Source organism: Chlorocebus sabaeus, chromosome 20 (genome assembly GCF_047675955.1).
Source record: "Chlorocebus sabaeus isolate Y175 chromosome 20, mChlSab1.0.hap1, whole genome shotgun sequence".
Taxonomy (NCBI): domain Eukaryota; kingdom Metazoa; phylum Chordata; class Mammalia; order Primates; family Cercopithecidae; genus Chlorocebus; species Chlorocebus sabaeus.
Window position 1 is genome coordinate 110,462,444 of NC_132923.1, and position 129,978 is coordinate 110,592,421.

The 129,978-nt window shown below is 48.6% G+C and overlaps 1 protein-coding gene and 2 pseudogenes across 3 annotated transcripts; 1 reads left to right on the forward strand and 2 right to left on the reverse strand.

The window, feature by feature from the left end:
* Positions 1-34,900: 34,900 nt before the first annotated feature.
* On the reverse strand, positions 34,901-34,939 carry LOC119626421 (U7 small nuclear RNA; annotated as a pseudogene).
* Positions 34,940-60,764: 25,825 nt separating this feature from the next.
* On the reverse strand, positions 60,765-107,003 carry RPS6KA1 (ribosomal protein S6 kinase A1). 3 transcript variants are annotated; one of them, XM_007979886.3, is made up of 22 exons: positions 106,780-107,003; positions 99,777-99,821; positions 89,679-89,795; positions 89,392-89,473; positions 85,111-85,191; positions 84,865-84,944; positions 83,094-83,200; positions 82,340-82,377; positions 81,854-81,996; positions 81,370-81,440; positions 80,974-81,062; positions 79,882-79,946; positions 79,505-79,607; positions 77,387-77,517; positions 75,460-75,585; positions 75,176-75,265; positions 74,646-74,804; positions 65,262-65,423; positions 64,933-65,009; positions 64,576-64,693; positions 63,511-63,648; positions 60,765-61,712 (listed from the first exon to the last, which is right to left on the reverse strand). In XM_007979886.3, exons 1-22 carry the CDS (start codon positions 106,840-106,842, stop codon positions 61,590-61,592), a joined length of 2,208 nt encoding a protein of 735 aa, XP_007978077.1. In that variant the 5' UTR covers positions 106,843-107,003; the 3' UTR covers positions 60,765-61,589. The 3 variants fall into 3 exon arrangements, with proteins under 3 accessions (XP_007978077.1, XP_072863750.1, XP_007978075.1); XM_073007649.1 differs by lacking the exon at positions 106,780-107,003 and adding an exon at positions 93,514-93,909 and having other exon boundaries at positions 99,777-99,800; XM_007979884.3 differs by lacking the exons at positions 99,777-99,821; positions 106,780-107,003 and adding an exon at positions 90,625-90,869.
* Positions 107,004-115,781: 8,778 nt separating this feature from the next.
* On the forward strand, positions 115,782-116,677 carry LOC103225317 (developmental pluripotency-associated protein 2 pseudogene; annotated as a pseudogene).
* Positions 116,678-129,978: the final 13,301 nt, after the last annotated feature.

The following is a 129,978-nucleotide window of genomic DNA, read 5'->3' on the forward strand; positions in this document are numbered from 1 at the left end:
CTCTAGTCTTATTATACTTGGCCTGATTATTTGCATAAAGCACAGCAAGAATAATAATTTCCCATATAGGCTCATTTGTAAATTGGCTTTGATGGAACTTTGTTCCATGAGAAATCTCAGGTAAGACTTTTTTTTTTTTTTTTTTTTTTTTGAGACAGAGTTTCACTCTTGTTGCCCAGGCTGGAGTGCAATGGTGCAATCTCGGCTCACCGAAACCTCCACCTCCCGGGTTCAGGTGATTCTCCTGCCTCAGCCTTTCAAGTAGCTAGGATTACAGGCGCGTGCCACCATGCCCGGCTAATTTTTTCGTATTTTTAGTAGAAACAGGGTTTCACCATGTTAGCCAGGATGGTCTTGATCTCCCGACCTCAGGTGATCCGCCTGCCTCAGCCTCCCAAAGCGCTGGGATTACAGGCATGAGCCACTGTGCCTGGCAAGATAAGACTTTTTAAAGCCTTAAGCTCAGCCATGGGTTTGTGCCATCAAATACCTATATGAGTAAGGTAAATTCCTCTCCTCTTGAGGTCCCAAGATAACTTGGGATTCCTAGGCCTGCCAGAAAGTGACATTCCTTACTTACCATAGGTCAGGAACCCTGTAACCCTGTACAGGGCCTGTGTAGACAAGGTATGAGAACTTTTTTTTCCCATGGGTTTTTTTTTTTTTTTTTTTTTTTTTTTTGAGACAGAGTCTTTCTCTGTTGCCCAGGCCGGAGTGCAGTGGCACGATCCTGGCTCACTGCAACCTTCGTGGCCCTGGTTCAAGCAAATCTCCTCCCTTAGCCTCCTTAGTAGCTGGGATTACAGGCATGCGCCACCACACTCGGCTAATTGTTGTATTTTTAGTAGAGGCGGAGTTTCACAATGTTGGCCAGCCTGGTCTTGAACTCCTGACTTCAGGTGATCTGCTCACCTCAGCCTCCCAAAGTGTTGGGATTACAGGCGTGAGCCACCATGCCCAGGCCCCAAAGGGTTTTTATTGGCTCTATAAGTCAACTTCAGTTCCTTAAAAGAGTCTGTTTGTACCTGAAAGCATGCCATTCCAGTCAAAGCCTTGATAAAATAACCAGTATCTCCAATTGTGTTCTGTTACAATAGACAGACTCTTTTTTTCTTTTTTTTTTTTTTTGAGACAGAGTTTTGCTGTCACCCAGGCTGGAGTGCAGTGGCACAATCTCAGCTCACTGCAACCTCCGCCTCCCAGGTTCAAGTGATTCTCCTGCCTCAGCCTCCAGAGTAGCTGGGATTACAGGCACCTGCCACCACGCCCAGCTAATTTTTGTATTTTTAGTAGAGATGGGGTTTCACCATGTTCGCGAGGCTTGTCTCTAACTCCTGACCTCAGGTGATCCACCTGCCTTAGCCTCCCAAAGTGCTGGGATCACAGGCATGAGTCACAATGCCCAGCCAACAGACAGATTCTTATTGCACTTATGCAAATAACTATATTGCCGTAAGTAAGAATACTCACAAACAGTTTCCAAAGTTTGGAGAAACCAGGTAGAAAGGAAGATGCTCCAAATTTTATTTGTAGGAGTATACTTTAAAAACAATTCAGTTGACTGAGAATAAAAGAACTGTTTTTCTTCAGAAAAATAAGATCCAAGAAGAGAAAAAAACATACAAACCTTTTAATATATGCATAGTTGGGATATCTACTTTTAATTAAGGTGACTTTTAACCGAATCTCTTATTACCAGACTGTAGCTAGGCCAAACAGCCTATATTTCTGGCTTTTGAACTTTACTAAAGGTAACCTCCCAGGTGCTGAGAGAAGAAAAACTTCAAGATGGGAAATCAGAAGTTGTACATAGAGGTGAAGGAAATCAACAAGTGGCAAAGGTCACACAAATATCAACCAGAAAGTATTCATTCTCTAGGCTGAAAATTGAACCCAGGGTGCCATTGTGAAAAGCCAAAACCTTAGCTACTAAGCTACAGCATTAGGCAGTTTCCATTGCTCTTCCCAGACAGCCTAGAGCAGTCGATTTTGAGCTTGCAAAGGCTTTTAACTACTCAAGATAATTTTTAGAGCTAACCTATGACAAAATTCCTGTCCTCTGGATGGTGCAAACCAAGAGAAAGTACCACCACATAGTTACAAGGTCAAGCTCCCAAGGACATAAAACAAGACAAGAGGGAAATTTAATCCAGTTTTTGTTTCAGGGGCCTCCAACAAAGTTTGTAACTGACCGGTTTGCCAGGCTGGCTTGAATAGCGGGCTTATGAGGTCCTAAGTCCATGTTCTACTCTAAGGTACTCCTTTTTATGACAGAACAATACAGAAAGACAAATTCATAGCACAAAGCACACCAGATTTGCTATAGCTTAAGACTAGCCTCATGAATCCTTTTTTTCATTAATCAAAAACTTGCAGAGGAGACAATGATTTTTACTGTTCCCACAACCAGTTTGCACAGAGAAAGAGAGGCCAGAAGTCTGACTCGTAAGAAACTCTTACCCTTTTGCCAGCATGCCAAATTTCTGGGGTTCCCTTTTCCTTTTTTTCTTTTTCTTTTGTGAGATGGAGTCTCGCTCTGTCGCCCAAGCTGGAGTGCAGTGGCACAGTCTTGGCTCACTGCAACCTCCACCTCCTGGGTTCAAGCAATTCTCCTGCCTCAGCCTTCCAAATAGCTGGGATTACAGGTGCATACCACCATGCCCAGCTAATTTTTGTACTTTTGTAGAGACAGGGTTTCATCATGTTGACCAGGCTGGTCTTGAACTCCTGACCTCAACTTGAACCACCACTCCTGGCCGGGTTCCCTTTTACTGAGTGGCCCTAGCAACCCTGCTTGCTGCACCATAGCCCTGGGGGCCTAGCCACAATACAAAGGAAAATCATTGCTGGGCACAGTGGCTCACACCTATAATGCCAGCACTTTGGGAGGCCGAGGCGGGCGGATCACGAGGTCAGGCGTTCCAGACCAGCCTGGCCAACCTAGCGAAACCCCGTCTGTACTAAAAATACAAAATTAGCCGGGCATGGTGGCACATACCTGTAGTCCCAGCTGCTCGGGAGGCTGAGGCAGGAGAATTGCTTGAATGCGGGAGGCGGAAGTTGTGGTGAGCTCAGATCGCGCCACTGCACTGCAGCCTGGGCAACAGAGTGAGCCTCTGTCTCAAAAAAAAAAAAAAAAAAGAAAGAAAGAAAGAAAATCATCGTTTTCCATTTCATGGAACCATAGGCAAAAGCCTCTCAATTTTGCAAGATGCCACTCAACTAGCTGCATGGCAGAACCAAATTAACATTTCCCATTCCAGCCAAAGCAAAATACTTGTCACAAAACGTAGACATTAGCCATTCCCCTTAGTGGCCAATATGTAACTGGCAAGGCTCAAACTTGCCTCCAGTTGGGCCCTGTCATCTTTGATCCACTCAGTATGGGGTGGAATGACCTCCAACCAGGAATTTCAACATGTGGTCTCTGGGCAAGAAGGAAGAACACATAGTTGCCCTGAGTACAGAAAAGATAGAAAAGGGAAAGGAGACAGAGAGAAGGAGAAGCATTGCCTGCAGTGGGGTGAGAAAGGCTAGGAGCTAGGGAGGCCAGAGAAAGACCCACCCATTGCAACCACACTGAATCAAAAGCTCAGGTGGCTCCTTGTGAGTCAGGAAGGGATTTTTTTTTTTCTAGCAGTCCCATCAGCTCTCAAGTTTCTCCCTTTGGGGAGGAAAAAGGTTCCCCATATCCGGTGATTCTATACTTGCCTAATCCTGTCACTCACAGCCATCAGCAACGATTGCAAGGCAGATTAATCCAGAAAGAATGGTGATTAACATCCCATAGTGCCAAATACACTTTTAACCAAGAGGGACTTTACTGAGGAAGGCCTCTAACCCCATAAACCTTTGTTGTTGTTGTTTTGTTTTTATATAAATTGAGATGAGGTCTCACTATGTTGCCCAGGCTGGTCTCAAACTCCTGAGCTCAAGTAATTCTCCTGCCTCAGCCTCCCAAAGTTCTGGGATTACAGGTGTAAGCCACCACACCTAGCCTAACCCCGTAAATCTTAGGAAGGACTCTAACCTTCCTAAGTTGGGAGACTGAGGTGGGAGGATCACCTGAGCCCCGGAGGTCAAGGCTACAGTAAGCCATCATCACACTGCTACACTCTAGCCTGGGCAATAGGGTGAGATTGCATCATAAATAAATAAATAGAAAATCTAAGGTCCAGATAGAATGTGGGTGCTGAGAGGCTGGGCAAAGTGGTTCACACCTGTAATCCCAGCACTTTGGGAGGCCAAGATGGGTGGATCACGAGGTCAGGAGTTCAAGACCAGCCTGGCCAAGATGGTGAAACCTTGTCTCTACTAAAAATACAAAAATTAGCCAGGTGTGGTGGCGGGCACCTGTAATCCCAGCTACTCGGGAGGCTGAGGCAGGAGAATTGCTTGAACCTGGGAGGTGGAGGTTGCAGTAAGCCAAGATTGCGCCATTGCACTCCAGCCTAGGCCTGGGTGACACAGCAAGACTCCATCTCAAAAAAAAAAAAAAAAAAAAAAATGGCTCCCAGGTGGTGAACACTAATGTAAGCCAAGATGGAAATTTGGAAGAATCTGAAGCCTAGCAATAATCTCACAGTGATTGTCAGGATAGAACAACAGCCAAGGTAGGAAAAGAAAACTGAGAAGTTGGAGAATCAAGAGCAGGTGACTCTTGAGCCGTCTTTAAGTGCTCCTACTAATGAAGTAAGAGAAGATAAAATATGCCACTACCTCATAATATGATTACTGCCATTAGGTTGAACCATATGAAATTGTTGATATTCGATTGCTATGAAAATGACAATTTCATATGGTCCAACTTAATATTTTACATTATCTCATTTGGAGACAAAGAGTGCTCACACTGACAATTAGCAATTAGCCGATTTATGTGGAAAATGATAGATTTGATTTCTTAATTTTTTTTATTTTTTATTTTTTTTATTTTTATTTTTATTTTTTTTGAGACGGAGTCTCGCTCTGTCGCCCAGGCTGGAGTGCAGTGGCGGGATCTCAGCTCACTGCAAGCTCCGCCTCCTGGGTTCACGCCATTCTCCTGCCTCAACCTCCCGAGTAGCTGGGACTACAGGCGTCCGCCACCTCGCCCGGCTAGTTTTTTGTATTTTTTAGTAGAGACGGGGTTTCACCGTGTTAGCCAGGATGGTCTCGATCTCCTGACCTTGTGATCCACCCATCTCAGCCTCCCAAAGTGCTGGGATTACAGGCTTGAGCCACCGCGCCTGGCCGATTTCTTAATTTTTTGACAAAGCTGATATTACTCAGTTAACCACTAAAACTATTAAGTTCTTTTTTTTTTTTTTTTTTTTTTTTTTTTGAGACGGAGTCTCACTCTGTCGCCCAGGCTGGAGTGCAGTGGCCGGATCTCAGCTCACTGCAAGCTCCGCCTCCTGAGTTCACGCCATTCTCCTGCCTCAGCCTCCCGAGTAGCTGGGACTACAGGCGCCCGCCACCTCGCCCGGCTAGTTTTTTGTATTTTTTTTTTAGTGAGACGGGGTTTCACCGTGTTAGCCAGGATGGTCTTGATCTTGTGACCTCGTGATCCGCCCGTCTCGGCCTCCCAAAGTGCTGGGATTACAGGCTTGAGCCACCGCGCCCGGCCTAAAACTATTAAGTTCTATTATTGTGATTAGATTAAACCCTTTAAGAATATAATTTTGATGCAACCATAAAAAAGAACACGATCCTGTCTTTTGCAGGAACATGGATGGAGGTAGAGGCTATTATCCTTAGCAAACTAATGCAGGAACAGAAAACCAGACACTGCATATTCTCACTTATAAGTGGGAGCTAAACGATGAGAACTTATGAACACAAAGAAGGACACAAGAGATACTGGGGTCTATTTGAGGATGGAGGGTGGAGGGTGGGAGGAGGGAGAGGAGCAGAAAAGATAACTATTGGGTACTGGGTTTAAGCAGAAAAGATAACTGTTGGGTACCGGTTTCATCCTGGGTGATGAAATAATCTGTACAACAAACCCCCATGATATGAGTTTACCTATGTAACTGATACTTACATGTATCCCCAAATCTAAAATAAAAGTTTAAAAAAAAGAATATAATTCTGAGATGCTATATTCTCCCTTTTTTTCAGTACATTATGCCTTAGTTTTCTATCAATTAAGGAAACTGAGCCATAGAATCACAGAAATTACAACCATGCAATTAACTTTTTATTATTTTATTTTAGTTTTATTTATTTTTTTTTTATTTTTTATTTTTTTGAGACAGAGTCTCGCTCTGTCACCCAGGCTGGAGTGCAGTGGCCGATCTCAGCTCACTGCAAGCTCCGCCTCCCGGGTTTACACCATTCTCCTGCCTCAGCCTCCCGAGTAGCTGGGACTACAGGCGCCCGCCACCTCGCCCGGCTAGTTTTTTGTACTTTTTAGTAGAGACGGGGTTTCACCCTGTTAGCCAGGATGGTCTCGATCTCCTGACCTCGTGATCCACCCGTCTTGGCTTCCCAAAGTGCTGGGATTACAGGCTTGATAGTTTTTTGTACTTTTTAGTAGAGACGGGGTTTCACCCTGTTAGCCAGGATGGTCTCGATCTCCTGACCTCGTGATCCACCCGCCTCAGCCTCCCAAAGTGCTGGGATTACAGGCTTGAGCCACTGCACCCGGCCTATTTTATTTTATTTTATTTATTTTTTGAAATGGAGTCTCTCTGTGTCACCCAGGCTGGAATACAGTGGCACGATCTCGGCTCACTGAAACCTCTGCCTCCCAGGTTCAAGCAATTCTCCTGCCTCAGCCTCCCAGGTAGCTGGGACTACAGGCACACGCCACCATGCCCAGCTAATTTTTGTAATTTTAGTAGAGACGGAGTTTCATCATGTTGGCCAGGCTGGTCTCAAATGCCTGACCTCAAGTGATCCACCTGCCTCGGCCTTCCAAAGTGCTGGGATTACAGACGTGAGCCACTGCACCCAGCGAATTATATTTAGAGTAGATAATATTTATGAGACCTTGAAATGCAGTGGCTTACAGAAAGAAGTTTAAACAATAATACATCATTCTATGGGAGAGGGAGTACAAATAATTCCATATAAAAGAAACAAACCATATGCAGGAAAAGGCTGGCAATATGAAAGACATTGAGTCTACAAAAGGAAAAGGATATTCCAAACTCCACAGCTCAAAAACTTCAAACTGATCTTTGCCTAATCATGAAGGAACTGAAAGAAGCATTTAGTTACGTTACTCTGGTTCCCTAGTAAAAGGAACTAGCTCTAAGGAACTAAAAAGCTAAAAAAGAGAAGTAAAAAGGGGTGGCTCAACTTTTGCCATCCAAACAAACACCAAAGGATTCAGTTGGTGTTGTAAAAGGAGGACTGACTTCTGGAGAGCTGGATTTTGGCCCTAACTCTGCCACTAAATTGTTGTGTGACCTTCAGCAAATCTTCGTCTTTCAAAATCTGAATTTTCACCTCTTCAAAATGAAGATGTGAAACACATGATCTAAAACAATATAATTTCCAACTTACAGAAAAATTTCAAAAACAGTACAAGAAACTCGCAGAAGTCCTTTATCCAAATTCATAAATAAATTACATTTTGCTCCATTTGCTTTATTATTCTCTCTTTACATACATATGTATGCACATTTTTTCCTGAAACATTTGAGATATATTCAAGACTCATTACCCCTGAGTGTATTTCTTTTTTTTTTGGGACGGAGTCTCGCTCTGTTGCCCCGGGCTGCAGTGCAGTGGCGCAATCTCGGCTCACTGCAAACTCCACCTCCCGGGTTCACGCCATTCTCCTGCCTCAGCCTCCCGAGTAGCTGGGACTACAGGTGCCCGTCACCACGCCCAGCTAATTTTTTGTATTTTTAGTAGAGACGGGGTTTCACCATGTTAGCCAGGATGGTCTCGATCTCCTGACCTCGTGATCCACCCGCCTCGGCCTCCCAAAGTGCTGGGATTACCGGCGAGAGCCACATCGCCTGGTGGAGTGTATTTCTTAAGAACAAGGTTGCCGGGCGCGGTGGCTCAAGCCTGTAATCCCAGCACTTTGGGAGGCCGAGATGGGCGGATCACGAGGTCAGGAGATCGAGACCAGCCTGGCTAACACGGTGAAACCCCGTCTCTACTAAAAAATACAAAAAACTAGCCGGGCGAGGTGGCGGACGCCTGTAGTCCCAGCTACTCGGGAGGCTGAGGCAGGAGAATGGCGTGAACCCGGGAGGTGGAGCTTGCAGTGAGCTGAGATCCGGCCACTGCACTCCAGCCTGGGTGACAGAGAGAGACTCCGTCTCAAAAGAAAAAAAAAAAAAAGAACAAGGTCATTGTCTTATGTTACCACAGTACAGATATAAAAATCAGGACATTTAACATTGATGCAATACTATTATCTAATTCATAGTCCATACTAAATTTTGTTAATTGTCCTAAAAATATTATTATTTTGATAGAGACAGAGTCTTGTTTTGTTGCCCAGCTGGAATGCAATGGCTCAATCATAGTTCACTGCAACTTCAAACTCCTGGGCTCAAGCAATCCTCTTGTCTCCCAAGTAGCTAGGACTACAGGCATGTGCCACCACATCAGGCTAATTTATAAAATTTTTTGTAGAGACTAGGTCTCACTATATTGCCTAGGCTGGTCTGCAATTCCTGGCCTCAAGAGAGCCTCCTGCCTTGGCCTCCCAAAGTGCTAGGGTTATAGGCATGAGCCCTAAAAATATAATCTAAGACTATTTTTTTCCCTGGTCTGGAGTCAAATCCAAGATCACATACTGCCTTTAGCTGTCATGTCTCTTTTGTCTACCTTAATGTGTACTAGGTCCTCAGTCTTTTCTTTCTGTTTTCTGACGTCGACATTTGTGAACAGTACAGTCCAGTTATTCTATAAAAGGCCCTCAATTTGGGTGGGTCTGAAATTTTCCGTGATTAGATTCAGCTTGTGCATTTTAGGCAGGGTTACCATTGAAGCAATGTTGTGTCCTCAGTGCTTCTTATTAGGAGGGACATGGAAGTCAGTTCGTCCTAATAGCAGTGATGTTAGGTTTCATGACTTGGTTAAAGCAGTGGTAATGAGGTTCCTCCACTATTTTCCCTTTGTAACTATTAAGTAACTTATGGACAGATACTTTCCTATGTAAATAACCCTCTCCTTATCAAACTGTCACCCACTAGTTTTAGCATCCACGCATAAGCTTCTCACCCCATCATTCTATTTATATTTACTAGTTGTCATCCTATTGTAAGGAAAAGCTTGCCCTTTCCCTACATTTACATTATTATTCACCTAGAGGCTGATGATAAAGGAAATGTCTGAATTCCATTATGATAAAGCTGACAATTGCTATCAATTTTTCCATAGGTGTTGGTCTACAATGTGATTTTCCCTCAAGAAATTAGTGCCACTGTTCTCCAGTTCAGTAATACATAAACCACAGCATTTTGACTCTAAAGTCCATGGGCCACTGTTGTAGGTTATTAATCTCAATACAGTAATATACAAGAGTTCTGAAAATTAACCTTAGATTTAATAAGAGGTAACACATTTTCACATGTAATTTTTTCATTTTACTTAAGAAAGACAATGTTCTTGGGGTTCTTCCAATTTAAGTTCTGAATTTAAATATTAGAAATAAAATAAGATTGAAAACCTAGTTACATTATCTTATAGCACCAACCCCATAAGAGGCATCGGCTTGCAGACCAGGATGTAACAATGAGGTTGAAGTTGCATGGAACTCTGGACACAGAGGCAGGAGCTTGGCAGAAATATTTTAAAGGAGACGAAAGAAACTAAAGCTTATAAGGTCACATTAAAAAGGTAAATTTGAAAAATGTAGTTTAAATGCAACGCTTTCTAAATTAGTCAAAAAGTACTTAGGTTTCAGTTACATGTTCAATCACTTGACTGTAAAGTGGTTTTCTTTCTTTATTTAACTTTTTTTTTTAATTTTTAAATGGAGTCTCGCCCTGTTGCCCAGGCTGGAGTGCAGTGAATGGCGTGATCTCGGCTCCCTGCAACATCCATCTCCCAGGTTCAAGCAATTCTCCTGCTTAAGCCTCCCGAGTAGCTAGGATTACAGGCACGCCCCACCATGCACAGTCAATTTTTTGTATTTTTAGTAGAGATGGGGTTTCACCATGCTGGCCAGGCTGGTCTCGAACTCCTGACCTCGTGATCCTCCCCCCTCGGCCTCCCAAAGTACTGGGATTACAGGAATGAGCCACCCGGCCCTTTATTTAATTTTTTGTTTGTTTGTTTTTTGTTTTTAAGACTGAGTTTTGCTCTTGTTGCCCAGGCTGGAGTGCAATGGTGCGATCTCGGCTCACCGCAACCTCTGCCTCCCAAGTTCAAGCGATTCTCCTGTCTCAGCCTCCCGAGTAACTGGGATTACAGGTATGCGCCACGACACCCAGCTGATTTTGTATTTTTAATAGGGCTAATTTTGTATTTTTAGTAGAAACGGGAGTTCTCCATGTTGGTCAGGCTGGTCTTGAACTCTTGACCTCAGGCGATTCCACCTGCCTCAACCTCCAAAAGTGCTCGGATTACAGGCGTGAGCCACCATGCCTGGCCTCTTTATTTAATTTTTATAGAGACAGGGTCTCATGCTGTTGCCCAGAGTGGAGTGCAGTGGTGTGATCATAGCTCACTGCAGCCTCCAACTCCTAGGTGCAAGCAATTCCCATGCCTCAGCCTCCAAAGTAGCTAGGACTATAAGCGAGCACCACCACACCCAGCTGATTTTATTTATTTTTATTTTTTGTAGAGACAGGGTCTTGCTATGTTGCCCAGGCTAATCTCAAACTCCTGGGCTCAAGTGACCACCCCCCAACCTTGGCCTCCCCAAGTGGGATTACAGGCATGAACCACTGTGCCTGGTCTGTAAAGTGGTTTTCTTTGAGGGGTGAACGGATAAGAGCTTGGGGTCTGCCAGGCACTGTGGCTTGCGCCTATAATCCCAGCACTTTGAGAGGCCAAGGCGGGTGGATCACATGAGGTCAGGAGTTCGAGGCCAGTCTGGCTAACATTGTGAAAACCATTTGTACTAAAAATACAAAAAATTAGCTGGGCGTGGTGGCAGGTGCCTGTACTCCCAGCTACTTGGGAGGCCAAGGCAGGAGAATGGCATGAACCCAGGAGGCAGAGTTTGCAGTGAGCCGAGATCACGCCACTGCACTCCAGCCTGGGTGATAGAGCAAGACTCCACCTCAAAAAAAATAAAATAAAATACAAAAAAATAAATAAATAAATACAAAAAATTGACTGGGTGCGGTGGCTCACGCCTGTAATCCTAGCACTTCGGGAGGCCGAGGCAGGCAGACCACCTGAGGTCCGGAGTTTGAGACCAGCCTGACCAACATGGAGAATCCCTGTCTCTACTAAAAATACTAAATTAGCCAATAATAGTGGCGCATGCCTGTAGTCCCAGCTACTCGGGAGGCTGAGGCAGGAGAATTGCTTGAACATGGGAGGCAGAGGTTGCAGTGAGCTGAGATCGCGCCATTGCATTCCAGCCTAGGCAACAAGAGCGAAATTCCGTCTCAAAAAAAAAAAAAACCCAAAAATTAGCTGGGCATGGTGGCAGGTGCCTGTAATCCCAGCTGAGGCAGGAGAATTGCTTGAACCCAGGAAGAGGTTACAGTGAGCCAAGATGGCGCAATTGCTCTCCAGCCTGAGCAACAAGACCAAAACTCTGTCTCAAAAAAAAAAAAGTTTTGGGCCTGTCAAACCTAAATCAAAGGGTTCTGCCCCCTTCCTACTTTAGGAGGTTTGAAATCCAGTGTAAACTAGATTTTACTACTGGTCTTCCTTAAAACTCCTCATCAAATCTATGTATGTAGGCAAGTGCTTAAATGCAAGACAATTTCATCCTTCCTGAATTAAAAGCTATATATTTGAACACATATGTAAAGCTAAACAGTACATAATTCCTAAGGCTTTACCATCTTTCTTTAGTATTTTAAATCTTAGCCAGGCATGGTGGCTCATGCCTATGATCCCAGCACTTTGAAAGGCTGAGGCAGGAGGATTGCTTGAGGCCAGGGGTTGGAGATCAGCCTGGGCAACATGGCAAACCTCCCTCCAGTCTCTACAAAAAAAATTTAAAAATTAGCTGGGCATGGGTTATGATTGAGCCATTGTTCTCCAGCCTGGACAACAAAGAGAGATCCTGTCCCTAAAAAATTAAAAAGGTTTGGAGAGCTGGCCGCCCTTACACTTACATTTCTCTTTCCTGCCATTCATTCCTACCATCTTATTTTTTAACATCAGACTGTGTCATCATTCTTCATATTCCTATTGCATCACTGCCTACTCCTGTTTCTATTTGGACGATTCTTAGCTATTTACTGTTCCCACCTCTTCATCTCATATTGAGAACCTGAGAGCAGCACTTAAGGAGAGAAAAAAGCATTTTGGAAAACTCCAATTAATATATAACTTAAATGATAAAATAATGAAATACTAAGGCTGGGCACGGTAGCTTACGCCTGTAATCCCAGCACTTTGGGAGGGCAAGGTGGGCTGATCACCTGAGGTCGAGTTTGAGACTAGCCTGACCAAAATGACGAAACCCCATTTCTACTAAAATTACAAAAATTAGCCGGGGGTGGTGGTGTACACCTGTAATCCCAGCTACTTGGGGGGCTGAAGCAGGAGAATCGCTTGAACACGGGAGGTGGAGGTTGCAATGAGCTGAGATCACGCCACTGCACTCCAGCCTGGGTGACAGAAGGAGACTCTATCTCAAAAAAATAAAATAATAATAATAATAATGAAATACTCTAGAAAAAAAACAAAGAATTTTTACCGATATGAGCCTGTGGTGGAGAGTTTCATCTCTACTAAACTGATTATTTTTTTAAATTTTTTTATAAATAAAAGCAACCATATTAACAAAAAAGAAATGGCATCTTTTATTTTATTTATTTATTTATTTATTTTTGAGATGGAGTCTTGCTCTGTCGCCCAGGCTGGAGTGCAGCGGCGCGATCTTTGCTCACTGCAAGCTTCGCCTCCTGGGTTCACGCCATTCTCCTGCCTCAGCCTCCCGAGTAGCTGGGACTACAGGCGCTACGCCTGGCTAATTTTTTTCCTGTATTTTCAGTAGAGACGGGGTTTCACCGTGTTAGCCAGGATAGTCTCGATCTTCTAACCTCGTGATCCGCCCACCTCGGCCTCCCAAAGTGCTGGGATTACAGGCGTGAGCCGCCGCACGCGGCCAGGAAAAGGTATCTTTTAAAATCAAAATGGTAGTTTGGTTTTCTTGAGGGGGACATTTCATGAAAATGTTTTCAAACCCGAAGGAACAGTGTTGAGGTGGGACAGAAAATAGGGTAATTACAAAATCTAAGAATAAGCATTACACATCGTGTTTAAAAATGACTTTACGTTTAACAACCTGTCTCACGTCTAAAACCCCATACGCCAGCTAAAACCTCTCACTGGCCCTTCTTCTAACGTAAGTCATCGGTACACAGTTGATTGGGGATGTAAATTATTTCTATGGGTTTTGCTAACGGAGCTGGTGGTGTCTGGTCAGAAAGCTTGAGGGTCCCAAGAGGAAAGGTTTAGGCACTGGTTTCTTAAATTAGAGAAAGTCGAGGGTTTATCCTTCCAGCGGCAGTTACGGTGCTGGATTTCGGGAACTCGAGGAGCCTTTAGGGGTCAGCCCGTTAGAGCCGTGGCCCTTCATTTCCCCATCTGTAAAATGGGGCAGGCGGCTGCTGAGGAAGGCAGGAATACAGGATCATAACCCAAAGCCCCGCCAACGTGAGAGCAGCCATCCAGTAAGGGCAAGGAGGCGGCGGGGCGGAGAGAAGCGAGAACAAGGCAGTTTGCAGGAAGTGCTTCAGGGTTGGGAGGGGAGACTGAGGGCGGAGGCGGGAATGTGAAAGCTGAGCTCTAGCTGCGGAGTTTGTACCGAAGCTCAGGAAAGGCGGGGCGAAAAAACTGGGGTGAAGGGGTTAGTCAGTGGATGGGCAAGACGGGCCGCCTCTCCCGAAAAGAGAGAGCTGGATGCAGGGAAGGCTCTGAGGTGGCGGCTGAGGAACGTGGGGGGAAGGGGGAGACGAAGGCGCTCAGGAAAGGGGCGGGAAGCGCGCGCCCACCGCACGCATGCGCGCGCCCAGCACCTCTAGCCCGCAGACCCGTGCTTCTGACCGCGCGCTCAGCGCCGACGGTGCGGACGCTAGAACGGCAGCAGCGCGGCCCTCCTCGCCCCGCCGGGATCCGAGAGGCCTGCAGCGCGTCCCTCGAGGTGGCGGGCGGGCTCCTGTCTCCTCGGCAGGGATTTAGGAAGCCGGGGACGGGAACACGTTGTTCTCTTTTGCTCTTTTCGTTCCCCTCCCCCACGAAGACTAGGGCAGGAGGTCCTGGGCGTGTCGGAGTGAGTCCGCTCCGGGTTTTCCCGCCCACTTCAACTCCGTGAGCCCTTCGACCGCGCGGCGCTTCACTCCACCGGGCGCGCCTGAGCCCTCCGCCGGAACTCGTTCCGCCTCCCCCACACATCCTTCTCCAGGAAGGGAAGTGGGCGCTCAGACCTCACTACCTGAGATCCTTCTGGCTGGGCCGCCACCCCTTATCTCTTCGGGGTTCCAACTCCAACAGCCCCTCGCAACTAGAATTCCCTTCTAACAAGGTCGCTCTGAGGGACTACTTGATGTCTCCGTGCGCTCGGTGGTGCGGCAGCGCTCTGAGCTCTTCCTGGAAACTCCCGCCTCGGGGAGCCAGGAGAGCCGGGCCGGGGGGAGGGGTACGGAGGGGACGCACACGCCCCCTGTCCCGGGGGAGGGCTCCGCGCCCCCGCCCTTCTCTCCGCGGATGGAAGGGAGGGCGCGAGCGGGGAAGGGGGGGAGGGAGGGAGGGACGGAGGGCGGGCGCGAGCGGGGGAGGGGAGGGAGTGGGGCGCGGAAACGGAGGGGGGGGTGCGGCTTCCCGCCCCATCCCCCGCCTGTAGAACAACGGGTTCCCGCTGCTGCCCCCTGCCGCCCACAGTGCTGTGCGCCCCTGCCGGGCTCCGAGAGGGGCGTCGGGGGCGCAGCAGCCGCCGGGGCCGTGGGAACCAGAACTGAGAGACACAAGAACTGACCGGTTTCCTGTCAGAAAACTTCCAGTTACTTTAGAGAAGCCCGTTGGGCCAACTTGTCCCAGCCTGCGTGGGCCACATTTCACTCGCTTAGTGACCTCCCTTCTACTTTAAAACAACGGGGAGTCATCTTGGGGGAAGCGATCGGTTGGTAAAACGAAGAGCAACACCATGCTGCTCTGCTCTGAGCCAAATGAAATTAAAGTACTGATTGTGGAGAATTTTTAAAGGGCTACCAACAGAAGGAACTCGGATTTTTCGAGTGACAGCTTTTCCCTCGTCTGTACAGCAAGATTTAAGTCGGGAGAGTTTTTTACAGCAGTACATTCGCTTGTAAGCGTACTTGAGTTTGTGATTTTTAAAAACCTCATGAACTTTTCAAAAGAGAGGCGTGCGTTTCTGAATCCAACAGGAAAAACACGAATTCGAAAGAGCCTGAAAAAGTTCAATTAGAATAGCAGCCACATTTCAACATTTCCCAGATTTTGCAATATTAAACTGTGAGGGTTTGTGCCAAATTTTAAGGCAAGAATTCTTACTGCCAAATTACAAATTTCTCAAAATGAGGGGTGATCAACCAAATTGCTGCCAGACCCCATAAACAGGCACTAACAGCACTGCTATAATTACACCTTATTATCTCCCTCGCAGCCTTATTTGATCCACTGCCGGATAAAATTTTCATCCCGGGTGTCACTAGCTGGCCTTTTTCTGAGGCTGAACAATCAGACACCTCCCGTGGCTCAGATCGTCCAAGGAACCCAATAACCCGTCGTCCTCTATTCTGTAGTCCATCTCTTCCTCAAATGCAACTCACATCAGATAGGATATTTCACCCCACCGTCCCTTGGGACTGAAAAATGAAAATGAAAACAAACTTACCTGAATCACAGGAAAATTGCTACTTTGAAGAAAAAGATTTAGGCCAAGAAACCAAATTTGTTGTTTAACTTGAGCCCCCTAAGGGGATTTAGCATGGTGGGCTGAATGCGGTTAAACCAGCTTAATCACTTTCTTTGTTATGGGCTCTTTGCATTTATTTAATGTGTTTTAACACGATTTGACACAACCTCAACTAATTTCTTCAGTGTTAGTGTAGCCTCTATATTGTAGACCATACAACATAACCAAACATGTTTCTGTGGAACCCGTGACATTTTGTAGACTTCTGTACGATATGACCAAGACTTAAAAAGTGGGTTTTATTGAGGGGGTGGCAGGGAGTGCAAGGAGGTCGTGTTTTCATGTTTTTTATTTTAATCCGAAGATTTAAAAAGCACAAAATATTGGCCACGTAGACCACTTAACTCTTCTGTTAGATCAGGTAGGAGCCACAGCTACACATTTTTGTCTGAATTTTTTTTCAATAAGAAGAAAAGAAAGAGATCATGCTGGATCTCATCTCCTGATAGATTATGATTCTCGCATTTACTCTCCCTCTTAAGTAACGGTTCTACCCTGCTCTTAACCAGCCCCAGATTGGGGGGCATTCATTCACAAATGACTTTTGAAGCCTTTTTCTAAACGTCTACTTCCTTATAAAGCCAAAACCTCAATACCAACGCTTCAAGAATCCAGGATTGTAAAGATGCAGGCAGAAAACCCAAGTACCTGAAAGAAATAATTTTTCTGTTCTACCTTTAAATTATCTTACATGCAGGAACAATAATAATAGCTGTGAGCCAGACATTGTTCCAAGCCCTTTATAAGAATTAACTCCTCAAATCGCTTGAGCCCAGGAGTTCGAGACTAGTCCGGGCAACAGAGTGAGACCTTGTCTCGACTAAAAAAGTTGCCGGGTGCGGTGGCTCAGGCATGTAATCCCAGCACTTTGGGAGGCCGAGGCGGGCGGATCACGAGGTCAGGAGATCGAGACCATCCTGGCTAACGTGGTGAAACCCCGTCTCTACTAAAAAATACAAAAAAATTAGCCGGGCGTGGTGGCGGGCGCCTGTAGTCCCAGTTACTCGGGAGGCTGAGGCAGGAGAATGGCATGAACCCCAGATGCGGAGCTTGCGGTGAGCGGAGATCGCACCACTGCACTCCAGCCTAGGCGACAGCGAGATGCCGTCTCAAAAAATAATAATAAATTAAAAAGTTACCCAGGTGTGGTGGTGCGTGCCTGTGGTCCAGCTTACTCAGGAGGTTGAGGCAGTAGAATTGCTTGAGCTGGAGAGGTCGAAGCTGCAGTGAGCCAAGTTGGGACCACTGCATTCCAGCCTGGGTGACAAAGGGAGACCCTATCTCAAAAAAATAAGGCAGAGTGTGGTGGCTCATGCCTGTAATCCCAGCACTTTGGGAGGCTGAGGCGGGTGGATCACCAGATGTCAGGAGTTCAAGACCAGCCTAGTCAACATGGTGAAACTCCATCTCTACTAAAAATCCAAAAGTTAGCTGGGCGTGGTGGCGCGTGCCTGTAGTCCCAGCTACTCGGGAGGCTGAGGCAGGAGAATCGCCTGAACCTGCGAGGTGGAGGTTGCAGTGAGCCGAGATCATGCCACTGCACTCCAACCTGGGCGACAGTGAGACTCTGACTCCAAAAATAAATAAATAAATAAATAATTTTATCAATTGGCCGGGCGCGGTGGCTCAAGCCTGTAATCCCAGCACTTTGGGAGGCCGAGACGGGCGGATCACGAGGTCAGGAGATCGAGACCATCCTGGCTAAATGGTGAAACCCCGTCTCTACTAAAAAATACAAAAAAATTAGCCGGGCGAGGTGGCCGGCGTCTGTAGTCCCAGCTACTCGGGAGGCTGAGGCAGGAGAATGGCGTGAACCTGGGAGGCGGAGCTTGCGGTGAGCTGAGATCCACTGCACTCCAGCCTGGGCCACAGAGGGAGACTCCGTCTCAAAAAAAAAAAAAAAAAAAAAAAAAAAAAAAAAAGGCCGGGCGCGGTGGCTCAAGCCTGTAATCCCAGCACTTTGGGAGGCCGAGACGGGTGGATCACGAGGTCAGGAGATCGAGACCATCCTGGCTAACACGGTGAAACCTTGTCTCTACTAAAAAAAATACAGGCCGGGCGCGGTGGCTCAAGCCTGTAATCCCAGCACTTTGGGAGGCCGAGGCGGGCGGATCACGAGGTCAGGAGATCGAGACCATCCTGGCGAACACGGTGAAACCCCGTCTCTACTAAAAATACAAAAAACTAGCCGGGCGAGGTGGCGGGCGCCTGTAGTCCCAGCTACTCCGGAGGCTGAGGCAGGAGAATGGCGTAAACCCGGGAGGCGGAGCTTGCAGTGAGCTGAGATCCGGCCACTGCACTCCAGCCTGGGCGACAGAGCCAGACTCCGTCTCAAAAAAAAAAAAAAAAAAAAAAAAAAAAAAAAATACAATAAAATAGCCAGGCGAGGTGGCGGGCGCCTGTAGTCCCAGCTACTCGGGAGGCTGAGGCAGGAGAATGGCGTAAACCCGGGAGGCGGAGCTTGCAGTGAGCTGAGATCGGGCCACTGCACTCCAGCCTGGGCGACAGAGCGAGACTCCGTCTCAAAAACAAAACAAAAAAAAAAAAAATTATTTCAATTAGCCCAAACAGGGCTAAGAAGTGAGTACAACTGAATTGTTGCCATTATATTACAGATAGTACATGGAGACACAGGGAAGTAAGCTGGCCCAAGAACACCTAGCCTGGAAGCAACAGAGCTAGGATTTGAACCCAGACTGTTTCCATTATGTTTTCCACATCACCCAAGCTGTTTATAAGTTTAAATATTCATAGAGTGACGAGTATCATTAATTTACCAGCTTTTGCATTTAGAATATCTTCTATGTGACTAAGTCCTGGGCCATATTTTTTTCCTTTGGATCTCTGGTGAAGTGAAATATGTGGAGATCTACTTAGGAAAAGCATTCCCAAATCAGATTACTCTCTCGGAAGCTAGCCTCAGACTGTCAGGATATGCATTGTAAGTGTTAACCAGGACAAACACACCCAGCCTCACTGGTTAATAATGTTTCAAGCTGGGCACAGTGGCTTATGCCTATAATCCCGGCGCTTTGGAAGGCTGAGGCTCTCAGGTCGCTTGAAGCCAGGAGTTTGACACCAGCCTGGCCAACATGGTGAAACCCTGCCTCTACTAAAAATAAAAAAATTAGCCAGGCGTGGTGTCATGTACCTGTAGTCCCAGCTACTCGGGAGGCTGAGGCATGAGAATTGCTTGAGTCAGGGAGGTGGAGGTTTCATTGAGCTGAGATGGTGCCACTGCACTCCAGCCTGGGTGACTGAGTGAGACTGTCTCAAAAAAGACAAAATGTTTCAGAACACGCCTACCTTACATCATAAAAAAGCAAGACAGTTTTTCTGACTTGGATTCTCTGATGTTGGAAAGGTAGAAACCAGGAGGTAAAGTGGGATGAGAGAAGGCGATGGAAGGAAGCTGAGAGAAAATAAGTGTAATATATTTGCACATGGAGAGATCAGTACCACACTGCAAAGAATGAGGATCAAGGTCATGCAGAAGAGAACTGTGTGGGTGTGTTATGACAGAACTAGAAAGAGGAGCATAAACATGAAAATCAAGTACATGGCAAGGGGAGGAGGTGGCGAGTCAGGTTGGTGGTTTTCTTCAAATAAGTGATGGTATTAGAAGATGAGACCAAAAGAAAAAAAATTAATTCAAATTTTAGCCTGGATTAATAGAAATATAGCATCTGGAACATGGAAAGAGGCTCAATTTATTCTGTATTGGACCACACCTAAGCAATATGTTCTCTTTTAAAAGGATGTAATAGAACAACCAACCGAGATGGTGAGGGAACTTCTTCACAAACCCTGGCTTATGAAGAAGACTTGAAAATTTATGAGTGATCGAAGACCATCTTGAAACACCTAATAGACTATTACGTACAAAGAAATTAGACTTGTCTTGGAAGGCCCCAAGGCTCCAGAACTAAGAGATAGGAACTTCAGAAACGTATATTTTAGCTCAGAATATGGAAGAAGTCATGTAAATATGAAATAGGCTGCCTTAGAATGTAATAAGCGGCACATCACTCAATGGAGGCATTCAAAGTGTGAATTGTCACTGTCATATAATGTTTAAGGTGCCCTTTCATCCTTATTCTGTGCTTCACTTGGACACTGTAAAAAGGGGGAAAATAATATAACCTACCTCATTAGGTTGTTGAAAAGCACCTAGCACTCTCCAAAAGTCAGCTGATAACATTCTTGAAGTTCTAAGGTTCAATATTTCTAAATTTATCAGTGGGCAATTATCCTGTATTTATAGATCACTTGATCTATAAACAGGTTACTGTTTCAATATTATCAATTTATTATCAATTTTATCAATATTATCAGACATTATCAATATTATTCTGAATGGTGGCTTTGGTATCACTCAGCATCCTTGGGATATTCTTGTGTACCTAAAACTTACTTAGTAGTGTCCAGGGAGCAATATTGTGACTTCTACACCACCAGAATCTTAAAAATTGAATTGTGGGCCGGGCGCGGTGGCTCAAGCCTGTAATCCCAGCACTTTGGGAGGCTGAGGCGGGCGGATCACGAGGTCAGGAGATCGAGACCATCCTGGCTAACACGGTGAAACCCCATCTGTACTAAAAATACAAAAACACTAGCCGGGCATGGTGGCGGGTGCCTGTAGTCCCAGATGCTCGGGAGGCTGAGGCAGGAGAATGGCATGAGGCCGGGAGGCGGAGGTTGCGGTGAGCCGAGATCACGCCACTGCACTCCAGCCTGGGTGACAGAGCAAGACTCCGTCTCAAAAAAAAAAAAAAAAAAAAATTGTGGCCAGGTGCAGCAGCTCATGCCTGTAATCTGAGCACTTTGGGAGGCCGAGGTGGGCAGATCACTTGAGCCCGGGAGTTGGAGACAAGCCTGGCCAACATGACAAAACTCTATCTCTACTAAAAATACAAAAAAATTAGCTGTGTGTGGTGGTGGGCACCTGTAGTCCCAGCTACTCGGGAGGCTGAGGCACAGGAATCACTTGAACCTGGGAGGTGGGTATTGCAGTGAGCGGAGATCAAGAAAGACTCTGTCTCAAAAAAAAAAAAAAATCGAATAATAACACCACACTGCAATTCCAGAGGCCAACAACATGTTAAAATAATATGGGCGGGGCACAGTGGGTCATGCCTGTAATCCCAGCACTTTGGGAGGCCAAGGTGGGTAGATCACGAGGTCAGGAGTTTGAGACCAGCCTGGCCAACATGGTTAAACCCTGCCTCTACTAAAAATACAAAAATTAGCCGGGCATGGTGACGTGTGCCTGTAGTCCCAGCCACTCGGTAGGCTGAGGCAGGAGAATTGCTTGAACCCAGGAGGCGAAGGTTGCAGTGAGCCAAGATCGCATCACAGCACTCTAGCTTGGGCGACGGAGTAAGACTTTGTCTCAAAAAAAAAAAAAAAGATAATGAAAAAAGATCATGTGAAGTGACCAAGAATCGCTTGAACTGAGGAGGCAGAGGTTGCAGTGAGCCAAGATTGTGCCACCACACTCCAGCCTGGACAACAGAGTGAGACTCTCTCTGTCTCTCAAAAAGAAAAAATATAACATTAAATAATCAGATAATGTGAAGTGAGTGGCTATAGGAAGGGTGAGGAAAATAATCAAATCTGGCAGACTGAGAGAACTCAAGCAGTGCAGCTTTGCGTGGATGGTTGAAAAGCAGTAGCAACTGAGGTCAGCCTCATACTTCACATACAAAAATCAGATGAGATGACTCATTTTGAGCAAAAAGTGTCATGAAGCCCATGAAACCAACTGGAAAAGCTGGGTACTGGGAGACAAAGACAAGCCAACCAGTGAGTGGTTACCTGTTCACCCTGGGAAACTGGTTCTGTAAAAACCGTTATTTTTATGGAAAATAAGGCTGACCTCAGCAGCATCTTTAGACAAAAAGAAGACACCCATGACTGTTAAAAGAAACAATGAAGTTGTCTTAACAATCAGAACCAAATTCTTGGTTCCTCCAATCCAAAAGGGAAAATTGGGAGGAGGCACTATGGCTCTGTAGTCAGACAAACCTGAGACTAGAATCCCACCTCTGCCTCTGCTAAGTGACTAGAGCAACTGGTTTTTACCACTCCAAGTCTCAGTTTTGTCATCTGTAAATGGAATAATAACACAAAGCACGTCGCAAGGATTATTTGATACTTTATTTTTATTTTTTTGAAACAGAGTCTCGCTCTGTCTCCCAGGCTGGAGTGTAGTAGCCTGATCTCGGCTCACTACAACCTCCGCCTCCTGGGTTCAAGTGATTCTCCTGCCTCAGCCTCCCAAGTAGCTAGGACTACAGGCGTCCGCCACCACTCCCGGCTAATTTTTGTGTTTTTTTTAGTAGAGACGGGGTTTTGTCATATTGGCCATAGCTGGTCTCGAACTCCTGACCTTGTAGTCTGCCCGCCTTGGCCTCCCAAAGTGCTGGGATTACAGGTGTGAGCCACTGCGCCCGACTTGATACTTTAAATGTAAAGCATACTTAGTACAGTTCCTGACGTGTAGAGCCCACGGTTATCAGAATAAAGTTTTATTGGGAGGAAAGGGGAAGAAAATGTGACCATGTTAGTGTTTGTGATATAGACTCTGCCATATGGAGATAGTGACATTATACAAAGGAAATGCCGTCCTCCTATCTTAGGTGATCACTAAAGGGCCTAACTAAAGCTTAGAATTTCCATAACTTGTGGGAGAAAGCCAGCTGAAATGGAATGGCAAGTGTCCTTGCTTCAAATGCAAGGTAAATGATTTCCCTTCTTTCTCCTTTGGTTCTGTTTTTCTCTTCATGCTTTAATCATTTTGACACCAAGCTGTACAAAAGTAATTTGAAATTAACATGTCTGACACTTGGTAGCTAGCAGAACCTGATTCTGAACCCTGCCCCCTCTCCAGGGCAGCCAGAAGTCATCTTTCATTGGTTACTGGTCCTGCAGCAGTTGATGAAGGGCCCAGGAAAATACATCCAACAATTAATTTGCTAATTTAGTTTTCTGTTTAATCTGAAACCAGAAAATCCTCAATCACCCAGAAGCTTGGCTTTCTGGCTTGAGCATTGACTTCTGAAACTTCTTGTTTAGTGAGCAAAGAAATAGAAGAGAAAAGGAAAAAGCCTAACTACTTAGGTACATATCATTATCCCCCTGTGCCTGTGTATCTTCAAAATGTTTTTCTGTAGGATCATAGTTCACAATTTCTTTTTCTTCTTCTTTTTCTTTCTTTCTTTTTTTTTTTTTTTTTTTTTTTGTTAGAGACAGGGTCTATGTTTCCTAGGCTGGAGTGCGGTGGCGCAGTCACAACTCACTGCAGCCTCAATCTCCCAGGCTCAGACAATCCTCCCACTTCAGCTCCTTGAGTAGCTGGGACTACAGGTGCGCACCACAATGCAGGGCTAATTTAAAAATTATTTGTAGGCTGTGTGCGGTGACTCATGCCTGTAATCCCAGCACTTTGGGAGGCCGAGGCGGGCGGATCACCTGAGATGGGGAGTTCAAGATCAGCCTGACCAACATGGAGAAACCTCGTGTCTACTAAAAATACAGAATTAGCCAGGTATGGTGGCGCATGCCTATAATCCCAGCTACTTTGGAGGCTAAGGCAGGAGAATTGCTTGAACCCGGGAGGCGGAAGTTGCGGTGAGCTGAGATTGCGTCATTGCACTCCAGCCTGGGCAACAAGGGCAAAACTCTGTCTCAAAAATAGTAATAAATAAAAAACTAAATTATTTGTAGAGATGGGGTCTCCCTGTTGCCTAGGCTGGTCTTGAACTCCTAGACTCAAGTGAGTCTCTTGCCTTAGCCTCCCAAAGTGCTGAGATTACAGGTGTAAGCCACTGTGCCCAGCCTTTTTTGGGGGGATCAGGGGTGATCGGGGGGCGTGAGGTACAGGGTCTTGCTCTATTGCCCAAGCTGGTCTCAAAGACTTGGCCTCAAGTGATCCTCCTGCCTTGATCTCCCAAAGTGCTGGGATTACAGGGGTGACGTACTGTGCCCAGCCCCACGAGTTATTTTACCAGGAGAATTGGAAGCAATGCCTTCATATTCAGTGTAGGTAAGTGCTTTGTGAGCTATGGGGAATTTCCAGACCAATGTATGTTTAAGATTTAGAAAACTACTTTAGGGTTTCGGGCAGACCCAGATGAGTTTCTAACATTTGAAGTATTGCTCTAAGTTGTGAAGCAGCTTTTTCACTTCCCTGGAAACTTTTCCACTGATTTCAGTCGGAAGGGACAAAGGAAATTTGTGTCAGAGATTGAAGAGGTTTGTATTTGAGACTTGGTCCAGAAGACAGACAACAGTTATCCTATGACGGGTCCCTCTGATAAGTTTTCCCTTACTGCCTTACTGGAGAGTACCTCAATTAAGAGGAAAAGGGGGATAGACCTTTTTTTTTTTTTTTTTAAGAGATGGGGTCTTACTCTGTCACTCTGTCACCCACGCTAGAGTGCAGTGTCACAATCTCAGCCCACTGCAACCTTCACCTCCCGGGTTCAAGTGATTCTCCTGCCTCAGCTTCCCAAGTAGCTGGGACTACAGGTATGTGCTACTACGTCCAGCTAATTTTTGTATTTTTAGTAGAGATGGGGTTTCACTATATGTTGGCCAGACTGGTCTCAAATTCCTGACCTCAGGTGATCCACCCTCCTCAGCCTCCCAAAGTGCTGGGATTACAGGTGTGAGCTACCGTGCTTGGCCTGCTTAACTCTTTCTTTCTTTCCCTTTCTTTTCTTTCCTTCCTTTCTTTCCTTTCTTTCTTTTTCTTTCTTTCTTTTTGTTGAGATGGAGTCTCATTCTGTCACCCAGGCTGGTGTGCAGTGGCACGATCTCGGTTCACTGCAACCTCCACCTCCCGGGTTCAAGCGATTCTCCTGCCTCAGCCTCCTGAGTAGCTGGGATTACAGGCATGCACCACCACACCTGGCTAATTTTTATACTTTTAGTAGAGATGGGGTTTCACCATGTTGACCAGGCTGGTCTTGAACTCCTGACCTCGAGTGATCCACCCAACTCGGCCTCCCAAAGTGCTGGGATTATAGGCATGAGCCACTGCGCCTGGCCGCCCCACTTAACTCTTAAGTGTGTACCAAAACCCATGCCCTTTCTACCACTCAGAATGTATTTTACTAGGTTGGTGATTTCATTTTCCTATTTTCCCATCTCAGTCACGTTAAGCTTTTTTGCCTGACTTCCAAGACCTTGTATATTCTGTCCCAACCCTACTTATCAATCACTATTTCTAACTCTTCATCAAAGTATATATTCTAATTTGGCAAAACTCAGTGTCCTGAGAACATGCCCCTATGTTCCTGCCTCCGAACCTTTGTTCATTTCCCTACTGATTTCCCTCCACATGCTTGTCTCTCCTTTATTCAAATCCTATCTGAACACTGAGGCCCACCAGGGTCTTATTTCCTCAACTCAGTCTTCCCCACCACTAATTTCTCCCTTCCTGTCTACACATCAGTAGCATTATGTAATGTACCAAATTGTTGACCACTCTAGTGAAAATCATGTTCAGTTATTTCATATCTCAGGTCTAACTTTCCAAATAAACTATATAAAGTCCCTAGAGTCAGGTATTTCTTGGGTATCCCTCGCAGTGATTCCTAACTGGCCATTCATGATAATCACTGGATGCTTATTTAAAAAATAAATGATCAGGTTGTATCCTCCCGGAGATTTTGTTTTGTTAGAACTAAGATGGGCTAAGGAATCTGTATTTTTTGCATGCACTCAGGTACCTAACTAATCCCCTGATAGGAGTTGGGGAATCACTGCTCATAGCACTTGCCATAGAAGACACTCAACTTGAGTACAAACATTTGGGTGTAAACTACATATACAGTATATATTTATTTATATTACATGGTGACCTCATAGGTGGGCACTCTACAAGTAAGTCCACACTTCAGGGCACAAGTTGGAAGGCAGATAATCTGGTTCACTCTCTGTGGCACCGGTTTGGTCTGTTGGAAACGGAAACAGAATCTCCTCTACGTCTGTGATCTCTTGGTAATTACAATTGCAGAGTAGAAGAGGTTGATAGAATTGTAGCTGATTAAAAACAGTTTCCTATTGTCAATCAATTGCAGTCTATAGCATTTGTTTGTGGAGTGATATTTAGGGGGAAGGAGACTTTGGTGTGGGGAAAAAGCTGGTCAAATTCTGCCCCAGGCGTTACAAAATTAGTAAAATGAATCTTCCTGCCCACTCCTCACCTCATATCCTAAATCCAGCTCAAGTGTTAAATGAAGGAGGATTAAGCTGTGATTCCCCTCCTGGGGTACTTGTGTTATAGAGGGAATCCTCTGAAAGTGAGAAGAGAGGATTATCTTAATGACCCCCAATCTTACTTGACAGGCAGACTGCCCAGAGCCCGAGATTTGGGAGAGCATTCTCTTACAAGATGACCCCCTGGACACCACTCTGCTTCTTCCTGTAGTTTACAATTCTAAGTAAAATAAACAGTGACTTTAAAAGTTTCCATTATTCTCAGAGCTGAGCAATTTAGATGTGGACATGCTGGTCTGCTATGGGTATTGTTAGAAGAAACATTTGGGTTGCAAAGTCCCATCACTGTTTTGCTGAAATGCCATATTGTGGATTTTCCATATTCTCACGCTATTAGATTCAAAGAGAAAACTCATGAGTGTTCTTTATATTCCTTCAGCAAATATTGAGTGCCTATTATGTCTCAAGTATTGTCCTATATGCTAGGGATAAAACAATGAACAAAATTCATGGAGGTTACATTATGGGAGAGGTGGCGAAGGGGTGATGAGAGAGATATAGAAACAAAATAATGATATATGTTAAACGATAAGTGCTGTGGAGAAAAAATAAGCAGAGAATGGGAAATGAGTGTTGGGGGAAGGTTTAAATTTTAAACTGAATAGGCAGGGAAGATCTCACTGAGAAGGTGACACCACAGTAAAGACTTGAAGAAGGTGAGGAAGCAAACAAGCTATGCACATATCTGGGAAAACAAAATTCCTAACTTTATTTGGAATTCCTAACTTTGTTATTTCCTAACAAATAAAATTCATTGTGACTTTCAGATGAAAGATTCTCATTTCTGTTAATTACTTCAACTAAAAAAACAGTCACAAGAAAAATTAGACATTGAATTTTTTTTTTTGAAGCAGGATCTCACTCTGTTGCCCAGGCTGGAGTGCAGTGGCGTGATCACAGCTTGTTGCAGCCTCCCCAGCTTAAGCGATCCTCCCACCTTGGCTTCTCAAAGTGCTGGGATTACAGGCTTGGGCCACCATGTCCAGCTATTTGTTTTTTAAAAATGAAAAAGTTTCTCTAATGCGGTTGTTAGAATGACAACGTGAAATATGCACGACTGGGCTGGGCGTGGTAGCTCACACCTGTAATCCCAGCACTTTGGGAGGCTGAAGCAGGTAGATCATGAGGTCAGGAGATCGAGACCATCTTGGCTAACATGGCGAAACCCCATCTCTACTAAAAATACATAAAAAAATTAGCCGGACGTGGTGGCAGGTGCCTGTAGTCCCAGCTACTCAGGAGGCTGAGGCAGGAGGATGGCGTGAACCCTGGAGGCGGAGCTTGCAGTAAGCCCAGATCACGCCACTGCACTCCAGCCTGGGCAACAGAGCAAGACTGTGTCTCAAAAAAAAAAAAAAAAAAAGAAATATGCACAACCGGTATTATGCTCAGTTTATACACGAGGATGCTATATCTCAGAGAGATTTTCTTGCCTCAGGTCACACAGCTGAAAAAGGTGGTTGAGCCAAGTGTTAAAACTCAGGTTTTTTTACTTCAAATCCCATGTCTCTTCTATCATAGTTGCCTTTTCAGTTGCCAAATTAGGAAAACAACTACACCACAGTATTTACTTACAGAATTTAAGCCACCTCTAGATGCCCTGTGAAACATCTGCCTTATATAAAAAAGAAATATCAACAGTGTATTGGAAAAGCTAGTTGTAAAGTTAAAACAAAAATGACAGACAGGTGGCACCAGTTTCTAAGGCATATGTCTTAAAGGCTGGAAGTCTAACTCACACTAGAAATATTAACTCTTTTTACCACTGGGTTCTGGTACAAGGAATGCTTTCCACCTCGGGCAGAGTAGATGTTGAGAAGCAGTACAATATTCTATTTATCAATGCCTGAACCAGAGGCAAAAGGAGATATAGATAAAGAACTGGTGCTTTTTTCTTTCTTAAATTTGGTCCTTTTTTTTTTTAGACAGAGATTCGCTCTTATCACCCAAGCTGGAGTGCAATGGCAGGATCTCGGCTCACTGCAACCTCTGCCTCCTGGGTTCAAGTGATTCTCCTGCCTCAGTCTCCCGAGTAGATGGGATTACAGGCGTGCAACACCACGCTCGGCTAATTTTTGTATTTTTAGTAGAGATGGAGTTTCACCATGTTGGCCAGGCTGGTCTCGAACTCCTGACCTCTGGTGATCCGCCTGCCTCAGCCTCCCAAAGTGCTGGGATTACAGGCGTGAGCCACAGTGCCTAGCCAGTGATAGTTCTTAAGATGGAAAGTTATGGCTGGACATGGTGCCTCACGCCTGTGATGCCAGCACTTTGGGAGGCTGTGGAGGGTGGATCACCTGAGGTTAGGAGTACGAGACCAGGCTGACCAACATGGTGAAACCCTGTCTCTACTAAAAATGCAAAAATTAGCTGGGCGTGGTGGCACACACCTGTAATCCCACCTATTGGGGAGGCTGAGGCAGGAGAATCGCCTGAACCTGGGAGGCGGAGGTTGCAGTGAGCCAAGATTCCACCATTATACTCCAGCCTGGGCAACAAGAGCGAAATTCCCTCTAGAAAAAAAAAAAAAAAAAAAATGATGGGAAGTTACCAAATTCCGGCTGGGTGCAGTGGCTCATGCCTGTAATCCCAGCATTTTGCAGGGCCAAGGTGGGAGGATTGCTTGAGCCCAGGAATTCAACTGGGCAACATAAGGAAACCCCCCCAGTCTCTACAATATATATATGTGTGTGTGTGTATATATATGTGTGTGTGTGTGTGTGTGTGTATATATATATTTTTTTTTTTTTTTTTGAGAGGGGTCTCGCTCTGTCTCTCAGGCTGGACTTCTGTGGCATGATCTCGGCTCAGTACAGTGTCCACCTCTTGGGTTCAAGCGATTCTCCCGCCTTAGCCCCCAGAGTAGCTGAAACTATTGGTGCCAGCCGCCACGCCCAGCTAATTTTTTGTATTTTAAGTAGAGGTGGGGTTTCACCATGTTGGCCAGGTTGGTCTCAAACTCCTGGCCTCAAGTGATCCGCTTTCCTCGTCTTCCCAAAGTGCTGGGATTATAGGCGTGAACCACTGTGCCCAGCCTACAATTTTTTTTTTTTTTTAATTAGTTGAGTATGGTGGCATGTGCCTATAGTCCCAGCAATTCAGGAGGCTGAGGTGGGAGGATCACTTGAACCTGGTAAGTCAAGGCTATAGTGAGCTGTGACATGATCTCTCTCTGATCTCACTTCTGCACTTCAGCCTTAGTGACGGAGCAAGACCCTGTCAAAAAAAAAAAAAAAAAAAAAGAAAGAGAGGGGAGGAGAGGGGAGGGGAGGGGTTGGGTTGAGTTACCAGGTTCTATTTGTTACCAGCCAAACACAAAAAGAAGCGCAATGTGACTGATAGGTTGGAGAGGTAGGTGAGGCCACTCCATACAGGGCTTTCTTGGACCTCAGAGGAGTTTGTATTTTATTCTAAATACAGTGGGAAGCCATTAGAGAATAAGTTAATAAGGAGAGAATTGAGAAGATCCTAGAGCCACAATATTTCAAAAGGTTTCTTACTGATGATGAAACTGATGCTCAGAGAGGTTCAGTGACTTGCCCAAGATTACACAACCCAGAAACCGTGGAATTGAGATTTAGTCTGTCACAGCTTCTGATTCAAGGACTCTGTTCTTTCCACTATTATCTAATAGTTGCTTGGGCCAAAAGCTTCACAATATTCTTGACTCCTCTCTATTTCTCTTATATTCCTCATCATATCCATCAGCAAATCCTGCCACCTCTACCTCCAAAATATGACCACTTGTCGCCACCTGCACTGCTACCACCACCCTGACCCAAGCCACCATTATTTCTTGCTTTGATTCCTGCAATTGCCTCCTAACTGGTCTCCCTGCTTCAGCTCTTGCGCCCCCACCTTCTGTTTTCTACACAGCAGCCATAATAATCCTTTAAAAACATAAATAATATTTACAACTTATGTACCCATGAATTTTTTTAGAGGCTGAGTGTGGTGGCCTGTGCCTGTAACCCCAGTGTTTTGGGAGGCCAAGGCAGGAGGATCACTTGAGGCCAGGAGTTTGAGACCAGCCTGGGCAACATAGTGAAACCCAGTATCTTCAAAAAAAATTAAAAACTAGCTGGGCATAGTGGTTCACACCTGTAGTCCTAGCTACTTAGGAGGCTGAGGCAGGAGGATCACTTGAGCCTAGGAGTTCAAGGCTGCAGTGAGCTATGTCTGCATCATTACACTCCAGTCTGGGTGACCCCGTTGTAAAAAAATTAAATAATTTTATGTCATATCGTAAAACATAAGTATCTCCCCTACTAAAAACCCTCCAGTGACTTCTCATCTCACTCAGAATAAAAAACAGAGGTTGAGCACAATGGCTCACACCTGTAATCCCAGCACTTTGGGAGGCCAAGGCGGGCAGATCACTTGAGCCCAGGAGTTCAAGGCCAGCCTGGCCAACATGGTGAAACGCTGTCTATACTAAAAATATGAAAGTTAGCTGGGTGTGGTGGTGCACACCTGTAATCCCAGCTACTCGGGAGGCTGAGGCAGGAGAATTGCTTGAACCTGGGAGGCGGAGGTTGTAATGAGCCGAGACTGTGCCACTGCACTCTAGCCAGCCTGGGCAAAAGAGCGAGAGTCTGTCTAAAACAAAACAAAACAAACAATGACCCTACAATGATTTACAAGGCCTTACAAGTCTGCCCCCTCCACTCCCACTTTCCTGACCTCTCTTACATCTTTCTCTTGGCTTATTCTATTTAGTTACACTGGTCTCCTTCAACAAGGAAACTCCTGTGTCAGGACCTGTGCATTTGCTCTGCCTTCTGCTTGGCAGCTCCTCCCCCTCATGTTTGTATGGCTTGTTCTCCCTCTTCTTTTATGTCTTAGCTCAAATCACCTCATCAGTGAGTTTTTTCTGTCTACCTTTTGTAAACTACAAAATTATGGTTTGGGTCTGCCCAAGCCATAATTTCTATCTCCCTTAACGCTGCTTTATGATTCTCAATACCCTCCTTATCATTTAATACACTATAGGTTTACTTATCTATTATTTTGATCCTTCCCATTAGAATGTAAGTTGCATGAGAATAAGAACTTTATTTTATTTTCTGTTCTTAGGACAATGTTTTCAGCTCCAATAACAATGCCTGGCACATAGTAGGTGAATAGAGGCAGTTGACTAAAGAATAGGACCGATGTTTTCAATTACTGAATTAACAGAAAGACAAAGTCATTCTTCTGAGGATGGGAAAGCATGTTGTATACTAGGAAGTGGTATACAAAGTTTATTTATTCCAGTTGGTTCTTGGTTTCTAAGCCTTAAGATCCTCTTTGAAAACCTTTACTAAATAGAGTAGACTCGAATGATCTTGGATGCAGTGCTGACTCTTGGTAGGCCACCAAATACATAACTGGGTGTCAGGAAATGCAGTCTTGCCATCTTTCTCAGGCTCATTGGCAAAGCTAGCAAGGACCTCTTGCTCTTTTCTTAGGCATCCTTGCATGCCTTTGGCTTTTTAGAGTTTTTATTCTGGGGAATGGGAGCGATGGTTGATGCCCTGTCTGTAGTTGGGATTCTGTACAGGGAAAGTCATTCAATTAAATCAAGCAGTATTGAATTCCTAATTGACACAAATGAGACAGACAGACAGCTGGAGTAGTGGGGGAGGGACAGAGAGCAGGTGCCCTGAATAATGGACAAAGAAGAGAGGCAGAATATAAATTGAAGCTAATGATGAAGAAGCTCACTGTGACTCTAGATTTTGTGCCACAAGAAAAGTAAACTTTGACACAGCTTATTTTACACAGAGCGGAAAGGATCCAGTGGTCTCTTTGCCAAGGATGAGGCAACAGGTTCCAAATCTTGTGCCATTTTGGCTGCCCTGAAAAAAGTTTGCCTCTTTTCAGGTACCGTCATTTGTGAGAATCACTCTCAGTAAAGTCCTCATTCTGTGTTTTTTCCAAAACAAACTTATCAGGTAGTGTTTGAATGAAAGAAACTGCTTTGAAAATTCTGTTTGTCAAACAAAGGGATTCTTAACACATAAGTTAGGAAGGTGAAGGGAAGGATGTTTCTAGATCTTCAAATGCCAGATATCGGGGGCATTCCTGCAGAGAAGGCATGTATCTTGTCAACTCCAGAATTTTCTCTGAGAATGTTGGGGGCTTTTTTCCTCTCAGTCCCCTCTTGATCAGAGCTTTGACTCCCCAGCTCAGACAGTTCTTCTCTGTAGCCATGGGAATTGCTCCCATAATTAGCAGTTCTCCTGCCTGGAACACAGACAAGTAAACGTTCAAACCTGGCAGCCGATCCTGGGAAGGAGAGCTGATTAAATCTTTCCTGTTGAGAGGCACCTTTTTTATTTGAATGTGACACCTACATCCCCCACCTCAGGTTTGTCTGGGGGAGGCAGTTTCGTCCATATCTTCATAACTGAAGATCCTGGTCTTTTAAAGACACATTTAATCTGAAAAGGAGCCCACTGGTTTTCCAAGTTAAGTAACTTAGGGAAAAGCCTAGGCTTTTTTCCTCTCTCCTGGCCCCTTCTCCACTAAACACCACCCTGTGTTTGGTATGATGAAAGCTCCAGCTACACAGGTATCATCAAATGCCAGAGACCTTGAGAAATAAAAGGAGTTCAGAACACCACTAAGTACACATAAGTATTAACTACAAATGGAGGAGTGAAAGACCAGGCAAACTATTTCTTTAGAAGTTTTAGTAAGACGGGCTGGAACCATCAAGCCCCAAAGTGAATACTCGGTGATATTCCGTTCCAGGAAAGCTTTCTACCGGCGGAAGTGTATTCTTATCTGGATGTAGCTAGGATTATGTACTACCATTCAAACACTTTTGGGAGAGACAATATCCATTTTCTTATTGACATCGAGGCAGCCTTTTAAGTTTATCCAGATTTATTTTGGTTAGTGCAATAAAAAGCAAGGTTGGAGAATTATGTTTAACAAAAAGAAAGTCATTGTATGCTTAAAGTTTCCCACTGAAAGCTGCTTTTAAAGCAGTTTGCTGCTCCTCAGCTTCAGTCACCTCAGCAATACTTGCATTCAGTCAGATTGGCTGTGAACAAAGCAAATTTGCTTCACACACAACAGCCCTAAACCTCCACTCTCAGGACAGAAGTCTTCCTTAGCAATGTTTTCTATATGGCTCTGGTTAAGGGCCACTCACTTACCTCTAACCTCTTTCTCCTGGGAGACAAAGGCACCTTTGGGCTGAAGTGACACAGGAGAGTTAGAATCAGATTTGTTATCGACATTGCAGCCTTCAATTTCAGTAAGAGGCTAAATATGTCTATTCCAACTACAGGAAGGCAACCTTTATAACCCCTGGAGCACTTGGCCAATTGTGCACCTGCAAATATACCATACAGGACATTTCAGGTTCCTAGGCACTTTGAAAACCGATACTTAAACAGTCTCAAGGGATCCTATCGCCCACCTCAAATAATAGAATAATAGCTACTTTGGAATCTGTTATTGGCACCAGAAAAAGAAAGAGTCCTCTGAAGTCATTCTAAAGCCATTTTTATTGTGCATTTTCAAACAAAGAACCTCACCAAAAGAACTTCTGTTACAAAATCAGGGTAGAAAGTCAAACTCATCTCATCTAAGAGTCAATTACCCTGGCAATTTTGTGAGGGGATGGGAAATGAGTGTTAGAGGAGAGGATTGTGGGGAGGGGGTGGGATTGGCTTTTAAAATCCCCTGGGTGAGAAGGGTGTTCCCACTGACTCTAAACCCTAACAATTGCAACAGAAGGGCCTCTGTGACTTTCTGCTGTAAACTTTTTATGATTATTAACTGAGGAAACCTAGAATATGTGGAATTTTAACAGTTGGCTTTCAACCTCCGTTTGCTTCTTTCTCAGAAACTTGGTTTTGCACAGTGTAATAATCTAAAGCTCAGAATTTATGTTAGTTACCTTGATGTTCCTGGCTGAAAAGCTACCTTCTTACATATCTTACTTCCAATAAAGAGGCAGATACCCTATGTGCTGTTTATCTCAGGAAAGAAATACATGTGGGAAAAGAAGCAATTTTCTTCTCATTGCAATTAAATTAAATCATAACCACCTGTTGTGGGATTATCCTGCCATCTGCTGTTCAAAAGAGAAACAACAGCAGAGAACTGGACAGAGGAAGCAAAATGGAAAGCTCGGCTCCCAGACGTCCATCAGTTGATTACGGGTATTGGTATATTTAAAATTTTCAGTGTTACACGTCTTTTAGAATTTGCCTCTCAGGGTCGGGCGCGGTGGCTAACGCCTGTAATCCCAGCACTTTGGGAGGCCGAGACGGGCGGATCACGAGGTCAGGAGATCCAGACCATCCTGGCTAACATGGTGAAACCCTGTCTCTACTTTAAAAAATACCAAAAATTAGCCGGGCGTGGTGGCGGGCTCCTGTAGCCCCAGCTACTCGGGAGGCTGAGGCAGGAGAATGGCGTTAACCCGGGAGGCGGAGCTTGCAGTGAGCCGACATCCGGCCACTGCACCGCTAGCCTAGGCGGCAGAGCGAGACTCCGTCTCAAAAATAAATAAATAAATAAATAAATAAATAAATAAATAAATAAATAAGTAAGTTTGCCTATCACGTTTTCCAGTGTTCACTGAAATTTGTCTCTTAGACAAATTCTAAAAGAGCTGTAACACTGAAGATGGTTCTCTTCTCTGGAAAACCTTCCGACGGGAAAAACAAAAACAAAAATCTTCCTTTTTTTAATTTTTTTTTTTTTTTTTTTTCACTCTGTCGCCCAGGCTGGAGTGCAGTGGCCGGATCTCGGCTCACTGCAAGCTCCGCCTCCCGGGTTCACGCCATTCTCCTGCCTCAGCCTCCCGAGTAGCTGGGACTACAGGCGCCCGCCACCTCGCCCGGCTAGTTTTTTTGTATTTTTTAGTAGAGACGGGGTTTCACCGTGTTAGCCAGGATGGTCTCAATCTCCTGACCTCGTGATCCGCCCGTGTCGGCCTCCCAAAGTGCTGAGATTACAGGCTTGAGCCACCGCGCCCAGCCTAAAAAAATTTTTTTAAGTATCTCTCTTTTCTTTTTTTTTGTTCTTTTCTTTTCTTTCTTTTTTTTGAGATGGAGTGTCACTCTGTTGCCCAGGCTGGAGTGAGGTGGCGTGATCTTGGCTCACTACAACCCCCACCTCCTGGGTTCAAGTGATTCTCCCGCCTCAGCCTCCCGAGTATCTGGGATTACAGGTGTGTGCCACCACGCCGGGCTAATTTTTGTATTATTTATTAATAATAGCTATTATTTTAGTAGAGAAGGGATTTCACGATGTTGGCCAGGCTGGTCTCAAACTCGTGACCTCAGGTGATCCACCCGCTTCAGCCTGTGAGTGCTGGAGATTACAGGCATGTAATAGTGCTGGGATTACAGGCATAAACCACCGAGCCCAGCCTCACTTTCTATTTATTTATTTTTTTTGAGACAGGGTTTGCTGTGTTGCCCAAGTTGGAGTACAGTGGCATGATTATGGCTCACTGCAGTCTCTAACTCCTGGGCTCAAGTGATCCTCCCACCTCAGCCTCCCAAGTAGCTGGTACCACAGATGTGCACCACCCCACCCAGCTAATTCTTATTTTTATTAAAAAAAATTTTGTTGAGACAGAGTTCACCCTGTTGTCCAAGCTGGAGCGCAGTGGTGCGTTCATGGTTCACTGTAGCCTCGACCTCCCAGACTCAAGTGATCCTCCCACCTCAGCCTCCCAAGTAGCTAGGGCTACACCACTATGCTCAGCTAATTTTGTATTTTTTGTAGAGATAGTATCTCCCTATCTCTACAGGAGAGGCTGGTCTCGATTTCCTGAGCTCAAGTGATACTTCTGCCTCGGCCTCCCAAACTGCTGGGATTACAGGTATGAACCACTGTGCCTGGGCTGATTTATTTTTTTATTTTTAAATTATTATTATTATGTTTTGAGACTCGCTCTGTTGCCCAGGCTGGAGTGCAATGGCACAATCTTGGCTCACTGCAACCTCTGCCTCCCGGGTTTAAGCAATTCCCCTACCTCAGCCTCCCAAGTAGCTGGGATTACAGGCACGTGCCACCATGCCTGGTTAATTTTTTGTATTTTTAGTAGAGACGAGTTTTCACCATGTTAACCAGGCTGGTCTTGAATTCCTGACCTCAGGTGATCTGCCTGCCTCAGCCTCCCAAAGTGCGAGGATTATAGGCATGAGGCACCGCTCCCAGCCCTGATTTATTATTAATATTTTATTTTGTCTACAGGTTTTCCCCAATCTTTTTGTTTGTTTGTTTTGTTTTGTTTTGTTTTTTTGAGATAGAGTCTCACTCTGTCATCCAGGCAGCAGTGCAATCTTGGCTCACTGCAACCTCCGCCCCCCAGGTTCAAGTGATTCTCCTGCCTCAACAAGCACGCACCACCATGTCTGACTGATTTTTTGTATTTTTAGTAGAGACGGGGTTTTGACATGTTGGCCAGGCTGGCCTCGAACTCCTAACCTCAGGTAATCCACCCACTTCGGTCTCCCAAAGTGCTGGGATTACAGGCGTTAGCCACTGGGCCCGGCTGGTTCTCCCCAGTCTCACCTATATCCCTGGTTTCTTCCTTGAGATTAATAGAGAAAATATGAAACTTTAATTTTCTCTCACTCTTGGCAAAATAATAATAATAAGATTTATAATCCTATTAAAAGGCACATTCTCCACTCAGTAATCTATGTCATATGAGTGCTTCCCCTGGGTTCTTCATTGTCTACCGCTCTAATTGTCTCTGATCTGGTCTTCCTTTCTCCAGGGCATTGTTCACATCACTGCCAGTCAGAGTAATCATTTTCCAATACAAAATTGGTCAAGCCATTCCCCAGCTCAGAATCCTTCAATGGCTCTCACTTTCTTTTCTTTTTTTTTTTTAGTCTCGCTCTTGTCGCCCAGGCTGGAGTGCAATGGTGCAATCCTCCGCCTCCCCAGTTCAAGCAATTCTCCTGCCTCAGCCTCCTGAGTAGCTGAGATTACAGACACCTGCCACCATGCCCAGCTAATTCTTGTATTTTTAGTAGAGGTGGGGTTTTCACCATGTTGGCCAGGCTGGTCTCAAATTAAAGTGCTGGGATTACAGCCATGAGCCACTGCACCTGGCCGGGTCTCACTTTCTTATAGGATTAAGTTCAAGATCCTAGTCCTGACATTCAAGGCCTCTGGGTTGAATTTAAATTTCCTGATTTATCAGTCTACTTTATACCTCTTTGATTTTGCTTGTGCTGTTTTCCTTACCAGAAACGCCCTTTCTGGTCATATATACCTGACAAACCATGCCCATCTTTTGGGTAGCTGGATGTCAGCTCCTCTGGGAATCTCTCCTGATTCTCTGCCCCTTGGTAGAACTGCCCCTTGGTAGAATATCCTCTTTTGTGCCACTGGCTCCCCTTCCCCAACATACTTTAATGACATCACTTATCCCAAGGTCATATAATTTTCTATTTCCTTATCTGTCTCCCTCGCTAGAATAAAAAGCTCCTCAATAGCTTATGAATTTCCTACTAAATTGTGAATCTCAGCACCTAGAACTGTGCCTGGTTTATAGTAAATGCTTAGTAAACATCTGTGGAATAAATCATGTAGAATTTATTTGCATTTTAACTTTTTTGTTGTTTCTTTGTTTGTTTGTTTAAATTTAATTAATATACTTATTTTTGAGACAAAGTCTCACTCTGTCACCCAAGCTAGAGTGCAGGGGCACAATCATAGCTCACTACGGCCTTGACCTCACGGGCTCAGATAATTCTCCCACCTCAGCCTCCTGAGTAGCTAGAACTACAGGCACCCACGACCACATGCGGCTAATTTTTATATTTTTGGTAGAGATGGGGTTTTGCCATATTGCCCAGGCTGTTCTGGAATGCTTGAGATCAAGCAATTCGCCCTCCTCGGCCTCCCAAAGTACTGGGATTACAGGCATGAGCCACCATGTCCAGCCTAGCATTTTAACTTTCAAAGGGCTTTCTCTGTACTGTTCCATTTGATCTTTTTTGATCATATGAGGAAGTAAGGGTAGGTATTAATTACTGTGACCGCTTTATGGATGAAGAAAGGGAAACAGCAGACAGCTGGTAAGTGGCAAAGCAAGAATTTGAGCCCAGTTTTTCTCAGAAGCGAAAACCATGACCCTGTATACTGTCATCTGCCCAGATCCTCTCAGATCTCGTACCAGTTCCTCCTGACCCTCCTTTGGCTTCTGTTTGTTTTTGCTCCCAGTAACCAGCTCCTGAGACACTTCAAAAGAGGAAGATCCTCAAGTTACTAGAATGGTTTTTGTTCCTTCCCTATTCCCTGGTCTCTAGCAAATGACTGATTAGATGCGGGAGTCTGAAAGACTGGCATTCTTGCCTCTGGGTAGAATTTATACTCTTGAGCTCTCTCAGGGATTAATAGGGATTAAACTACTCTCTCGAGGACTTTGCTTGAAATCTCACCTTTGCTTGGCTTTTTGCTTTTTCCCTTCCCAGCTCAACTTCTCCTGTGCCCTACTGACTTCTCCTTGGAGTATTTCCTTAAGACCCTGTCCCCACCCCACCCCCGCCAAAAAGAAAGAAAGAAAGAAAAGGTTGGGCATGATGGCTCATGCCTGTAATCCCAGCACTTTGAGAGGCCAAGGTGAGGATCGCTTGAGCCCAGAAGTTCAAGACCAGCCTGGGCAACACAGTGAGATTTCATCTCTACAGAAATTAAGAAAATTAGCTGGGCGTGGTGGCACATGCCTACAGTCCCAGCTACTCGGGAAGCTGAGGCAGGAGGATCAATTGACCTGGGAGTCAAGGCTGGCTGCAGAGTCGTGATTGTGCTACTGCACTCCAGCCTGGGTGACAGAGTGAGACTCTGTCTCTAAACAAACAATCAAACAAACAAACAAACAAACAAACATCTGTTACTGAGAAATCCTATCTCAGGGTCTGCTTCCAAGGTTCCCCAGGCCTCCAACTAAGCATGTCCTTAGTTCCTACTATATGTCAGAACTTGTCAGGTGCTTTTTACAAAACCTAGTTTATTTACACAAAGTCTCTAAGAGTAAAGTACATATATTTAATTGTCTTTTGAGGGTAAGACTGTGTCAAAAAAAAAAAAAACCCTTCATTAAAATAGTCTCTTTTTTTCTCCTACTATGAAATTATCTTTCATTAACTATAAATCATTCTAATGACCATGTGATCTTTGGCAAGTTTCCTCACCTCTAGACCCCAATATTCTTACCTTTAAAGTGAGGAAATAAGATAATGAGAATGCTTATCATAATAGGATAGGTTAATGGAAAACAGAATAGCGCCAAACATGTGTTAACTTAATAAATGTTAGCCATTGTTGTTATTTTAGTACTTCTACTGCTACTTGTAAACAGGTTATGTTCCAAAGACTGTGAGTCCTTTTGTTCATATGTGCGTTGTAGTGCTCAACCAGAGACTCAGGATAGTCAAAACACTAAGTTACTTGCATAAGTCCCGTATGTAACATACCAAGAAGGGGCTGGATGCTCAGATATCAAATTGTTATTTCCAAGTGGGTAGATCAGAAATATAATTGAATTGTCTTCACAAGCCACAAGAGTAAATTTCTATTCCCTCTTGTGGTGACTCTGAGAATTACCATCACCGCTTTCATCAGAGACCTAATAGTACCAAATTTGCAAGGAGACCACTGAGAAACTACACTCAATTCAGAGGCTCCCAAGTTGGAGTTCCAAATCCCTACATGTCAGAGAAGGTGCTAATGAATATTTTCAAAATTTCAAAAAATAGAGCAAAAATCATTCAATTACTTATGAAAAAGAAGAAAAATATTTTCACACATATTAACTCTTTTAATCCTAACAGCCCTGTGAGGTAGGTACCATATAATCATTCCCATTTTACAGATGGAGAAGTTGATTCCCAGAGACTTTGAAAAATTTGCCTGAGGAAATGAATAAGGTTTGAACACAGGCAGTCTGGCTTTAGGGCGTGTATACTTAACTACCCAGCTGTATGTTTGCGGTAATATAAGCTCCATTTCCCCAGTGCTTTCTGTGTGCCAGGCTCCACGCTAAGCTAACACCATACATCCTCACAACTAAGCTGCACTTTGGAGATGAAAAAGCTCAGACTCAAAGGGGCATGAGGGTCCAGGGGCGATGGCTCATGCCTGTAATCCCAGCACTTTGGGAGGCCAAGACAAGCAGATCACTTTGAGGTCAGGAGTTCAAGACCAGCCTGCCCAACGTGGTGAAATCCCGTGTCTACTAAAAATATAAAAATTAGCTGGATGTAGTGGCAGCTGCCTGTAATCCCAGCTACTCAGGAGGTAGAGGCAGTAGAATCACTTGAGCCTGGGAGGCAGAGGTTGTAGTAAGCCAAGATAGCGCTACTGCAGTCCAATATGACAGAGCAAGACTCAGTCTCAACAAAAAAACAAAACAAAACCCAAAACAGGCCAGGCGCAGTGGCTCACGCCTGTAATTCCCAACACTTCGGGAGACTGAGGTGGGCGGATCACCTGAGGTTGGGAGTTCAAGACCAGCCTGACCAACATGGAGAAATCCCATCTCTACTAAAAATACAAAAATTAGCCGGGTGTGGTGGCGCATGCCTGTAATGCCAGCTACTCGGGAGGCTGAGACAGGAGAATCATTTGAACCCGGGAGGTGGAGGTTGCAGTGAGCCGAGATCGTGCCATTGTACTCCAGCCTGGGCAACAAGAGCGAAACTCCGTCTCAAAACAAAACCAAAAACAAAAAAACACAAACTCCCCCCCTGCAAAAAAAAAAAAAAAAAAAAAAAACAAAGGAGCATGAGGAAGCTTTTGGGGATGACAGATACACTCATACTCATACAACTTTGTTGTAAAGATAGTTTTCACAGATGTATGCAAATGTCAAAACTCATCAAATTGTACCCTTTGCAGTTTATTGTATGTCAATTCAGTAAAGCTGCTTAAAGAAACAACATGGATATATCACATAATTTGCCGTTAGATTGACAAAAACTAGAAATCTGAGTAATGCTAAGTGTCAGCCAAAATGAGGTATATAGGGACCCTGATGGGAGTATAGATTAGTGCAGCCATTCTGGAGAGCAATCAGCCAGTATATAGTCAAATTAATTATGACAGTAGTTTCTGTGCCAATTATTCTGCTCCTAGGTTGATATTTAAAAAGAAGATAGCTGGTCCAACTGCAGTGGTGTTTGCAACTAATTGATCACAATCAGTTGCAGATTTATTTGTTCCTTCTTTACTCCCACTGCTCCACTTAGCTAGCCTTGTTAAAAAAAAAAAAAAGAAGAGCTGGGCGTGGTGGTTCATGCCTGTAATCCCAGCACTTGGGGAAGCCAAGGCGGGTGGATCACTTGAGGTCAGAAGTTTGAGACAAGCCTGGCCAACACAGGGAAACCCCCTCTCTACTAAAAATACAAAAAATTAGCCAGGCATAGTGGCGCATGCTTGGAATTCCAGCTACTGTGGTGGTTGAGGCAGGAGAATCGCTTGAACCTGGGGGGCGGAGATTACAGTGAACTGAGATTGTGCCATTGCACTCCAGCCTGGGCAATGAGTGAAATTTCATCTCAAAAAAAAAGAAAGAAAAGAAAAGAAAAAGAAGAAGAATCTCATCATAATGAAACTGCACAAAATCAAGGGGAAGAGAGAAAATTTTTTTAAAAAATAAAAGAGCCAGGTGCAGTGGCGACCCTGTTGTCCCAGCTACATGGAAGGCTGAGGCAGGAGGAGGGCTTGAGTCCAAGAGTTCTGGGCCATAGTGTGCTATGTCCATCAGGTGTCTGTTTGCACTAAGTTCTGCAATATGGTGACCTCCTGGGAGCTGGGGGACCACCAGGTTGCCCAAGGAGAGGTGAACTAGCCCAAGTTGGAAACTGAGCAGGTCAAAACTCCTGTGCTGATCAGTAGTGGAATTGTGCCTGTGAATGGCCACTGCACGCCAGCCTGGATAACCCAGTGAGACCCTGTCTCTTTAAAAAAAAGAAAAGCAGTGGGCACGGGCATGATGGCTCATGCCTGTAATCCCAGCACTTTGGGAGGCCAAGATGAGAGAATCGCTTGAGCCTAGGAGTTAAAGACCAGCCTGAGCACTATAGGGGGAGACCCCATCTCTATCCCCCCAAAAAAAAGATGCAAGAGAGGAAGACTTAAGCTACCCAGTTTCAAGACTTAGTTATAAGCACTGTAAAACATGGTAATCAAAGCTGTGCTACTAGAAAGATCTATAGATCAATATAACAGAATAGAGAGTTCAGGAACAGACTCACACATGTAAGTTGGTTTTCAACAAATGTGTTAAGAAAGGATAGTCTTTTCTAAAAATGATGCAGAAGCAATTAGGTATCCATAAGGAAAAAATTTCAATGCTTTTATCATACTCATACAGTATATGATACCATAAAAATTAAATTGAAATGGATCATAGACCTAGTCATAAAAGCTAAAACTTTTGCAAGAAAATAAGAGAAAAATCTTTGAGACCTTTTGGTAGAAAAAGCTTTCTTAGAACAAAAAAGAAAATTGAATTAACCTTAAAACAAAAACTTGGGCCAGGCGTGGTGGCTCACATCTGTAATCCCAGCACTTTGGGAGGCCAAGGCGGGTGGATCACAAGGTCAGGAGTTCGAGACCAGCCTGGCCAACATGGTGAAACCCCGTCTCTACTAAAAACACAAAAATGAGCCATGCATGGTGGTGCATGCCTGTAATCCTAGCTACTCGGGAGGCTAAGGCAGAAAAATCGCTTGAACCCAGGAGGTGGAGGTTGCAGTGAGCCAAGATGGAGCCACTGTACTCCAGCCTGGGCAACAAAGCAAGACCCTGTTTCAAAAAAGAAGAAGGAAGAGGAGGAGGAGGAGGAGGAGGTGGAGGAGGAGGAGGAGGAGGAGGTGAAGGAGGAGGAGGAGGAGGAGGAGAAGGAGAAGAAGAAGGAGAAGAGAGGAAGAGGAAGAGGGAAGAGGGAGGAAGAGGAAGAAGAAGAAAAGAAGGAGAAGAAGAAGAGAAAGAAGAAAGTTTGGGTAATTTGCTCAAAGTCACACAGCCAGTGGGGTGGTGAAGCTGAGGTTTCAAACCTGGATTTGTCTGGATCTGGATCTGTCTGATTTCACAGCCCAATTTAGGATAGCCCAATTTAATTGTGAGAAGGGGATTCCTTTTTATCTGTAGTCTTTATATCTATATCTAATCTCATCTCTATAAACCACGTAAGAACAATAAATTATTTTTAATGCATCCTCTAATACCTAGTATATGCTTTTCACATAATTGGTGACCAATGTTTGCTTGAATAATACATGTGCAGTGCTTACAGGTATAGGAATTCCTTTCAGGCCTTTAAAACAATCTTTTGAGATGATATAATCATTAAAAACTTAAAGCTAAAAAACAAATGAAACTAAAGCTCAGAGCTGTTCAGTGACTGTAAGATGACAAGATCACACTGTAAAAACAAGGTATGAACACAGGTTTTCTAATGTGAAGTACAGTGCTGGTATCAGCTCTACCACTTTCTAAAAGGATGACCTTGGATAGTAGGTAATTTAACCTCATACTCATTAGTAAAATGAGTATATTCAAAGCCTTCACTCCGTAAGTAAATAGAGGCAATAATACTTATAAAGCATTTATTACAGTGCTTGGCACCTGATAAGCACTCAATAAATGTAAACTATTGATTAAGGGATTAAAGATTTTTTTATTTAAGTTGATTCCATTTGATTTATCGGATATTCCATTTTATTCATGTATAAAAGGAAATAATAATATCTACTTAGCTAGGCTGTTTTGATGATTAAATGAGCCAAAGCATTTAAAGCTTCTAGTAAACTGCTTAGCATAAGGTAAACGGGAGGAAGGAACAGAGAGTGCCTTTTGACAAATAGCAAACCAAAGTCATAAATTTTCCTCCAAAAAATTACATGCCAGGTGAGTGCTCAAGAAACGTTTGTTGAATGACAAATGAGCAGATGCCATCATTGCAATATGTGGTATAATAAATAAACATTTTATTTTTCTTTTTTTGAGACAGGGTCTCACTCTGTAGTCCAAGCTGGAGTGCAGTGGCATGATCTCGGCTCACTGCAACCTGCGCCTCCCAGGTTCAAGCAATTCTCCTGCCTCAGCCACTAGAGTGGCTGGGATTACAGGCACACACCACCATGCCCAGCTATTTTTTGTATTTTTAGTAGAGACGGAGTTTCGCCATGTTGGCCAGGCTGGTCTTAAGCTCTTGGCTAGGTGTGATCTGCCCGCCTCAGCCTTCCAAAGTATTGGGATTACAGGCGTGAGCCGCTGTGTCCGGCCCTACTAAGTAAATTTCATTGTTCTTTCCTTGTTTTTTTTTGAAACAGGATCTCTCTCTGCTGCCCAGGCTGGAGTGTGGTGGTGGGATTTTGGCTCACTGCAGCCTCAACCTCCCAGGCTCAAGCAATCCTCCCACCTCAGCTTTCCAATTAACTGGGACTACAGGCAGATGCCACCATGCCCAGTTAACTTTGTAAGTGTTTATAGAGATGGGGTTTTGCCATGTTGCCCAGGCTGGTCTCAAACTCCTGGGCTAAAGCACTCCACCCACCTTAGCCTCCCAAAGTGCTGGGATTACAGGTGTAAGCCACCATGCCCAGCTAATTTTAGCTTTCTAAAACATGTTGCGGGCTACGTGCAGTGGCTCATGCCTGTAATCCCAGCACTTTGGGAGGCTGAGGCGGGCAGATCACATGAGGTCAGGAGTTTGAGACCAGCCTGACCAACGTGAAGAAACCCTATCTCTACCAAAAATACAAAATTAGCCAGGCGTGGTGGCGCATGCCTGTAATCCCAGTTACTCAGGAGGCTGAGGCAGGAGAATCGCTTGAACTCAGAAGGCGGAGGTTGCAGTGAGTTGAGACCATGCCACTGCACTGCAGCCTAGGGGATAAGGCAAGACTCTGTCTCCAAAAAAAAAAAATAAATAAATAAAACATGTTGCACATCAGATGTGGTGGCTCACGCCTGTAATCCCGGTGCTTTGTGAGGCTGAGGTAGGAGGACTGATTGGCTCCAGGAGATTGAGGCAGAGGTAAACCATTATTGTGCCACTGCACTCCAACCTTGGTGACAGAGTGAGACCCCGTTTCAAAAAAATAATAATAATAAAAAATTTTAAAAAAGAAGAAAAGAAGAAATAACCTGAGTAGCTTTCTATCTCAGGAATGAAATGATGGTTTAACATTTTAAATCTATGTAATTCACCTCATTAACCAACTAAAAAACAAAGCAAAACTTATGATCACCTCAATACATAAAGAAAAAAGCATTTGAGAAAATTCATGTAAAAATTCTCAGCAAAGTAGGAAGAGAAGGAAACTTCTTTAGCCTGATAAAGAGTATTTAGAATAATACAGATAACATCATACTTAATGATGAAAGATTGAATGCGTTCCTCCTAATATAAAGAAGGTAAGGATGTTTTGTTTACTATTGTACTAACAATTCTAGCCAGTGCAATAAGGCAAGAAAAAAGAAATAAAAGGCATATAGATTTGAAAGGAGCCAGGCACGGTGGCTCACGCCTGTAATCCCAGCACTTTGGGAGGCCGAGGCGGGCGGATCACGAGGTCAGGAGATCGAGACCATCCTGGCTAACACGGTGAAACCCCGTCTCTACTAAAAAATACAAAAAACTAGCCAGGCGAGGTGGTGAGCGCCTGTAGTCCCAGCTACTTGGGAGGCTGAGGCAGGAGAATGGCGTGAACCCGGGAGGCGGAGCTTGCAGTGAGCTGAGATCCGGCCACTGCACTCCAGCCTGGGTGACAGAGCGAGACTCCATCTCAAAAAAAAATAAAATAAAATAAAATAAATAAATAAATAAATAATGAATAAAAAAATGCAATTAAAAAAAAAGATTTGAAAGGAATAGGTAAAACTATATTTATTTGCAAAGAACAAGATTATCTTGGCCGGGCACAGTGGCTCATGCCTGTAATCCCAGCACTTTGGGAGGCTGAGGCGGATGGATCATCTGAGGTCAGGAGTTCAAGACCAGCCCAACCAATATAGTGAAACCCCATCTGTACTAAAATTACAAAATTAGTGGGCATGGTGGCATGTGCCTGTAGTCCCAGCTACTCTGGAAGCTGAGGCAGGAGAATCACTTGAACCCAGGAGGCAGTGGTTGCAGTGAGCTGAGATTACGCCACTGCACTCCAGCCTGGGCGACAGTGAGACCCCATCTCAAAAAAGAAAAAAAAAAAAGATTATCTCTGTAGAAAATGCTAAGGAACCTAAAAATAGCTATTAAAACTAAGTAAGCTGGGTGCAGTGGCTCACACCTGTAATTCCAGCACTTTGGGAGGCCGAGGGGTGCAGATCATGAGGTCAGGAGTTCGAGATCACCCTGGCCAACAGGGTGAAACCCCGTCTCTACTAAAAATACAAAAATTAGCCAGGTGTGGTGGTGTGTGCCTGTAATCTCAGCTACTCAGGAGGCTGAGACAGGAGAATCGCTTGAACCTGGGAGGCAGAGGTTGCAGTGAGCCGAGATTCTCAAGCACTGCACTCCAGACTGGGTGACAGAGCAAGACTCTGTCTCAAAAAAAAAAAAACGAAGTTGGCCAGACATGGTGGCTCATGCCTGTAATCCCAGCACTTTGGGAGGCCAAGGCAGGTGGATCACTGGAGGTCAGGAGTTCAAGACCAGCCTGGCCAACATGGTGAAAATCCTGTCTCTACTGAAAATAAAAAAATTAGCCAGGTGTGGTGGCACACGCCTGTAATCCCAGCTACTCAGGGGGCTGAGGCAGGAGAATCACTTGAACCCAGGAGGCAGAGGTTGTAGTGAGCTTAGATGGTGCCACTGCACTCCAACCTGGGAGACTCCATCTCAAAAAAAAAAAAAAAAAATCAATTATAATACTATACACTGGCAACACAAAATTGGAAACTAAAATTTAAAAAAAATTGCCATTGACAATATTATATTTAAAATATCAAATACTTCAGGACAAATTTAATAAAAGATATATAAATCCTGTACACTAAAGTCTATAAAACATTGCTGAGAAAAATTAAATCTAAATAGATATTTCATGAATTGGAAGAGTCAGTATTGTTAAGATGTAGATTCTCCTCAAGTTAAGCAATAGATCTCATGCAATCCTATTAGAAAACTTTGCAGATCTTTAAAATTTCCAGGCTAGGCCGGGCGTGGTGGCTCACACCTGTAATCACAGCACTTTGGGAGGCCTAGGCGGGCAGATCACAAGGTCAGGAGATCGAGACTATCCTGGCTAACATGGTGAAACCCCATCTCTACTAAAAATACAAAAACTTAGCTGGGCATGGTGGTGGGCGCCTGTAGTCCCAGCTACTCCGGAGACTGAGGCAGGAGAATGGTATAAATGAATCCGGGAGGCGGAGCTTGCAGTGAGCCTAGATCACACCACTGCACTCCAGCCTGGGCGACAGAGTGAGACTCCATCTCAAAAAAATTAAAAAAAAAAAAAAAAAAATTTCCAGGCTAACCATCACCTGGGTCTTAAATTACAGAGACAGTAAAGTAGTAAGGATTAGGAGCAGGAAGTTCCAGGTGAGGCTGACCTAGATTTAATCCCATCTCTGTCTCTTACTACCTGTGTCCTTGAGTAAGTTATTTAACCTCTCTTCTTGTAGGTTTCTAACCTTTTTTTTTTTTTTTTTTTTCGAGACTCAGTCGTCTAGGCTGGAGTGCAGTGGCATGATCACAGTTCACTGCAGCTTCGACCTCCCAGGCCTAAGCAGTCCTCTCGGCTCAGCTTCCCAAGTAACTAGGACCACAGGCATATGATACTATGCTCAGCTAACTAAAACAAATTTTTTGGTAGTGACAAAGTCTCACTATGTTGCCCAGGCTGTTCTCAAACTACTGGGCTCAAGTGATCCTCCTGCCTTGGCCTCCCAAATTGCTGGGATTATAGGCATGAGCCACCATGTGTGGCCAACAACACAACTTTTTATTTTTATTTATTTATTATATTATTATTATTATTATTATTATTATTTGAGACGGAGTCTTGCTCTGTCACCCAGGCTGGAGTACAGTGGTGTGATCTAGGCTCACTGCAACCTTCACCTCCCAGGTTCAAGCGATTCTTCTGCCTCAGCCTTTCAAGTAGCTGGGATTGCAGGCAACTGCCACTGCGCCTGGCTAATTTTTGTATTTTCAGTAGAGATGGGATTTCACCATGTTGGCCAGGCTGGTCTCAAACTCCTGACCTCAGGTAGTCCACTCGCCTCGGCCTCCCAAAGTGCTGGGATTACAGGCATGAGCCACCATGCACAGCCAACACAATTTTTTTGTTTTGTTTTGTTTTTTTGAGATGGAATTTTGCTCTTTTTGCCCTGGCTGGAGTGCAATGGTGCGATCTTGGCTCACTACAACTGCCACCTCCCAGGTTCAAGTGATTCTCCTGCGTCAGCCTCTCAAGTAGCTGGGATTACAGGTGTGCAACACCACACCCAGCTAATTTTGTATTTTTTTTTTTTTTAATAGAGACTGGGTTTCACCATGTTGGCCAGGCTGGTCTCGAACTCCTGACTGCAGGTGATCTGCCCGCCTTGGCCTCCCAAAGTGCTGGGATTACAGGCATGAGCCACTGGGCCCGGCCCCAGCACAATTTTTTAAATGGCTCAAAAATTTTGAATAGATGAAGAAGTATACAGGAATATTCAATAAGCACACCAAAAGATGCTTAATGTCATTAGTCATTAGAGATATGCAAATTAAATCCTCAAAGATAAATCACTTCATACCCACTTGAATGACTAAAGTTAAAAAAATTAATAATATCACAGGGTGTGGCCGGGCGGGCGATCACGAGGTCAGGAGTTTGAGACCAGCCTGGCTAATATGGTGAAACCCCGTCTCTACTCAAAACACAAAAATTAGCCGGGCATGGTGGTGCATGCCTGTAATCCCAGCTATTTGGGAGGCTGAGGCAGAAGAATCGCTTGAACCTGGGAGGTGGCGGTTGCAGTGAGCCAAGATGGTGCCACTGCACTCCAGCCTGGGTGACAGAGCAAGACTCTGTCTCAAGAAAAAAAAAAAAAAAAAAAAAAAAACCACCGGCATGTTGGCTCACACTTGTAATCCCAGCACTCTGGGAGGCTGAGGCAGGTGGATCACCTGAGGTCAGCAGTTCAAGACCAGCCTGGCCAACATGGTGAAACCCCATCTTTACTGAAAATACAAAACAATTAGCAGGGTGTGGTGGTGCACACCTGTAATCCCAGCTACTCAGGAGGCTGGGGCAGGATAATTGCTTGACCCTGAGAGGCGGAGGTTGCAGTGAGCCAAGATCGCGCCAGTACACTCCAGCCTGAGCAACAAGATCAAAAGCTCTGTCTCAAAAAAAAAAAAAAAAAAAAAAAATTAATAATACCAAAGACTGGCAAGGGGTTTGAAGCAACAGGAACTGTCATACATTCCTGGTGGGAGTGTAAAATGGCACAACTGCTTTGGAAAACAATTTAGTAATTTTTTTTTTTCTTTTCGAAAGGGTCTCACTCTGTCAGCCAGGCTGGAGTGCAGTGGCGTGATCGTGGCTCACTGCAGTCTCAACCTCCTGGGCTCAAGCAATCCTCCCACCTCAGCCCCCTGAGTAGTGGGGACTACAGGTTCGTCACCATGCCCAGCTAATTTTTTTTTTTTTTTTGGTAGAGATGGGGTTTTACCATGTTGCCAAGGCTGGTCTCAACTCCTGAACTCAAGCAATCCGTCCACCTTGGCCTCCCAAAGTGCTGGGATTATAGGCGTGAGCCACCATACCCAGCCTAGTAACTTTTTTTTTTTTTTTTTTTGAGACGGAGTCTCGCTCTGTAGCCCAGGCTGGAGTGCAGTGGCCGGATCTCAGCTCACTGCAAGCTCCGCCTCCCAGGCTTACGCCATTCTCCAGCCTCAGCCTCCCAAGTAGCTGGGACTACAGGCGCCCGCCACCTTGCCCGGCTAGGTTTTTTTTTTTTGTATTTTTTAGTAGAGACGGGGTTTCACCGTATTATCCAGGATGGTCTCAATCTCTTGACCTCGTGATCCGCCCGTCTCGGCCTCCCAAAGTGCTGGGATTACAGGCTTGAGCCACCGAGCCCGGCCAGTAACTTTTTATATAATTAAACATTCACCTATCCTGTGACACGGCAATACCGCTTCTATTTGCCCGAGAGAAATATAAACATGTGTCCACACAAAGACTCGTGCATAAATGTTTATATTAGCCCAAAACTGGGGGATAAAAAGAATGTCCATCAACAGATGAATGAATTAAACTGTGGCATTTTCATTCAATAGAATACCACTTCAGCAACAACAGAGAATGAGCTAGTGACATACAACAAGATTGATGAATCTTCACAGATGTTATGTTGAATGGAAAAAGTCAGACACAAAAAGTATACACTGGACGATTCAATTTTTATTGAGTTCTAGAACAGGCAAAACTAACTTATGGTGACAAAAATCAGAACAGTGATTGCCTCTGGCACCGAAGGAACTGAGAGGGGACACAAGGAATTCTCTGCATAATGAAAACTTTCTATACCTTGAGAGTGGTGTGGGTTTCATACATGTATGAGTTTGCCCAAACTCATTCAATTGTACTTTTAAAATCTATGCATTTTATTATTTTTATTATTTTTTATTTTTAAATTTACTTATTTACTATTATCATTTTTTGAGACAGAGTTTTGCTTTTGTTGCCCAGGCTGGAGTGCAATGGCACAATCCTGGCTTACCACAACCTCCACCTCTGGGTTCAAGCGATTCTCCTGCCTCAGCCTCCTAAGTAGCTGGGATTACAGGCATGCACCACCACGCCCGGTTAATTTTGTATTTTCAGTAGAGACGGGGTTTCTTCATGTTGGTCAGGCTGACCCTCAGGTGATCCGCCCACCTCGGCCTCCCAAAGTGCTGGGATTACAGGCGTAAGCCACCGCGCCCAGCCAATCTATGCATTTTATTGTATATAAATTAAACCTCAGTATTGTTGCTATAAATACACACGTGGAGTTCCCTCATGGTCTGTCAGTCTGCAGTTAGCAAGATAACCCCTTCTCCCTGAATCGTGGGTGATTAACAACCCCAGTTAATTTACAGGCAGCTCATCAGCACCCCCAGGAGGTGAGCTGGTAGTTCAGACTCATCTCCCTGGCAGAGGCCCTCATTGTGACCCCAACCAGTGACCATTCCCAGGCCTTACAGAATGCTGATCTTGTTGGTCTCAGCCAACCAGAAGGATCTTGACCCCTGGGAAGGCCCCTCTATCAAGACACAAAGTGGCCAACTTTGCAGTCAGAGACTTGGGGGTCCAATTCCAGCATCAGGCTTCCTTTAGCACTGTGTGACCTTGGCTAAATCATTTAACCTCTCTGAAGTTCAATGCTCCAGAAAGTCAAGAAGCCAATTGCTCTCATTTTAGTATCTTCTATGTCTGGAACATAAGTTTTTAATTTTTGTGTTTTTTAAATTTTATATATATATATGGGTGTGTGTGTGTGTATGCCTAGTTTCTCTCTATCACCCAGGCTGGAATGCAGTGGTGCAATCATGGCTCACTGCAGCCTCAACTTCCCTGGCTCCAAGGATCCTCCCACCTCAGCTTTTCTCAGCTTTCCAAATAGCTGGGACCACAGTCACACCCCACCATGCCTGACTAATTTTTTTGTATTTTTGGTATAAAGGGGGTTTCACCATGTTGCCGAGGCTGGTCTCAAACTCCTGGGCTCAAGCAATACACCTGCCTCGGCCTCCCAAAGTGTTGGGGTTATAGGTCTGAGCTACTGCCCAGCCTGGAATGTTAAGCCTACTGAAAGAACTATTGCACAGTGCTGCGGCAGGACTGCTGTTCTACATGCTTGAAAAGTAAAAGTGTTAGTTAGCTGCTCCCCTGGATAAAATGTTTCTTAACATTTAGGAGATCTTGAATTCCTTTGAGAATCTGATTAACCCTGTACCCTCTCCTCCCAGGAAGATATACAGGTCGTTTTACATATATCCCCGTGCCTGGGATGCCATGGACCCTGAATTAAGATCCCTTGGTTCTGGAGCATCTCATTAGGCCTGAAGGTTCTATCAAGCATTCTGGCAACTCAGCCATCATTTTTTCTGGATCTGATCCCTGCCAGAGCCTTTATTCTCATTATTTCCTTGTATCTCCTCCATAACTCTCTGATGATGGTCTGCAGCTGAGGGAAATAAGACTTAGGCCAAGTGACTTGCCCAAGATCACATAGTTAGTGATGTCTGCTGTTGAGATTTGACCTCATTTGTGTCTTCTGATCCCAACCCCCACTCACAGAAGTCCACAAAGGACCCAGTAGCTGAAATGCTTCCTAATGACTACAGGAATGACTTTGCCCAAGTCCAGGTCTGGTAAGAAGATTCTGCAACAGATGGGTGACCCCAGGCCCACCCTAAGTGCAGGCCTCACGCCCAGCTCTGACATGTGTCATCACCCCTCGGTTTCTCAACTCAGCCCACAGCGGGCGGGGGTGGTGGGGAGCAGACGAAGGGAAGAGAAACAGAGGAAATTATAAAAAGAAGTCTCAGACTGAGTCATAAACATGAGTTATAACTCAGAGAGAGATTCTGGAAAGAGAGAAAAGGTCATCATGAAAGGGCTCCCTCTTTTCATGGGGCAAGGATGCTTAAATGAGCTGACCTGTCCGGGCTCTGGATATGATTCCTTCTACTTAAAACGGTGGGAAGGCAGGGCGCGTTGGCTCAGACCTGTAATCGCAGCACTTTGGGAGGCCGAGGCAGGAGGATTACTTGAGCCCAGGAGTTCAAGACCAGTCCAGGCAACACGGCGAGAACCCATCTCTACAAAAAAATAGAATAATAAAATAAAACAAAAATTAGCCAGGCATGTTGGTCTGTGCCTGTGGTCTAAGCTACTGAGGAGGCTGAAGTGGGAGGATTGCTTGAACCTGGGAGGTTGAGGTTACAGTGAGCCATGATCATACCACTGCACTCCAGCCCGGGTGACAAGGCAGAATAAGACCCTGCCTCTAAAAAATAAATAAAGGAATAATATGAGTAAATCAAGGTAGAGAGATTAAATGGCTTGCCCAAGGTCCACAAGAAAGTGGTCAAAGTTGAATTGTAAGCCAGGACTGTTTGTCCCTCAAAAAAGTTAAATAACAAAACCAGGACAGCCTAACCCCAGGTCTGTACTTAACCACACTACTCCAGCCTGCTTCCCACGTCCTCGTGTTGTTTGCTTATAACTGAGCAGCTCTGTACACACTTCACACGCTCTCCCCTTTATTTTATTATTTTATTTTTAAATTTTGAAACTTCAGAGTCTCACTCTGTCACCCAGGCTGGAGTGCAGTGGCGCGACCTTGGCTCACTGCTGTCTCTGCCTCTCAGGTTCAAGCGATTCTTGTCTCAGCCTCACGAATAGCTCGGATTACAGGCACTTGCCACCTCGCCTGGCTAATTTGTCTGTGTGTGTGTGTGTTTAGTATAGATGGGGTTTCACCATGTTAGCCAGGCTGGTCTCGAACTCCTGGTCTCCAATGATCCGCCAGCTTCAGCCTCCCAAAGTGCTGGGATTACAAGCATGAGCCACCGTGCCCAGCCAACACCCTCTCCTTTAATGCTCACTATCGCTCTGTTTGACAGTTGAAAAGTCAGAATAGTGAAGCAACTTGCCCAAGGTCACACAGCAGGTCAGCATTAGGGCTGGGGTATGACCTCAGATCTGTCTAGCTCTGCCTGTTCCCATTACCCACTGCTGCCTTCACAGGTCAGTGGGGCAGGAGCTGAGGTGGGAGGGAAAAGGTGGGGGCCACTGCAAAGGCCCTGGAGGATGATGGCCCACGAGGGCCTCCTGCTCACTTCTCTGGGTCTTTCCCTCTCCTTGGCTTAGCCTTAGTACCACTCCTTTGCCTGCCACCTGCAGCTACCTCCACTGGGGGTGGGGTGCTCATGTAGATCTCTCTCCTGCTTCTGTTGAATCATTTCTCCCTTGGGTCCCCAGGAGTTAGTGGGAACCCCCCACAAGAAGTGGAAGCTACTCAGAAGTCGTCAGTTCAAAGTGGAGGAACTTTCCAAATGTGTGGGGGACTGCCTTGTGATGTGGTGGATTCTCCAGCGCTGGTGGTATTCGAACAGAAAGTGGAAACCCTCTGTGGGAGATTCCTATAGTGGGTGGGGGTTGAGTCTAGGCCTTTAGAGCCCTTCTGACTGTGAGATTTTATGAGTCACTGTGGGAAGAGATTTAGCCTGTGCACCAGGGTTGAATAGTAGGACACACACGAGCTTGGAGCCAGATACGCCTCAGTTCAAAACCTGGCTGAGCCACTTCCTTGCTTGGGGATTGTGGGCAAGTGTCCTCCCTTAGCCTCAGTTTCCTTGTCATAAAATGGAAATTGTAGGCCGGGCGCAGTGGCTCACGCCTGTAATCCCAGCACTTTGGGAGGCCGAGGCAGGTGGATCACGAGATCAGGAGTCCAAGACCAGCCTGGCCAACATAGTGAAACCTCGTCTCTACTAAAAATACAAAAATTAGCTGGGTATGGTGGTACGCACCTATAGTCCCAGCTACTTGGGAGACTGAGGCAGGAGAATCATTTGAACCTGGGAGGCAGAGGTTGCAGTGACTTGAGACTGTCCCATTGTACTCCAGCCTGAGTGACCAAGTGAGACTCCATCTCAAAAAATAAATAACTAAATAAATAAATAATGGAAATTGTAATGCCTCCCTCATTAGATTGCTTTGCGTATTAGGGATGATGTGTATACTTTGCCTGGTTAAAGAAGGAACTCAAGACCTTGTGCCTCCCATGGCCAATGAACAAATGACCAATCACTGATGGGCGTGTTCTTTGTGGCCTTTCATAACAGGGTGAGTGAGTGAATTAAATCCATGTGTTAACCAAGGTGCTAACTGGTTTAATTACTTAACATATGTAAGAAACCAGCCTTTTCTTTATGGGGGCCTGAAGTAATCATGGAAAACATGATACATAAGTGGGTAAAATGCAAAAAATGCTCAGGGATTTTGATGTCTGCACCAACAACTGAGAATCTGAGTCCCCTACCCAAAGGGGACATGTGAGATCATCTAAACAGTCCCCTAAGGGAAGAGGAATCTCCTGTAAGACCTCAACACGTCATTAGTGCTCTGCGTGTGCAACACAGGTGGTGGGAACTCTCTACCTTCTGAGAATGTCTGTAGGAAACTCCCCAAATTCCCCATCTTGTTTTCTACACCTTGCCAGCTGGGAAATAGAACTTTCCAACTGTGTCCTCTAATTGACACCAGAACCCAATGTTATGGGAACTTTATGATCACCTGGCTGGCTGAGGGGAAGGGTCATCACCAGACAGATCTGTGGAACGTGTAACTAGGTCTTGGGCATTTTCAGAAGCAGAGAGGCTGGACAGCACACCAGTGAAGTGTGAGTTTCAGAAACACAGATTTCGATTTGAGTCCTGCTCTGCCTCTTAGCTGGGTACTCGAGCAAGTCATTTAATTTCCGATCCTCAATTTTCTTGTGTGTGAAATTATCACATCTCCCTCATAATGAGGATCAAATGAAATAAAGCAAGGAAAGCACTTGGTGCCCAGCACTCCATCATGAGCATTTGATTGATAGATGGGAGCCACTATTTTATGGGAGGGGACATTCTGAAGGGTGAGTGCTCAGGGGTTGTTATCTGGGCATTAAAGGGAAGGGTGGCCAGCCTGGGCAACATAGCGAGACCCTGTTTCTAAAAAAGAAAATAAATTAGCTGGCTATGGTGGCGCACACCTGTAGTCCCAGCTTGTTAGGCTGAGGTGGGAGGATCACTGGAACCCGTGAAGTAGAGGTTGCAGCAAGCTTGGGTGACAGAACGAGATTCTCAAAAAAAAGGAAGAGCGACTGTGGAACTTGGGGACATGAGGATTGATCATTTGTTTTCCCGAGCTGGGTTATTGCTATTAGTGTTGTTTTTTTTTTTCTTATTTAAAATATTTATTTCTAGGGAGCATAGATTCAAGTTGCCCTGAATATACACTCCCATTAGTTGGTTTAAAAACATTTTTACTTTTCTTTTCTTTTCTTTTTTTTTTTTTTGAGACAGAGTCTCACTCTGTCACCCAGGCTGGAGTGCAGTGGCCAGATCTCAGCTCACTGCAAGCTCCGCCTCCCGGGTTTATGCCATTCTCCTGCCTCAGCCTCCAGAGTAGCTGAGACTACAGGCGCCCGCCACGTCGCCCGGCTAGTTTTTTTGTATTTTTTAGTAGAGACGGGGTTTCACCGTGTTAGCCAGGATGGTCTCGATCTCCTGACCTCGTGATCCGCCCGTCTCGGCCTCCCAAAGTGCTGGGATTACAGGCTTGAGCCACCGGGCTCGGCCTTTTTTTCTTTAAATAGAAACAGGGTCTTGGGTCTCACTACATTGCCCAGAATGGTCACGAACTCCTGGCCTCAAATGATACTCCTGCTTTGGCCTCCCAAAATGCTGCAACTATAAGCGTGATCCACCATGCCCAGCCTATTAGTGGGTTTTGTCGAGGCAGTCAGCACTCAGAGAGGAAAGTTCCTACTGGAGGTGCTGGTGGCTGGGAACTGCGTTTCTGGAGTCCACTGAGTTCTTGGGGGACTGTCCCGACCTGTGAAAACTATCATAAGCCTAATTGCAAAGCTTTTTACCTTCCTAAACACATTCATATTCACACACTCATTTGATCTTCGGGTAAGGCTGTGAGGTAGGCAGGAATTATCCCCATTTAGCAAGTGCAGAAACGGAAGCCCACAGAGGTGAAGTATTAGGGTTTTGGGGTTTGGCTGCTGAGAAACCTAGGGACTCCCACGCCACCCACCCATCCACCACCATTTCCTGGTTCTTGAATCTTCCCTCAGGTGCCTGGGGCAAGACACTAACTGCTCAATGCCTCAGAGCACCAGCTTCCCTTCCACCCCAGATGCCTTTCCAGGTTCCAGCTCTGTGCTTCCCCCAGCACCATCAAGTCCGCTCTCGTTCACTCACCCATTCAACAAACACTAGCTGAGGACCAAAAAACTGTGCGCCAGGTGCACAGGATATGGAATGAACAAAGCACAGCCCACACCCTCAGGTTCACAGACTAGTGGGGAGAAAACACATCATCAGCTGTTTCCAAAAGTGTGGTATACACAGAAATGGGGCACGGAGGGGGATCTGGGGACCCCAAAGGAAGGTCACCACAGTTTGGGGTGTCCTAGTTGGCTCCCTGGAGGTGTCATTTGAATTTTCCTAAAGGATGAGAAATTAGTGGGGCACATGTGGCAGCAGAATCCAGTGGAGGCAGAAGCATGGCAGGTTCGGGTCTTGTGAGCAGTTTGGGGACAAGTTACAGAGCTGACACTGGGGTCTTGGTGGGGCCAGATCACACAGGACACTGAATTCAAGCAAGGATGCCTCAGCTCTATCTTGTAAACAGTGAGGAGTCACTTCAGGGCAGATGCTGGGTCAGATTTGTGATTGTAAGTGGAGGATGTTGGGGACACAAAAGTCTGGATTTAGTGGGCTACGGAAAGAACAAAAATATGAGAAGGGCAGGGAGGATGGAGAGGAGGGGATGGATCCTCCAAATATTTAGGAAACAGAATTGATGGTGCCAGGATGCAGAAGTGAGGGGAAGGAGGCAGGGTGGTGATGCTCAGGATTCCAGCTGGGTGATGGGGTCCAGGGGAGACAACCCTGGGTGATGGGTGGGACAGGAAATGTTGGTTCCAAGATAAGGAAACCAAGTCTCCAATAAGTGAAACACATAGGACGTGGGTTGGGGCTAAGTACCACGTAAGTGTCACTGGTTGCACAGGAGGCCCCAACAGCACCCTCTTTGCTCCTGTGGGGAGGCTGCCAGGCTTCGAATCTGTACACTTAAGCCAGCTCCAAAACTTAGCTGCTGTTATCAGAATCTCCTTCCATCATAACAGGACTTACTCACCTCTAAGGCCCTGGCTTTCTAAAATCTGTAAAGTGGGAAGGCTAGAAGTCATGGAAACCAAGGCCTGGTTCATAAGGCTTGGAATCTTGCCAGTCTGGGGGTGGGGGGGTCCTCTGGTTGCCATCCCTGAGTCTCCCTTGCTGGTGCTCCAGGGCTCAGCACAGGCATCCCCTGACCCCCTCATCTTTGCCCAGTCCCTAGAACAGCACTTCTCAAGCTTTAATATGCATAGAAATCACATGTAGACTTTGTTATAACATAGATTTCTATTAACCAGGTCTGGGGACGGGCCTGAGATTCAGCGCTTCTACTCAGCTCCCAGATGATGCTGATGCTGCTGGTCCATGGACCACACTCCCCGTCTCTTGGCTTTGCAAACTTTCTCCAAGCTAATGACTCCCAAATTTATCTTTCCAGTCCAGATCTCTCCCTAGAACTTCAACTTCTAATTTTCCATTTGGATTTTTTTTTTTTTTTTTTTTTTTGGAGACAAAGTTTTACTCTCGTTGCCCAGGTTGGAGTGCAAAGGTGCGATCTCAGCTCACCGCAACCTCGGCCTCCTGGGTTCAAGTGATTCTCCTGCCTCAGCCTCCCAAGTAGGCATGCGCCACCACGCTTGGCTAATTTTGTATTTTTTTTTTATTTAGTAGAGACGGGGTTTCTCCACGTTGGTCAGGCTGGTCTCGAACTCTTGACCTCAGGTTATCCACCTGCCTCAGCCTCCCAAAGTGCTGGGATTACAGGCACGAGCCACCATGCCCTGCCATTTGGATATTTAAAAGTTACTTTCCACAGAGCTCTAAAAATTTTCCTCAAATCTACTCCTCTCCAATGCTTCCCCCAAAACTCTTTCCCCTAAAATCTAGAAAATATCCTTGAATCTCCTGTTTCTCTTATCCTCTGCATGCAAACTGCCAGCAAGTGCTATCTACTTTACCTCCAGAGCATATCCTGACCCCATCCACTCCCTCCCTATCTCCACTCCACCACCCTAGTCCAAGCCACCTCATCCCTTGCCTGGGCTACTGCAGTAGCCACCAACCTGGTCACCCTGCTTCCCTCCTGCCTCCCCAGCTCACTGCAAATTATCTACAGAGCAGCTGGAATAATCTTTTATTTTTTTGAGACAGTCTCGCTCTGTTGCCTGGGCTGGAGTGCAGTGGTGTGATCGCGGTTCACTGCAACCTCTGCCTCCCAGGTTCAAGCAATTCTCATGCCACAGCCTTGCGAGTTGCTGGGACTACAGGCGTGCACCACCACCCCCAGCTAATTTTTGTATTTTTAGTAGGGAGAGTTTCGCTATGCTAGCCAGGCTGGTCTTGAGCTCCTGACCTCAAGTGATCTGCCTGCCTCGGCCTCCCAAAGTGGTGGGATAACAGGTGTGAACCACCGCATCTGGCCCAGAGGGATCTTTTAAAAATGTGAATCAAATCATGATCAAATCATGTCACTTTCCTGCCTAAATTATTTTAGGAGCTTGCACCTCACTCAGAATTAAACACACGCTTAATCCTGGCCTACAATGCCTAGCACAACTAGTTTCTGCCTCCTCTCCCACATCATCTTGGGCGAACGCCTGGCTCTGGGGGTCACAGCTACATCAGCCTCCTCTCATCCCTGAGCACACCAAGCCTGTTTCCCCCTCATGGACTTTGTCCTGCCTGCCCTCTGCCTCCCAGTCTTGGCTGACCCCTTCTCACCATTCAGATCTCAGCTCCTGGGTTACCTCCCCAGAATGGCCTTCCCTGACCACCCAATTTCTCACCCAAGTTTAATTCCGCACATGTCTTCTCAGTAGCTGACCTTGGCTTGTTAAGTGTCCATCTCCCCTACTGGGAGGTAAGACCCCTGGACACAATGACCTTGTTCTGTACCTGGTTCATCAGCATCCAGTACAGGGCCAGAATGGGTGCTCAGAAAATACTGCATGAGAAAATGTCATTCCCCAACTTGAGCCTGTTTCCTCATCTATAAAACAGGGATACACTTTGGGAGGCTGAGATGGGCGGATCACGAGGTCAGGAGATCGAGACCATCTTGGCTAACACGGTGAAACCCCGTCTCTACTAAAAAAAACAAAAAACTAGCCGGGCGCGGTGGCGGGCGCCTGTAGTCCCAGCTACTCAGGAGGCTGAGGCAGGAGAATGGCGTAAACCCAGGAGGCGGAGCTTGCAGTGAGCTGAGATCCGGCCACTGCACTCCAGCCTGGGCGATAGCAAGACTCCATCTCGGGAAAAAAAAAAAAAAAAACAGGGATAATACAGAGCATCTACCTCACAGGGTTAAGATTAAATGAGATATTCATGTGAGGCCCAGGCATAGTACCTGGCACTTGGTCACCAGTGGCTAGTAATACTGTTATCAATACCATAATGGAATCCCCTGGCAGGGACTCGTGGGCCAGACCAGCAGGATTCCCACACACTCCCCAGATGACCTGGTTCCAAGCAGCTGGGCTAATTGGCCCTGGCCCATTTTCTGTCACTGCCAATGTCTTCAACATCCAATAGCAGAGAGAGGGTAAATTCAGGGATGAACAGTGGAGGAGAGCATGCTTCAACTCAACAGTTTATTAGAAAGGCCATGGACAGATGAACCCTGAGTAACCAGCAGAGGAAGAAATGAAAAAAGCCCCTGTCCCTCATGGCCCACCCACTGGCCTCCCATGAACTCTGTCCTGTTGCCAACCCCAAAAGAAGTCAGCCAAAAAGTGCTTTCCACATCCTCTCTCTGGGGCTGCCCAGCCTGACCACAGGGGATCCACTGGTGGGGCCAAGGTGGATGCTGGTGCCTGAAGCTGGAAGCCAGCAGGGCATGAGTCCCCTCCTGTAGCAGGAAGTGGTTCTAGAACTCCCAGCAGAACAGAACGGAAAAGGAGCTGACTGGGGATAGAATGAGTTCTAATAACCAGCCAGAGGCTCTGAGAGAGGTGACACTGGACTGTCTCGGAGGTGTGTGCAGATGGCTACAGATGGCCAATCGTGGGGGTCCCCAGGGTGGGATCCCAAAGCTGCTCTAAAGAGTCTCAGAGAGCCTCAGTGTGACTCAGTTCCCCTCCTTGGGCCGCAATGGCTGTTTCTGCTCCCAGAAAGGCAAATGGATCTTGTAAAAATCCATGGTGGTTGATGCCATTTTTTCCATAAAAAAAGAGTTTGTACAGTGAATCGATTTCCACCAGCAGAGCCTGAGCCGAGAAGAGTCCATCCTGGGGAAGGAGAAGGCACTTCTCACACCCTCACTAGGGGTGTTCTGGGCTGGCGGCTTCCCTGGCCCCTCGGGTTCCAGCTCCCTCTGGCCCTGTGGCTCCGGCCTGCTCCCTCTGGGAAGCATGCTGCCTCCGTCAAGCTAGCACTGCCCTGCGGCCTGAATGCCCTGTTGCCTCACAGGGTGGTGGATGGCAACTTCCTCACTCGCCGCTGGGCCAGGATGGATGACTCGATGGGCTTCAGCTGGGGGGTGGGCTTGGAGCTGTTGAGTGCCGAGTATGTGGCAGCCATGGCTCCCTGAAAGAGAAGAGGGGAGGTCAGTTCATAATGGTGGGAGATGTAGTGGGGAGGGGATGCATGCCCCAAGGGTAGGCCAGCCCCGCTCAGTGTTCCACAGCCCACTGTTTTTTGTTTTGTTTTATTTTTGTTTTTAGACAGGCAAGGTTGGAGTGCAGTGGCACGATCTTGGCTCATCGCAACTTCCGCCTCCTGAGTTCAAGCGATTCTCCTGCCTCAGCCTCCCAAGTAGCTGGGATTACAGGTACCCGCTACCACGCCCAGCTAGTTTTTGTATTTTTAGTAGAGACAGCGTTTCACCATGTTGGCCAGGCTGGTCTTGAACTTCTGACTTCAGGTGATCCACCTGCCTCAGCCTCCCAAAGTGCTGGGATGTTACAGGCACCTGCCACTGCACCAGGCTGATTTTTGTATTTTTAGTAGAGATGGGGTTTCACCATCTTGGCCAGGCTGGTCTTGAACTCCTGACTTTAGCCGGGCGCGGTGGCTCAAGCCTGTAATCCCAGCACTTTGGGAGGCCGAGACGGGTGGATCACGAGGTCAGGAGATCAAGACCATCCTGGCTAACCCGGTGAAACCCCGTCTCTACTAAAAAATACAAAAATCTAGCTGGGCGAGGTGGCGGGCGCCTGTAGTCCCAGCTACTCGGGAGGCTGAGGCAGGAGAATGGCGTAAACCCGGGAGGCGGAGCTTGCAGTGAGCTGAGATCCGGCCCCTGCACTCCAGCCTGGGCGACAGAGCGAGACTCCGCCTCAAAAAAAAAAAAAAAGGCCGGGCGCGGTGGCTCAAGCCTGTAATCCTAGCACTTTGGGAGGCCGAGACGGGCGGATCACGAGGTCAGGAGATCGAGACCATCCTGGCTAACACGGTGAAACCCCGTCTCTACTAAAAAATACAAAAAACTAGCCGGGCGCGGTGGCGGGCGCCTGTAGTCCCAGCTACTCGGGAGGCTGAGGCAGGAGAATGGCGTAAACCCGGGAGGCAGAGCTTGCAGTGAGCTGAGATCGGCCACTGCACTCCAGCCTGGGCGACAGAGCGAGACTCCGTCTCAAAAAAAAAAAAAACAAAAAAAAAAAAAAACCAAAAAAAAACCAAAAAAAAAAAGAACTCCTGACTTCAAGTGATCCACCCGCCTTGGCCTCCCAAAATGCTGGGATTACAGGCGTGAGCCACCACGCCCAGCCCCATAGCCCACTGTTTTGTTTTTTGTTTGTTTGTTTGTTTTTTGAGATGGAGTCACTTTGTCACCCAGACTGGAGCGCAGTGGCACAATCTTGGCTCACTACAACCTCCGCCCCCTGGGTTCAAGCGATTCTCCTGCCTCAGCCTCCTGAATGGCTGGGATTACAGGAGCCTGCTACCACGCCTGGCTAATTTTTGTATTTTTAGTAGAGATGGCATTTCACCATCTTGGTCAGGCTGGTCTTGAACTCCTGACCTCGTGATCCACCCTCCTCGGTCTCCCAAAGTGCTGGGATTACAGGCGTGAGCCACTGCGCCCAGCCTAGCCCACTGTTAATCCAGCCTCAGTGGTCTTTTATGGTCATGGGTCCAACCCCCTTAAGACTGGAAGGTTCAGAGGTCAGCAGCTGTGTCTTCCAGAGGACTGGGGGCTGTGAATGCACCGTGACACTGTAGCGTGTTAAGCTCCCTGACAGCAGGGCTGTGTCTTCTTCTCCTACGTTCCACCTCATGGTACTCAGTACGGACATGGAATTGCCTGGCTCTGTCACAAGTCCCTGACCATGCCACCTTGGGTTGACCCCCCAGATGCCCAGCAGCCCAAGGGTGGCCATACCTTCACAAGCTGTAGGTCCTGGTGGGACAGCTGGCTTTGGGGAAGCTTGTCTTTCTGGGTGACCCATGGATGCTGCAGAACCTGCTTAGCTGTGAGGCGCTGGTGGGGATCCACATGTAGCATCTTGGACACCAGGTCCTGGGGACACAGTGGGCAAGGGGGTGGCGGGAGGGCTGCAGGGGAGCAGGCCCCTAATGGGACACAGAAGGGCAACCATCTTCTGCTAGCTCCCGCCTGAACCCTTGTAGCAGCCCCTAGGATCCATTCTCCACTCTGCTCCAGGGCTCCCCGCACATAGCCAAGGTTCCTGTCTCTGGGCCTTCGCTGCTCTAGGCCCTTTGTCCTGGAACACCCTTCCATTTCTCCTTTGCCTTCAAAAAGCCATGTGGGAAGGTGGGAAAAGCCTCAGGTTTGGGCTCAGATAGATCAGGTTCAAAACCTGCCTTTTGCACTCATCAAGTGAGTGCCTTGGGCAAGTTTCTTAAACTCTCTGAGCCTCAGTTTCCCTGCTGAGAAATAGGAATAACCACTCCCTGCCTCACAGGTTGATGTGAGGTGGCTGTACATGGAGGGTTCAACTCTGTCTGGCATACAGGTTCCCAATAACCAAACACTGTTGCTAATACTGAAAGCTCACATGCTACTTCCTCCAAGGAGGCTCTGCGTGGCATGGCCAATTGCTCTGCTCTGTGTCTCCACGGTCCACACCCTTGGCCGAGAGGGTCCGCCTATCTGTGCCTCCAGGCATCTCTGCTCCTTGTGTGCAAACTAGGTAGTATCCCTCACTACACTAGGCTTTCACAAGGCCCGGACCGATGATGCAGCCCTGGGTGCCCCACAGGGCCCAGAATGAGGAGGGCCAAGGAATGATCACCAAGTTACCCCAACAAGGTGCGGGGATGGTGGTGGTCTGCCTGGGAATCTTCCACTTGGAGAAATACAGCAACAGGGATTTGTGGAACATCCACTTGGAGAAATGAGGCTGTTCATGAACTGCTGAAAAGCCCTGGGATGGGACCCTGCCTCCCTACTCCAAATAAGCCCACGCCGGCCGCACAGACTCACCTTGGCTGTCTCTGAAACTGTGTTCCAGTTTCCCCCACTGAGGGTAAACTTCCCACTGCCGATCCGGGTTAGGATTTCCTCTGGTGTGTCACTGGGACCATTGGCAAATGGAGTGTACCTGCAGAAAAGCCCGCACGGACTGGGTACAGATTCTGGCCTCCATCCTGGAGCTGGGGGAGACTGTCTCCCCCTCAGATGGGGTACTCCCAGGGTAGAGCTCCCAGAGGGAGGAGCATGTCTCTATTTCCAGACCATCCTGAGTCAGAGCTGGCTGAGCCATTCCTATCAGACAAGCACCGCGCAGCCCAAACGCTAGGGCTACAGGAGTGGGGAAGGGTCCAGGCCAGGGGCACTCACCCCGCCAGCATGGTGTAGAGCAGAATGCCCAGGCTCCAGATGTCACAGCCTTCATCATAGCCCTGGCGCTTCAGCACCTGGCAACAGGGCAGGGGAGGTGGTCAGTCTGGGGGGCAGTAGAAAGTCACCACAGATGTTTCCTGCTACTCCCCTCAAGGGCAGGACAAGGGTCCCAGGCACAGGCTAGATCTCCCCTTGCCAGCTGGGCCAAGGTCACAGAGGCTGGAGTCCTGGCCAATGTGGGGCCTCTAGGAGGGGGCACAAGGCCTCCAGTTCCCCGCACTCTTACAGCTGAGGAGGCTGTGCCACTCACCTCCGGTGCCACTCACCTCCGGCGCCACGAAGTTGGCTGTGTAGCAAGGTGTCATGAGGAGCCCGTTCTCAGCCCGCAGCTGTTTGGCAAAACCAAAGTCACAGATGCGCAGGCACTCGGGATTCCCGGACTCGTCCACATACAGGATGTTGCTGGGCTTCAGGTCCCTGTGCACAACCTAGGGGCAGGGGCTGGGGTCAGTTCTCAGTGTGGGGAGGCGGCCAGTGGCCCAGGTCAGCTGCCAGGGATGAGAAAGTTACCCAAACAGGACGAGTGCACAGACCTGGCATCCAAGAGAAGGGGAAGGGGCTGAAATGAGGGTCTTATTGCTGCTGCTACTGACTCTGTGTAGGTGTCCACAGGTAGCTCTAAGTTAACCTGTCTAAAACTGAACTCCCAGTTCTCCCCTAAAACCTACTCATCACATTATCTTACCTTGTGGCAACTCCATCCTTCCTACTACTTAGGTCAAAATCTTAAAAGTCTTTTCTTTTTTTTTGAGACAGTCTCCCTCTATCGCGCAGGCTGGAGTGCAGTGGCACGATCCCAGCTCACTGCAGCCTCTGCCTCCCAAGCTCAAGCAATTCTCCTGCCTCAGCCTCTCAAGTAGCTGGGATTACAGGCACCCACTGCCATACCTGGCTGATTTTTGTATTTTTAGTAGAGATGGGGTTTCACCATGTTAGCCAGGCTGGTCTCAAACTCCTGACCTCAAGTGATCTGCCCGCCTCAGCCTCCCAAAGTGCTAGGATTACAGGTGTGAGCCACCATGCCGGGCCCCATTTTCCTTATCTTTAGAATCTAAGAATACACTGCTTTACTTTTATCTGTAGCATTTCCCTACTTAACATAATATTTAATTTGCTTTCTGAGTCTGCCCACTGGAATGTAAGCTCCATGAGTGTTTTGCTCACTGCTGTATCCCAGCACTCAAACTAGCTCCTAGTACATGTCAGGTATTCAATAAATATCTACTGAATGAATGGATGAATGACACTGCTGAGGCCATAAGCAAACGGCTATCTTCTGGGGCCATTTGCTCATCTGTAACTTGAGGGGGCTGAACCACCCCACAGTTCATTCTTCTCCTCCTCCCACTCTGTAAGGCTTTGTTTTGTTTTGTTTTGTTATGTTGTGAGACAGGGTCTGTGTTGCCCAGGCTGGAGTCCAGCAGCATGATTCATGGCTCACTGCAGCCTCAACCTCTGAGCTCAAGTGATCCTCCCACCTCAACCTCCTGAGTAGTGGGGACTAGAGGCGCGTACCACCACACTCAGCTAATTTTTAAAACACTTTTTGCAGAGACAGGGTCTCGCTATGTTGCCCAAGCTGTTCTTGAACACCTGGGCTCAAGTGATCCTCCTGCCTGGGCCTCTTAAAGTGCTGGGATTACAGGTGTAAGTAACTGTGCCTGGCCTGTACAGTTCCATTCATAGTCAATCCTCTATCAATTACCAATACCTCTCAGATCTCTAACCCTAGTCCAGAACTTTCCTGAGTCTTGGCTCATAAATCCAGCTGCCTACCACATGGCAACCACTGGATGTTCCACAGAGCCTCAAACTCAAACACATCCCACACTAAACTCCTTATGTTCTCATCTTCCTGCTCCTCCTCCCCTAAGCTAATGCCCAGGAACCTCCCTGGGCATTGTCAAAAAACCATCAAAGACTCCCTACCTGCAACATAAAGTCCAAAGTCCCTACCCTGACATGGGAGGCACAGCCATCATCTGTACCAGCCTCACTGTCCACCGCATCCCTCAGGTCCCCTGAGTTCAGGCCACCAGGGGCTCCTTCGGTAACGATCATAACCCTACGTCTGTGGAATGCCCGTTCACCTTCAGCACCCCCAGTGCAGGGCCTAGCACAGAGCAAATGCTAAGTGAATTTTGTGCAATGAATGAACAAATCACACCTCTGAAACACAGAGACAGACACCTTGAAGGTTAGATTAGTAGAGTTTTGCAGGCTACTTGGTTTTATTCAGATAGTCCTTTCATAGTCTCAGTTGATCCCCAAGCCCTCCAGCAGTGCCTGTGGAGCCCATGGAGAAGGTAGATATGGCCAGTACAGTCCACCTCCATAGGGAGAAGAGTGCCAGGTAGATGAGGGGGAAAGGGCCACACTGTTAGGGTGGCCCCAGCAACGCACTGTATCCAAGCCTCAGAGAAAGTCCTATGGGCTCTCTCCTTCAAACACGATCATATGGCCCACAGCACAAGGCCAGGCCCCAGGAATGTGGACTCTTCCTAGAGGTCAGGGATGCTCAGCTTGGCTGAGGACACCAACTACCCTGCGCAAGTAAGCTCCCAGTTTACAAAGCACGTTACCAGTCATGATCTCACTGGAGCCACCCACTGCACCTCGGTAGGTGGACAGGAATTACTAGCTCCATTTCACAGAGGAGAAAACCAAGGCTCTGAGAGGACAATTTTCTTTTTCTTTTTGAAATGGAGTCTCGCCAGCGGCATAATCTTGACTCACTGCAACCTCCATCTCCTGGGTTCAAGCAATTCTCATGTCTCAGCTTCCCAGGTAGCTGGAATTACAGGTGTGTACCACCATGCCTGGCTAATTTTTGTATTATAGAGACAGGGTTTTACCCCGTTGGTTAGGCTGGTTTTAAACTCTGGCCTCAAGTGATCTTCCCACTGTGGCCTCCTAAAGTGCTGGGATTACAGGTGTGAGCTACTACATCCGGCCTGAGAGGACAACTGACTTGCATGTAAGTTAGAGGCAGAGGCAAGACCAGAACCCAGTTCTGACCTTAATTCCATAGTCTTTCCAGTTTAGTGTGGCACACATGACACTACTGGGACACAGGGATATGGAAGTTGACCTTTTTTTTAATTAATTTTTTTGAGATGGAGTTTCGCTTTTGTTGCCCAGGCTGGAGTGCAATGGCGTGATCTCGGCTCAGTGTAACCTCTGCCTCCCAGGCTCAAGCAATTCTCCTGCCTCAGCCTCCCGAGGAGCTGGGATTACAGGCATCTGCTACCATGCCCAGCTAATTCTTTGTATTTTTAGTAGAGACGGGGTTTCATCATGTTGGCCAGGCTGGTCTCGAACTCCTGACCTCAGGCAATCCACCTACCTCAGCCTCCCAAAGTGCTGGGATTACAGGTTTGAGCCACCATGCCCGGCTCAAGTTGTTGATCTTTGTTCCTACCCTAATACAACATAGAGAAACTACAAATTCCTATAGGAAACTGTCTCACCACTGCCTGTGGTAGAATAGTAGGGATGGTGAGTAGGGGAGGGGAAGTACAGCTTTAAAAAGCCCCACAGGTGATTCTGATACCTGACCCTCAGGAGTGTATGTGGCAGGAGGAAAAGTATAGTCTCACATCTCACTGCACAGAAAATCACAACGGGTTGGGCAAGTAGTGAGTGAAGCCAGGCAGAGCGGGAACCTCCAAGCAGTTTGCAGAGGGCAGTGGCTACCTGGCTCCAGCCGAGTCGCTACACAGCAACTCGGACCCAGTGTTTTCAGAAGCAGCCAAATTACCAAAGCCTTACTAAACCACACCTCAAATCAAAAAACACTCCTTATCTTGCAGGCCAAACAAAATATATGTGTAGGCTGAACGCAGGCACTGGAGCAATAGGCCGTGACCTCCAGGAGAGTTGGGATTCCAGTCACAGGAAGGAGTCGGGCAGGCCAGGGTGTGAATCCTAGCTTTACCATCCACTCATAGCTGTGTGGTTTTGGGCACGACATTTAACATCTTTAGCCCTCAGTTTCCTCACCTGTACGGGGCTGATAATAGTATTCAACCCCAGGCTCATAGGGAAGGACAGGAATATTTAGCAAGGGGCTTGGGAAATGACAGACATCAGAGTAACCCCAGAACTGCCTTGGACTGAACCCCTCTATCATGCTGGATGTTAAGACAGAGTGACTGCTTGTGAAGAAGCACTAGAGACCAGGCCGGGTACGGTGGCTCACGCCTGTAATCCCAGCACTTTGGGAGGCCGAGGCAGCAGATCACGAAGTTGGGAGTTTGAGACCAGCCTGACAACATGGAGAAACCCTGTCTCTACTAAAAAATACAAAAGTTAGCCGGGTGTGGTGGCACGCGCCTGTAGTCCCCAGCTAGTCAGGAGGCTGAGGCAGGACAATCACCTGAACCTGGGAGGTGGAGGTTGCAGTGAGCCGAGACCGTGCCATTGCATTCCAACCTGGGCAACAGAGCGAGACTCATCTCAAAAACAAACAAACAAAACCTAGAGACCAGATGCTGTCCAAAGCAGCACAGGCTCTGGGCTGGGTGCAGTGGCTCACACCTGTAATCTCAGCAGTTTGGGAGGCTGAGGTGGGAGAATCGCTTGAGTCCAGGAGTTTGAGGCCAGCCTGGGCAATACGGTGAGACCCCATCTCTACAAAAAAAAAAATTAAAAATTAGCCAGGTGTGGTGGCACACCTGTAGTCCCAAATATGCAGGCTGCAGGTTGCTGAGGAGGGAGGATCACTTGAGCCTGGGAGGTCAAGGCTGCAGTGAGCCATGATCACGCCACTGTACTCCAGCTGGGGTGACAGAGTGAGACCCTGTCTCAAAACAAAAAAACAAAAAAAACAAAAAAAACAAGAGTTAATACGTAAAGTGCACAGAACCCTGCCTGACCTGTGGAAAGTGGCACGTGGCATTAGCTACCACTAGCAGCAGTGGCAGCAACATCTTCAGGAGCAGCGTGAGAGGATGTGCATTTAGGCACCTGTGACCAGCCAAACAAGAGGCGAAGTTGTTCTAAGTGAATCATCTGGTTAAAGGGAGAAACCCTCTCTATTATAGAGTCCACAACCTTATAGAAACAACCTAGAGGGAGACTGGCAACTTACGAAGACTCCATGTATTAAATTATGAACTCCTGCCACGTAAGATGCAAAGGAAAGACAACCAATTTTTAAAAATGGACAAAAGACTTGAAGAGGCATTTCATAAAAGAGGCTGTCCGAATGGCAATAAACATTTGAAGAAGTCCTCAACTTCATTAATCATCAGAAAAATGCAAATTAAAACTACAATGAGCTGGGTACAGTGGTTCATGCCTATAATCCCAGCATTTCAGGAGTCCTAGGCAGGTGGATCACGAGGTCAGGAGATCAAAACCATCCTGGCTAACATGGTGAAACCCCCTCTCTACTAAAAATACAAAAAATTAGCCGGGCGTGGTAACGGGCGCCTGTAGTTCCACCTATTCGGGAGGCTGAGGCAGGAGAATGGCATGCCGTGAACCCGGGAGGCGGAGCTTTTAGTGAGCTGAGATCATGCCACTGCACTCCAGCCTGGGTGACAGAGAGAGACTCTGTCTCAAAACAAAACAAACAAACAAACAAACCAAATTAGCTGGTTGTGGTGGCAGGCACCTATAATCCCAGCTATTTGGGAGACTGAGACAGGAGAATTGCTTGAACCTGGGAGGCAGAGGTTGCAGGGAGGCAGAGGTTGCAGTGAGCCAAGACCATGCCATTGCACTCCAGCCTGGGCAAGAAGAGCAAAAATAAATAAAAAAATAAAAATAAAAAATAAAATAAATTTTAAAACGGGCAAAATGAACCTATTAGAATTTAGCTTAGGATGGTTATCCTCAGGTGCGGGCCTCTAAGGGAACTGGAAATGCTTTGTTTATTGATCTGGGTACTGGTTACACAGGTGTATTCACTTTTTGAAAATTTATTGACTTGTCCATTATGATTTGTGCACTTCTCAGTGTTTACGCAATGCTTCGATACAAAGATAATACTCAAACAAACAGGGGTCCCGGTGGACCCTGCTCCCTGGTCATCCCCTTCCCATCCCTCAGCTCCTGTGGGGTTCCCAGCTTACAGACCACAGCTACTGCTGTCGGTCGACAAAGCAACCCAGAGCATCCCCTCCAAATATGTCAACAAGAAGAGCTTCCCATTCCTCATCACCTGCCCCGGTATTAGCAAAGAGCCAGAAACTTTGGAGACACACACACTCCCAGCTTCGGGAAGGAGACAACTTCCTCCGACAACATCCTCACCAAGTGGTTATCTATACTTGGAGCTTTGCACATCCCTGGCAGAAGGGGCTCACTGTCTCTGGAGGCAGCTCCCCTCTTCAGAAAGTTCTTCCTTACTTTGAACTTCAGGTGACCCACGGGTACACTGGCTTGCCTGTCTTCTAAACCTTCTTAAGTTTAACGAGTACTCACTTAAGAACAAAACAGAAAAAGGAAACACGCTCTCTGACTTGACATGTTTAAATATTAGTCTATTGCACTGGCATTTCAAAAACCAAAGCCACTTCAAACATGACCATTAAAAGCACAGGGGGTAACCAAATTGGAGCTTTGGTTAAGAGGTGAAATTCTTTTTTATGGAATTTCCCCTAAAACATTAGACATAATCAGGCATCGCCACTTTCACAACCCTAATGAAATACTCAACTCAGGCAAGATTCTGAAAGGATGAAACCATTCGATGAGGATCTTTACAATAAGGAGATGGGACGGTTACCACCTGCCATGGTTAAAGGCGGGCAGCATGACACTGTGCTCGTGGATGTGATGCACTGAAGTGTACCTCCATAGATTGGATGACCTTGGCCTTCTTTTATTTTTATTTTTATTTTTATTTGAGACAGGGTTTTGCTCTGTCATCCAGACTGGAGTGCAGTGGTGTGATTTCAGCTCACTGCAACCTCTGCCTCCCAGGTGCAAGCGATTCTCGTGCCTCAGTCACCAGAGTAGCTGGGATTACAGGCATGTGCCACCATGCCCGGCTAATTTCCACATTTTTGGTAGAGATGAGGTTTCACCATATTGGCCAGAGTGGTCTTAAACTCCTGGCCTCAAGTGATCTGCCCACCTTGGCCTCCCAAAGCGCTGGGATTACAGGCAGGAGCCACCATGCTCGGCCCAACCTTACCATCTGGACCTCATTCCCATCCCCCCAAAAAAGCCGAAGCTAATAATGATGTTAGAGCAACTTGCAGTTTACAGGAAATATAAACAATGGAGAAATAATGTAAATGATCCAGAAGGCAGCCGACAGGCAAATTCAGAACATGAGACATTCCACAGAACTCATATTCAACATGTCGGTGGCATAAAAAAGGGAGGTCTAACTGTGGAGGCGACATGGGTGTACACATTTTACAAAATTAATCAAAATGTACCCTTGAAATCTACTGTATGCAAATTTTCCTCCAGTTTAAAAAAAAGAAAAGAGGCTGGGTAAGATGGCTTACGCCTATAATCCCAGCACTTTGAGAGGCCAAGCTGGGCAAATCACTTGAGCTCAGGAGTTCAAGACCAGCCTGGGCAACAAGGCAAAACCCCATCTCTACAAAAAATACAAAATTAGCCAGGTGTGGTGGTGCATGCCTGTGGTCCCCGCTATTTGGGAGGCTGAAGTGGGAGGATCGCCTAAGCCCAAGGAGGTCAAGGCTGCAGTGAACTGTGATTGTCATTGCATTCCAGCCTAGGCAACAGAGTGAGACCCTGTCTCAAAAAAAAAGGGGAGAGATTTACCAACTGAATGAAATGTGTGGAACTTACAGGTATTCTAATTTCAATAAACCAGTCAAAAAAGACATTTTTGAAAGGACAATAGGGAGCCAGGCGTGGTGGCTCACACCTGTAATCCCAGCACTTTGGGAGGCCGAGGTGGGCGGACCACCTGAGGTCAGGAGTTTGAGACCAGCCTGGCCAACATGGTGAAACCCCGTTTCTACTAAAAATACAAAAAATTAGCCAGGCATTCTGACGGGCATCTGTAATCCTAACTACTCGGGAGGCTGAGGCAGGAGAGTCACTTGAACCTGGGAGGCAGATATTGCAGTGAACCAAGATCATGCCATTGCATTTCAGCCTGGGTGACAAGAGCGAGACTTCGTCTCCAACAATTAAAAAAAACAAAACAAAACAAAAAACAAAACAGGACAATAGGGGAAATGTGTCTATGGACTGGGTACTATGTGAAAACAAGTTAATAACCTCATACACCAAGACCTGGACTCAGCCAGGTGGATTCAGAGCCTGCATTCTTTTTTTTTTTTTTTTCTCGAGAGATCGCTCTGTCGCCCAGGCTGGAGTGCAGTGGCGCGATCTTGGCTCACTGCAAGCTCCGCCTCCCGGGTTCACGCCATTCTCCTGCCTCAGTCTCCTGAGTAGCTGGGACCACAGGCGCTCGCCACCACGCATAGCTAATTTTTTTGTATTTTTAGTAGAGACAGGGTTTCACCATGTTAGTCAGGATGGTCTTGATCTCCTGACCTCGTGATCCGCCCGCCTCGGCCTCCCAAAGTGCTGGGATTACAGGCGTGAGCCACCGCGCCTGGCCCAGGGCCTACATTCTTAACCCCCATGTTGTCTGATCAGATGTACCCTAAAACATCACCTCATGCAGAGAGAAAGTAATGCTACTTTTTTGGACTTTAATCCACTGTAATGAACTTTCCTACCTCACCATCATCTAGTGCTCACCTGCCTTGTGCAGTAATAAAGGCCAAACTCTGCCATTTGGACCTACACCTCTTCTGTAGTTCCCTGCTACGTTTCCAGCAGAATTTCCTCCTGCATCCATTTCCTCTGCCTTAGCAACTGAACCCATAGTCGAATTCACCTCCCTGAAGCCTTGTACCTCCCCCATGGTGACCCTGCTGCTTCCTAACTCAAAACCCACTCCCCACCTAAATTCTTCAGTCTGAAATTCTTCCATTCTTCCCTGGCTATGTAATCTTGAGCAAATGAACTTTCATCTCTGAGCTCTGGTCTTCTTACCTGTGAAGTGGGACCAGTAACAGTATCTATCTCAGAGTTGTTGTGAAAACCAATTAAGATAATGTAAGGAAACTTTATCTTATTTATGTATTTATTTATTTATTAGATGGAGTTTCGCTCTATTGCCCAGGCTGGAGTGCGATGGTGTGATCTTGGCTCACTGCAACCTCCACCTCCCAGGTTCAAGTCATTCTCCTGCCTCAGCCTCCCAAGTAGCTGAGATTACAGGCGCCCGCCACCAAACCCGGCTAATTTTTTTGTATTTTAGTAGAGACTGGGTTTCACCATGTTGGCCAGGCTGGTGTCAAACTCCTGACCTCCAAGTGATCCACCTGCGTTGGCCTCCCAAGGTGCTGGGATTACAGGCATAAGCCACTGCGCCTGGCCTGGAAACTTCATCTTATGCTAAACCTTACCATGGTGACTGGCACACAGTAGATACTGAATAACTTTCCATACCTTCCCTTTCACAACTGACCACATCTCTCCCTCCCTCCCTCCTTTGCACGCATCCCCCAACCCAGCCTAGTCTTCCCTCAATTTGGCTAGCTGGAGGTTGCCATTCCTGGGCCAGCATGTGGTTCATGTGCTCTGCTGATGGTATGACCCTTGGCATCCCCCTACCGCCTCCCTGAATCCAGACTCACCCCCTGTGAGTGCAGATACTCCACAGTTTTGCCGATGGTGTGCAGGACGAAGCTGGCCTCCCGCTCTGAGAAGAACTTCTGCCGCAGGATCTTGTCCAGCAGCTCCCCACCCCGCATCAGCTCTGTCACCAGGTACACGTGTTTGCCATCATCGTACACCTGCCGAAGACCTCACCATCAGGCTCTTCTCCCCCGCGTCAGGCCTGGGCCCCCTGGTCAGCAGCGCCCCAGAGCAGGGAAGAATGACATGAGCCTTAGGCAGGTATTCTGCTTGCTCTTCAGTGGCCCCACCTTCCCCAAAAGAAGGATGCTGACACTGGTCCCCTGATAGGTAAGAACGTCCTCAGAAAATGCCTGAGTCTGAAGGAGGGCCCTTGGGGTATGGGCAGACTGGAGGGACCAAGGGACCTCTTTCCCCTCTACATGACCACTGGAAAGAGGATGAGAAGTCAAAGGAATGGCAACCCTGAGATAAATCCTAGAGAGTCGAGTTCCTGGTCCCCACCCCAGTCTTAAGGACCCCCACTCACATCTTTCAGAGTAATGATGTTGGGGTGCTGGCCGTACCGCAGAAGAATCTCAATCTCTTCTGAAGGATCCCGCTTGCTCTTATCAATGACCTGAAGAAAGTGGGTGCATGTGGCAGTGTCAGGGTGACAGGCTCCAGGGTCCTTCCGTGCCATGGAGCAGGCCTGGAGGTCTCGGCCACACAACCTTTCATACATCTGCAGAGCTCAGGCACCACCCCTCCCCACCAGACAGGGACCTGCCCCCGGCCCGGCAGCCTTGGCTGAGACGTGGTCAGGAGGCCCACCTTGACAGCATACTCCATGTTGGTGGCCTTGTGGACACAGCGCTTGCACACAGAGTAGGAGCCCACACCAATCGTCTCCTTTACCACGTAGCCGTCGCTAAAAACCAGGTTCTTCCCATGGAGTTGCTGTAGGAGACCAAAAATTGTGGCTGACCCCTGGCTCCAGAGTGCTAAGGGTCATCTCCCAGCACTCAAGGTCTTGGCTCAGTAGAGACAGCACCGGGGAAGGGCCAGGAGACCTGGGGTAGAGTGTTGGCCATGTGACTGCAGGTGAGAGCCTGCCCCTCTCTGGGCCTCAGTTTTCTACTCTATGTGTTGGGCATACTCGCTGGCTCCCAGCCTGCCTGGACTGCAGCCTGTGGTCAGAGGGCAGTGTAGGGAGTGGGCAAGAGGGTCACAACACACATGGAGAGGACCTTAGTTCTGAAAAGCCTGGGCAGGCCTGGGAGGGACGCAGGAGCCCTGAGCTGAGTTCCAGCTGTGCCACTAAGTATGGCTTTGAGTGACTTGCCTCCCCTTTCTGGGGTGTCACAGCTCAACTCAGGAGGTGTCTCAAGGTTCTGGGACATTAGCCATAGCAATGCTGAATGGTGCTTAGTGTGTGCTGCGTGCCAGGCAGTATTCTAAGCACTTTCATCAGGTGACTGCATGCCCCGTGGCCAGCCCTGGCTTGCGCCTGCGGTCCTTGCATCCAGTCTGATTTAATATTTGTCCTGGATAAAGATGTCCCAGTTTGGAAAATAAATTACATAGTCACCTTAACTTTATTATTTATTTATTTATTTTTTGAGATAGAGTCTTGTGCTGTCCAGGCTGGAGTGCAGTGGTGCGTTCTCGGCTCACTGCAACCTCTGCCTCCCGGGTTCAAGCAATTCTCGTGTCTCAGCCTCCCAAGTAGCTGGGACTATAGGCACATGCCAACACGCCCGTCAGATTTTTGTAGTTTTAGAGATGGGGTTTCACCATGTTGGCCAGACGGGTCTGTTTAAATTCCTGCCTCAAGCAATCCACCCTCCTCGACCTCCCAAAGTGCTGGGATTACAGGCATGAGCCACTGTGCCCAGCCCACTTTAACTTTACATGTATTAACTCTAATAATCCTCATAATAGCTCTATGGAGGAAGATTCTATCATTTCCCCATTTACAGATAAGGAAACTGAGGCACCAGGAAGGGAAGTATCTTATCTAAAGTCCATTATCTGGTCGGGTGCTCATGTCTGTAATCTCAGCACTTTGGGAGGCTGAGGGGGGTGGATCACTTGAGGTCAGGAGTTTGACACCTAGCCAACATGGTAAAATCCCGTCTCTACTAGAAATACAACAACAACAAAATTAGCTGGGTGTGGTGGTGTACATCTGTAGTCCTAGTTATTCGGGAGGCTGAGGCAGGAGAACTGCTTGAACCTGGGAGGTGGAGGCTACAGTGAGCTGAAATTGTGCCACTGCACTCCAGCCTGGGCAAAAGAGCAAGACTACGTCTCAAAAACAAACAAAAAAACCCCCAACGTCCATTATCTTGTGAATCTGGAACCCAGGCAATGAGCTCCACAATCTACATTCTTGCCTCTCAACCTGAAACTTTCATGAGGCAGTGGAAGTGTACAAATGGGGAACAAGTGTGAAGAGATACAAGTTCTTCGCTACCCTTATGCCAGAGACACGACAGTCACTCTGCACCACCACCCTGGGCACCCCCTGGCATGTACCCAGACCCTGCTCTGTGCTGGGAAATGTATAGCCATATCATCATCCAATTATCAGGGCCACAGTGTGAGGTGGGCCTTACTGTCCCTGTTTTATGTTGGAGGCCCTACGGGTCCCACAGTGGCACAAGGGTATGAACCCGGTTCTGTCCAACTCAGAGCCTGTATTCACAGCCATTCTTTAGAAAAGGATGATGGAGCAGCAGCCCCCTACCCCCCTTACCTGTACCACCGAGTGCAGGGGTGCCTGCGAGGCGCGAGGCTTGCCGTCGTCCTCCATCAGGCCGGTGGCCACGAAGCTGAAGCCCCGGAACAGCTGATGGGCCCCAGCGCTAGGGGGGATGCCTGGGGAATCTGTAGGGGCGGGAGGGGAATGTGAGGGTATCTGAGGAGGTCCCTTCGACCCTGAGGCAGCCCAGCAAAGGGGGAGCACAGGGCCTCAGACCTGCCTCAGGGGCTGGCCATGGCGGGAGCCTACAGAGAGCCTGTCCATCCCAGGCCTTAGCCCGACTGCTCATATGTGTTTAGACCAGTCCAGTCCTGATGCATGAGGAACATTAAAGACTCTCACATCCACTTCCATCCCAGGCCAAGACAGTTCATCCTTCCTGGATGCTCCCTCCCCAGCTTCTCCGTCTTACATCAGCCCCTGCAGGTCCATCTCTGCACAGTAGCCAAAGGGAAGGTTCCAACCACAAATCTGCCACCCTGCCCGCACCTTTCAAAGGTGCCCCTCTGCCTTCAGGAGTAAGCCCAGCTTCTGAGTCTGGCAATGGAGGGCCTTGTGATCCTCCTCTTCTCTCTCTCCACACCACAGCTGAGCCACGTTGGACTTCCCAGATCCTTAAAGGGGTCTCTGAGCCCTTGCACACTCTGTTCCCTTTAACTAGATAATCCACTGCTTGCCTATCCTTCAAGACTCAGCTCACTCGCTCCCTCCTCTGAGAAGCCTTGCCTCATGCTGCTTCTCTGGCCCCTGACTCCTACAAAGCTGCACCTGTCACACTGCCCAGCGGACTGCTTGGAGAACTGCTGTCCCTGTCATCAGAGGTGTGCAAGTACAGTGAGAAAAGCACCCCATCGTGGATCACTTGAGGTTAGGAGTTCCAGACCAGCCTGACCAACATGGTGAAACCCCGTCTCTACTAAAAATACAAAAATTGGCCAGGCGCGGTGGCTCAAGCCTGTAATCCCAGCACTTTGGGAGACCGAGAAGGGCGGATCACGAGGTCAGGAGATCGAGACCATCCTGGCTAACACGGTGAAACCCCGTCTCTACTAAAAAAAACAAAAAACTAGCCGGGCGAGGTGGCGGGCGCCTGTAGTCCCAGCTACTCGGGAGGCTGAGGCAGGAGAATGGCATAAACCCAGGAGGCGGAGCTTGCAGTGAGCTGAGATCCGGCCACTGCACTTCAGCCTGGGTGGCAGGGTGAGACTTCGTCTCAAAAAACAAACAAACAAACAAAAATACAAAAATTAGCCAGGCGTGCTGGCACATGCCTGTAATCCCAGCTACTCGGGAGGCTGAGGCAGGGGAATCGCTTGAACCCAGGAGGCAGAGGTTGCAGTGAGCCAATATGGCGCCACTGCACTCCAGCCTGGGCAACAGAGCGAGACTCCATCTCGAAAAGAAACAAAAGAAAAGGAAAAAGAAAAAAGAAAAGAGAAAAGAAAAGAAAAGAAAAGAAAAGAAAAGTACTCCCTCTCCTAAAACATGCCCTTATAGGAGGCCTCCCAGAACATTCCACCCCACACCCACTGTCAATATCTGGCCAAAAAGTTAGGATTCACCCAGCTCCTTCCCAGAAGCTCCTTCACTGGCTCTTTGCAGCAACCCCAGGAAATGAGTGGGTTTGTGGCTGTGCCTTGTTCCAGGTAAGTACACGGAGGCCCGGCAGTCAGGGCAGCCAAAGCTGATTCCCATGCCTGTCCCTGATCTATGGGCACTGTCACCTCTGCTCAGCCACCACACAGTGTGGCTGGGTCAGATTCCTTCTCCCTGACGTGATGGTAAGCTTGATGTGTTTGGTCTTCCCAGTGGGCTGGAAGGTGCCCCTGGCAGAGTCCTGCCTTTTCTACTGTGGCCTTCACCACCCACACACCCCCACTCCTACTCTCTCACCAGACACAAAGAGACCCACAGAACCCCAGAGTGAGAGAGTCAGGCAGAGTGAGACAGGGCGAAAGTCAGAGTCCCACGGAGCCAGAAACTCACCCGCCTGCCCATCCACACACCTCGACCTGTCAGTGTCCCTGACTATCTCTGCCCCGCAAGCTGCCACCGACTCCCGGCTTCTCTCCTGTACCAGCCCAAGACAGACAAAACAGATAAGAGACGCACCCTTGGGTGTGCGGGACGTGAACTCAGTGTCAAAGTAGAAGGTGTCATCAGGCTGAGCCACTGCTGGCTTGAAGGGTGGCTTGATCTCACGACGGTATAGCTTCTGCACAGTGGGATGGGCACCCTGGTCACCACAGCACCCTCAACAGCCCACCAGGAGCCCCATGCAGGAGGAGGTGCTGGGCTTGGAACATAGGCCATGTTGCCCAGCAGACAACAGCATAATTGCTTGCCCTCAGGAGGCCAGCCCTTGTCTTCAAGGGCAGGCTGTGACCCTCTGCTCCTGCGTCTGGGGCCCTTGCTAGCAGAGGCTCCCCTCCCACCACCCTTCCTGTGGCCAAGATGGCCGGAGCCCTGGCGTGGGTGGACACACTCACATTCCAGTCAATGGTGGAGTAGAAGACATGCCGCTTGATTTCCTCTGCCCCATCAGGGCCGGAGCCTGAAAGAGCCCAAATGAAGGGTCTGAGCCTGGGTGGCACAACCCCCAGACACCACCCTGCCTGCCAAGCAGCCTCACAGGGCTCTGGGACCAGCTGCTGGAGCAGAGGGGAAAATGGGCTCACTTTGCCTCAAATCTACCCAGCCATCACCCTAAGGCCTGTCACCTACTCAGCATTTTCCACTTTCTGGAGCCTCTGATGAAGAAGTTCCAATGTACTAGTGGGAGGAGGAAGGCCCAGAGACTTTAGGCAACTTCTCCAAGGCCACACAGTCAGAACAGAAGCTGAGCTTGCTCTGAGACCTACAGAGAGCCCCACCTCATTCCAACGCAAGCCTCATCTCTGTTCCTCTTATCCTATTGACATTTTCAACCATAGAACAGGTTGTCACTCCATTCGACCCCAGGGGCCTGGACTGGACCTTACGCAGCTGGTCATGGACCAGATGAACCCAGGAGCCAGGAAAGCCAGCACACACTGGACACCTACTACACGCCGGCATGTTCATGCAACCTCATTTCATCAACAGAGCCCTGAAGCAAGCTTGGGATCATCATCTCCCATTGAGACGAGGAACCTGGGTGTAGAGAGGTGAAGTCACCTGCCCGGGGTTACTTAGTTCATAAGTGGCCTCATTCGTTTAACAAATATTTATACAGGGACTGTTTCGTGCCAGGCAGTGGGGACCTGACACAGAGCCGGGATTGGGACCTGTGCCTTCTGACTCCTGAGCTCATGCTCTTTCTCTTGTGCCAGCAGCCTTGGCGGAGAAGCTGTGTAGGGGCCTCTGTCCTTGTCCCCAGAGGGAGTAGGGATGACTCAGTTCCTGCCTTCCCCCTACACACAGGTCAGCTCCCCCCTCCACAACACCACACATGGAGCCAGAAGGCAGGGTGGCCCGCGGCATTGTCTGCCCACACAAAGCACAACGGCCCCTTTCAGCCCAGATGTGGCCCTGTGGCCTAGGCTGCAGCTGTACCCGGCTCCCCATCACCACATCCCCTCCCCTGAGCTGGGGCTGCTTACCGAGCCGGTTGGCGGGATTCCGCTTGAACAGGGCCCGCAAGAGGCTCTGGGCTTCGGTGCTCAGAAACTGGGGCATGCCTAGCTTCGCCCTGAAACAGCCCCCGGGACTCATCAAGGCCAAGCCCCACCCCAGAGGCCCCATCTCCCCCGGCCCCTGTCCAGGTTTAGTTCCCAGCTCGGTCTAGACAAGCCATCCACTGATTCACTTCCCAAAGACTTCAGGGTTCCCAATTACAGGCCCCTATGGATGAAAAAGGAAGGTATAATGTTTAACCCAGAGGAGAGTCTCATTAGAAAGGGAATCTGAGGCAGGGACAGGGTAATAATATTCTGACCCCTAAACTTGGGCTGGGGCTTGGAGGAGTCCATTGTTATCAGGGCAGAGCTGGGGCTTACTTCAGAATCAATGTCATGGTTTCCTTCCGGTCCTTCCCCTGGAAGGGCAGGGAGCCCGTCAGCATCTCAAACTGCAGAGGACAAGGGTCTATTCAGGCTCTGATCCCTGTCTCCCACACACCTCCCGCCTCCTCCCATCCAGGCCCCTCTGCCCTAGTCCCAGGATTCTTGCTGATACATCCAAGTCTTCCTGGAGCAAGAATTACGTCCGTCCCTCTTGCCTCTGCCAACCCAGACCACCAGGCGCAGCAGTGGGGGCGCGAGGCTGGGGAGAAGGCCAGCACTGGGTTAGGTGCGTCCCAGGTGGGGTCAAGCCTGGGATCCTTCCAAGGAAGAAAACCACAGCTGAATATAGAGTGAGGCCAGCTTGGCTGTGAGAGGAGACGGGGAGAGCCCTAGAGATGATCAACCCCCTCACTGTACAGATGGGGAGACTGAGGCCAGAGGCTTGGGCTGGATCCTTTACCCCTGTCTGGGCACTCACCATCAACACCCCATAGGACCACCAATCCGCACTGTGGGAGTGGCCCTGGCGGTTGACGACCTCAGGGGCCATGTACTCCACTGTCCCGCAGAAGGAGTAGGCCTTCTTCTCATGGTCAATGGCCTCCTTGCTCAGGCCAAAGTCTACAGCAAGGAGGGCAGGAGGACACACCTCAGGAACCCTGCCTTCCTTGCTGCCACCCTTTGCACACCCAACCCCCGTGCCCAGAGGCCAGAAGCCATCACCCCCGTGACACTCAGGAGGAAGCTAAGGCCCAGAGAGGTCAGGTGACCTGCCCAATGTTACACAATGAGGGGCTGAGATTCTAATTGAGGGTGTTCCAAGTCTGAGGCCTGAGTTTCTGAACACTTCTAAGTAACAGGCACAGCTTCTCAGGAAGAATGAGCCCCCAGCACTCAGCAAGACCTATTAGGACCTTGCCCTGCCCTCCCCTGGGGCCCAAGGGGGCAGTCGGCCTCCACTCACCAGTGAGTTTGATGTGGCCCTCCTCATCCAGAAGGATGCTGTAATAGAGGAATAGGGGTCAGGGCTCCTTAGCTGTGGCTGTGGGGGTGGTGGTGTCACCACAGGGCTGTGGGAGTTGGGCTCAGCCCAGAGGAGGTGCTCCACCCAGTTATCTCTGATGACAGAGTGGGCGTTGCAGGGTGGTAGCAGTGCCATGCAGGGGTGTTGCCTATCTTTTTTGCTAATCCTTGAAGCAACTGTGTGAGGCAGGTACTATTAGGGCCCCATTTTGCTAATGGGGAAACTAAGGCTCAGGGCAGTTAAGTAGCTCTACAGTCATCAAGCTAGTAGGTCTAGCCAGTAGGTGGAGACAGGATTTGAATACAAGGCTACCTAACGCTAAACCCAGATCTTATTCCAACTCACCACCTGCCCCTGGCTCCTTAGTTATCATCTGAGGGTAGTTAGATATTAGGGAAAATTCTACAGGGCTGTATCAAGGAAAGACCTCTAAAGGTAGCATCTCCAATGTCACACTAGATTAGAAAAAAAAGATGGGCAACATTACCTGCATGGAAGGTACCTGGCCCTTGGGAACGGCAGCATTAGTGACTGGGCAGCTGGCACTACCACCCACCCCACTCACCCATTCCTCAGATTGCCCAAGACAGGAGGACATTCCTGGAGAAAGCCATGCCCACCCACATCAGGATGGCCCTGTCCTAGAAGAGGCCTCCCCTGGGGAGGCAGGGGTGGGGCTGGAGGCTTCACTCACTTCTCAGGCTTGAGGTCTCTGTAAATGATACCCAGGCTGTGCAGGTGATCCAGGCCCAGAGCCAGCTCGGCCAGGTAAAACTTCACATCCTCCTCCGTGAACATCACCTGCAAAACACAGGAGGGGTCTTCAGCAGGGCCCTCCTCTTCCTTAAGAGCTGGGGCACTGGGCAGTCAGCAGCTTCCTGGTCCCGAAGGGCCACCTGGGAGGACCCTTGGAGACCCCAGGCCATATAGCTTTCTTGTCATACAAAGGATTTGAAGTATGAAATGACTAATACGCAAACCACTCATTGTGGCATCGTTCGGAAATAGAAGGGGTTGGAAACAGGCCTAGGGTCCAAGAGTAGAAGGCTGGAATCAGTTGTATCCCCTGCATAATGGAGTGCTTTGCAGCCATAAACTAGAACATGGAGTTTCTCCATGTTCTGAGATGGAGTGAGCTCCAAGATGTACTATCTTGAAAAAAGCAAGGTACAGAACAGTGTATACAGAATAGTACTTTTTACATAAGGAAGTGGGGGTAGGAATGAACATATATCGGATTTGTTTGCAAAAGAAACATGGGAAAGTTAAACAAGAAAGCAATAATAACGTTTATGGGTGGGGATACAGGGGGCTGGGGCGGGAGTAAGACTTCTTCGTGAATATTTTTCTTTTGAATCTTGTAAATGTATTTCCTATTCAAACATTAAAATAACAATATAAGCCAAGCACGGTGGCTCATGCCTATAATCCCAGCCAGCACTTTGGGAGGCTGAGGCAGGCGGATCACCTGAGGTCAGGAGTTCGAGACCAGCCTGGCCAACATGGAGAAACCCCATCTCCACTAAAAATACAAAAATTAACCAGGCATGGTGGCATGCACCTGTCATCCCAGCTACTCGGGAGGCTGAGGCAGAAGAACTGCTTGAATCCGGGAGGTGGAGGTTGCAGTGAGCTGAGACCCTGCCATTGCACTCCAGCTTGGGTGACAAGAGCAAAACTCCATCTCAAAAAAAAAAAAAAAATTACAATTAAAAAAAAACAAAAAAGGCTAGATTCTCTTTAAAGTCTGAATTGTATGAATGACCCCATTTTCTAGCTCAAATCTTTTTTTTCTATTTTTTGAGACGGAGTCTCGCTCTGTTGCCAGGCTGGAGTGCAGTGGTGCGATCTTGGTTCACTGTAACCTCTGCCTCCCGGGTTCAAGCGATTCTTGTGACTCTGCTTCCTGAGTAGCTGGGATTACAGGCACACTCCACCATACCCAGCTAATTTTTGTATTTTTAGTAGAGACGGGGTTTCACCATGTTGGCCAGGATGGTCTCGATCTCCTGACCTCCTGATCCGCTCGCCTCGGCCTCCCAAAGTGCTGGGATTACAGGTGTGAGCCACTGCGCCCAGCCTCAAATCCTTTTATATTGGTTCAAAATCCTGTTGGATGACATATGGGAGATGACTGCTGAAGTCTCTGGCTCTCTGGGTGACTTTGGGCTTCTCCCCTATCTTCACACCTCTGCTCAGAGCAGCCCTGGAAGAATGCAGGTGCGGAGGTGAGAGGAACCCTTAGCTCCCCAGAGATTCCTTGGGAGAAACTCTCAGAGACCTTGCCAGCGTATGGCCTCCGTCCGGGGGGTGAATGGTATTTCCTGGGCCAGGGGCTGCTAGGCAGGCCTGGGTGGTTCCAGATTCAAGCCATCTGAACACATTCTGTACAGGACTCTGGGATGGGAGACCTTGTTGTCCCCCAGCTCCATCCCGGGGCCCTCTGGCAGTAGATGTCAGCTCACCTCTTTCGAGAGCCGTGTGAAGAGGTCCCCACCACGCAGGAAGTCCAGAATAAGATACAGCTTGCCCTCGGTCTGGAAGGCTGGGGAGAGGGAGAAAGGCAATGGTAGAGTCACCCGGGCCTTACGACCTGCCCCTTCAGCCCTGGCTCCCTTGGCCTACCAGGCAGGTGGTGGGAGAGTGTACAGACCACAGGCAAGGGTGAAAGATGGGTAGGGTAGGAGCTCAGATAGGGCCTGCAGCTTTACCATAGTGCAGCTTCACCACGAATGGGTGGTTTACATCAGCCAGGATGTCTCTCTCCATCTTGGTCCGGACACGGTCACGTACTGGCCAGATGAGAAAGGAAGTCACCAGTAGTCTAGACACTCAACACAGTCACTCCCAAGCCCCCGCTAAGGGATCTCTTTTCCACTTGTTCCTCCAGGCCTGAGCTCCCAAGGCCCCCTCACCCAGGGCTTTGGGGACACTCAATCCTCAGGTTTCTTCCTTCCCAGTCTGTTTCTGGCTCCTTGGCTGGCTCCTTGCTCCCACCCCTCACAGCAGTGCCCACAGCTGGGGCCTTGGCACCCTGCCCTTCTCTCTGGTCCCTTCTCCCACCACGCCCCATCAAGGCCTGTTAACCAGCCAGTCTGAGCAACCTGCTCCCCAGGTGCTCTGTTTTGTCACACCCTCAGACTTTGCCTCTGCACCTCCCCCTGGCACGCCTTCACCAGCCCTGCTTTCCATCTGGCATAAAAATTCCCAAATTCCAGTAGGGGCTGGTAAGAACGGCTACCTGGGGAGCTAGAGAGGCAGATTCCCTGGGCCTAAAATCCCGATCCATGGGTCTAGGCGGGCACCCTTCATATATGTTTTCTTTTTTTTTTAAAGAATAAAAGTTGTCGGGCAGTTCTGATTCTCAGCAGGTTCTTTGACTCAGCTTAGGCCTCACCTCCTCCAGGAAGCACTCCTTAATTTGCCAAGCTGAGTTAGGGCCTTCTGGATTCCTACAGCGCTTCTCCTTAAGAGCACTCTTCTCTTTTTCAGGTTGCCTTCTAAATTTATTGAAGTCCACCAAGTATGTTTTATTGATTTTTCTTTTTTTTATTTTTGAGACAGAGTCTTGCTCTCGCTCTGTCACCCAGGCTGGAGTGCAGTGGCTGGATCTCAGCTCGCTGCAAGCTCTGCCTCCCGGGTTTACGCCATTCTCCTGCCTCAGCCTCCCGAGTAGCTGGGACTACAGGTGCCCGCCACCTCACCCGGCTAGTTTTTTGTATTTTTTTTTTTTAGTAGAGACGGGGTTTCACCACGTTAGCCAGGATGGTCTCGATCTCCTGACCTCGTGATCCGCCCGTCTCGGCCTCCCAAAGTGCTGGGATTATAGGCTTGAGCCACCATGCCCGGCCTATTGATTTTTCTAGTGTGATTAGAACAGGCTTTTGGGCCGGGGGTGGCTCATGCCTGTAATCCCAGCACTTTGGGAGGCCGAGGCAATGGATCACTTGAGGTCAGGAGTTCAAGACTAGTCTGACCAACATGGTGAAACCCTGTCTGCATTAAAATACAAATTTTTCACGCCTGTAATCCCAGCACTTTGGGAGGCCGAGGCGGGCGGATCACAAGGTCAGGAGATCGAGACCATCCTGGCTAACACGGTGAAACTCCGTCTCTACTAAAAATACAAAAAAAATCAGCCGGGCGTGGTGGCGGCGCCTGTAGTCCCAGCTACTCGGGAGGCTGAGGCAGGAGAATGGCTTGAACCTGGGAGGTGGAGGTTGCAGTGAGCCGAGATCGCGCCACTGCACTCCAGCCTGGGCAACAGAGTGAGATTCTGTCTCAAAAAACAAACAAACAAACAAACAAATTTTAGGGCCAGGTGTGGTGGCTCATGCCTGTAATCCCAGCACTTTGGGAGGCCAAGGCAGGCAGATCATGAGGTCAGGAGGTCGAGACCATCCTGGCCAACGTGGTGAAACCCTGTCTCTAGTAAAAAATACAAAAAAGTAGCCAGCCTGGTGGCATGTGCCGAGACTCTGTCTTGGGAAAGAAAAAAAAAAAACAGGCTTTTGGACTTGGCTGCTTAGGTTCATTTTGGGCACTGTGTTTCAACTTAAGTTTATTACGATATTGATTATCCCTTGACTGAGACCTCTCATGTGGCCTTTGTTTTTTTGTTTGTTTTTTATGAGACAGGGTCTCACTCTGTCACTCAAGCTGGAGTGCAGTGGTGTGATCTTGGCTCACTGCAACCTCTGCCTCCCAGATTCAAGTAATTCTCGTGCCTCAGCCTCCCGAGTAGCTGGGATTACAGGCACACCACACCCGGCTCATTTTTTTTTTGTATTTTTAGTAGAGACAGGGTTTCACCATGTTGGCCAGGCTGGTCTTGAACTCCTGACCTCAAATGATCCACCCACCTTGGCCTCCCAAACTGCTGGGATTGCAGGCGTGAGCCACCACACCCGGCCTTGACTTCTATTAAAAGGAGAGGTGGAAGGCTAAGGAATGCTTACTAAGACCAGACAAAATGTCTGAGCAATACACATAGTGCAAAACTAAAGGCTTTTTTGGTCCATGTACTGGATCGGCAGTTTCCTCTCCAGCCTCATAGTCCCAAAGCCTTCACTAGTCCATCCATCTAGTATGCATTCTATTCAATCGTCACTGCCATTCTAGAATTGATGCCCACAGTTGCTTATCTTAGATCTGGCCAATGTGCTTCTCCTGCACGTCTTTCCAGAGTCTTGTTCGGGACACAATCCTCGGCCCTTGCTACAAGTAGAAGCTGCAGCTGCCTTCCAACACGCCTTCTGTGTCAGCACACAGGGCTACAGAGCTGGTTCCCTTCAGAGCACTTTTCACATCAGTGGGCCCCTTCCTCTATTTTAATTTTTGTATTTTCCTCACTAGACACGACAGGGACCACACCAGAGTTAACTATTTTGGTCACCTTACATTTTCTTTTTCCTTTGTTTTTTTTTTTGTTTTTTTTTTTTTTTTTGAGATGGAGTTTCGCTCTCATCGCCTAGGCTGGAGTATGGTGCCGCGATCTTTACTCGCTGCAACCTCCACCTCCTGGGTTCAAGCGATTCTTGTGCCTCAACCTCCTGAGTAGCTGGGACTACAGGTGCAAACCAGCAAACCCAGCTAATTTTTGTATTTTAGTAGAGATGGGGTTTTCCCATGTTGGCCAGACTGGTCTCGAACTCCTGACCTCAAGTGATCCACTCGCCTCAGCCTTCCAAAGTGCTAGGATTACAGGTATGAGCCATGGCGCCCAGCCTACCTTACATTTTCAAACCACTTCTGCACTTTAGGTCAGGCAAACAGTTTCTCCTTCCCAGGGTCTCTTCCTCGACCATTTTTGGTCTGGAGAAATCCACTCGTCCTTCAAGGCGTACCGCTCCTTAGGTGTCCCCTTGGTCTCTGGTCCTACCCTCTGCAAGGCTGCACCACCACTCCCAGCTCCCCAGCCCGTCGGATATCCACGCACACCAGTCTCAGCACCGGCTGCACCGCACTGTCGGGTATGCTTAGCCTCTCCCGCCCAGCCTGCAAGCCCTTCACAGCAGGAACCCAGGCTTTTCATCTTTCTCTTCCCTCTGAAGCTGCCACCATACCTCCTGGGGAATGACTCCCACCCCCACCAGGCTGGCCTTAGGAGACCAAAGCCACCCATAACATCCTTAAGGCTGACGCCTCCTACTGCCCCCACGACCTCCCCAGCTAGGACTTGGCTCTGACTGGGATTACAGGGGCGCACCACCACACCCAGCTCATTTCTTTGTATTTTTAGTAGAGACAGGGTATCAACATGTTGGCCAGGTCTTGAACTCCTGACCTCAAATGATCCACCCACCTTGGCCTCCCACAGTGCTGGGATTACAGGTGTGAGCCGCCGCGCCCGGCCGTGACTTTTATTTAAAGGGAGACTTGGTCAAGGAAGGGCACCTGGCTGCGACTCCGCCAGGTCAGTGGTCACACGGGCTCCCAGGCCACGGGGTCAGTGTTCAACCCAAAGACCACTACCAACCATCCTCATATGCTTTGTAAGTCCCCAGAACTCTAACCTTGGCCCAAGGTTCCCTTCTGAACCTCTCTGCCATCCAGCTCTGTGGCCCTGCCTGGACTCACCCTCTCTCGCCTGGCCCAGCTGCCTCCCTGGGCTCCCTGCCTCTTCACTCACGCCCTTCTCTCAGGCCCCTGAGTTAGGGGCCACAGAGGTCTCCCTCAGACTCTGCTAGCATCAACAGTCAGAACGCCCCTGCTTGACCAGCTAGGTAGCTGAGGGCCCCGCCTCCTGACAAATATATTACATTTACCCTATTACCACCTTCCAGACCTTCACAGCCAGTCATTGGCACTTGGCTTAGGGGGAGGGGGACTGGGTGGGGAGAGATGGCTGAGAAATAGGCCTGTTTCTCTACCTTTGAACTAGGTGTTTCTGAAGACAGAGCCGTCTCCCTTGCCAGACCCAAGGCCCCTGAAGTCTGGGCTGCCTCCCTCAGCCCAGCCTGGGTTCTGCACAGGGAGGTGTCCCTACTCACCTTTCAGCGTCGCCTTCTTCAGCACCTTCATAGCATACAGGTGCCCACTGTCAGGCCGGGTGACTTTCCGTACCAGGAAGACCTGAGAAGGCAGACAGGGAAGCAGGGCAGAAGATGGGAGAGGTCTGCGCCCAGGCTGACCTCCATCTTCTCTGAGCCCCAAGCTGGTCTTTTTGTTCTCCCTGGGTACCAAGGTGACCTCTGATCCTTTGGGCCCCTAGGTGACCCTTGACCCCCACCTCTAACATGACGAGGGTTGCCTTCACAGCCACGGGCTCATGACTCACTTTGCCAAACGATCCCTGGCCCAGAACCTTGAGGAGCTCGAAATGGGATGGATCAGCCTTCTCAGAGCCAGCCTTGACGTGGTGCGTGATGGAGATCTCCTTGAGGACGCCCTCATCCTGATGGAGGGACAGAGCTGGTAGGCATGGTGGGCCCCATCCGGGCAGCAGGAGTTCCCCTGCCCAAGGCCACTCCCACCAGACCTCAGCAGATGAGACCTAAAGGCCCAGCAGACGACTTCCCTGAAGGGCCAGGCTCCAAGGTCATCGATTGCAAAAGGGCCTCAAAGGCTGGGGAGGTCAAACAGAAGAGGCACCACTCCTATTGCTCCCGATGCTCTGGCCTGATTAGGCCCAAAGGGATGCCCAGGCATGGCCAGGCTGAGTCAACTTCAGGCTCTGGTTGAGACCCAGAGACCTGCCCCAGGTCTGCCTGTGGGGCTTCCCTCCCCCTGCTGCTTTAGGGTTGCCACAATAGGAAGTAGGTTTGTTCTCATATGGGGAGGTAGAGCTGGGCCTTCGTTCCTGGTCAGGATGGGATGAGGGGATCCCTCTGGTCAGTAGGACAGGGCTGACGTGCACAAAGACCCAAGAGTCACCCAAACTCCCCCATCAACTTGGTAAGTGCTGGCCTGGGGCAGGTCAGAATTAAGGCCAGAGACTGCATGGCTCATCTTCCCAAACTTCCTTCATACAAACCTACTACAAGCCCCTTGCCATGTCCTAGCCATTCCAGGACTCTACCCTCCCTCTAATCTGCTGCCATTGCCTTGAAGCCCTGAAGTACCTCCTCACTTACCCAGGAAGCAAGTCTGGGCAGGGTCCAGTCACCCCGCAGGGCCAGGCCTGGGCCAGGACAGCCCAAAGCCAGATTACGCTAAGCTGGCTTCCCAGGCACCTGCTGCGAGGGACACAGCCAGGCCAGGACCAGACATCTGGGTACACTCACCGAGTCCCGCTGGGGGCCAGAGCCAGGGCCAGGGACAGGCAGAGAGGTCTGGCTGATCCTGGGCCGCTGCTTCCTGGGCAGCCAGGGGAGCAGGGCCCAGAGCCGCAGACGGGGCGGCTTGGGATCCTGCTCCATCCGCCCAGCAGGGCCACGGCACCATGGCAGGAGCAGGCAGAGTCCGGGGCTGCCGCGGTGGTGGCCGGGACCAAGGCGGATGTGCAGGGTGAGGGCGGGGGCTGGGCCTGGCCCAGGGTAGCCAATCACTCAGGGCCTGTGGTTTCCCAGCACCAGGCCTACACCCTCACCACGTTCCCTTCCTCTCTCCCCCCCACTCCTCAGTGCCTGAGGGCTGCCCTCTGGCCATTCCCCCATCCTCCCTGTGGGTCTGCAAAGGGAAAGCCCTCTGCCAGTGCAGCTGCTGAGCAGACAGGTACCCAACAGCAGAGAGGTACCCAACAGCAAACAGGTAACCAACAGGCAAAGACAGATGCCTCATATGTGGAGGCAGACGAAGAGAGATACTCAACAGGCAGAAGCAGGCACCCAACAGGTGAAAACAGATAAGAATGGCATCCATCATGTCTGTAATCCTAGCACTCTGGGAGGCCGAGGCAGGCGGATCATGAGGTTAGGAGATCGAGACCATCGTGGCTAACACAATGAAACCCCGTCTCTACTAAAAATACAAAAAATTAGCTGGGTGTGGTGGCGGGCGCCTGTAGTCCCAGCTACTCGGGAGGCTGAGGCAGGAGAATGGTGTGAACCCGGGAGGTGGAGCTTGCAGTGAGCCAAGATCACGCCACTGCACTCCACCCTGGGCAACAGAGCGAGACTCTGTCTTAAAAAAAAAGAAAAAAGAAGAATGGCATCCAACAGGCAGGAGCAGGAGAGAACACATACCCAACAGGCAGGGATGGATAAGGACACGCACCCAACAGGCAGAGGCAGGAGGAATTCATATCCAATAGAAAACAGATGGAGATGTGTACCCAATAAGGGGAAGCAGGAGGGGACTCATATCTAACAGACAGAGGTGGACAGAGACTCATCCCCAATGTGTGTAGGCAGATAGGGATACAAACCCAACAGGCAGAGACAGATGGGGCACAAGCCCAACAGGCAGAGACAGAAGGGGACATGTACCCAATAGGTAAAGACAGATGAGGACATGAACCCAACAGGCAAAGGCAGAAGGAACACATCTCCAATAGGCAGGGACAGAAGAGAATTCCAACCCAACAGGCAATGACAGAAGGGGACATAAACCCAACAGGCAGGCTGGGCGCAGTGGCTCACGCCTGTAATCCCAGCACTTTGGGAGGCCGAGGCAGGTGGATCACGAGGTCAGGAGATTGAGACCATCCTGGCCTACATGGTGAAAACCTGTCTCTACTAAAAATACAAAAATTAGCTAGGCGTGGTGGCAGGCGCCTGTAGTCTCAGCTACTTGGGAGGATGAGGCTGGAGAATGGCGTGAACCCGGGAGGCAGAGGTTGCAGTGAGCCAAGATCGCGTCAGTGCACTCCAGCCTGGGCAACAGAGCGAGACTGCCTCAGGAAAAAAAAAAAACCTCAACAGGCAATGACAGAGGGGGACATGTATCCAACAGGCAGAGACAGATGGTGACACTAACCCAACAGGCAATGACAGAAGGGGACATAAACCCAACAGGCAGAGACAGAAGGGGACAAGTATCCAATAGGCAGAGACAGAAGGGGACATGTATCCAATAGGCAGAGACAGATGAAGACATAAACCCAACAGGCAGAGACAGAAGGGGACATGAACAACAGGCACCTAACATGTGACATGTGCCCAACAGGTGAAGTCAGGCACTTATTAAGTGGAGAGAGAGATTGGAACCCAACCACAGACACAGGAAGGCAGCAAAGAGAGACAGCAGGAGAGTCAGCGAGCCCCAAGCAGACTGACAGTACCTAGGGCAGATAGGTCTGACACCTGGCAGATACACAGGCAGGCAGCAGGGCAGGGATCCCCAGGAAGGGGTTAAGGGCGGAACTGTGGGTTCTTGCTGCTGTACCTGGGGTGGGGAAAGAGATGAGGGGATACAATCTGCAAACTCTCACCATTCAGGAGAGGACTCTGGTATTTCTTACAGACCCACCTCTGAGGTTTTCCATTTCCCTAGGATTTTCCTCCTATGCCAGGACCTGAGGAGGGCCCAGATAGTGGCTGAGAGGACTATCTCCTGAGTGCAATCTGATGTCTTTGACTCTGATCATATCCTAAAAACTGGTATCCTCATTCCAGGAACAGGGAACTGAGGCTCAGAAGACAGTGACTCACCGAGGCTCAAAGCAAACAGTGGCAGAGCTAGCTTGGACCCAGGTGCCTCCCTGCTTACTGCCTGGCCTGGGGTCAGCAGGCATCAAATACCAGGAAAGGGTGGGCAGGTAAATCAGCCAGAGCCACGTCCTGCCCACCCATCTGCCCAAACCCCCTTCTCCTTCAGTACTAGAGTCCACCTGGGACCTCCCACTATAGGTCCTGGCCCTCGGAGACACAATCTTGTCTTCAGGGGAAGATACCTAACCCTCCCTGACAGATGGAGGAGTGGCTGGAACAGCCCCACAAAAACACCAGAAAGCCGCAGTCAAATCAGACCCGAGTGTAACCTCCTGGCGGACAGGCAGAAAGCCTGGCTCAAAGAGGGACTGAGGGGGGGCCAAGGACACACAGCAATACCTGCACACCCCACCCTGAGATCTGAGCCTCTACCTCATCTGTCTGCCTCTGACTGAGAGCACTCCCTGGGGACAGAAGCAGGAAATCACCCAGAAACCCCAGGGGACAGAGCCACCCCCAAACCCATTCCTTGCCCAGTCATGGTGACAGACACTGCTGGAGGCAGGCGACTCTTCTGCTCACCTTTCTGGGACAGGGAACCAAGTCTCTCTCAACTCTGGGGAAATCTGCCGGGGTCTGCATGGTGGGGCTCAGGCCGGTGGCCAGAGGGCCCCGTTACTCTTCTTACTTCTGCTTTTTTTTAGCCTTCCTGGCCCAGAAGGCAGGGTCTCTGGCCCCCCTCCTTCTCACTTCCCCCTCTGCAGGGAGGAGGGGCAGAAGATGGGTCAGGCTCCTCTGCAGAGGAGGGGACACTGCAGACCCCAAGCCCATGACCCCAGGGAAGGCCCAGGGGCACACTTCTCCCTATGTCCTCTGACTCTAAAGAGGACAGACAAGAGCAGAGACAGAAGTCACAAGGCGATAAGGCGGTGACACAGTGGGCATATCAGCACCCGCAAACATCCACGTGGGGGGGACCTGAAAGAATGTGGGGCAAAAGTCAGCAAAGGCCGCTGTCTGACTGTCCAGCCCAGAGCTTAGATACTGTGTCCCACCCCCCATAGCACCCTTCCCATGGCTAGGCCCACCCACAATGGCAGCCCGGAAAGCAGGCACCAGTGGCCCTGGTCCTGCCCTGCTCAGCTGCCCCGAAGACGGCTGCCAGTCCCAAGCCCCAGGATGGGTAAGGTGGGCAGAAAGCCCAACCAAGGACCTCACAGAGGTCTGAGAGGAGGAGCAGGCAGCTATGGGGCAGGGGTTGGCCAGGCCCAGCCCCTTTCTACGTGGTCTCACTTCATCACTCACACCAGTACAGCACAGGAACACACACACACACACACACACACACACACACACTCAGGCCAGTGATCGGAAATGCTGTCCACAGACAACCCCTATGCAGAAACACATGCCCCCACGCACACACAGACTTCCCTGCCCTGTCCTTGCAGAGCCTGCGGGTGGATGGCTGCTGGGAGATTGTGCAAGATGCCTCCCTCAGCCAAGCCTCTCATTGCTCTCCACCTTCCTCAGACCAGTTTGGAGGCTGGGGCAGCTCTCGGAGCCCCAAAGCTCACCCTCCCTACCAACCCCTGGTCCCTCAGATGCAAAGAAAGAAGGTAGAGACGTAGCTACTTTGTGGGAGGACAGTCTCCAGACACAGACTGAGATAAACCAAGGGGCCCAGTCCACACTAGCCTCTGTGGCCAGCAGGGTACCAGAAGGGGCAACAGGAAGGAAACAGTCTCAGAACTGCCTTTGCTGAAGGCTGTGTGGGCCCTGAGGCCTCTGGTGGCGGGCGGGGTGAGGACAGCCACCAGCCCACATCCCTTGGTCCCTGCCCCATCCCCCCGCATAGGGACTTCCTCTTTATTTACTTCCTCCTACAGGGCAGCTGGAAGAGAAGCCCAGAGCCCCCGGGCCTGATCCCTGGTCTCCAGGGTCCCCACCCTACCAGCTGTAGCCAAGCCCACCCTGCCAATCCTGGCCCTAACGGACACCAACAGCCCCTTCCCCAGCTGGCAGCATTTGCAGGGCCCTCCCAGGCACTACCCCCTCCCTCAGGTGGGACAGATGTCCTCAGACACATCTCCCAGCATGCCACCAGGCAGGTGAGGAGGGGTCCACAGCTCCCTGGCAGCCTTGAAGGGGAGCTGGCCTCCAACACTAGGTCAGGCCTGCCATGGAGAGATGATGATAAGTGTGCCTCCTACTGATGGAGCAGTTACACATGCAGCCTTTTTTTTTTTTTTTTTTTTTTTTTGAGAGGGAGTCTCACTCTGCTGCCCAGGTTGGAGTGCCGTGGTGAGATCTCAGCTCACTGCAACCTCCGTCTCCTGGGCTCAAAGTGATTCTCATGCCTCAGCCTCCCGAGTAGCTGGGACTACAGGCACACTCCACAATGCCTGGCTAATTTTTTGTATTTTAGTAGAGACAGGGTTTCATGTTGCCCAGGGTGGTCTCGAACTCCTAAGCTCAGGCGATCTGCCTGCCTTGGCCTCCCAAAGTGTTGGGATTACAGGCGTGAGCCACTGTGTCCAGCATTTTTTTTTTTTTTGAGACAGAGTCTCACTCTGTTGCCCAGGCTGGAGTGCAGTGGCATAATCATGGTTCACTGCAGCCTCTCAGGCTCCCACCTTAGCCTCTGGAGTAAGCCGGGAGGACAAGTGCGCACCACCACATCTGGTTAATTTTTTAAAAATATTTTGTAGAGGGCCAGGCGCAGTGGCTTATGCCTGTAATCCCAGCACTTTGGGGGACTGAGGCAGGCGGATCAACTGAGGTCGGGAGTTCGAGACCAGCCCGACCAACATGGAGAAACCCCGTCTCTACTAAAAATACAAAATTAGCCAGGTATGGTGGCACATGCCTGTAATCCCAGTTACTGGGGAGGCTGAGGCAGGAGAATCGCTTGAACCTGGAAGGCAGAGGTTGCAGTGAGCCAAGATCGTGCCATTGCACTCCAGCCTGGGCAACAAAAGCAAAACTCCGTCTCAAAAAAATAAATAAATTTTTTTTGTAGAGGATGGGTCTCCCTATATTGCCCAGGCTTGTGTTGAACTCCTGGCTGGGCATAGTGGCATGCGCGTGTAGTCCCAGATACTCTGGTAGCTAAGGTAGGAGGATCACTTGAGCCTAGGAGGTCAAGGCTACAGTGAGCTGTAGTTGCACTACTGCACTCCAGCCTGGGCAACACAGGGAGGCCCTGCCTCAAAACAAAAACAAAACCAAAAAACCACAACTATCCTGAGACAGCCATAATCAAGGTGCTGTGGGTGCCCGAAGGTGGTGACTATCTGCCAATGGGTGAAGTCAAGAAAGATCTTCCAGAGGGGCAGCCCAGCTGGGTCCTGAGGATGAACAAGTGTTGGCCAGGCAGAAAGGAGGAAAAAAAAGACACTCCAGGTAGAGAAAGACCTGTGTGAGCAAGGGGCTTAAGGCCAGGAGGGCAGGCAGGGTGGCATGTCAGGAAGAGCTGGCCACTCACTAGCTGAGTGCTCCCGGCAAATCTGTTTCCCTGTATGAACCTTGGTTTCCTCCTCTGTAAAATGAAGGTTGGAGAAATATGCTCCACTCTCAGATTGTTTCTGGAAGCAAAAGGGGCCACAGAGACAAGGGGATGTTGGAAACAAAACTTCTCCCAGGTTTACTTAGTCTTACTGCTGTGGGATCTCCCCTGGGCAGGCTGAAGGGACAGAGCCCAGACACAGGGCCCCAGGTACTAGGAGAGTGGCTGGCCTTCTCTGGCCAGGCCCAGGGAAGTTCCTCCCAACACCTGAGGCTGCCCAAGCCTCCCTGAAGTCCACAGTCACATCCTGCCTAAGCTCTGGCCAGGGGAGCAGGAGGGATCCGGGAGGGATCAGGGTTTCATAAACAGGAAGAGAGGAGGGGAGGGGAGACACTCAGCTCTCAAAATAGACCTGCAGGCGCTTCAAAGGGGTCCAGCTCCGGAGATAGCTGGGGGAGGGGGCCTGGGATGCCCAGTCCACTCCCAGGAAGGGAGGGAGGACAAATGGAGCTCTGGTGTGCCTGAGGGTACCAGATGCATCTAGGTGCTGAGGGGATCCACAGAGTTCTCACCCCGATGGCTATCCACAGTATTGTTGCTAAAACCCAAATCCCGAATCCCGCTTTCTCCCTGAAATGAATAAAATAAACAAGCATTAAACAGCAACATTGTGCCACAAGCCCTGTTAGATACTTTAATTTATATGCACCACATTCTCTTTTCCAGGTGGCCCTGAGAAATAGGCTTTATTCTCCTTTTATTTTTCAGGAGAGAACCCGAGCCTCAGCAGGGCAAGTGACTTGCCCAAGGTTACAAGGCAAATAAACAATAGGTGCAGGATTCTGAACTCAGAATCCCTGACTCCCTTCCCTGCCTCTTTGCCACCTGGAAGACCCAATTCTTTCTCTAGCTGCCCAAATCCTGCCTTTCGAGCCCCAACCAAATGCCAGTTCCGCAGGGAACATGGCCTGTGCCCTACAGCCCACCCCAACTCTTCTTCCTCGGCCATGCACAGCAATGACCATGTCTCTGGTCCACACTCAGCCCTGAACTCAGATGCCATCAGCTAGGTTCCCGGGGACATGCTCATCTCATCATGCTATGGAGAGAAATGTGGGCACCTGGAAGGTGGTGGTATACGTCTCTGTCCAACATGGGGCCTGGCACAGAGCGGAGGTTCTATGTGCCCAGAGCTGCGCTCTCGCCCCATCATAGCGCCTAAACCACACGGCTTTCCTGTCTCCACCTTCTGCCCAAAGATTGGGAGCTCCCAGAGGGTGGGGGATGTTGACTTCATTTTAGGCCCTCCTGTGTACAATAGGGTGTACCGAATGTCTGATTAGGATAAAGTGTCCCATTGCCAGCTCATTTCACCGCACAAAGTGATGAGGTCCAGACCACAGTTTGAGCGCCCCCTGGTGTATGAAGCCCAGAAGTGGGCATTAGGGACACTGGTGGCTGGGGCAACAGATGGATGAGCAGGTGCCCAGGACTGGTCCCACTTGGGATCACAGAAAGTCAATGCTCCTCCTCTTCAGCACTCAGGGTTCTCTGGACTATGAGGAATGACCTTGAAGCCAAACAAGACTTGTCTTCATTGCCCACCAGCTGTGATGTTGAACCTCAATTTTCTCATCTGTAAAATGGGGATAGTAACAGTCTACCTCCAAGGGTGTGTAGTGAGAACTAAATGCAAAGCGCCTGGTATGATGCTAGGCATAGGTTAAACTCTTTCTCTTCCTTAAGTGGCATTCGAGACTCCCTGTCCCAACCATCTCCAGCCCTGTCTCTCTTCCCACTCCACGATCTTCTGCTCTAGAGCAAGAGTCATAGGCTTGGGAGCAAAAGATTACCTGCCTGGGCAAGCTCCTACCGTCTCCCAGTCAGCCCCTCCAGTTCTTGAGGTGAGAAGCTGTACTCAGCACAGGTCCCTAAATGCTGCAAGCTCCTCTGCAACCCCCAGAACCTCAGCCCTGAGATCTGAACACCCTGTTTCTTCACTGGGAACCTACAGCTTCTTCATTTTGTTACTAGGCAACGAGAGGTAGCTACTTTGTGGGAGGAGATTCTGCAGACATGGGCTGAGATAAACCAAGGGGCCCAGTCCACACTATGTACTGGCCTCTGCTGGTCCAAGGTTGCCACAGCAACCCACAGACAAGAGGGTGGGAGCCTGCTTCCCTCACCTGCCCTACCCTACCCAGCTCAGTCACCTCATCTTAGGAAGCTGAGTCAAGGTAAACATCAGGACTAATTCTGAATCCATCTCAAAGGTCAAGCCTATGGCAGGTCTGGTGCTCAAGACAACCTAGGTCTGGAAGGTGGACCCACTGGCAGGAAGCTGAGCTGAGCAATATACAAGGACATTTTCGGTGCTGGCACCAAAGCTGCCATGTGCCAGGCAGTTACTACCTCATCGTCCTTCACATTGCTCCTGTGAGATAGGCACTATTTCCCCAACTTACAGCTCAGGAAACTGAGACTCAGAAGGGAGAAGAGCTTCTGGTTAAATGGTGGGGATGGAGCCAGGACTGGAACCCAGATTTGCTCTAACACCAGAGTCCATGCTCTGTCCCTGCCTAGGCAGCTTCCAAAGACCCTCCACAGCCAGCATCTCCTGTGACCTCACGGCCACCCTGTGAAGGGGATGTGGTCTTTTCCAATATAGAGATGAGAAAGCCAAGGCCCAGAGTGTACAAGGAACCTCCCCAAGGTCACACAGTGTCACCTAGTCCCTGGTGCTTTTGGCAACACACAAAACCTGCAACAGGGGGTAGGGAGCTACAGGAAGGGGCCCAGGAGAAGCAGAGATAGCAGGGGTGAGGGAATGAGCCCCAGACTGGAAGTGGAAGCCCTAAGAAATGCCATGAGTGCCACATGCCAGGCAATGGGCCTGGTTAGCCTTGAGAAGCCACCAGCACCCCCTTTTCCAGCTCATGTGCCCAGATGCTCACTTCTAGGCTTTTGACAAGCACAGCTCTACCAAAAGGAGCAGCACAGCTGGCCTGAGCCCCTCCCATCACTCCTTAGAGCCAGCATGAATTCCATGAGTAAATAAACCACAGGCACATCCTGGCCTGGGTAACAGGTAACCAGAGCCCTGACCTGGATTCTGCTCCTGACCCTTTCTGGGCCACAGTTGCCTCACCTACAAAATAGGAAGGTTGGAACAAGTGATTTCTATGCCCAAGGTTGCCACAAAAGGATTCAGTGGGCCCTGAGAAGGACAGCTGAGCTGGGCAAAGGGGCTAGAGGCTGGGGCCCTCAACCTCCTCCAAGGCCATGCAAACAGGACCCTCCACAGCCCCTCGCCCAGGGTGCTGGCCCTGGTCCTCACCTTGGATGGCTGAAGTCCAGCTTCTTCCCCTGAGGTCTGTCCATTCTGGAAAAGAGAAAGGAGATTGGAGGAGCACTGTCAGAACTTACACGCTTGGGAGAAAGACTCCGTGGGGCACCCCCACCCTTAGCTGCTCCCAATAGCCATGGAGGCCATGGTGGTGGGGCAGGAGTCCTGGGTGGGTCCCTCCACCTCCACTTTCATGGTGAAGGCACAGAGACCAGGGATTGTGGCAATGGCCCCTCATGACTCAGGCAGAACATTCCCAGGGGCCAGCATTCTCACCCTCATGCTGTCTGCCTGGCAAACACTTCATCTCTGAAGACTGAGTTCAAATGTCACCTCCTCCCAGGGAGAAAGGAAGGGTCATGTGTGGCTTCCAGCTCTACCAGATACAAACCTTGTACAAACTAGTCAACTGTGAGAGGACTCAGTTTCCCCATCTGTAACATGGGGTGGGGTAGTTACACTGACTTCCCAGAGGTGCTGCAAGGGTGGAAGGAGACAAAGTCTGGGAAAGTGTGCAACCCAGAGATGGTGGCTACTATCCTTGCCCTGCCCCATTCTAGGACTCCTCCCCTGACCTTGCCAGGCAGAATGACTGCTGCCTCCACTTCAGCCTTCATTGTAGCACTTGTCACACTGCAGAGACTATTTACACACAGGCCTGCCCTTCCTAATAGACGGGGAGTCCCGGGAGGGCAGAGATGAGGGCTTGGTGCTAACAGCTGCTCTCTTCCAAGCCTCTGCCACATGGCAGGCAGTGGGCTCAGTGCCTCGCACCTGTGGCATCATTTTTTTTTTTTTTTTTTTTTTAAGACACAGTTTTGCTCTGTTGTTCAGGTTGGAGTGCAATGGTGCAATCTCAGTTCACTGCAACCTCTGCCTCCAGGTTCAAGTGATCATCCTGCCTCAGCCTCCCAAGTAGCTGGGATTACAGGCATGTGCCACCATGCCTGGCTTTAAAAATACAATTTTTGTATTTTTTTTTAGTAGAGATGGCGTTTCACCATGTTGTCCAGGCTGGTCTCAAACTCCTGACCTCAGGTGATCCGCCCGCCTCAGCCTCCCAAAGTGCTGGGATTACAGGCATGAGCCACTGCGCCTGGGTCCTGTGGCACCATTTAATCCTCACGACAGCTCTGGGAAGGAGGCCCTGGCCCCATTTGGCAGAGAAGGAAACTGAGGCTCTGAGGGTACCTAGTGATGATGCCTATGGTCACACAACTCGTGAGTGGGGATTAAAAATCTGGTCCCAAATCCAGGAGGTGCTCAAAAAAGGTCAGCTGAATGACAGCCCAGAGCCCAGAGCCCCTCTCTGGTCAGTCTTGCCTTTTCCAGCCCCCAGACTTCACTCTCAGGTGGTTATTAAATACGCTGGGGTGTGTCAAACCCAGCCCATCTGTTTCCTGTGTGATGTGAGGTGAGTAACCTACCCTATCTAGGTATTTGGAAGCTTGAAGAAATCGCCCCACCCCTCCTGGAACAGGGAGAGTGTGGTGAGGCAGACAGGAGGTTCCCAACGGCTAGGAAGGCCTGCTCTAGAACAGGTCTGGATCCGGACTTTGGAGCCAGGAGCTGGTTCCATGGGGCAGCTGTAGCCCTGCTTGGCAGTAGCAGGCACAGCTGTGCTCTACCCATTACATAATCTCCCTGCCCCTGGAACAGCTCCCCATTGCCACTCCCAGGACATCCTGCCCCCTGAGCCCCTTTAATGCCCCTAATCTCTCCCCAGGGGCCAAATGTTCCAGAGGCCCCTCCACACACACATCCATACACACACTGTCATCTCTCAGCAGCCTGAGGAGAAGGGATGGGTTGGCCAGGGCCCAGGGGCTGGGCTGGGGTAGGGATGCTTTTGTAGACTGAGCCCCACTTCACCCGGCATTCTAGATTCTTGACATAATTCCTGCAGATGATCAGAACAGCCTACCCACCAGCTCCCTGCCCCATGACCTTCCCCACTCCAAACCCTCATTATTCCTAAAATTAAGTGTAACTACTGCACTCAACTCACTCAGCCAAGATGTGCTGAGAATCTGCTATGTACCAGGCCCCAAACCCCTCCATGGCCTCCACGGACTATAGATTCAAGTCCCAGCTTCTTAGCATAGAATTCGACGCCATCATCTTCAACTGCCCAGCACAATAACTAGGAATGTAGGTTTTGCAACCTGACCTTATGGCTTCAAATTCTGGCTTCTACCACCTGCATGACCCCTAGAAGGTTAGTTCATTTACAGGGGCTTCAGTTTCCTCATCTGTGAAATGAGGATCAAAGTAACATACCTCATTGGTGGCTACAAGAAGTAAATGAAATAATGCCTATAAATATATATACCTGGCATGTAACTGGCCTACAAACAATGGTCATTCTTATCATTGGGCCCTATTTTGAGCTAAACTGAACAACTGGAGACCCTGAAAACAGTCTATTTTATATCCCCAGCATTTGTATGGTGGCTCCCTCTACCAAGAAAGCCTTTCCTGCCTTGTCACTTTGGCAAACTCCTGGTCTTTTATCAGGACTGAATTCAAATGTCACCCCTGTCCACACAGCCTCATGTTCTTTCCTCCCTCCTCTCTACCCCCATAGCACCAAGCACGCTGCAGGTTAACTCAGGAAGGGGCCATGGCTTGTCCATCATCAACTCCTTGGCACCCAGCCAGAGTCCAGCATGTGGTTTATCCAATGAAAGTTCAACCCAGCACAGAGAGCAAGGAGGCCAGAGCAGGTCCTATTACTCCTATTTTTCAGATAAGGCTCAGAGAGTTAAGGGACTCACCCGAGGTCCCTCAGCAGGCAGGTGGGAGACACGTGACCATAACCCAAAGTCATGTGTCTGCAAGTCTACTGAGGGAGGGGACGAAGGGGTAGGTGTACCCAGAGGTATGGGCTTCTTGAGCAGTGGCCTGGATGATTTAGGGACCCCCCCCAAGGCAGTCTGGCTGCCTCCACTCCCTATATCTCTGGCTTGGGTGCCATTCTTACGAAACGCCATTCCCTCCATCTCTGGCTTGGGTGTCATTCTTACGAAACGCCAAATTTGCAAGAGTAGGGAAACAGGCAGCCCTGGAGAACAGACTGGTAGGGGGGTCAGGGGAGTTGCGAGGTGCCAGCTTCCCACTCAGAGCCCGGGTCCTGGGTCATCTGCCCCTCTGGCCTGACTGCTGCATAGGATCCTTGAAAGAACACAGCTATGCAGCCACAAAGATACAGCCACTAATCCTAGCTCTGCCAGCCACTTATTCCGTCCTTGGGTCTGTCATATCACTTTTTATTTTTATTTCATTTTTAGAGACTGTTTTGCTCTTTTGCCCAGGCTGGAGTGCAGTGATGCAATCTCAGCTCACTGCAACCTCTGCCCCCTCGGATTCAAGCAATTCTCCTGCCTCAGCCTCCCAAGTAGCTGGGATTATAGGTCGCACCACCACGCACGGCTAATTTTTGTATTTTCAGTAGAGGCGGGGTTTTGCCATGTTGGCCCAGCTGGTCTCAAACTCCTGACCTCAGGTGATCCACCCGCCTCAGACTCCCAAAGTGCTAGGATTACAGGTGTGAGCCACCACGCGTGGCCTTATATCACTTTTTAAAGTCTCAGTTTCGGCTGTGCACACTGGGTCAAGCTTGTAATCCCAGCACTTTGCGAGGCCGAGGCGGGCGGATCACGAGATCAGGAGATGGAGACCATCCTGGACAACATGGTGAAACCCCAACTCTACTAAAAATACAAAAATTAGCTGGGTGTGGTGACGTGGGCCTGTAGTCCCAGGTACTCAGGAGGCTGAGGCAGGACAATCCCTTGAACATGAGAGGTGGAGGTTGGAGTGAACCGAGATCGCACCACTGCACTCCAGCCTGGCAACGGAGCCAGACTCTATCTCAAAAAAAAATAAAATAAATAAAGTCTCAGTTTCCTTATCTGTATCATGAGGGCAGGTGTGCCTTGCTGACATCTGCACTCTGTTGTTTGAAATAGTACTTATCACCTAAGTGCTAAATAAATGACTGAATGGGGACAATGGTGCTGACCTTGCCAAGTACTGAATGAAGGACCTTGTCTTAGGAGTCCTTTGGCCTCTTAGAGGTTGCAGACCCACCCTCCTCCCTCTTCCTCAGAGAGCACTGCTCATGAGGGCAGATGCCCAGAGCCCCAGACCACTGCCCCCAGTTCCAGGATGTCAGAAATGGGTTCCAACCGGCATCCTTCCTTCCCACCCAAGCAGCTCTGTCTTGGAAAGAGGGGCCCAGGGCAGCGTCTGGAGAAGCTGGGCAGCAGATGGAGAAGGACAGCACGTGCCCCACAGGCAGGAAGCAGCCCCAGGAGCTGGGTTCTGAGCCCAGCATTGGCAGCCCTGCTCACTGCTGGAGGCTGGGGGCCAGGTGCCAGGGCTGGCTGGCACTGCCAGCCCTCGGCAAAGACTGGACAAGGGCCCTGCAGGATAAGGAGAGTCTGCCAACATCCGGAGCCTCTCTTGGAGCACCTTCCACCTGGGCTAGTGTGGCTCCAGCCCTTCCCCATCCCTGAGCCTCTCTCCCACTTGGTGAAAGAGAGAGAGATCTTGGTTGCAATCCTGGCTCCGATATTAACGCATAAGCCTGAGTTCAGTTGTCCCATCTGAAAATGGGGGTGATAATCCCTACCTTGAGAAGCTGTTGTGAGAATTAAAGTGGGGTGACATTCGTAAGGCAGAATGGGTGGCACATAGTAAAGCTCTGTACGTGGCAGAACTGGGCCTGGGGACAAGGCTACTACTGCTTTCAACAGGGCTAAGCGAAGCTCAGGCAGAATCCTCACCCACACTTCCCATAGATTACTCCACCTGGGCTGCACCCTGGGCCAGGCCCTGCCTCCCAGCGGCCCATTTTCAGCAGCACTATGGGAAGGCAGAGCAGTCCAGATCCTAGGTCCCTGTGAAAAGCCCCCCACCAGCCCCTCACCTGCCTCCTTCCTGGCTAGGAGCTGCCAGCAGCGGTGGTGCCTGTACCTGCAGGTTAGGCGGCTGTATCGCTTACAAGTCACCTGGGCTAAGAACAGCGAGGCCCTGTTCTCCACTGAGAACAGCCCAACCTGCACCGTGGCTGCCCTGTGGCTCCTGTTACCCAAACAATAACACCCAGTCGCCTGGCACCTCCAGGAGTGGGGGAGGGGGGACCAGACAACAGTACCCAACACTCTGCACCCTCTCAGGCCCAGGAAGTGGAGGCTAGAACCTAGCACTTGCCACTGGAGAAGCAGAGGCCCAGACAGGCTGAGGACTGACTGAGGATCACACAGCGTTTCTGGAGCGAAACTCCTGAGGAAATCGCGTCCCCCTGTCCCATGAATCCCAGGAAGTCCGCTGGTCTTCGCCTCTCACAGACCTCAGGTGTTACAGAACTCAAAACTGAGACAGTTTCCCAGTTAAATCTGGCCCCTTGGGAAGCTGGCCCCTGCCTCAGGATTCCCTAAAGAGGAGCAGGAAGTGGTGCCCCAGACCGAGGATTGAGCTCCTGGGTGTCCACCCTCCCTATCAGCATAGTCTCTCCCCAGCCTTTCCCAGCCCTACCTTCCCCTCTGGAGGCCTGGTCCCAGGGCGTGCCTGGGCAAAGGAATTCACCTCTGAGCACCACCCCCAGGACCTTGTGCCCCAGTCCTAGTAGGGGGTGGCAGTACAGGGGCTGCAGAGGGCAGTGTTCCTCACCTCAGAGGGTGAGTCAGCGAGAGAACCTCTGAGCAGCCTAGCAGTGCCTGTAAAATCCCCATGGCAGGAATCCCAGAGCAATTTACTCCAAATTGCGCCTTCAGGTTGGTTACCTAATCCTGCCGCGCCCACCCTCCAATAGCCAGTGTCGGCCATCCCTTTAAAGGGGCAGCACACCCTGGGGGCTGGGGACCCTGGGTGCTCATCCTGATCTTAGCCTGTGGTCCTGAGAGGCAGGACATTTGGTGGCTGCCCTAGGTAAGAGAGGGCAGAGGAGGGGACTGAGGCAGGGTCTCCAGGCCCAAACTGGAAGAAAGTCATCTCAGATCCTGGGCTCAAATGAGGCCTCCATTCCCTCCCTGCATACCCGCAACAACCACCTGGTAAGGACAGTATCACCTGCTTCCTTCCCAGCAAGAGGTTAAGGAGGAAGTTTTCCACCAGCTCGTTCGGGAGCTTGACCTTGACCCTGGGGTCAAAAGGCACAGGAAGAGGTGGCCTTCTGCACGCTTAGGGACTGGAGCTACAGAGTCCTCAAGGGAGGACAGGAGCTGCTTCTGGGAGAGAAGGAGCTGAGTTGTCTGGGGAGTCTGGGCTGGCAGAAGCCAAACTCCCCAAGGGCCCAGCCCTTCCTACCGGAAGGGGCATAAGAAGGGAGGCAGGCACCAAGGTCCCCCCACGCCCTGCCAGGAATCATCTTCACAAGGTCTAAGGGCTCTTCCCCACTCTCTTCTCCACAGCCCAGGGTAGGGAACACAGGTGTCCTCTGGCCCTAGCCTCAGGGCAAAGAAAATGAGGAGTTCTAGTCCCAGAAGGGTGGTGCCATCCCACACTCCACAACCGCCAGGGGTCAAGAGGGGAAATCCTTCTAGGCTCAGCGGCGATGAAGCCAGACGCAGGGCTCTTGGCGGAAGGCCCTGGGAGAAGTGGGGGGTCCCATAACCCCTGTCTCTGATAGAATCCCAGACATCTGGCACTGAAGATCTCCCCGTTTGCACTAATGGAGGAAGCTCCGACAGCTCTGGACAGATGCCGGGACGGGTCCTAGGTGTGGGGTGAAGGCGGCCAGATCTCAGCGCCCCATAGGATCCCCTCTCCTGGCTATGGCGGGGAGGTAGTCGGCGCTTGGCGGAACTGTCCCTCGCACACGAACACCCGGGGCATAGGGGGGTGGAGCCGGACAGTGGGCAAGAGATCGGAGGGCACTCGCGCCCTCGCGGGCGCCTGCCGGGCTACAGCGGCGCTTCGGGCCGCCCCGCCCCTGTGAGGATCCGGGCTCGCCGGCCGCGGGCGCCCGTCCCCCGCCCAGCTCACTCACCTCCGGGTCCAGCGGCACTAGCTCCATGAGCGGCCAGGGCTCCTTGAGCTGGGCGAGCGGCATCGCGCCGCCGCTGGGCCACCCGCGCTCCTCCGGCGGCCCCGGCTGCGCCGCCTCCCGGGTCCCGGGGTCCCTGGCTCTGCGACCCGAACCGCCGCGCCCCCCCGAGCCCCTCGCGCTCCGGCTGGGCCGTCCGCCGCCGCCGCCGCGGCACTAGCACTTCGGCTCCCTCCGTCACCCGGCGCCGCCGCGCCCATTGGCTACCTGCGCGGGGGCGGAGCCGGAGAAGCCCCGCCCCAGCCCCCGCGGCGCGGCATTCCCAGCGCGGACCCCCGCCCTCGCCGCTCCCCGATGGCCGGCCCGGTCCCCGCCGCAAGCCCCCGGCCCGCGCTTGGCTCAGCCCGAGAGGCCCTGCTGGCTTCTTCCCTCCCAGCGGTGTTCCCCTGGACACACCACACCAGGGCCACCGTTCTCCCCCGCTCAGCTCATTTGGAATCCCAGCCCAGATGTTCCTTCTCCTTCCAACGGGAGGGAAGCACCCTGTCCCCACCCCCCGCACACACATTCACACTGGGTTCCTGGGCCTGATCTGGGTTGAGGCTTGGAAGGAGCCTAGGACCTGCTCCCCTTAGGCCCTCAACTCACCAGGCCCTAGAGATCCCCTGTCATCTACTAATTTCTACCCCGCACTGAAGCTAACACTGTGATCTCCGGGCGATCTCAGTGCCCCAGGCCCAGATAGGCATCAGCAGTTGTTACCACAATCAGGACCCACAGCGCCACCATAGAGTGATTGATTGATCGACTGATTTTACATAATGTATATAAATATTACATCCATAAATATATATATACATATATACGTATGTATGTGTGTATATAGTGAGAGAGAGAGAGAGACATGAAGTTTCGCTGTTACCTAGGCTGGCCTCTGACTCCTGGGCTCAAGCGATCCTCCTGCCTCGGCCTCCCAAAGTGCTAGGATTACAGGAGTGAGCTACTGCACCCCGCCAAGAGTGATTTCTTAATATGCGTTTTTGCAATCTGTGCTCTGCCCTTTGAAGGGAGTCCTTTCAGGCCAGGTCTCCCTGGAGTCACCTGCAGCCCCAGCTCTGGGCTGGTTTAGGTTTGCGACTCTCTGAGGAGGGACCAGGCTCCCAGGATGAACTGTGGCTTGGTGGGACTCGGAGTGAAAGGCCAGGAAGCTGGTTCCCCCAGAGAGATTCAGCCTCCACCTGAAGAGCCTTAGGGGTCCGGGTGTGGTGAGATGTATTCACGTGTGAGGAGTGAGCTTGCTGGAGGGACAAGCTTGCTGGTTTAGCAGGCAGGAAGACTGGTCAGTTATCTGCAAAGCTGTTGTAAGGCAGGGGGATGGGAAGGAATGTTTATCAAAAGCTTCCTGCGAGCCATGTGATTTCCTTGAGTGATTACCACCGCCTAGTTTACAAATCATGAAACAGGCTCAGAAAGATGAAGTGACTTACCCAAGGTCACACAAGAAGTTGAGAACAGACTAAGGCTTAAAAAAATCAGTGTCACGCCTGTAATCCGAGCACTTTGGGAGGCCGAGACGGGCGGATCACGAGGTCAGGAGATCGAAACCATCCTGGCTAACATGGTGAAACCCCGTCTCTACTAAAAATACAAAAAATTAGTTAGGCATGGTGGCGGGCACCTATAGTCCCAGCTACTCGGGAGGCTTAGGCAGGAGAATGGCGTGAACCCAGGAGGCGGAGCTTGCAGTGAACGGAGATAGTGCCACTGCACTCCAGCCTGGGCGACAGAGTGAGACTCCATCTCAAAAAAAAAAAAAAAAAAAAAATCAAAGTGGATGAGGATTTCTCCAGAATCCACATGCTCCCCCTTTTCCATGGCTTTCCCAGGGTAGGACCTCCGCTGTTGAACTGAATTTTGAGTGGAAAGGACTTTGGAACCCAACAAATCTGGGTTTGACTTCCAGCTCTGCTACCTTCTTAACATTGGGAAACTCATTTTACGGCTCTAAACCTCAATTTCTCCATCTGTAAAACGGGAATTATAATCTCAATCTTTCAGGTATATAGGACAAGATTCATTTTAATTCAATAAATTATTTACATCTATATATTTTTTATTTGTTTTTTAGAGACAGGGTCTCGCTCTGTTGCCCAGGCTACAGTGCAGTGGTAAGATCATAGCTCACTGCAGCCTTGAACTTCTGGGCTCAAGTGATCCTCCTAGCTCCCACAAGTAGCTGGCATTTCAGGTGTATGCCACCATGCCCAGCTAATTTGTTTTTATTTTCTTTTGAGATAGAGTCTCGCTCTGTCACCCAAGCTGGAGTGCAGTGGCTCAATCGCAGCTCACTGCAACCTCCACCTCCCAGGTTCAAGCAATTCTCCTGCCTCAGCCTGCTGAGTAGCTGGGACTACAGGTGCGTGCCACCATGCTCGGCTAACATTTTGTATTTTCAGTAGAGACGGGGTTTCACTGTATTAGCTGGGATGGTCTCAATCTCCTGACCTCATGGTCCTCCCGCCTTGGCCTCCCAAAGTGCTGGGATTACAAGCGTGAGCCACTGCACCAGGCCTCCAGCTAATTTTCTATATGTTTTGTTTTTGTAGAGATGGAATCTCACTATCTTGCCCAGGCTGGTCTTAAACTCCTGGCCTCAAGTGATCCTCCAGCCTCCCAAAATGCTGGAATTACAGCCACCACACCTGCTTTATTTATGGCTATATATTACACACTAGGCCCTCTTTCTGAGCATGTATTGTAAGCCAAGCCTTCTTTTTATTATTATTATTTTGAGATGGAGTCTCACTCTGTCGCCCAGGCTGGAGTGCAGTGCAGTGGCCTGATCTTGGCTCACTGTAACCTCTACCTCCCGGGTTCAAACAATTCTCCTGCCTCAGCCTCCCAAGTAGCAGGGACTATAGGCATGTGCCACCACACCTGGAAAATTTTTGTATAGGCATGTGCCACCACACCTGGCTAATTTTATTTATATATTTTTTAGTAGAGACAAGGTTTCACCATGTTTGCCAGTATGGTCTCGATCTCCTGACCTCGTGATCTGCTCGCCTCGGCCTCCCAAAGTGCTGGGATTACAGGCATGAGCCACTGCGCCCGACCTATTATTATTATTTTTAAAGATGGAGTCTCACTGTGTTGCCCAGGCTGGAGTGCAGTGGCTATTCATAGAGGCAACCATAGCACACTACAGCCTTGAACTCCTGACCTCAAGCAATCCTTTTGCCTCAGCACACCAGGGGGCATGGCTCAGGCTTTCTACTAGAGGCTGAGAATATAGCAATGAATAAATCAAAGTCGTTAGTTGGGTGCCTGTAATCCTAGCTACTCAGGAGGCTGAGGTAGAATGATCCATTGAGCTCAGGAATTCGAGACTCTAGTGAGCTATGATCACACTATTTCATTCCAGCCTGGGCAACAGAGTGAGACCCCATTGCTGAAAAATAAATAATAAAATACATAATAAATAAAGTATTTGCCGGTATGGAGTTTACATTCATTGTGGTGTAACTAAATAGTGACAGCTAACACTAACATAGCACATACTATGGACCAGGCACTGTTCTACACATTTTTTACCTGCATAAACTAAGGTAATCCTTGTAATCTTATGGGTTATGTGCTATTATTCTCTCCAGTGTACAGATGAGGAAACTGAGGGCAGAGAAAGTAAGCATCCCATTACTTGGGTCCCTCCAAGGCCACAGGACTGCGGCCAGGCACGGTGGCTCACGCCTGTAATCCCAGCCCTTTGGGAGGCCAAGGCGGGTGGATCACCTGAGGTCAGGAGTTCGAGACCAGCCTGGCCAAATGGTGAAATCCCGTCTCTACTAAAAATACAAAAAAAAAAAAAAAAAGCTCCACGTGGTGGCAGGTGCCTGTAATCCTAGCAACTGAGGAGGCTGATGCAGGAGAATCGCTTGAACCTGGGAGGTGGAGGTTTTAGTGAGCTGAGATTGTGCCATTGCACTCCAGCCTTGGTGACAAGAGGGAAACTCCATCTAAAAAAAAAAAAAAAAAAAAAGTCACAGGACTGAAAAATGGCAGAGCAGAGAGACAACCTGACAGTCTGGCTCCAGAGTGTGTTATTTATTTATTAGACAGAGTTTCACTCTTCTTGCCCAGGCTAGAGTGCAATGGTATGATCTCAGCCCACTGCAGCCTTTATGTCCCGGGTTCAAGACATTCTCCTGCCTCAGCCTCTCGAGTAGCTGGGATTACAGGTGCCTGCCACCACGTCCAGCTAATTTTTTTGTATTTTCAATAGAGATGGGGTTTCACCATGGTGACCAGGCTGGTCTTGAGCTTCTGACCTCAGGTGATCTGCCCCCATTGACCTCCCAAAATGCTGGGATTACAGGCATGAGCCACCACGCCCAGCCCAGAGTGTGTTCTTTTGTTCACATGGTCTCCACCTCCCTGATGAGAAAAGGTGACAAAACAGACGGCAGCCTGGACCAGAGATGGAAGCCATTATTCACATCAGTGTGGGGATCATCCAGTTCAGTTACCTGGAAGCAGTTTGTGATGCCCCAGCTCTTGCTGCTCCCAGTTTGAGCTGTTATACTTCAACATATTTTGACTAAAAGTTTATGTGTTGTTTGTCTGAAATTCAAATTTAACTGGGCATCATGTATTTTGATTTGCTAGATCCAGTAATTGTACTCAGGAGTTGAAACAGATCGCACACAGATGCCAGATACCTGACTTGCAGTCAGCCGCATTTAAGTTAGGAAGAGAGACACTGAGACCCACAGAATGAGGGTGAGGGGCTAGGACAGAGAGGTGGGGTGGATGGCAGGAATAGAGGAAGTGAGGGAAAGCAGGAGTGGTTCCACCTTCAGCTTTCCCCCATCCTGGGCCCCTGACCCTCTTTCTTCTCCCTCTCAAAGTAATCTCCCTGTCAAGTGCATCCTCTCACTTAAGGACTGATTGATTGGTTGTGCTTTCAACCTTTTATGAATAAGCTTCACTTCCTGTGTCCCCTCTCCCACGAGTGGGTCATGCTGGTAAGAAGGGAGCCCAAAGGACATCTGGGCTCTACCTGGAGAGCTTCTCCAGGTCATCTTGCCCATCTCTGGGGTAGGCATAGCAGTCACTCATCAGAGAGCTGTGCAGAACAAACCGTAATCCACAAGTGCTGATGCTGCTGCAGTTTCAGCGCACACTTCGTTCCACCTCTCTCGCGCCTCCAGCCACACTGGCTTTCCTTCAGTTCTGCCACAGGGCTTTTGTACATGCCACTCCTTGTACTTGAAACAGTATTCTGTGTTCTTCAAGCCAGCTCAGCTCTACATCACTTCCTCCAGGACATTTTCCCTCACCTCCATAGTACTCATGCCCATAGCAATCAATACTTTACAGTGCTTCTCAAAGTTGTACTTTCTTGCATGTGTTTATGTGACTATTTGATTAACATCTGGCTTTTTTTTTCTTTTTTTTTTGAGACAGAGTTTCGCCCTTGTCCCCCAGGCTGGAGTGCAATGGCATGATCTCGGCTCACTGCCTCCTGGGTTCAAGCGATTCTCCTGCCTCAGCCTCCCGAGTAGCTGGGACTACAGGCATGTGCCACCACGCCTGGCTAAATTTTTGTATTTTTAGTAGAGACAGGGTTTCACCGTGTTAGCCGGGATGGTCTTGATCTCCTGACCTTGTGATCTGCCCGCCTTGGCCTCCCAAAGTGCTGGGATTATGGGCCTTAGTTAGCCTCCACACCTGGCCGAGGTTTTTCTATAATGTTCAAGAGCAGAGGTTCTGGAAGGGACCTGCCCTGGGGAGAGGGTCTGTCATCATTATTCTTTCTTGGCCTCTCAGTAAAGGGGGTTCCTGGCTAATGTGTCTTTAACAGGTGGAACAGGGTGAGGAGAATAATCATAATGATAGTTACCTTTAATGAGCTGTTACAAAGTGCCAGAACAGAGCTGAGACTTTAAATAATAATAATCACAAGTGGGGTGCAGTGGCTCATGCCGGTAATTCCAGCACTTTGGGAGGCTGAGCCAAGAGGATTGCCTGAGACCAGGAGTTTGAGGCCAGCCTAGGCAACATAGCAAGATCCCATCTCTACTAAAAATAAAAATATTAGCCAGGCATGGTGGCATGCACTCGTAGTCCTAGCTACTTGGAGGCTGAGGCCAGAGGATATCTTGAGCCCAGGAGTTTGAGGTTGCAATGAGCTATGATTGAGCCACTGCACTGCAGCCTGGGCAAAAGAGCAAGATCCTGCCTCAAAAAACTTAAAAAAAAAAAAAAATAGTAACAAACTATGAGTGTTTATTGAGAGAGCACTATGTAGCCTGCCTGGAGCTGAGTGTTTTACAAGCAAGAGATCATCAAATCACCCCAACGATACAATGCCATGAGACAAAAATTATTGTCATCGGCTGGGCGGGGTGGCTCACGCCTGTAATCCCAGCACTTTGGGAGGCCGAGGTAGGTGGACCACAAGGTCAGGAGATCGAGACCATCCTGGCTAACACGGTGAAACCCTGTCTCTACTAAAAATACAAAAAATTAGCCAGGCGTGGTGGTGGGTGCCTGTAGTCCCAGCTACTCGGGAGGCTGAGGCAGGAGAATGGCATGAACCCAGGAGGTGGAGCTTGCAATGAGCCGAGATTGCACCACTGCACTCCAGCCTGGGCGACAGAGGGAGATTCAGTTTAAAAAAAAAAAAATTATTGTCTCCATTTGTCCCCATTTTCCAGATGAGAAAACTGAAGCTTAGAGAGGAACAGGATTGCCCATGGTCAGACAGCCAGTAAGTATTGCAGCTGGGCTGGGAACTCACTTCTCTCAGACCTGAAAGCCAGTGCTCTTGATCACTTCACTATGCTAAGTTCAGAAAGGGGTCCAGGAGAGCTCAGTGTTCACACAGTGGGTGGCAGTGATGGAGCCAGGGGGCAGAGTCTCTTGTCTGTCTCATCCCTCATCTGAGGGATGGGAATGGTGTCATCCTTCTGCTTGAAACCCTCCTGTGCCTCCCCCATCACACTTCAAACAAAATCCGAAGTCTTGGCCAAGTCTGAGAAGGCCCGCAGGCCCCAGCCCACTCCCTCGGTCACCCTCTGCTACCACTCTGTCCCTAGTTTGCTGCCCTCCTGCCACCAGGTATCTTTGCGGATCACTGGACATGCCCGGTATGCTCCCATCAGGCTCTGCTCCTGCTGTGCCCTCCACCTGGAACGTTCTTTCTCTAGTTCTCAGGGTTCACTCTCTTACTTCATTCACACCTCTGCTCAAATGTCACCTCCTGGAGAGGACTTTGCTTTTCTTATCTAAAATAGTTCCTCTTGGCCAGGCACGGTGGCTCACGCATGTAATCCCAGCACTTTGGGAGGCTGAGGTGGGCGGATCACTGGAGGTCAGAAGTTTGAGACCAGTCTGGCCAACATGGTGAAACCCCGTCTCTACTAAAAATACAAAAATCAGCCGGTCGTGGTGGCGTGCACGCCTGTTATCCCAGCTTCCTGGGAGGCTGAGGCAGGAGAATCACTTGAACCCAGGAGGCAGAGTTTGCAGTGAGCCGAGATCGCGCCATTGCACTGCAGCCTGAGTGACAGAGCGAGACTGTCTGAAAAAAAAAAAAAAGCTCTCCATCAGCGATGTAACCTATGTTATCTTTTTATTTTTCATGGCAAACCTCTTTACTAGCAGTCCTGTTATATATTTACCTGTTTGTTTCTCCCACTAGAACAAAGCTCCATGAGGCAGCACTTGTCTGTTTACTACTGTTTCTCTGGATACATATGATATACTGTAGGCCCTCAAAATGTACTTGTGAAGGGAGCCACACCAACCCTGGCTCTAATCCCGGTCTGGCTACCTCCTAGCTGTGTGACTTTGAGTATTTCAGTTAACCCCTCTGAGCCTCAGTTTGTGCCTTGGAAAACTAGAGGTGGTTATGAGTATTAAGTGAGATCAGGCAATAAAATACCTGTGTAGCACCTGGCACACAATAGGTGCTCCATAGAAATGGTAGGTGACAGCCAGGCGTGGTGGCTCATGCCTATAATCCCAGCACTTTGGGAGGCCGAGGCGGGTGGATCACGAGGTCAGGAGATCGAGACCATCCTGGCTAATACGGTGAAACCCCATCTCTACTAAAAATACAAAAAATTAGCCAAGTGTGGTGGCAGGCGCCTGTAGTCCCAGCTATTTGGGAGGCTGAGGCAGGAGAATGGCGTGAACCCGGGAGGCGGAGCTTGCGGTGAGCCAAGATATCACCACTGCACTCCAACCTGGGCAACAGAGTGAGACTCTGTCTCAAAAAAAAAAAAAAAAAAAAAGAAAAGAAAAAGAAAAAGAAAAAAAGAAATGGTAGGTGACAATCATAGACTTCCTTCTTTTCTCCAAATTCTTCCCCCCTGCAAAGAAGCGGGAGAGCCAGAGACTGGGGCCTGGGGTTCACTGAGTGGGTTCTGCACTTGTGTGCAGTGAAGGCATGAGGCCTCAGCCTAGAGGAACTCCCCTGACTGTGATCAGGGACTGGTAGACAATGAAGCCAAAGAGGGAGTGGTTTCAAGCCTGGCCAACATGATGAAACCCATCTCTACTAAAAATACAAAAATTAGCCAGGCGTGGTGGCACACGCCTGTAGTTCCAGCCACTCGGGAGGCTGAGCAGGAGAATCATTTGAACCCATGAGGCGGAGGTTGCAGTGAGCCGAGATTGTGCCATTGCACTCCAGCCTGGGCCACAGAGTGAGACTGCGTTGCCAAAAAAAAAAAAAAGAGGGAGTGGTAGTCCTCCCACTACCCCCTCCCAAGTAGGTGGGATTACAGGCACACACCACAACGCCTGCCTAATTTTTGTATTTTTTGGTAGAGACAGGGGTCTCGCCATGTTTCCCAGGCTGATCTCGAACTCCTGGACTCAAGTGATCTGCCTGCCTGGGCCTCCCAGAGTGCTGGGATTACGGGCATCAGCCATCTTGCCCGGCCTAAGTTTTAAAACAACATATCACCGAATGGGCAAGACGGGTGTTGCTGAAAATGTCAGACTCAAATTTGGATAGCAGCAAGAAGAATTTCTTTGAGGGGGAAGTAGATGATGAGGAAAGTGTGATTTTGACATTGGTGCCAGTTAAAGATGATCCAAATATGGAACAAACGGAACCAAGTGTTTCTTCAACTTCTGGTGTCAAACTGGAGAAGCCTATGAAATACAATCAAGGTCATCTACTTCAAACAAATGAACAATTTACAGCTCCACAAAAAGCTAGATGCAAAATACCAGCTCTTCCCTTGCCAACCATTTTGCCACCCATTAATAAGGTGTGTTGGGACTCTTTGCGAGACTGGTGTCAACAACTCAGTTTGAGTACCAATGGCAAGAAAATCGAAGTTTATCTGAGGGTCCGTAGACATGCTTACCCTGAACAACAGCAAGATATACCTGAAGTGTCACAAGGGACCAGATTACAGCAATGTTCGAGGAAATGCAAGGCAGTGACCAAGACAGCAAGGCTTCAGAAAACTTATGAGATGAATGAGAGAGCAGAAGAGACTAATACAGTTGAAGTGATAACTTCAGCGAGGGAGCCATGTTGGCATCACGGGCAAGAATTGCTGCAAGGGCTGTTCAGCCTAAGGCTGTGAATTCAGGTTCCATTCCTGTTTCTTTTGAGGCCTTTTTGATGCAAGCCTCTGGAGTCAGGTGGTGTGTGGTCCATGGCAGACTTCTCTCGGCAGACACAAAGGGTTGGGTGCACCTGCAGTTTCATGCAGGTCAGGCCTGGGTGCCTACCACTCACAGGAGGATGATTTCTCTCTTCTTGTCACCTGTCTGCATTTTCCCACCCCTGGGCATAGAAGATAATATGTTTTGCCCCGACTGTGCTAAGAGGAATAAGAAGATGAAGAAAAGATGAATGACAATACAGAAGTAGCAGCAACCTGTTTGAAGGCAATGTACTAGAGAAGGAGGGGTGTACTTTCAGACTATGTAACCTATTATGAAGGAATGGAAGAGACAATTTGAATGAATCCTTGTGATCTACAAAACAAGCATCATAGTGATTAGGACTCCACAGTGAAGATGGTTGACTAGTGACACAGCCCCATCTAAAAAGCCCCTTTCTATAAGTCTGAAAACCCTTTAAAATAAAGTCACTGCAATTGGCAAAAAAAAAAAAAAAAAAAAAGGGAGCGGTCAGAGAGGAAGAGGAGGAACAGAAGCATGCAGGTGGGATGGTCCAGGACTGCAGAGGGTGAAGGAGAGCAAGGCGGAGAATTAGGCAGTGAGCTCCTCCACAGAGCAGTACCATTGTCCTGGAACCCGGCCGGGGGTGAGGCTGAATTTGGTTGCTGGCATCAGAGAGGACAGGAGGTGACAGCAGAGGTGATATAGTAGCAGGAAGAGTTGGGGAGGGAATTGAAGTTAAAAGGGGCAGAAAAGGGAGCAGCTGATCACCAACAAATAGTTACTGAGCACCAGCTACATGCCAGGCACTGTTCTAGGCACTGGGAATACAGCAGAGGAGAAGACGGTCTCTGCCCTCTAGGATAGAGGCACACAAACTGTGGCCCACACGATAAATCTGGCCTACTGTGTTTGTATGCTCGCAAGTTAAGAATGGTTTTTAGATTTTTAAATCATTTTAAAAGTCAAAAGAAGAATATTTCATGACATGTGAAAGTTATATGAAATTCATACTGTAGTATCCATAAATAAAGTTTTATTGGAACACAGCCACGCTCCGTTTACGTATCGTCTATGGCTGCTTTCTCACTACAACAGCAGAGTTGAGTACTTGCAACAGAGACCATATGGCCTGAAAAGCCTAAAATATTTACTAGCTGGCTCTTTCGGAAAAAAGTTTGTTCAGGGGGTGAGGTAGGTTAGGGGAGGGACAGCATTAAGAGAAATACCTAATGTAGATGACGGGTTGATGGGTGCAGGAAACCACCATGGCATGTGTATACCTGTGTAACAGACCTACATGTTCTGCACATGTATCACAGAATGTAAAGTATAAAAAAAAAAAAAAAAAAAGAGGTACCAGAGGCCGGGTGTAGTGGCTCATGCCTGTAATCCCAGCACTTTGGGAGGCTGAGGCAGGTGGATCACCTGGGCAAAAAGAGGTAAACTCTGTCTAAAAATAAATAAATAGAAATTAAAAAAAAAAAAAAAAGAGGCACCAGAGAGCTGCCTTGCCTTTCTGCCGTGTGAGGACACATAGAAAGTGCTCTGGATGAGGAACTGGTCATCACTAGACACCAAATCTTCTGGGGCCTTGATCCTGGACTTCCTAGCCTCCAGAACTGGGAGAAATTATTTTTCTGTCTTTGATAAATTACCCACTGTAAAGTATTTTGTTGCAGCAGCCTAGATGGACTAAGACAGTGCCCTAATAAGAAGAGGCACCAGATAGCTTACTCCCTGTCTCTCAAGCTCACAAAGAAGAGGTCATGTGGTCATGTGAGCACACAGCAAGATGGTGGCTGATGACAAGTCAAGGGAAGAGTCCTCAGAATGAAATCTACCTTGGTAGCACCTTGATCTTGGATTTCCCAACCTCTATAACTGTGAGAAATAAATTTCTGCTGTTTGAGCTCCCCCCAAAAAAAGACTCCCGCTCTAGAAAGTTACATTGTCTAGCTAGACATGGTGGTTGATGCCTGTAATTCCAGCAATTTGGGAGATTGAGGCAGGCTTGCTTGAGCCCAGGAGTTTGAGGCCAGCCTGGGCAACACAGTGAAACCCCGTCTCTACAAAAATGTCTGGTGCCATGTGCCTGTAGTCCCGGCTAATCAGAAGGCTGAGGCAGGAGGATAGTTTGAACCTGAGATGTTAAGGCTGCACTGAGCAATGATTATGGCACTGCACTCTAGCCTGGGAGACAGAATGAGGCCCTGTCACAAAAAAAAAAAAAAAAAAAAGTTACATTTTCTTTGGGGAAGACAGTTAAACAAATAGGTAAGCTCTTTTCCGGGTGCTTCCCAGGACAAGAGCCAGTGGGCTTCAGTGTTTCTTTGTACCCTACTCCTTGGCCACCTTCCACTGGAAGAGAACTTCTCTATCCAGTCAGGCTCTGATCCAGCAGCAGAGCAGGCCAGGTCATGGTGATCAGTCCTCTGCCTCCTGGCCAAGAGGATCTAGCCTTTTCCTGGAAGGAAAAAATCTAACTCAGTGATTGCAGTCTAGCACCCACCAGATCCCCTTCCCCTCTCCCAGATCCTGGATCCAGTGACCTCAGAAGAACATAATCAACTTTGTTGTCAAGGCCTGCCATCCGTGTACACCTGCCACCTGGGTGGTGCCTCCCTCTTTCTAAACACTCTTCTCCCCCACTGCTTCATGGAGCCCTCACAGGGGTAAGGCATGGGCAGGGACTGTTATTTCCATTTCCAGATGAGAAAACAGACTTAAAGAGATGAACTGACTTACCCAGGGTCATTGGCTGGAAATAGCTTGTGGAGCCAAAATTAGAAAGAGTGGATTTAGAGGCAGTCTTTGTCTCTTTTTATAAAAGAAAGAATTAATAAAAGAAAGTTGGCCAGGTGCAGTGGTTCATGCCTAGAATCCCAGCACTTTGAAAGACTGAAGCGGATGGATCATTTGAGGTCAGGAGTTTGAGACCAGCCTGGCCAACATGGCGAGACCCCGTCTCTACTAAAACTACAAAAATTAGCCGGGCATCAAGGTGCACGCCTATAATCCCAGCTACTTGGGAGACTGAGGCAGGAGAATCACTTGAAACCGGGAAATAAAAATTCATGCCACTGCACTCCAGCCTGGGTGACAGAGCAAGACTCCAGCTCAAAAAAAAAAAAAAAGGACTGGGCGCAGTGGCTCATGCCTGTAATCCCAGCACTTTGGGAGGCTGAGGTGGGTGGATCACAAAGTCAGGAGTTCGAGACCATGCCTGGCCAACATGGTAAAACCCTGTCTCTACTAAAACTACAAAAATTAGCTGGGCATCAAGATGCACGCCTATAATCCCAGCTACTTGGGAGACTGAGGCAGGAGAATCACTTGAAACCGGGAAATAAAAATTCACGCCACTGCACTCCAGCCTGGGTGACAGAGCAAGACTCCAGCTCAAAAAAAAAAAAAAAAGGACTGGGCGCAGTGGCTCATGCCTGTAATCCCAGCACTTTGGGAGGCTGAGGTGGGTGGATCACAAAGTCAGGAGTTCGAGACCATGCCTGGCCAACATGGTGAAACCCTGTCTCTACTAAAGATTAGCAGGGAGTGGTGGTGCACGCCTGCAATCCCAGCTACTCGGAAGGCTGGGGCAGGAAAGTGGCTTGAACCCAGGAGGCAGAGGTTGCAATGAGCTGAGATCGTGCCATTGCACTCCAGTCTGGGTGACAGGGCGAGACTCCATCTCAAAAAAAAAAAAAGTAGTGGAATGTTGTCAGCTTTGGAGGGGGCCTTTGTCTTAGCCAAAGATGGGAAACTGGTAGCCTGAGGCAGAGGTGAATCAGGTAAGGGTGGTGGTGAGTCTGCCATGTGGAAGAAATAAGGCACGCTTTGTCTGTAGAGAATTTTAAAACATTAGTGAGGCCAGGTGCCATGGCTCACGCCTGTACTCCCAACACTTTGGGAGGCTGAGACAGGCGGATTGCTTGAGCCCAGGAGTTCAAGACCAACCTGGGCAACATGGCGAAACCCCATCTCTACAAAAAAAGTTAAAAAAAAAAAAAAAAAAAAGATAAAATAGAAACATCAATGAAACCGGGTAGGTCTGCTTTTTACTATCACCATGGCTTGGCAATTCTAAATAATGTTGGTGGTGAAATCATCCTTCCTAAAGAGATCCCTCTGTTGGTCAAAGTACTAATTGTTGTGATTGCTGTGAGGTTTTTGTTTTTTGTTCTTTTTTTTTTTTAAGAAACAGAGTTTCCCTCTGTCAGCCAGGCTGAAGGGCAGTGGCACAATCACAGCTCGCTGCTGCCTCGAATTCCTGGGCTCAAGGGGTCCTCCCACCTTGGCCTCCCAAAGCAGAGGGACTACTGTAAGTTTTAGGAATATATGTAAGCTGCAGATTCATATGTTTTTATTACCTAACGTTTAATAAGTAATATATTCTACATGGAAGCTAATTTGGATAACTCTGAGTTATACGCTTGGCCCCCAGCACACAGGGAGTCAGCTACAAAACACCTTTAGTGTGAGAGTCCCCAGTGGGTTGAAATCATGGGAGCTCACTTTGGGAGTAGTTCATGTCTCCACATCCTTGCATTTAAACAACAAATTTGAAATCAACAGTGATAGCACAGTAACTGTAAAAACAAGGGAAGAGCTGGGTGCAGTGACTCACGCCTGTAATCCCAGCACTTTGGGAGGCCAAGGTGGGTGGATCACAAGGCCAAGAGATCGAGACCATCCTGACTAACACAGTGAAACCCTATCTTTACTGAAAATACAAAAAATTAGCCAGGCGTGGTGGCGGGTGCCTATAGTCCCAGCTACTCGGGAGGCTGAGGCAGGAGAATGGCATGAATGTGGGAGGTGGAGCTTGCAGTGAGCCAAGATGGTGCCAGTGCACCCCAGCCTGGGCTACAGAGCAAGACGCCGTCTCAAACAAAAAAAAAAAAAAAAAAAAAGCAAGGGAAAAAAATTTGAATTGCTTCAATTCTGTCATTTTTTGTGCAAATTATTCTCTGCACCCAGCCAAGTCCACACTTTTGTAGGTATTTCTTCTTGTGTGTACGTATGTTCCCTTTTGTAAAAAAAAAAAAAAAAAAAAAAAAAAAGAAAATCCATAAATATAATTAAAAACTATTAGTCCATTACTTTTTTCCCTTTTGTGCTTAAAAAATTTTTTAAATCTATTTATTTATTTATTTATTTTGAGACCAAGTTATGACACTGGCTAATTTTTGTATTTTTGGTAGAGATGGGGTTTCACCATGTTGCCCAGGCTGGTCTCAAACTCCTGGGCTCAAGTGATTCACCCACCTCAATCTCCCAAAGTTCTGGGATTACAGGTGTGAGCCACTGTGCCCGCCCTCCCCAACATTTGTTTTTTTTTTTTTTTTTTCGAGATAGGGTCTCGCCCTGTCACCCAGGCTGGAGTGCAGTGGTGTGATTATAGCTTACTGCAGCCTTGACTTCCCTGGCTCTGGTAATCCTCCCGCTTCAGCCTCTCGGGTAGCTGGGACCACCATGCCTAGCTAATTTTTTTTTCTTTTTTTTTTTTTTTTTTTTTTTTTGAGACGGAGTCTCGCTCTGTCGCGGCCCAGGCTGGAGCGCAGTGGCCGGATCTCAGCTCACTGCAAGCTCCGCCTCCCAGGTTCACGCCATTCTCCGGCCTCAGCCTCCCGAGTAGCTGGGACTACAGGCGCCCACCACCTCGCCCGGCTAGTTTTTTGCATTTTTTAGTAGAGACGGGGTTTCACCGTGTTAGCCAGGATGGTCTCGATCTCCTGACCTCGTGATCCACCCGTCTCGGCCTCCCAAAGTGCTGGGATTACAGGCTTGAGCCACCGTGCCCGGCGCTAATTTTTTTTTTTCTTTTTTTTGAGATGGAGTTTTACTCTTGTTGCCCAGGCTGGAGTGCAGTGGCACAATCTCAGCTCACTGTAACCTCCACCTCCCAGGTTCAAGCGATTCTCCTGCCTCAGCCTCCCAAGTAGCTGGGATTACAGGCATGCACCACCATGCCCAGTTAATTTTTGTATTTTTAGAAGAGATGGGGTTTCACCATGTTGGCCAGGCTGGTCTCGAACTCCTGACCTCAGGTGATTCACCCGCTTTGGCCTGTCAAAGTGCTAGGATTGCAGGCGTGAGCCACTGTGCCCAGCCAATCTTTGCAATTTTTGTAGAGACAGGGTTTTGCCATGTTGCTCAGGCTGGTCTTGAACTCCTGGGCTCAAGTCATCCACCTGCCTCAGCCTCCCAATCTGCTAGGATTACAGGTATGAGTCACCATGCATAGCCCCCTACTTTTCCATTTTGGATTGTAATTTTTATTTCATTTTCTTTTCTTTTTTTTTTTTTTTTTTGATATGGAGTCTTGCTCTGTCACCCGGGCTGGAGTGCAGTGGCCTGATCTCAGCTCACTGCAAACTCCGCCTCCCGGGTTTACACCATTCTCCTGCCTCAGTCTCCAGAGTAGCTGGGACTACAGGCGCCCACCACCGCGCCCGGCTAGTTTTTTGTATTTTTAGTAGAGACGGGGTTTCACTGTGTTAGCCAGGATTGTCTCGATCTCCTGACCTCGTGATCCGCCCATCTCGGCCTCCCAAAGTGCTGGGATTACAGGCTTGAGCCACTGCGCCCGGCTTTTTATTTCATTTTCAAGACATTTTTATTAGTTTGAGTATATATATGTAGTTAAATAAAATAAATTTTTTGGCCAGGCATGGTGGCCCACACCTGTAATCCCAGCACTTTGGGAGGCTGAGGCAGGTGGATCACGAGGTCAGGAGATCGAGACCATCCTGGCTAACATGGTGAAACCCCATCTCTATTAAAAATACAAAAAAATTAGCTGGGCATGGTGGCGGGCACCTGTAGTCCCAGCTACTTGGGAGGCTGAGGTAGGAGAATGGCATGAACCTGGGAGGCAGAGCTTTCTGTAAGCCAAGATCGCGCCACTGCACTCCATCCCAGGCAACAGAGCGAGACTCCATCTCAAAAAAAATAAAAATAAAAAATAAAATTTTCACTATGTTTACTTTCTGGCCATGATTATTTGTTTTATTTCATAATTGTTACTGATAAAAATTCTGACATATGGAGGTTAAAATATGATTCTCTCTGTGTGTCAAATACACTATGTGTACCATTGACCTGAAGACAGAATAGGACCCACAGTGGCTTACATCATTATGTTATCCATCATAATCATCATTTTATTTATTTATCTATTTTGGACACAGGTCTTGCCCTGTCACCCACGCTGAAGTGTGGTGGAGCTCACTGTAGCCTCAAACTCCTGGGCTCAAGTGATTCTTTCATCTCAGCCTACCAAGGAGCTAGTACTACAGGCGTTCACCACCACACCTGACTACTTTTTTTTTTTTTTTTTTTTTTTTTGAGATGGAGTCTTGCGCTGTCACCCAGGCTGGAGTGCAATGGTGTGATCTCTGCTTACTGCAACCTCTGCCTCCCAGGTTCAAGCAATTCTCCTGCCTCAGTCTCCTGAGTAGCTGGGACTACAGGTGTGTGCCACCACACCCAGCTAATTTTTTGTATTTTTAGTAGAGACAGGGTTTTGCCATGTTGGCCGGGCTGGTCTCGAGTTGCTAGACCTCGTGATCCACCCACCTTGGCCTCCCAAAGTGCTAGGATTACACTTGTAAGCCACCGTGCCTGGCCTTAATTTTTATTTTTGTAGAGACAGGGTCTTGCTATGTTGCCCAGGCTGGTTTCAAACTCCTGGGCTCAAGTGATCCTCCTGCCTTGGCTTCCCGAAGTACTGGGATTACAGGAGTGATTCACTGCACCTGGCCTCATCATTATTATTTTACTGAGCACTTGCATGGTGCCAGACACTGTTCTAAGGTTTGATATGTAGCATCTCATTTAAAAATTTCAATACAGACAGGATCCCACAGGACTGAGATTAGGGTGAGACCAGTAAACCCCAGTCATGCAAGTGCCCACGCAAGTGTCAAATTCAGTCATTATTTAAAATGTTGATGTTTTGTTCATCATGGAGTTTTTTGCAATATTTTTGAGTTTTAAAAATCACATTAAGGCTGGGCATAGGGGCTCATGCCTGTAATCTCAGCACTTTGGGAGGCTGAGGTGGGTAGATCACTTGAGGCCAGGAGTTCAAGACCAGCCTGGCCAACATGTTGAAATCTTGTGTCTACTAAAATTACAAAAATTATCCGGGCATGGTGGCATGTGCCTGTAACCCCAGCTACTCGGGAGGCTGAGGCAGGAGAATCATTTGAACCCAGGGGGTGGAGGTTGCAGTGAGCTGAGACTACACCACTGCCCTCCAGGCTAGGCAACAGAGAGAGACTCCATCTCAAAAAAAAGAAAAACAAAATTATATTAAAATATTATGCCTTGATTATTGGCTGGGCATGGTAGCTAATGTCTGTAATCCCAGCACTTTGAGAGGCTGAGGGGGAGCATCACTTGATCTCAGGATTTTGAGACCAGCCTGAGTAACATAGTGAGACCCTGTCTCTTTTTTATTTGATTTTATGTATTTATGTATTTATGTATTTATTTATTTATTTATTTTGAGATGAAGTCTCACTCTGTCTCCTGAGCTAGAGTGCAGTGGAGCGATTTTGGTTCACTGTAACCTCCACTTTCCAGGCTCAAGTGACTCTCCTATCTTAGCCTCCCGAGTAGCTGAGATTACAGGCGTGCACCACCACACCCAGCTAATTTTTATAATTTTAGTAGAGATGGGGTTTCACCGTGTTGGCCAGGCTGGTCTTGAACTCCTGACCTCAGGTGATCCACACACTTTGGCCTTCCAAAGTGCTGGGATTATAGGCATACGCCACCGTGCCTGGCCTTTATTTTATTTTTTTGAGACACGGTCTTACTCTGTCTCCCATGCTAGAATGCAGTGGCACACTCGTGGCTCACTGGAGCCTCGACTTCCCCGGCTCAAGCAATCCGCCCACCTCAGCCTCCCTAGTAGCTGGGACTACAGGCATGCACCACCATGTCTGGCTAATTTTTGTATTTTTTATAGAGACGGAGTTTGGCATGTTGCCCAGGCTGTGCTCAAACTCCTGGGCTCAAGTTGTCTGCCCTCCTCAGCCTCCTAAAGTGCTCAGGTAAGCGTGAGCCACCATGCCTAGCCTCTTTCTTAAAAAAATGAAAAACAGAAAAAAAAAAACCCAGTTATTGTCTTGATTATTGATATTTTTGATGTCTCCTTAAATTTTGTGCTTTAAGAGGAGTACCTCATTAACCTCCCCCTAGTCCTGACCTTGCTCATTTAACCCTTGCAACAATCCTGTAAAGTAAGTGCTATAATTACCCAATGTTACAGATAAGAAAAGTGAGGCACAGGCCAGGAACGGTGGCTTACACCTGTAATCCTAGCACTTTGGGAGGCCGAGGTGGGCGGATCACAAGGTCAGTAGATCAAGACCATCCTGGCTAACACGGTGAAACCCCGTCTCTACTAAGTCTCTACTAAAAATTTTTTTTAAATTTGCCAGGCGTGGTGGTGGGCATCTGTAGTCGCAGCTACTTGGGAGGCTGAGGTAGAATTGCTTTAACCCGGGAGGTGGAGGTTGCAGTGAGCCGAGATCAGGCCACTGCACTCCAGCCTGGGCGATAGAGCGAGACTCTGTCTCAAAAAAAGAAAAGTGAGCCACAGAGAGGCTAGGTGATTTGGTCAAGGACATACACTTTGTTTTTTGTTTTGCTTTGAGCCAGGGTTTCATCATATTGGTCAGGCTGGTCTCAAACTCCTGAACTCAGGTAATCCACCTGCCTCGGCCTCCCAAAATGCTGGGATTACAGGTGGGAGCCACAGCGCCCAGCATTAAAATGTTTGCCTTGCCCCGCCCCTCCTCTCTCCCCCTCTCCCCTCCCCTCCCCAGTCCTCTTTCTTTTCTTTCTTTTTTTTTGAGACGGAGTTTCGCTGTTGTTGCCCAGGCTGGAGTGCAATGGCATGATCTCAGCTCACCACAACCTCCACCTCCCAGGTTCAAGCAATTCTCCTGCCTCAGCCTCCCGAGTAGCTGGGATTACAGGCACGTGCCAACACGCCTGGCTATTTTTGTATTTTTAGTGGAGATGGGGTTTCTCCATGTTGGCCAGGCTGGTCTTGAACTCCTGACCTCAGGTGATCTGCCTGCCTCCGCCTCCCAAAGTGTTTGGATTATAGGCGTGAGCCACCGCACCCGGCCTAAAATGTATTTCTTATTTATTTATTTATGTATTTATTTGAGACGGAGTCTGGCTCTGTTGGCCAGGCTGGAGTGCAGTGGCGCGATCTCGGCTCACTGCAAGCTCCACCTCCTGGGTTCATGCCATTCTCCTGACTCAGCCTCCCAAGTAGCTGGGACTACAGGTGCCTGCCACCATACTCGGCTAATTTTTTTGTATTTTTAGTAAAGACGGGGTTTCACCGTGTTAGCCAGGATGGTCTCGATCTCCTGACCTCGTGATCCGCCCGCCTCGGCCTCCCAAAGTGCTGGGATTACAAGCGTAAGCCACCACGCCCAGCCAAATGTATTTCTTAAAATAATAAGACTTGAAAGTTAAAATTACTCCCTGATGCATGGGCTGCAGAATGGATGTTGTGTTAGCAGGCATGAAAATCATATTAATCTTGTACATCTCCATCAGAGCTCTTGGGTGGTGATCAGGTGCATTGTCAATGAGCAGTAATATTTTAAAAGAAATCTTTTTCCTAAGAAGTAGGTCTCAACAGTGGGCCTAAACTATTCCATAAACCATGCTGTAAACAGATGTGTTGTCATCCAGGCTGTGTTGCCAGATTTATGGAGGGCAGCAAGAGTAGATTCAGCATAAGTTTTAAAGTCCTTGAGATTTTCCCCAGAATGAGTACTGGCTTCAAATTCAAGTTACCAGCTGCATTAGCCCATAACAAGAGAGTCAGCCTGTCCTTTGAAGCACTGAAGCCACGCATTGACTTCTCTCTAGCTATGAAAGTTCTAGATGGCATCTTCTTCCTATAGAAGGCTCGTGTGTGTGTGCATGTGTGTGTGTGTCAGAGTTTTGTTCTTGTTACAAAGGCTGGAGCACAATGGTGCAATCTCGGCTCCTTCCGAGGCTCAGCTCCAAACTCTGCCTCCTGGGTTCAAGTGATTCTCCTGCCTCACCCTCCTGAGTAGCTGGGATTACAGGTGCCTGCCACCACACCCAGCTGGGATTACAGGTATGAACCACCGTGCTCGGACTGGAGTCTGCTTCATCTACACTGAAAATATGTTGGGTGGGCATGGTGGCTCACTCTTGTAATCCCAGCACTTTTAGAGGCTGAGGCGAGTGGATCACTTGAGGTCAGGAGTTTGAGACCAGCCTGGCCAACATGGTGAAACCTCGTCTCTATTAAATATACAAAAATTAGGCTGGGCACGGTGGCTCACACCTGTAATCCCAACACTTTGGGAGGCCGAGGGGGGTGGATCACCTGAGGTCAGGAGTTCAAAACCAGCCTGGTGAACATGGTGAAACCCCGTCTCTACTAAAAATACAAAACTAGCCTGGTGTGGTGGCACACGCCTGTAATCCCAGCTACTCATGAGGCTGAGGCAGGAGAATTGCTTGAACCCGGGAGGCAGAGGTTGCAGTGAGCCAAGATCAAGCCATTGCACTCCAGCCTGGGTAACAAAAGCAAAACTCCATCTCAAAAAAAAAAAAAAAAAAGTTAGCCAGGCGTGGTGGTGGGCACCTGTATTCCCAGCAACGTGGGAGGCTGAGGCAGGAGAATCATTTGAACTCAGGAGGCGGAGGTTGCAGTGCAAGATTGTGCCACTGCACTCTAGCATGGGTGACAGAAGGAGACTCTGTCTCCAAAAAAAAAAAAAAAAAAACCAAAAAAAACAAAAGATTCTCTGGATTATTTGCTAAAGCTTCTCCATTAGCACTTGCTGCCTCACCTTGCACTTTTTTTTTTTTTTTTTTTTTTTAAGACGAGTTTTCACTCTGCTGCCAGGCTGGAGTGCAATGGCACGATCTCTGCTCACTGCAACCTCCGCATCGAGGATTCAAGCAATTCTCCTGCCTCAGCCTCCCAAGTAGCTGGGATTACAAGCATGCACCACCACACTTGGCTAATTTTTTTTTTGTATTTTAGTAGACACAGGGTTTCACCATGTCGATCAGTCTGGTCTCAAACTCCCAACCTCAAGTGATCTGCCTGCCTCTGCCTCCCAAAGTTCTGGGATTACAGGTGTGAGCCACTGCACTCAGCCCTGGCTCACTTTTTATTTTTGTAGAGATAGGGTCTCACTATGTTGCCCAAGCTGACCTCTAACTCCTGGACTCAAGTGATCCACCTGCCTTGGCCGCCCAAAGAACTGGGATTACAGGCGTGAGCCACAGTGCCCAGCCTGTTCCACATTCTTATCGTTCATGTGTTCACTGGAGTAGCACTTTTAATTTCCTGTAAGAACTTTTATTTTGCATTCACAACTTGGCTAACTTACACAAGAGGCCTAGCTTTTGGCCTTCCTCACTAAGTTTAATTTATTCTAGCTTTTGATTAAAAATGAGAGACATTCGAGTCTTCCTTTCACTTGAACACTTAGAGGCCACTGTAGGATTTTTTTATTTTTATTATTATTATTTTTCCTGGGGCACTGTAGGGTTTTTATTGGCCTAACTTCAATATCATTTTATCTCAGGGAATAGAGAGGCCAGAGGGGAGGGAAAGAGATGAGGGAAGGACACTGGTGGGTGGAACAGTCAGAAAACACACACCACTTATTAAGTTTGCCATCTTTTTTTTTTTTTTTGAGACAGAGTCTCACTCTGTCACTCAGGCTGTAGTACAGTGGTGCAATCTTGGCTCACTGCAATCTCTGCCTCCTGGGTTCAAGCAATTCTTCTGCCTCAGCCTCCCAAGTAGCTGGGACTATAGGCGTGAGCCACCACGCCCAGCTAATTTTTGTATTTTTAGTAGAGATAGGGTGTGTCACCATATTGGCCAGGCTGGTCTCGGACTCCTACACCTCGTGATCCACCCGCCTGGGCCACCCAAAGTGCTGGGATTACAGGTGTGAGCCACCGTGCCCGGCCTAAGTTTGCCATCTTATACGGACATAGTTTGTGGCACCCCAAAACAATCACAATAGTAACATCAAAGCTCACTGGTCACAGATCACCATCACAGATACCATAATAATGAAACAATCTGAAATATTGTGAGAATTACCAAAATATGACACAGGCACGAAATGAACACATGCTGTAGGAAAAATGGTGCCTGTAGTTGCTCGACATGGGGTTGCCACAAACCTCCAATTTGTTAACAAAATATCGGGGCCAGGCGCGGTGGCTCATGCCTGTAATCCCAGCACTTTGGGAGGCCGAGACGGGTGGATCACGAGGTCAGGAGATCGAGATCATCCTGGCTAACATGGTGAAACCTCGTCTCTACTAAAAATATAAAAAAAAAATTAGCCGGGCGTGGTGGCAGGCGCCTGTAGTCCCAGCTAATCGGGAGGCTGAGGCAGGAGAATGGTGTGAACCCGGGAGGCGGAGCTTGCAGTAAGCTGAAATCAAGCCACTGCACTCCAGCCTGGGCGACAGAGTGAGACTCTGTCTCAAAAAAAA

Bases quoted from the DNA above. Each gene is read 5' to 3' on its own strand.
- RPS6KA1 (XM_007979884.3), bottom strand. From the start codon at position 90,759: ATGGAGCAGGATCCCAAGCCGCCCCGTCTGCGGCTCTGGGCCCTGCTC. The intron at 89,474-89,678 runs GTGAGTCATGAG...CTGCCTTCTCAG, and splicing joins GCCAGGGATCGTTTGGCAAA to GTCTTCCTGGTACGGAAAGT. The intron at 84,945-85,110 runs GTAAAGCTGCAG...CCCTCTCCCCAG, and splicing joins CGTGGTGAAGCTGCACTATG to CCTTCCAGACCGAGGGCAAG.